The 144,179-nt window shown below is 38.6% G+C and overlaps 1 protein-coding gene across 4 annotated transcripts; it reads right to left on the minus strand.

Annotated features, from left to right (window-relative positions):
• Positions 1 to 64,700: 64,700 nt before the first annotated feature.
• Positions 64,701 to 114,658, minus strand: DAB2 (DAB adaptor protein 2). 4 transcript variants are annotated; one of them, XR_010022657.1, is made up of 16 exons: positions 114,499 to 114,658; positions 85,644 to 85,836; positions 84,542 to 84,681; positions 83,553 to 83,651; positions 81,609 to 81,740; positions 81,030 to 81,110; positions 80,564 to 80,590; positions 80,282 to 80,335; positions 79,803 to 79,865; positions 73,810 to 74,463; positions 72,651 to 72,813; positions 68,045 to 68,674; positions 67,385 to 67,494; positions 66,731 to 66,768; positions 66,313 to 66,362; positions 64,701 to 65,109 (listed from the first exon to the last, which is right to left on the minus strand). XR_010022657.1 is itself a non-coding variant. In XM_063087340.1 (15 exons), the coding sequence occupies exons 2-14, from the start codon at positions 85,732 to 85,734 to the stop codon at positions 66,736 to 66,738; spliced, it is 2,277 nt and encodes a 758-aa protein (XP_062943410.1). In that variant the 5' UTR covers positions 85,735 to 85,836; positions 114,499 to 114,658; the 3' UTR covers positions 64,701 to 65,109; positions 66,731 to 66,735. The 4 variants fall into 4 exon arrangements, 3 of the variants coding, with proteins under 3 accessions (XP_062943410.1, XP_062943411.1, XP_062943412.1); XM_063087340.1 differs by lacking the exon at positions 66,313 to 66,362; XM_063087341.1 differs by lacking the exons at positions 66,313 to 66,362; positions 114,499 to 114,658 and adding an exon at positions 114,023 to 114,082.
• Positions 114,659 to 144,179: the final 29,521 nt, after the last annotated feature.

A 144,179-nucleotide genomic window follows, 5' to 3' on the forward strand; every position in this document is an offset into this window, starting at 1 on the left:
GCTCTTCGAATGTGTTTGCCTTTTATGGTTTATCTGATTGTATTGGGTACACCAAGTTTGGTTCCCCAGCTGGGTTAGGAACTCCTTCAGTGAGAATTTTCATACTTCTTCTCTCAACCTAAGACCCTAGAGCAGCTCTTATTTTTTTTGAAACCTTTTTTGGCTCATGAGTTCCTTTCAGAATCTGATAAAGGTAATATATATTTGCACACTGATTCTGCATGTGTACAATTTCCCTCAAAGCCCATCATTTGTGGGATGTTGTAAGAGAATCCTTGACTAAGATATTGGCAAAAACGATGAGATGATCACTACATTGCTGCTCTTTGATGTGAAATTAAAGCACAGAAATGTTAAATGACTCCCTCAAGTTTCCAGACTAGGAACCAGCTCAGTTAAAACCTTATTCATTTGTAAACTTGTCTTCTTTTATCAATATGCATTTGAACTGTGTCAGCAAAAAATAACTTTAACTCAAAAATGAGATCCATAGAAACTTTAGGAATTTCTAGTCTTCCTGCTTGTATAGTTATGGGATAGCCAAATGAAAAGAAGCAGGAACAAAGCAGGATAAGAAGAGCACGGTTAAGAATGTTGTGCAGGAGGAAATGGACATTTCCTTGATTTCAGTTATTTCTCTTTCACTTTTTGTTTTAAAAACAAAATACACCTTTTTACTTCTGTACTTTCTATTTTTGATGAAAGGAGGCCTTAACTCTTTCAGAACATCAGTGCTCTGGAAGAAATAATTTATTAATCAACTTCAGTGAAAAATTAACTCCCTTTTGGTAGAAGGAGAGTTCCCACTAAACTGTATTTAAACTCAAGAAGGGCAGGGAACAGTTGTCTTCACAATTTAAACCCAATCCCAGGCAAATGCTTATTAAACTCTAAAAGAACTGCTGAAATAGGACCATGGAAAAATGATCTAGACTTTACTTATGAAGTCTTTTATCAAACCAATTAACTTGGAGAGCAAAGAGACAAAGAGCAATGCTTACAGAAGAATTCTGTGTTATATATTACTTTGCTTATTTTCTTTTGTGATTTTGGCCATTATTTGTATCTCACCTTCTTCCTGGCTCTTTGAGAACTCATGAGGCTCTGAGGGTCTGCTGAGTTCTGCTATTTTCTTCTCATTGCTTCTCCTCTTTTCAGACCTGTACATTCTTCTTACAAACAGGACCCAAGCTGTAATCCTTTTGTCTCACTGGGTCTCCAAGACAAGGAGATTTAACTGACACGTACCCTCACAGCGTGGGTTATTGCCCTTGCCAATTTGTTAACAATAATATGCCCTTTAATGAATACAAGAAACAAAAGGTCCCACATGAGAAGTGGTCCTTCCTTCCTTCCTTCCTTCCTTCCTTCCTTCCTTCCTTCCTTCCTTCCTTCCTTCCTTCCTTCCTTCCTCCCTCCCTCCCTCCCTCCCTCCCTCCCTCCCTCCCTCCCTCCCTCCCTTCCTTCCTTCATTACCAGTTTCCTTCCCAACAGGAAGGTTAAATATTGGTAAAAACTTACACTTTTTTTATACTTTCAGAATATGATTTCAAGTTTGTTTAAAATAGGCAATTTAACAAACTTTAAACTTAACTTTTCTTTTAGTTTTTCTCTCTCTCTCTCTCACCCTAGAATCACCCTATTCTCTCCATTTGAAAAGTTACTCAAACTTAGTATTTTTTTTACCCGATTGCTCAATTTAGGATTTATCAGTCCTAAATACAAAATTATCTGACCTAACACAAAATTATCCATACTTGGGTGTAACTTAGTGACAGTTTTCCTTGTGATTAGAAGAATAGGAATGTTTCTATTTTTAATTCTATAGTAAATTTTGGAACTTAATCCTACTACTTAACAATGCTACTGCTTAATAATGCTACTAGGAGTACTATGAGTGCCTATAACATGGCTATGAAAACAAATTTATTAGAACATAATTTGTCAAATGATTCAATGTCATTCTGACCCTCTTTTCTCTAGTTCCTTCCAGGCTGATTGACTTTAATATGTTAGCACATAACTTAAAAATATATATATTGATCACCAATGATGCTGGGAAAACTAAATATCCAAAAGAATGAAGTTGGAGCCTTACTTTACACCATATTAAAATAACAACAACAACAACAACAAAAAACTCAAAATGGATAAAAGGCCTAAACATAAGAGCTAATAAAGCTATAAAACTCTTAGCAGAAAACCTTGAGAAAAGTTCCATGACATTGATGTTTGCATCCAATGACCTCAATATGTACCAATGGTACAGGCAACAAGAGAAAAAAATAAATAAATTAGACTTTATCAATATCGACACCTTTTTGTACATCAAAGCACTTTATTAAGAGAATAAAAATGCAACCTCCAGAATGGGAGAAAATATTTGCAAATCATATATCTGATAAGGACTAATATCCAGAATATATAAAGAACTATAGCTCAACACAACAAACAGCCTGATTAAAAAACGGGCAAAAACTTGAATGTACATTTTTCCAAAGAATATATACAAATGGCCAGTAAGCACATGAAAAGATGCTCGACATCACTAATCATTAGGGAAATGCAGATTAACACCACAATGATACCACTTCACACTCTTTAGAATGACTATAATAAAAAATTTAAAAACAAAAACCAGACAATAATAAGGATTAGACACGATGTGGAGAAATATAATCCTTGTGCATTGTTGGTGGGAATGTAAAATGGTACAACCACGTGGAAAACAGTAAGGTGTTTCTCAACAAATTAAACATGGGATTAACATATGATCCAGCAAGTCTATTTCTGAATATATACTCAATAGAATGGACAGCAAGAACTTGAAGTGATACTTACAGACCCATGTTCACAGCAGCATTATTAACAACAGCAAAAAGGTGGAAGCAACCCCAGTGTCCATTGATGGATGAATGGATAAACAAAACATAGTATATAGGTAAAATGGAATATTATTAAGCCTTTAAAGCAATTAAGTTCTGATGCATGCTACAACATAGATGAACCTTGATGACATTATGCTAAGTGAAATGAGTTAGACACAAAAGGACAAATGTTCTATGATTCCATTTATATGAAGTACCTAAAATAGTCAATTCATAGAGACAAAAAGTAGAATAGTGGTTACCAGGGCTGGTGGAGTGGAGAATGGAGAACTATTGTTTAAACGGCATAGAGTTTAGGTTTGAGATGATGAGAAAGTTCTGGAGATGGTTGGACAATAATGTACATGTATTTAATGCCACTGTACTATACACTTAAAAATGGTTAAAATGGTGAATTTTATGTTATGTATATTTCTCCACAATAAAAAAATAACTCCTAGTCCTGGTCTGAATATCTGTGTCCCCCACAAATTCATATGTTGAGACCTAATTCCCAATGTGATGGTATTAAGAGGTGGGCCTTTACAGGGTGACTAGGTCATGAGGGTGGAGCCCTCATGAACAGGATTAGTGCCCTTATGAAAGAAGTCTGGGGAGCTTGTTTGCTTCTTCCCCAGTGTGAGGACACAAAGGTGCCATCTATGAACCTGAGACCTCAACAGACATGGAATCTGCTGGCATCTTAATCTTGGACTTCCCGGCCTCTATAACTGTAAGAAATGAAATAAATTTATATTACTTATAAGTCACCCAATTTAGTGTATTTTGTTATAGCAGCCTGAACAGACTAAGGCACTCTTTAAAAAATAATCAAATCAAATCACTGAACCCATAATTATTTAGAGGAGAATACTAAACTACTCTGTCACATACCATTATCTTTAGTTTTCACATGTTATCTTCTTGGCTGTGTAATGTCACAAATACTAGGATTACATTTGGAAGGATTTAGACCAATAGCCTTGTGTAATAACAATAGTAACAGCTCTGTTTATTACTTCTCCGTTAGGTTACAAGATTTTATAGGAATGAGCTCAATGAATCAATATAAAAATTCTATGAAAAAGATAGTATTATCGTTGAGCATATTTTAGGGCTTAGGGGTTTAGTAACTTGTCCATTGTTAAATAGCCACCCCATTCCCTTCCTTTGGACCATTTAGCTGCTCTTAGCATGGTTAATAGTTAATAGGCATGAAGTGGGGCTGGAGGGGCCGAGGGTGGAGGAAAGAAGAAAAGTAGGTTCTTGACTGTTCTGTGAAGTGTGAGTGTGTCTGTGTGTGTGTGAAAATCATTTCATTTAAAAACAAATAAGCTGAGCTTAGTCTCTAATCCAGCGTTTTGGGTTGTTTTTCATAAACAACTATTGGAGACGAACTCAGGAGCTGCTGCTATTGGCTCCCACCACGCAATCAAAGGGCTTGGGGGAAGACGATGGTGTAAAGCCTGGGTGAAGAGGCTGATTCACATCTTGAACATTTATTAGTCGACAAGCTATCTGTTGACTGTCTCCTCTGTGATCTGGAGACTGAATAAGCAACCTGCGTTTTGAGTATAAAGAGCAAAAAGTGTAAAAACGTAGCAAGACCCTGAAACTTTCTTGCCTGTCTGGCCCTAGTGAATATGAAAACCCATCTAACTTCTCTAGGTCCTTTTTTAATGGCTCCTTTTGATAGTGGTTCAGTGTAATGTTTCAAAAGTATGGTTTGAGCTTCAGAGGACCGTTGTTCCAACAAGTCCTTTTCCTTGAATTGGAGGTGCGTCCCTTAGCATGTGGTGGGTGACAGATATACTGTACTCCATCTGCCTGGACCAGGCTACATCTCCTTTCTCCAAACAACCATCTGGGCTGAGGCCTGTGATGTCTAGTATCCAGGAGGTCCTCACATTTCCCAGTTTGTACTGATTCTCCCTTGGTTTACGCCTAGAGATCTGCTCTGTACTAATTACTGTTGGGCCATTTCTGGATTCTCAGTGGTGCCCCCTGCTGGAAATGTTCTACCAGATTTGCTACCTTTGGTAAGATGAAGATCTCACCATAGACAGTAGAAAGGACTCTGAGAAGCCATTAAGCTCACCCTAGGGGGTCTGGTCAAGGCTCAGCTCTTGTTTGACATCTGTAATTCATAAGGGTGGAAAAAATTCCCAGTAGTTACTCTAATAACTTCTCCTTGATCCAGTTGCTCTGCACCAAAAATCTCTCAATAGTAGATTGTTTAAGAGCAAAGTTCAGCATTTATACACATTTAACAAATCCTAATTCTTTCTGATTCATCCAGTGTTTTAAGAGGGCAGGACTTCTCATGAGCTCCCAAGGCAAATTTGAGACCCTGAAGGGCCTGGGCACTTTTGTTTTTAGAGCACCGCCTCCATATCATATCAAACATATTAAAATAAACCTCATATCCAATCACCTTTTTCTTTGCTGTTAAAAAAACAACTTGAAAATTATTTTTAAAGTTTTGCTTTTGAAATTACTTTCCATTAGGTAATTTATTTACTGTGATCTCTTAGCACTCATGTGCATTCTTGAGAATTTCTGTGAAGTGGGAAAAACTAACTAAATTTATTTATAAATGAAATATTTATTAATAATAAGAATAACAATGAATGAAATTGACATGGTACATGTTGTTGACATTTAATTAAACATTTATTAATTTTAGTTTTTCTTTCTGTATTTTGCAACCTTTTTTTCTTTTTATGCTTTTATTTTCTTTCTTTTTTTCAAAGTTCTCAGACTTTTCAAAAGTTCTCAGACACTAAGTACATACCTTATCGTCTAATTGATAAAACTTTATAGGCAATTTTAATCAGCTTCTTAAATGGGTAGCCTAACCTTATACAACTCGTAAGGCCAGGTATTAAGGTGGACCACATAAAATTTCTGGTTTTTATTTTTGGGTAAAATATGATTGAATAAAAGCAGTTTCACATGGTTCAACCTAATAGATCTTGGTTACAAATAATTTTCCCTTGGGCATGTAGAGTTAAATTGGAGAGGGAATACTAATAAGAGCAGAGTGCCGTGAGTGTGGTAGGTACTCTGTAAGTATTTGCTGAATTAACACATGCACATATAAGCAAATAACCAAACAAAACACAACTATGTAAATAAGAGCTAAATTGCATGGTATAGACTTGTGGTAATGAAACTGGTGGGATATATTAATCATACAAAACAGTTTGGCAATTACTTTAAAGTTTTAAACCAACATTCTGTTTTTAATTTAATTTTGTTTTATTAGCAAGAGATTGGCCTTGCCTGTGGGAGAAAGCAGTCCTGGCACATTTCGCTGCTGACTCCTCATTAGGGAATAAGAAATGGAAACATCATAGGAGTTTAAGGAGGGGAGAAAACATTGTAGACCTAACAGAGAGAAGACTTCAGAGGTTGGGAGGATTTTCATAAAGCACATTGCTTTTCACTTGGCAGTAAGGACTATTTGCAACAGCAGGATCTTAAACTGAAAGATACTGGTGTTTTTTTCTTCCATGCAAGCCCAGGAAAGCCAACAATTATTTTTCTGCAAAGGGAGCTGGCAATTCTAGAAAACAAAAGATTATCAAATCTTAATGATTAACAGGACTTCAACTTTGGGTACATCCACCTATCTATGTGTTCATCCCTCATCCTGTTGCACCATGATGTTAGTCCCGGGAATAGAACAAGGTGAAAGACACACAGCACATTTCCAAACTAGAGCGGCTGAAGAGAGAGTCAATGTGATTAGTGCTGGAAAAGCAGAGGAAAAGTGCTCAGGGAGCATACCTAGAGAACTGATTCTTGGAGAAATTGGAGGTTTCATCAAAGAGATGCTACTTGGCCTGAGTTCAGAATAGAGATTTTTCAAACCTGGCTATAGATTAGAATAAACAGTAGATTAAAAAAAGGAAAAAAAAAGTACCATGCCACTGTAGAGATTTTGGTTTAATTAGCTTAGAAAGGACATCTGTTTTGTTTTGCTTTTATTTTATTTTTTTTAAGAAGCTAACCAGATAAATCTAATGAGAAAGTAGGTTGAGAACTACTGGTTTAAACAGAGTAGAAATATATGAATGAAGGAGAGGGAGTTTGGGTTAGTCAAGGGAGGAGAAAGTTCAAAGCATTCAAAGCTAAATTAATGGTATAGAAAAAGAAAGATGATGTGTTAGGATTTTTCAATTTCATGATGGGGGCAGGCCCAGTTAAAGTGGCAAACTGGACTGAACATTCTACAGCAAAATGGATGCCTGGAAGAGCGACCTTGAAGGAAAGATTCAGCAAGAAAGATTTCACCGTGGTCTATTGTCTCAGCAAGGAACTGGTCAGGTGTGAAAAGTCAACCAGAAGACACTAGTGACTTAATAAAATGTTTTATATTGGGGGAGTGAACGACTCTGAGTATTGATGAAACAAAAAATGTGGAACCTGAACCCAAGAAATTTACATAAAAAACTGGTGCAAAACAGATAAAAACAACAGGACCTCCCAAGAAGCAAACTAACACTAGGAATACCTTCACTGCCCTGGGAAGATAGGATTCCCACAGGAAATAGTTCCCACCAAAGACTAAGGCTGTAACAGAAATCACTAAGTACCCAAGAAAGAAAGAAAACAATGCCATGATAATGAGTTGGTAGACTTAGGAGAGAACTGCAGAGCAGAAACTCTATCTGAAAGAGACTTCTGTATAAATATACTTAACATGTTCAAAGAGGTAAAGCCAGAAAAATAATACAGTAGGTTAGGAAAGAAAAAGAACAGTCAGATTTTAAAAAGAGCCAAATAGAAATTTTAGAAAAATAATTTTTAAAGATTCTCGGTAGGTCAGTAAAAGGGTGGACTATATATAGTTGAAAAAAAGAATTGCAAGTTGAAAGAACTGATGAAATCACAGAGAAAGCAGCAGCATATTCCACATAGAAATAGATATAAAACAGAAGTCCCGAGTACCAAACAACGTGGATTTTTGCGGAGTATAAATGCTTTTTGGAATGCAAAGCACGGGATCAACACTTTAGATAGATGAGTGAGAGAGATAGCATATATGTATAAACCAAATATCCCAAAATTTAAGTTAAGTTCTAACTTGCATAGTATTTTGTCACCATATGAGTATAATTAAGTGCTTGCCAAGAAGGGCAAAAAAATTCTTGTAATATTAAAATTTTTATTGTAAGAGATGAAAGTATGGTTGAATGATAAACCTGAAGCTGCAAATCTTTGCTTTAGGAGACTACACAATTGTTTTAGAAATTTTGTTGCAGAAAACTGTGTGTTCAATCAAACAATGTGAGCTATGATTGCCGTAGAAAGTTAATCTTACTAGCTAATATTGTAATAATTAACACTTGGGCTAAGAGCTCACTTATCTATGAGGATTCTAACTAATTCTACCAGAATGAAAGACTAAGCAGATCCTCTTACTATTAGAAACACGACTAAAGTTATTCTTCCTTGTAAAATGTAAAATAATATGATTACCTTTAAAATACTATGCAGAATCTCAGTTTTATTCAACAGTAGTAAAGTTAAAAATGCAAAATAAAAATCTAGTAGCTACCATGTATGTAAATTTTAAAAACATACAAAACAATATCAAATATTTTTATTGGTACATTCACATTTAGTAAAACTGCAAAAATATGGACTGGAAGGACATATATAAATATATATGGCTATGTATTTAACATTTGTTAATTCTAGATGATGATTACCTGAAAGTTTGTTATACTTCTGTAAATTTTTATATAAATATTTTTATAATTAAAATGTAATACAATAATTAAAATTTATTTTTTGTTTACGATTCTGTTTAAATATAGAGGGACAGAAGATGTTAAATGATACATAAGCACTGATTTGTCCATTTTCACTATCCACTCAATTTTTATCTTCTGTTTACATAGATGATCTTGAAGATTTGTAAAAATTAATTCGAGAGCTAGTTCCCAATTAAATAACTCCAAAGTGCGTATTTTTGTCTTTAATAACATCAAATAAGTTGTGCTCACCTGAAGGCAGTTTTTGTTTACTGATTTCACAGGCAATTCCCTCAAATGTGAATGGGCAGGTACACAAACATTGTCCGTCCATCAGAATCACAGTACCTCCATTTTGGCACGGGCAGCATTTTCTTACACTGAATTCATTGATATAGTCTTTAGTGGCTCTTTCTAAATTTTATTTCTTTAAGTGTGCATCTTTTATTTTCACTAGAATCAGATTATACATAGGAGACAGTTGCAACAATCAAAACACTTAATTTTAGATCTTTTTCTACTGATGGAGCTTTTAGAATACTCTTCGCTCAATCATTTATTCATTGATTCATTAATTCAGCAAAGGCTTATTGAATGATTATTATTGCTGGACATGATGTTAACTTTGAAAACTATACTAGTGATCCAAACTAGTCATGAAGATAACATTAAGGAGGTATGAGAGACTGATATTAATAAAATAGTTACACAGAAGAATTTAAAATGAAAACTATGCAAGGTGCTACAGGGGGCAGGTATATGTGCTCTAAAAATGAACTGGGGGGGCCGAGCCCGTGGCGCACTTGGGAGAGTGCGGTGCTGGGAGCGCAGCGACACTCCCGCCTGCGGGTTCGGATCCTATATAGGAGTGGCCGGTGCGCTCACTGGCTGAGTACCGGTCACGAAAAAGACAAAACAACAACAAAAAAATAAAAAAATAAAATAAATTAAAAAAATAAATAAAAATGAACTGTGGGATTTAAACTTCTGGCTGGATAACTTGACATATTATTTCGTGAATTGTTTTTGCTGCCTTCTTCCCTCCTCCCCTACTCCAGCAGGAAGCCAGGTATTTGCTATCTCTTGCCAAAGAGGAGATTTGTGTGCAAGGCCAAGTCCAGAATGCCCTTGAAAATAAGCTCTTTCTTGGCTTTTATTCTCTAAAAGCCTGAAAAATTCAGAAATTTTTGCTGAGGGAAGGAGCATGGAAAAATGCCACTGAGGGAGGAGATGCCTCCAGATCAGGCAAGGGGACAGAGGTTAGTATAGACCTCAAGTGAAAGAAAACCATAGCTAGATCTTTAGCAGCTATTTGGGAGGTAGCAGGACCCATGGAGTGCCCCTAGGGAAGCTTCAAATAAGGACCAGGGATCTAGTCTAGTCATGATTCCTGTGCACAAGAATGGCATGGAGGGCTTGGAGGCACTTGACTTCAAGTGAATGTGCGAGCTTGAACAATGAGGTTATCACGGTGATAACAATGGACTAAACACTTACACATATCATATCCCCACTTCCTGGACAAAAGTATCAGGATTTTCGTACCAATTTAAGTAACAGAGAAGGACTTACTTCCCTGAACCCCATCCAACAAATGAATGAAGGATGAATTATCCTGTAGCATGGAGGGACAGTATCTCAAAGTCAAATTTAATTAGACTTAGGAAAAAAAAAATGAAGTAAAATGATTTAATTTGTACACTCAAATTCCTGGAGTATGATACATAGTTGCTACAATGGAATCAGGGATGTTGGAAACGCTTTTCTGAGAAAATGACTATTGAGCTGAGATTTGAAGATGTCAAGGCAGAGAGAATAGTATTTCTGATATACAGTGAAGAATTTTTGAAGTTCTTATGGAGTGGGGATCGGGGATTTGTTGGTCACAGGACACAAGATTTTAAATAGGAGGAATAAGTTCAGGAGATCTATTGTACAACACAGTGACTATAGAAAAACAAAATAAAACAAAAAGTTCTTTTTGTGGAGGGATCATAGTATATATAGTAAAACTTGTATTATATGTCCACTTAATTTAAGCAAATTCAATTGGGGGACTATAGTTATTTGATTGAATAAACTGTTAAAAGCCCTTTGGTGGCACAGCACTTTAAAACAAGAGACTGCAAAACTGAAAAGATATTGGAATCTAGACACTCAAGAGAGCAGAGATAAAAAATATACCACAAATTCCTGCAGAAGGGCAATGATGGATTAATGTGGACTAATCCTTTTTCTGAGGGCAGTGAGAAAAACTGAATAAAATAAACCCAAAATTTTAAAGATGCTTGAAGGCACTGGAGAACTAATAAGGTAATAAAGAACTACAGGACTAGAATCTGGGAGGAGGTGAAAATCCAGAGCGGTGAGTCAAGTATTGTAGGGCCACCAGTCCTCTTGACACATTTCCTAATTCAGAAAGAGGCAGCTGAGGAGCTAGGAGGTAGAGTAACATATTACCGGGCTAGGGAGAAAAGGATGGAATTCAAGCCAATGAAGGTAAACAAGGTGTGCTTTGATTGGGAACTAAAAAGGCTACAATCTTACAAGAGGTAGCTGGAAGTAGAATAGACCTGGCAAAGACTGCAGCCCAGTTTGGATTAAAATACTCTTGGATCATTAGTGCCTCTAGAAGCTTTGTAAATGTAAATATGTATTTTCTTTGGAGGAAAATAAAATCATCCTAGGAAACAAGCTACTTCTATAACAATTTTTTGTAAGTATAATATCCAGCTCACCATAAAAATAACTAGGTACACAAGGAAACAAGGCAGCAGGAATGAGAGCAATAAAAATAATAAAAAAATAGAAACAGCTATGGGGGCTGCCAAATTTGAGTTGTCAGAACAAAATATTGACAATAAAGCATGAAGAGATAAAAGTACAGAGAAGGAGGTTAGGAAACATAAAAAATAGAGTGAGATGGTAAAAGATTGATTGAGTTTGAGTCCCAGAGGAGAGCAAAGGAGAAAATATTCAAGAAGCAATAGTTCAAGAGCTAATGACTGAGAATGTTCCAAACCTGGTGAAAAACATCAAGATACTCTATGAGTGAAAACCAAGGTTAAAAAATTGTTTCCCATACCTAGGTATATCAGAGCAAAATTGCTGAAAAACAAAGACAGTGGAGAAAATCTTAAAAGCAGTTTAGTCAAAAGCCATAGTATTTCAAAAGCAGATTGATATTTGACTGTAGTATATACAATCAATGATACTATAAAAGGAGTCAAATGGAAATGGAAAAAGTGAAAAGCACAGTAACAGAGATGAAGAACACCTGTGATGAGCTCATCAGTAGACTTGACACAGCCAGAAAAAGAATTAGTAAGCTTTAGAAAAGGTTAGTAAAAATTATCCAAACCAAAACACAAAGTGATAAAAGAGTTGGGAAGAGGAAGGAAGGTTAGTGAGAAATCAATTAAAGGTTAGAAAGATTGATTATGTTTTGTAGACATGAGTATGTTAATTATCCTGATTTGATTGCCACATATCATACCCATGTATTGATATTCATATAATTATGTTTCAATGAAAAACTGTCAAAAAAAAGAGTTGGGAAGAAAAAATAAGCTCAGAACAGAGCATTCAAGAGCTGTGGGGCAATATAAAGGGTCTAACATATATATTACTGGATCCTAGAGAAGGGGCCTGGGGAAGAGAATACGAATGTGTCAGGAGAAATATTTGAAGAGATAATGGCCAAGAATTTTTAAAAACTGTATCAAGCCATAGATTCCAGAACTTCAGAGAATTTCAAGCAGAACCATCCAAACTGCTGAAAATCATTGAGTAAAAGGAAATCTTGAAGGCATCCAGAATAAAAGGAAATGCTACCTACAGCAGTTCAAAGGTAAGCACTACAGTATGTTTATCATCAAAAAACTATGCAAGCCAGAATGGAGAAATATCTTTAAAGTACTGAAAGACAGAAACAAAACAAGGCAACAAAGAAAACTGAAAATCCAGAATTTTATACCTAGTAAAATGTCATTAAAAAATTAAAATAAAATACTTTTTCAGAGAAATAAAAGGTAAGAGAATTTGATACTGGCAGACCTACACTAAAAGAAATGCTGGAGGAAATTCTTCAGTCAAAAGGAATATCATGCAGGACAGAAATCTGGATTTATGCAAATTAATGAAGAGCTCTGAAGATGATTAAAATGAATGCAAACATATACTTTTCTGTTTTTGAAATGCTCTAAAAGGATAACATCTAAAGCAAATATAGTTGCATTATATTGTGCTAATAGCATATGTGAAAATAAAATATATGACAATAGCATTAAAAATGGGAAGGAGGATTTGGAAACAGTGTTTCTTTTACACTATACATAAAGGAGTATAATATTATTTGACGGTAGACTATGCTATTTTAAAGATTTATATTGTGAACCATAGGAAAAAGAGTAGTACTTTTTAAAAAAAGAGATATGAATAATATGCTAATACTGGAAATAAAATGTAATCATATATAATGCTTAATAAAAAGTCAGAAAAAGAGGAAAAATAGGCAAAGAATAGATGAAACAAACAAAAAATAACTATCAAGATATAGATTTAACCTATATCAGTAATTACACTAATTGTAAATTATTTAAAGTCATTAATTAAAAGATGAATATAGTTATTAAATTAAATTAGCAAGACCCACCTATATGCCGTCTACAAGAAACCTACTTTAAATGCAAAGATAGATAGACTCAAGATTAAAGGATGGAAAAAGATATCTCCCACAAACACTAATTAAAAGGAAGATGGTCTGGCTATATTAATACTGTACAAAGAAAATTCAAAACAAGGAATACTTTCAGGAATAAAGAGGTGAAGTTATCAATATACCAAGAAGACACACAATCTAAAGCCATATGCATCTAACAGAACTTCAAAATGTGTGAAGTTAAAACTGATAGAACTGAACAAAGAAATAGAAAATATACTTAGAGGCTGTTAGTTTAGTTGGTTAAAGTGCAGCCTTGCAACACCAAGGTCAAGGGTTCAGATCTCCTACCATCCAGACCCCAAAAATAAATAAATAAAATTAGAAAAGAAATAGCAATGAAATTTGTCACCTCAGGCCATTTTGATTTACGGATAAAAGAAATTCATCATGTTTCACCCTTCAAAAGAAAGCCAAGGCCAGATAATCTAAGATACAGGAATAGAGGGTCATGGAGAAAACACAATTTGGATGAAAGTACAATCTGTTCACAGAGATAAAGATGAAGGACACACAATGGCAACAATGTCAGAGGAGACTGAAACCCTGGAGTCAAAAATTGCACAAGAAGACAAAGGACAGTTAAAATGTACTTCTTGAAGTGTTCCTGAACAGCCACATTTTTTTCTGATCAACTTTGACCTATTAAGAAAACTGTTTTAATTTTTATCCTATACTAGCTAACTCTCTTATCTTTCTGCCATTTGCAGATATATTTTCAGTGGATATAATCTGTAATAAATCTTGCTAAAATACAAAAAAAAATTGACAATAGAGTTTAATATTAAGTATGTTTAGATTTCTTTCAGACATCCAAAGTAATTAAACTATACATACTAAATGTAGTTTGTAGAATCAGTGTTATTTTTATCCCCATACAAGAGAGTTAGAAGTGATTTTCACTCTTTCTCTGTAGCTGTAACACTGTAAGAGAGCACTGGTACTATAGCCCTTTAAAGTACGGATGTGGTTTAACATCTGGGACATCACTGCTAAGAGTTACACAATAGAGCAAAAATGCTAGGTTAATTAATTCAGTTGTTATTACCCCATGTTATTCCAGAAAGATACAGCTTAACATATAGATGGATAAGAGTGGTTCAGGGACATGCTAAAAGGAGAACTGAGAATGGAGAAGGCAAGATGGAGGCAAAAGCACACAAATGAGCAAAATCCATGCTGGGATGACCCATCTATTTGCAAGAGTAAGACACACCTGAATTCCACAATCCCATACTTATAAGAAAACCCACCTGCTTCCCAAGAGAAATAAAATGAAATTAATGAGTAATATTTCCTATGAGTTCTCATAAAGGGGACATTGTATTATGTAACATTGTTTTAATAAGTAAAGCACTGGGTTACATAACTTTGTTTCTTAAAATCCTAAACAAAACTTTCCCGGAAACCAATATACTACATTGGAGATATACTGATCTTGCGGCCATTGTTCTAGAGGAAATCATAAACTTTATATCTCCATAAACTTTACAATAAATGTAATTTCTCTCTGCTGACATTTTTATAACTAGTTTGTAGCAGTAGCTTTAAGAAGAAACCAAAGTGCAGCTATTCTGTTCAGATAAAATGTAAAACTATTTGTGTTGACAACATTCGGCCAAACTGGTAACAGAATTAATGCACTTTAGTAAAAATTGAAGACTATGACAAAAGTAAATAATGAAAAATGCCCAGCCTATGTCCTCTAGATGGAGAAGGGCCAATGAAAAATTCATGGACTGGGCCAAGACATTCCCTAAGAAGTGGTTTTGGATCTGCTATAGCACACAAAGAGAGACTCAAAGCCACAGGTTTCATTAAGAGCATGAAATCACTTTAGTAAGTATATATAGATTATGGATTTCATATAATATAATATAATAAATATAATATATAATATAATATATAATATAATAAATATAATAAATATAATAAATATAATATAATTAACATAGTATAGTATAGTATAGTATAATATAATATAATATAATATAATAAATATATAATATAATATAATTAATATAATATAATATAATTAATATAATATAAAATAATATAATCTCCAAGTACTTTACTTAGAAAATCTCAGTAATATTTTTATATAGCCTTTAACTGACAGTAATATAACTTGTCTTTCCCCCAAGATAAACTATTTGCAACATAAATACCTAGATAACTGATTTAATTTGCTACAGAGGATTAAATATAAACCAACTGACAGTTTAGGGTGTGTGGGGAGAGATTCTACCAATCCTCTAAATAATTAAATAGGAGGGGCCAATGATTTTAATATTAACATCTCCCCCAGTGTTTGAACGTGTTATCTGCAGACAACAGAATGCTTCAACTTACCAAAGTATGAGATAGTGATCATAGATTGTGTAATTACTGCCTGGAAATAGCTATCAATTAACCAAAGGGCCACTTCTACTGAATTTACGAGAACAAAATGACTTGGAATCTAAATCAAAGTCAAACAACTGTACATTAATGTCTTTTTCAGGGAATTAAAAGCCACACGCAGTCAATAAAAAACACAATATTCTGAATTTTCTTTACAACAAGATGAATTTAAAACGTGATCCAGGGTGGACTAACTACAGCTGTCATTTCCTTAAATAGAACAGTGATATAAAAGGCAAGGTTTTCAACTTACGAAGATGGAAACTTATAGAGATATTTTACATGGAATGTCTACTAATCTGAAAATCTGGGGGAGTAAACAGTTGCCCCTAAAAATGGGATAAACTATATTTTGCATCCAGCCAGCAGGACTGTGTCAATAGAGTGGATGAAGGTCTTTGAATAGTTCTAGTAAATTAACTAGTAAACCTTCAGCAGCTGCTTTATTTACTTGAGATCTTAAAAATCAGCTCTAGAGCATGCAAGAATATTATTAAGGTCTCAGAGAACAATCTTGGATCTGTGCAAGAACAGGTGAACTTGCTTTATAGGGATGAGAAAATCAGCCACTTCAGATGTCCATTGGAATGTAAGCATCCCCCTAAATCATCAATTCTTTCCTTATTTAAGATCTTCTGACATAGATTTATTTTACTGAGCTCAAGATAATGATAAGACTAATTTTATCTTAAACTTAATAAGATAAAAGGGGCTTGTTCTGATTTTAATTTCATATAGAGACATGCTACTTCGGCCAGCTTTTTTTGCCTTCTTTGTCCTACTTAGGGACAAAATATTTGAAGTCTTAAAGATACATTTGAACGTGTATGAATAGCTAAATTTCTATAATCTAAAGGGAGCATAGATTACAATATTTCAGTTTCTGAGCTCTTCCCTCACATTAATGGGGTAGTTTTGGTGGCTTTTCTCACTCTTTAGAGACAATAAGATAGAATGAAGGAATACAATTCTCCAATAACTAGTACTATCAAACATGTCAACATTTCTGTAACTCAAATTAATCAAACTGAAGTAGGGGGCAATCAAAGATAAATCTTACCCGAGGGAAGAAAACTGTGAAAGACACGGAAAATTGAGAGCTATAAAGGCAAGTAGAAAAAAAACACTTTCTAACAACATGAGGAACAAAAGAAGAAAAAACAACACATACGCTTTTGTTAGTTTGGGAAACACAAACCCTTTTTAGTTAGTTTAGATAGTTTGAGAAAAGAAAATCGAGGCTAAATAATATTGGTATTTATAACTTTAAAATTATAGAGGCTAAATAATATTGGTATTTATAACTTTAAAATTATAACACAATATTTCTCCCTAGGAATAAGCACTAGACTGTAAACCTTATAAGCTGATGACTATCACAATCAAGATAGAAAAAGGAAAGAATTTCATGGCCATGAGGGTTGTTCAGCCTTGGTCTTATTTTCTTGGAGACCTTATGAACATTTCCTTCCTAAAGACTCTTAATAAGCAAGATTCTCCTGGGTTGGAAGTGGCTGTGTGATGCCACGTGAAAGCAGGAGACAGCTAAAGGCAAGACAGAAGGAAGCTAACCATCCCTGAGTACATATTTTGAGCCAGTCTGTGCTACGGGCTCTATACAAGCAATCCCATTAAATCCTCAGAGTAAACACAGGGGCCTGGAGAATTTAGTGTCACAGAAGTCAGAAAACACACCTAGACAGCGACAGAGAAAGGAAATCAGCCCTGGTTGTCTGACCTCACATAGGGCCTTTCTTCTGTGCCATGTTGCTTTCCAGAGATGAGATGGGAGTGTTTTTGAATGCTCACATCTCTTTCAGATGAAGTTAACTGTTCATTTGAACCAACTGTGACATTTAATAAAAAAAAAAAAAATCTTCTATTTGAAAATATACGTTCCTTATTTTTTGACTATGAGCACCAGACCATCATTTAAGGAAGAGGCCCAATTACAAAGTTAGTCACATCAATTGCCTCGACACCCTTGAGAAGCTTTTCTTTCAGTTCAAATGCATATTTTCCGGTTCCTCCTCTAATGAGTGGGACAACATCATCTAGGAGGTTGTCACGGGTGATGTTTACTGAGAAGACATGAAGGACTTAACGAGAAGCATTTGTAGTGCTGTGGTCAGTCACCAAGAAAACGTATTTGATAAGCATCTATCAAGCCATTTTTTAAAAAAGTATTGTCTCTTGTATTTATTGAATTTTAATTATAAATATTACTTACGTAACTTTTTCACCCCAAATCTGTAAGGGCAATTTTTATGAGTAGCCAATTGTTGACTTCAGTCATCTCTTTTTTAAAAACAAAAATGGTACAGATGATCTCGATACATTGATAATTGACAGGTCATCACATACACACGTGTACACATGGGAACTAAACATGACTTTGGGTGAACTATACATCTTTTATTGCAGGTTTACATTCATAATTATATTTTGTATAGGTTTGTTTTAACCTATACATAAATTTTAATACTATGAAAAAATCAAAGAGTACAAAAAAGAATCATGCGAAAAGTAAAATTTCTTTTAACTTTAAAATTCTACCCATCTTTTTCTCAGTCTCTCTCTCAGACTCAGCTACTTTTCAAAAACCTTTGTAAAGCTTTTAGTCTGGATTTTTTAGAACTAAAAAGGAATTTGAAGATAATCGTTATCTATTCTTCCTCATGTTTATGGATGAGAAATCTGAAACTTACAGAGGTAAAGTGACTAGCCCAACATTACACATTTAGCTTAAGGACCAAATATAGAAATTATGATATATGATGGCAAGTTTAGTTTTTTTTTTTTTATTCCACTTCATCAGTGGTTTCTAATCATGGCCACATGTTAGCGGTTGTAATGCTTTAAAAAATATTAGGCTTTTCTCCCTTCTGCCTCCCCACTATCAATTGACTTTTTAAAGGTGACTCTGAAGCATCTGTATTTTTAAAAATGCTCTCAGGTATTTCTGATTAAAGTAAAAGGTGAGAACTCCAGCACTACCTCATTCTTGCAAATCTGCCAAAGATTGTCAATCATGAAACAATTTTTATTATCTTTTAATTTCATTTTTCCATGAACTTTTTGAAGTACCCTTGTATTTATCCCAAAGATGTTTGTGTTTTTTAAAAGGTTCCATTCTGATTTAATGTTAAGGGTGGATTGGGGACATCAAGCCATGAGGAAGGTTTTGGCCTTCTCCTTTGTTCATGGACACACATAGCGCAGCCACTAGCCCAAACTTTTGTCAAAATTAGAGGGAGAAAAGGAAGCCTTTCTCAAGAAGTTTTGCTACCACCGACCTTCTTGCCATGACAAATCTGCAAATCCACAATGACTACAGTGTGATGGCACCCTGAGAGTTACACAACACACAACCTGCATCACAGTGTGCTGATGGATACCTGTCTATGGGCTATTTGTGGTTATAGTGGTTTGGAAACCACTGTAAAGATAAAATAGTTTTTAAGCACTTTTAGTTTTTCTGAATAAAAGAGGGCACACTGTGAGAGGGCAGTGCTCATTGACATATCCTCCCAACCCTCTGGCTTTTTTTAACCTAGTAAGTCAGGCCACACTTACCTGTTTTACTTTCACCCCTCTTTAAACAGTCATTTTTATCAATCTTGACATCAGCTCTAGAGTTGCCAGACATACTTAGAGATAAATTCAGATTGAACCCAAAGCATTTCTGTGTATCTTTTAGTTCAACGCCCGTTTAATATATTTATTTGAAAATGATTAGATAATGTACCGCAAATACATGAAATTTTGCTATTTTGTGAGAAACATACTTACTTAAATTTCCTAGACCTCATTACTGAATTCGAATGAAAGGTCATGTATACCCTGCTTTGTATTAGACTCTAGTGGTCTCCTTTTGACTTTGCTTGTCAATTTAATGGCAAAGGACATATTAAATTTACCATTTGGTTAAAAGCGTTAAGGTCCAACTATGGTGGTTATAGTAACGTCCTTTATCTCTGATAGCATAGATGGGGCGTGATGATGTCTACCACGTATTGAATGCTCATTACATGCCTGGTATCATTCTAAACATCTGTTGTATGCATTGACTAAATTAATTCTCACATTGACCTTATGAAGTAAGTGCTATTATTATCCTTATTTTACAGGTAAGGATATGGAATCACAGAGCAGTTACATAACCTGCTGATGGCTAACTGCTCAGCTAGTAATGAGCCCAGTTTGGATTTGAACCCAGAGATGCCTGATTATTAAACACTTTGTATCAACTTCATAATTTGGTCTTGGGATGCACCAACATCTCCTGGTCCTCTTTGGAAGACTCAGTTCATCATTAAGGTAGCTGGTTCATTGTTTTGGACAGATGGCTTATATAAGAGTACATGACAACTTTGTTTTAGCCCTATGAATGCTATTTAGTAGACATCAGTCTTGGAAGCTGACTCATTATGGTGTGTAGATGCCCAACCAGTTTTTAGAAAGAAAAATTCTAATATTGTCTCATCACTTAATATCACTCTTATCTATCACTTATTCCTTATTTCCCCAGTTTATAAAAAGTAATGATTCCTTTATTTTAAGGGTAAACAGCCCAGACCTCAGCCCAATGACCATGTCATTCTCTAATGTATCATTTCTCATCACACACACACACACACACACACACACACACACACACACACACACACACACACACACGCATACACACACGCATGCACAGACAGACAGACATACACACACACACACACACACACACACACGCACAGACACAGAATGTAATTATTTGTCATGAAAGCCAAAATAGTTTATGCTTTATGAAAAAGGAAAGGGAGAAATTAAGTTAATCACTGGGTTCCATTGTGAGTTTTAGAAGTAGACATCTGGGGGCATTTAGTAATTCATTCATCTGACAAATATGTCTTATGCAACCACAATTAGTGAGAACTTAAGAATTATCAGAGAGAACAAACCTAAGGATACTAGAGATGGGGGGAGGGAGGGAGGGGGTTTGGGAAGTGATAGGTCAGGCAAAGGGCTTAAAGAAATAGCATGATTTGTAAGAATGAATATGCTGATAATAAATAAAAATTAGAAAAGAAATAATTATCACTAAGAAGGGAAGAGGGAGGATAGAAATGGAAGACAATGCCAGAAACCCAGAAATCTAGATTTCCGAACTTATCTTTAGAAATATGAAACTGATTCTGAAGATGAGGGTGAAAAAATACCTAGATGGCCCAAAGGGCTTAGATTCTCTGCCTCAGCAGTGGTCACTTCCGTGTCTAGACCTCCCAAATGGAGGTAGAGGACATGGCTTGATCCTCAGGCGCTGGAGAAGTCAGAAATGTGACTTCTCCTTCTAAGGCTCTGGGATTGACCTAATGATTCTTGTCTATTAAGGCCAGAAGTAAGTGGATTCAAGTGGATAGCTCTGAGTTGTCCAGGAGTTCTTTGGGTTTTGATCACTCTTACTGAGCCTTTCTCTTCTGATTTTCAACTCAAGATGCAGTCCTCATGTGCCCCTCCTCTATGTGATATCTCTATCAATATAGCCTACCAGGTGGGGCTCATAGTGACCTCACTAGGTTGCAGATATAGCCCTGTGAGACAGTGTACACCAAGCCACCTGACATTCCACTCCTCCTGGGAAGGCTTCTACCTCCAAGAGAAGACTGAGACATCAAAAGCAGTTGGTTCTGGCCAGGCCATGTTTTCTCATCCATAAAGTTTTTCCTGACTATGCAGAGCATGTCAGGTTGTAAGATCACAGTTACATCCCAGATTTCACTCGACGCCTGACACCTTGACATTCTGACTTCGTAGGAGCCATGGAAGTGACTTTTAGCAACACTTCCCTCCCTAAGAGACACACTCTGTAACTGCAAGGGCAGAAGTATGTTGGCATCTATCATCTCCTGAAGGAATATTATAACTAGCTGTAATCACTCACAAAATAAATGATTAAAATTTATTAACATAGTCTCTTTGCACCTGCTTTATTCTTAGAAGGCTTAGATGAACCCTTTAGGCCAGGATGGTAATTATGTAGCAATAAGCCTATCCTCTCCCTATAGCAGACATTGGTATTCAACCATGGCCCTTTTCCCCATGATTTTGAGTGAGGCTAGAAACTCACTCATCATGGACCCAATTCAACCACAACAATATGATCAAAATTGTCAACATATGAGGTAAAACCAATTTTCCACCATTGCCTTAAGTTGTTAGATTTATTTGATAACATTGCCTTTTTCTTCCCCTCTAAGAGAAAATTTAGAACAATATTTCCCTTCTAGTACTGAAGAATACTTTGGAAGTAATAGTCATATGTAAATCAGACCAGTCTACTGATTAAGAAATAAATTATGTAAATTATGTCTCTTGTACCTTCTTTCACCTTTTAAATAATATTTCACTAAAAACAGTGAAATATTATAATAGCTATTAAACTGTGATACAATTTGGTACATCTCTCAGTAATGCTGCTGAGTAGCACAGGAGCAAGCCAGCCTATTCAAGATGGATGTCAATTTGCTATTTCATAGATTCTAGGTGTCAAAGTCAGGGAGAGAGCACTCTCAAAGGAGAAGGCTACAGAACTCTTTACTTTAATGACTTTAAGCATTGAAAGACATTAGCAAAAAGAAGAATGTTTAGTCAAAACAGCCAGAGCAGTCAGAGCTCTTTCCCTAGGCATACCTTTCTGGTGCATGGCAGCTTTATCTAAAACCTATACTAGTTCATAGAGTCTCCTAGAGACCCAGAGCTACTGTAGTGAGTTCCATAGATTTCCAAAAGTGAAAAATATATTCCCTTTTCATAGATAGTTGTCAGAGCTTTTATATCATCCAAGAAAGTTGTCAGAATGACATCCTGATTTCTCATCACAAATCTTCCCAGATGAATTACTCCTTTCACGTGCATAAACATTTTTCCCTTTGTTGTAAAGCAGGTGAAAAAAAGAAATATGAGTTTTATCACCATTATTTCCAATTTAAAAAATTACAAAAGTTTGGACTTTCTACAGCCACTAAATTTTTCTTAGCAGCAACTATGAGATACCACTTTAATCCACTAGAATGACTAAACTTATACTACCAACTGTGGACGAGGCAGTGCAGCAACTGGAGCTCTCTCTCATGCATTGCTGATAGGAGTGTACAAAGATACTGCCACTTTGGGGAACTGTTTGGCAATTTCTCACAAAGTTAAACACACACCTACCCTATGACCAGCATTTCCACTCCTACATACCTACCTAAGATGAGTGAAAATATTGTCCACAAAAAGACCTATACAAGAATTTCATAGCGGTGTTAGTCAAAATAGCTCAAAATCCCAAAAGACTCAAATGTCCAATAACGGGAATGAATAAACAATTTTGGTATATTCACCCAGTGGAATACTCAGCAATAGTAAAAAGGAAAAAAAAAAAAACTACTGATGCATGCAACAACATAAATAAATCTTAAAAATATGCTGAGTTTAAGAAGTCAACCACAAAACAATATATATTGTATGATTCCAGTATGATGTCATTTATATGAAGTTCTAGGCTAGGCAAAACTAAGCTATGGTCAGATAAATCTGGTCAGTGGTTGCCTCTCCAGGGGTAAGGGACTGATTGCAAAGGGCAAGAGGAAACTTTTGGGGGTTGAGAAACCTGAGTATAACTTCATGATGAAATTTTCTTGGTGTGATGTTTTGTGGCTCAATTTATTTTAAAGGTAGATAATAGATCATTCCAATCAAAACATGCTGTAGTGTCTTCCATCTTAAAACAATTAAAAAAATTCTCTTGGCTTCACTTGTGTGACCAGCTGCTGCTCATTTCTTTGTCTGAGTTAGGAGTGAAATTCTTTGTAAGAGTTTTCTATACTGGATATTTCTAATTCTTCTCTTCCCAGTTTCTCTTAAATCTAATCTTGTCATGCTGCTGCCCTTGAGAGCCCAACAAAACTTGTCTTGTAAGGTCACCAATGACCTTCATAATACGTAAACAAATGATCATTTCTTAGTCCCAATATTCTTTGACATAGTAGCACATTTGACACAATTCATCACTTTTCTCCTCGATAGAGATTCTTTTCTTGTCTTCTAGGGCAGTGCTTCTCAGACTGTAAAATGTGAACAAATTACCTAGAGAATCTTGTTAGAGTGCCATTCTGATTCAGTAGATCTGGGACAGAGTCTGAGGTTCTAGCTTCCCGGAGATGTTGATACTGTTGCTTCTTCAGAGAGTTTACCACACTCTGAGTAGCAAGGTTCAAGGGCATTACACTGGTCAATTCTTGGTTCCCTTTGCTGGTTTCTCCTCTTTCCCCAGACCTCTCTCTATTGAAGTTCCCCAGCTTTAGCCTTTGATCTTTTATTTTCTACCTATGCTAGCTAACTTTGTTGGTGGTCTCAGGAAGCCCTGTGACTTTAAGTCAACTACTCTCAAATTTATAGATCAAGCCCAGACCTCTTTCCCAAACTCCATCATAATACCAACTTCCTACTTGACATCTCCAGTTGAATGGACATCTCAAACTTAACCTAATTACAACTTAATACTGATCTTTCTCTCCAAACTGCTCTACCTGAAGTTTTCTCCATCGGCAACTCCATCCTTCTAGTTGCTCAGGCCAGAAACCTTGGAGTTTCCTTTGACTCTACAACTTCCCTGTCTGAACTACATCAGCTCTCACCTGGATTCCCCTAACAGCTTTTAACACGCCTCCTTGCTTTTGCTGTTAGCACGCATAATCTCTTCCTGACAGAGTACCCAGAGTAATCATTTAAAATATAATAGGGTATGTCAATCGTCTATTCAAAATCCTCCAGTGACCTCTCATGTTGCTTAGATAAAAAAACACTCTTACAATGGGCTTTGAGGCCCTTCATGATCTGATTCAAGGAAACCTCTCTAATCTTTTTTCCTGGTTCAATTTGACCAATTTGTTGCATCAATTTTTTTCCTCCATTAGAGACTTTCCTCTAACAGTTCCTTCTGCTAGATGTACCTTTGCTCAGATCTCGTCTTCTCCATGAAGTCTAGCCTGAGCTTTCTTTTTCTCCCTTACGTCACTCTACTTTTCCTTTTATTCCATAGCACTTATCACTTTTTAGATACTATGTAGCTTCCTTTCTTTTTTCTTTTCTTTTCTTTTTTTTGCTATTATAATTATTGTTTTTGGCTCTCTCTGTCTGCTGAGCTTTAGCTCCATGACAACTAGAACCTTTGTCAGCTTGGTTTACAAAGGTATTTTCAGCACCTAGGACAGTGCCCAGTCACATAGTAAGACCACAATTAAATATGTGTTGAATGATTTTAAGGGTTTTCCAACTGTACACTTTGGGTAGTGAGTATGTACATGAATATAGAGGCAATGTACAGACCTATACAAAAACAAGTTTGCAATTAGGCATAATGTAACTACTCAGAGTGAATTATTATTATTATTTTTAATATAAGAAGAAGGTGTCTAAATAGGTGACTGTGGTATTAGAAAAAAAAAAAAAAAAGAATGAGCTACCAGCATCATGCTGATTACAGAAAATATATGTAATATTTATTCCAAAGGTGTTGAAACAAACTTCAAAATCTGGTATAAATATAAAAAAGCAAACACATTTTCAGACTCAAACTGAATGATTACAAGGTAAGCAGACCAATTTTATGTGCAATGAGTATAATTTCATGGCATCATTACTTTAGAGACACACTTTGTAGTGAGTAGTCATCATTCTAAGGCATTGCAATGAATTACCAGAATTCCTCAGTATGATTCCTCACTGTAATTTTGATTATTGTATAAATTGAATGGTCTGTTACCACAAGATCAGTCAAAAAGTGTTCTCTGGGGCCAGCCTGTGGCTCACTTGGGAGAGTGTGGTGCTGATAACACCAAGGCCATGGTTTCGGATCACTATAGAGGGATGACGGTTGGCTCACTTTGGAGAGCGTGGTGCTGACAATACCAAGTCAAGGGTTAAGATCCCCTTACAGGTCATCTTAAAAGAAAAAAAAAAAAAAAAAACAATAAAGAAAAAAAGTGTGCTCTGAATTCTTAATACACATTCTCTGTTCACTGTCACCAAAGGTCTGACCCCCTTACTGCTGCCAAAGATCTTGTCAGATATTTTCTCCAGTTAGTATTCTTCCTGATGTCTTAGCAGCATTTTTGATGATTTGCTGCATGTTCCCCTCCCCCCATGATCTCTATCCACTTTAAACATTTAAACTTAAAAGAGGGGGCTTGGTTGATTTGAAATATATCCCATTATATTCTCTATTTTAAGTGTTTGGTCTTAACTTTTTTGAAGAATATGACAAGAATAGTTTGTAAGTTGCATTTTTGGAATATAAAAATTGAAAATTACCCCAGGAACTTTCAGATTTTGGGGAGTCCTTTTCCCCAGAAGTTTCATCAGATTTAATTGTATTTTTTGTGGGGGTGTGAATTTTAGTGCTAAATTTGCATTAAAATTTGATGTCATCTCTTGGATGATACTTTTAAATGCTCTAAACTCTTCTTCAAAGTATTTGGTTCTGAAATTTTTATTGGCTTTGGTCTAAAACAGAATGGTAAAGTGTTGTTAAAAACAAGATAACAAGACAAAAGCAAAAACAAAATAAACAAAACAGAAATCAATAAAAATCAAGCAATTATTTGAAAGGCAGGAGAGCAAAGGAGTTAAGGGTGAAGGTGATGGAGTCTGACTGTCGGGTTTCATGGCTTTGAGGATGTTACATATAACCTTTCTGTGCCTACTCTGTAAAATAGGGATAATCATTATACTCAGCCCAGAGGTTGTTACAAGGATTCAGTGAGATCATGCATATGAAGAGCTAGAAATAGCAAGCTTTCAAAAATTAATACATTAATAATTAAGAAAGCAAGTTGCAGAACAGATGCATGTATATTCCCATTCATGAAGAAAAAAAGAAATAATAAAGCTAACACTTACTGAAAGCTTTTGGTTCATCCAATGTTTTAAGTATTTTACACAGGTAAACAAATTTAAGTAGAAAGGCCAGAACTTGAGCCCTGTGCGGCCTGGCTTCATAAATTGTTCTCTACACCGTTGTATTCTACTGCCTATCAGAAAAAGAAATGCTTATATGTACATAGAAATTGCTGGAAAAGAAGGCAAAATACCATAGAGAATTTGCCTTGAGAAAGAGAAAGGTGAAATGGGAATCTGGGCAGATGAGCAAGCTTACTTTTTCTTGAAAAATCTTTTGTGCTGTTTGAACTTAAAAATTTTTTTTAAACTACATCCATTTTTGCATGAAAAAAGCTAAACTAAACATCCAAGTAAAAAAGTTAAAACTTTCATGCTGGTCACTAGCTTGGTTGATTAAAGCACAGTGTTGTAACAGCAAGGTCAAGGGTTTGGATCCCCATACCAACCAACTGCCAATAAGTGAATAAATAAATAAATAAAACTTTCAATTAAAACAAACATTCTTTGCCAACTTGGCTAATGTCAGATATTAATAGGAGGGTTGATAACATCAGCAATTCAGCTCCCTTTTCAGAGATCTTGTGAAATAGTGTAACTCCTGCCTTGGAAGAGGACAGCTGCCTCTTCATGCAGTGCCATGGATTGGATTCAGTAGCATGTATTGAGTGGCTGTTCTGCATAGGGAACTTAAAGTTATTACTGTGGAAAGACTAAAATGTGTATAATTATCTTTAAAACAAGACATGCTACAGAAATGCTCAAAATAACAGGGAATAGCAACCTAACAATTGTTGCTTCCCTACCTAGACCCTTACAAGGACTTCCTGCTGACTTTGAGATGAAGTCCAAATTAGATTTATTCCAAGTTAATCTCTGCCTACTGTGCTCCAGCTATGTAGTCACCATTCTGTTTTCCATATCCCATGCTGCTTTTCCCCACTGGGCTCTTTTATGCTGCTTTTATTCCTGGAATGTTCTCTTATTCTCCTCCCCCAACACACACATCACACACACTCATATGCACTCACACACAAATGGAACATACCCGTTGGGCCTGGTTAATTTCTGTTCCTATTTGAAGTCTTAGCTTAAGCATTACTTCTTTAGGGAGGCTTTTCCTGATTTCACAGACTAACAAATCTTTTTGCTATAAGCTCTCATGGCTCCTCTTTTAAAACAAAGAAAATGAAAACCACTTCTTTTATAACTGCTTATTAAACAGACCTTCAGATGGTAAGCTCCAAAAAGTCAGGGATAATGTCTGTCTTATAGCCTCTGTCTTATAGCTTCACCTCTTCGTAAAGTGCCTGGCACATAGTAGGTGCTCAATAAAAATTTATATAACTTATTATACAGAGCCAATAATTGCTAACAATAATAACTAATATTTATTGAGTGCTTATTCTGTGCCAAGTGCTGCTAAAAGTATTTTATGTGGAGATGCACCAAGGAGTGACTTCAAGATGGTAGAAGAACACTTTCTAGTGCTTGTCTTCTTGCAGAAACAATTTGAATGACTATCCACACACAAAAATACTTTCACAAGAGCAGAGAGAACCAGGTGAAAGATTATAGCACCTGGAAGTAGCACAGAAGTAAGAAAAGACACATGGAAGAGGGTAAGAAGGACAGATTCACATTATTTACATCCCTGTCCCCCAGCCCCAGGCAGCACAGTGCAGAGAGGGAAAACCTCCACATGTGGGAAGGAGAGTGAGGCAGGCAATGGACCTTGCCTCAGACCTCAACACTGGGCCTGCCCCAGCAAACCTCAGCACCGGGCAGGCCTCTAAGGCCTCAGACACACGGTCAGTAACTGTGGACTGAGGCTTCAGCCCACCCTGTGGCAGGCCAGACCTGCAGCCCCAGGCCCTAGACTGGCTCCCCACAGTTACAAACTCCAGGACTCATGAACCGAGGTTCTAGGCCCTCCGCAGTGCCAGAGTAGCACCCAAGGACCCCAGCTCCAGGCCAGTGTTTGCAGCCTTAGACTCCAGGCCCACCTGAGCACGAGGCCAGGCTCTGTGGATACAGGTTCCAGGCCCAACCCAGGCTTTAGAAAAGCCCAACAATAGGATAGACAACACAGCCCCAGGTCTTAGGCCTGCGTCAGTGCCAGCTGGTCCCTGCAGCCCCAACTTCAGGCCACCACCTGTGGACCAAACCTCTAGCCACAACCCAGCACCAGATCAGGCCCTGTAGACCCCAGTTCCAGGCCAGCCCCCATGGCCTTAGATACTAGGCCAGCATCTGTGAACTCAGTCTCTAGGCTGGCTCTACAGACACAGGCAGCATGCCCACCCAGGGCCAGGCTGGCTCTGGCAGACTCAGGACCCAGGTCCACTACCACAGACCCAACTTCCAGGCCCATCCCAGCACAAAGCTGACTCCCAGGGTCGCTGACTCCACCAGCTCTGGTGGATCCAGGCTCCAGGACTGAAGGTAGGAGGAGCAAGATAGGCTAGGAGAAAAATAGATGCCAGGAAAACTGGAGGTGTAGCTGAGTCCAAGAAGAGTTTAGTGGGCATAAATGAGAGATTAGACAGTTGTGATGAAGCAAGAAGGTTACATATTGGATTTTCAGATGTCAGAGACAGCAAAGTTCTGGTAAAGACAGGTCAAGGTCATGGTTTGAGATGAGAGTGGCTGTAGGAGAATGGTGTGGGAAGTTACTACGAGGCAGCAAGAAATCACTGGCAGTCCCCATGATATAGAAGTCACCCAGGGTTTTGGCAGGATTTGGGGTGGAAAGGATGGTTATAATCTGGGTACATTTTGCAAACTTTCGTTAAATTTTACCTTTTAACTGAGACCCAGTTTTAAGAAGAATTATAATAAAAACCTAAAACCTGACTTAGGCCTGCAAATTGTTACTTTCAACAACAACTAAGTGAGGGAGTATGAATGTATCAGAATAAGATGTCTTTAATTGTACATGTTCCCATATAATGATGGGTCAGTAGGATTCTTTCAAAAAAATAAAAGACAGTAAATTATTGCCAATAAGTAACTAAAATAAGATTTAAAAAATTAACTCATCCAACAAAAATTCGTGAACACCTATTCCACACATATTTAAAAGAACATGAACTTACATGAGAAGGTAGATGACATACTCTTTTGAATATTAGAAAGTAAAGAAGAAATTCCTCTCCAAGAAGTTAAAACAGAGATTTCCATTTGTATAAGTTCATGTTCTTTTATGTATGGTCATAACAAGGTTAGCTACTTATTTTCCAAGACCATAACAGATTTGAATAAGGGGGTCACTGGCAGTGGTAGTGCCAAGGGAGGTGATTTGGGGACCTTAGAAAGCCCCTCCTCAGCTCCAACAGCCCTCTTCCTCAGTTGGCACCTAATAAATATTCAAGCCCACAGTTCCTATCTGCTTTTTTATAGACTTGATGCCAAACTCATTTGGAGGCTTTAATCTGAGCTGAACTGATGAAAAGTCGTTTATAGTCTTCATTTCTCCCATTATGTGTGAACATAGATTAGTTTTGCTAGAGAAATATTAATGTTTGATTATGGGATGCTGCTCCAAATTCACTGAGTGTGTAAGTAATGCACAGGGTAAGCACCACATCACTTTCCTAAAGTCCAAAACATTCTGAAATGCTGACATACATCTGTTTCCAGGGCTGTGGATGAGGGGAACAGTGCTTCCTCTCCAAACATCACTTCCAGATCAGTCCTGTGTGACCCCCAGCCCTCTCCGTTCTGGATCACATAAGTCATCACCCCTTTAGATAAGCTAAGAGGCTGGTCCCAGTGGTGTGCACAGGGAAACTGGAAAATGCAGACCTGTACTCCAAACAAAATAAAATAACACAACAATAACCCTACTCCCATCAGCGAAAGTTACCATGTTTGGTATATTCCATTTAAGAAAGTAGAATATGCGTAATACTCCTCTCACAAAATTCTGTGCTTAAAGAAGGTAAGCCTGGCACTATGGGGAAAGATCAACAATCCCAAAGGTTCCCTCAGATTTGTGGGAAACTGATCTTATTCTGTGTTTATAGGTACAAGAAATATGATAATGTGGTCACATGTGGGGAAAAAAATGGCAGTCAAATGATCCAGACATGAATTAAAGTCTTTAGCCTTCCTAGGAAAACAGGATCACTTCAGGCTGCAGTAGGTAGGAACTGATTTATAACATTGTTAGAAAAAAAAGGGGGGAATAGTAACTGTGCTTATTTAAAAGTGTTTGTTTTTCAGACTGGTGGGACTGACAATAATAGCAGCTTTGAATATAGCAGACATTATGGGTCTTCTTCACTGATGGGACCTTCTTAAGTAACAGACGACTGTAGCTCCTGACTCACAATAAGCTGATTATTGTTCTTTATTATATCTTGCTTGGACCAAAAAAGGCATCTCTAAAGGTGATAAATATTAATCCTTTGAATGGGAGAGGGGGGTCTAAAGAATTAGGTGACTTTAAGGAAGGTAGTGGAGTTTGGGATAGTGTTGTGTAGACTAAAAATCATTTTAAGAAATAGTTTTCCCAAAGGTAGAGGGGTTTGAATTGAACAAAAAAAGCCACTCACATTAATCAAGCAGGCTTCCATAGGGGAATGTTGAAGGAAAACAAATGTAAAGATGGGCTTTAATTGGGAAGTTGACAACAACCAAAACAACAGAACAAAACACAGAAGTAGCATGAAGCAGTGTGATCACTGCTTAAATCAGAACTAATTTAATTTTTAGTTACCTCAGAACCTTAGATGATTCTTTACATGGAGTCTAGGATTGACTATAGACCACTGCATGTTTCTAAAGAGGTCCAAGCTATATGTCCTCTAATTTAAGGAATCTTATGTTCATATTAAATTCTTATTGTATTGTAAGAATTTAATTTTTTATAATTAAATTTTTAACAATATTTTTGACAATATTTAGCATTCAACTTACTGAAGCAACTTTTCATCCAAAAGCTGGACAATGTATTTTCTTTTGAAGAGACTTACTTCATAGGCCAAAGTAGCCACATTCCCGGGTCTTTGGTAGTATGTCAGTGTTTCCATCCAAACCCGGTCACAGAGTCCGTTGCAGAACTCATTGTCAGAAGGTGTGCTTAGGGGAACCATCCCTAAAATGCCAATCCTGAGAATGAACAGAGTGGCATCAGGTATGGGGATACCATGAGCTAACAAGGCAAGGCAGCCCTCTGTAGCTGGAGGAAGTGAGAGCGCTTTGGTTCATGTCACCATTGCCCAACATGTGGGAGGTATAATGAGGAACAGAAGCAAGCGCCTGTTCCCCTTGGCTCAGTGTCTCTGGCAGAAAGCACACCTTAGGAGGGCCTTATAAACTCTTTCAGGCAACTAGGGCACTGTTTAGAGCACAGTGAAAGAAATGCACGAAGTAGGGCACATGGGAGCATCTGGCTCCTGGAGTCTTAACTCCACTGCTGTAACTCTTACCTAACTTCCCTTTAGTGACTCAAGAGCCGATGCTATAACACCAGCTATTTCAATTACTTGAGAACAGAGAATCTCACGGGGCAGTATAGCATATGAATGTAATTTTTCATCTATGAATCAACATTGGGGCTCTTTCTCTCTCTCTCCCCATACTCTTTAAACTTAAGCCTTTTCCTCCAGCTGTCTTATTGCTTGTTGAGAACCTCATTCCCCCAGGCTCACATTATTCCTATGATACTTTCCAAGATGAACACAAAAATTTCGTCATCCCGGCAAGGCATTCTCAAAAGTTCTATTCCCCCTGCTAGCTCCCCAAAACCCCCCTCCCCAGCAAAATAATTTTATTTGGCAAGCTGTAGTTCAGAAATAGAAATCTTGTTTACCTTTGAAAAGTTAAGGTTGATTCGTAGGCTTAAAAACAATATATGAACAAGAAGCAGTCAGTTCTTTGTGAAGTACACCTTTTTTGTTTGGAGGAACGGAATTATTGCTGTCTAGACTGTATCTAGAATAAGTGGCTCCAAGCCAGGAAGGCCAAAATGGATGTTTGATCCTCAAACCTATAGCTTACCTCGGCACAAAAGCATAAACTCTTCCACTGCTCTAGATCACATTTCTAACTCCAGTGAGCTGGATTACAAATTTGGATGCTGGTTTCAAGAGCAATTTGTCAGAGCGTGAATGGCTTATTGTAAACCCACTGCTAATGCAAAAGAAATAATTGAAAGAGTATCTTATTGCCAGTGGGTTAGTTAAAAACATCTTCATATAAATGTCACATTTTTAATAAACTTTGAATCTACAGAAAAATGAACATTGTGGCTTGACTTTAATGAAAGGTAAGTTAAGGAATGCAAGTAACTTCCTCAAGGTTGATGTATAGATGAAATTAACCATCTCTCATTGCCTGTCCCACCAAAAACAATATCTTTCATGAAAAATGTTATGGCCCTAAAGTCCTAATATAGGGCCCCAAATTAGACCTTTTAACTTGAGTATAAGAGAACAAAAGAGAGAAACATTATATACCTGATTTACTTTCCTAAACACCTCCTACCTCATGGTAGATTAAAATGTTGGCCCTAATTCTTCACCCATCCCTGCACCTACACCCTTGCCGTGGCCTCATTGTGGGCCAACTGCACTCCCCTCCTACTGGCTTTGGCCATGTCACTTTCTTTTTATAGTGACTGTGGGCCAGTTCAGAGTCTGGGCATGGAGAGGCTTCTTTTTGCTTTCTTTGTGTGTCTGCCATCGCCTAGAAAAAGGCTTCTGTTGGGCAGCTGCTGCCCTCTCAGCCTGGCTACCCCAGTGACTGCAGCCTATGCCCAAATCTCAGTGAAAGGCAGAGACACCCCAGCACTACAGCCTGAAGCAGAGCTGCCAGTCAAGCCCAGTCCTGTGAGCAATACTTATTTTTATATCACTAAGGTTTTGATGCACCCCCTCCACTTCAAAGGCATACATCGTTGGAAACAAATGACCTGTGTTTGCCTCTTACACAAGACCTCAACCACATCTTCTTTATTTGAGAGTGAACTCTGTCCTCCTGTATATCTGCATTAGCAGAGACCCTGTACCTCTTTACATTCAGTGAAAAATGAAATTAACCTTCGTTTATAATGACCAACTCTTAGGTAACCACTATATATCTGTGTTGTGTCGTGTCTGTAATAAATGGGGTGATATTAAGACAGTTAATATACAGTCTCTGTTTTCATGGAAATTGTTTTTAAGTTAGGAAGTTGGACACACAATCACCAATTTCAAAAAATAGTTTGAGAAAAAAATATACTTGTGCAAACTGAGTGGTACATGTAAGTGCTGTACAAGTTAACTCTTCCAAAGGGAAGGGATCATCATGGGAGGGTCATAAAAAGAGTTTAGAGGAAGTAGGATTTGATTTGCACTTTGAAGGGTGGATAAATTGGAAAGGAGATAGAAGGAAAGGAGAAACGGTGTGGGCAAGAGCCTGGAAATGGAAATGTGTATGGCATGTTTTCGGGTAGTGATTTTCAGATTTTTTGCTTGTACCCTGCAAAGGAAAAATATGCCTTCCTGCACATTTTTAGTGTGACATCTGATATTTTTCATCTTAAATAGTTGCAAAGGATATAATTTCCCAGCATGCTGTAAATATTTACACTTTAAAATATAATTTTTTGCCACTTTTTAAGATAAATCCAATGAATATAAATGCTGTAGTGATGGTGGATCACTACAGCATTGATATTTCTCTAACAGCTGAAAATTTTATAGTATTCCTTTTTATTTTTTAAAATAGACTTTATTTTTTAGAGCAGTTTTAGGTTCACAGCAAAACTGAACGGGGGTACACAGATTTCCTATATACTGCACCCCCTTTTCATTCTTGAATTCCTACTTCTATTTCACTTTCCCCACAGAATTTTAACATAATGAATTATATTTTATGCTTGAAAGTTTTTATCCATCACTTTGCAATACTTTTCTGTATCAAAAAGATATTAATTGAAATTTAAAAATATTTAATATCCTTTGACCACAAGATCTAAGTATTAAAAATTGTTTATTAGTAATACTATATTTAAGTACATAACAATTTTTAAAATAATTACTAAGCATAAATAAAATTGTATTGGAATGCTATCTCAATGACATGAATGGGGCTTATTCTTAAATTAATAGTTTAGTTCCTGCATCCATGAATGAATATTACTTAGTGCTAGGAAGAGACAGTTTTCAGCATCAATTTTATTCTTATTTTCCATTTTCATAGATATAAATGCTGAAAAACTACTTATATCAATAAGTAGATAAGAAGAGAAGGCATTTTGTTATAGCAATGTCACTCAATTCTTTGGTCTTATGGGTTACATATTAAAAAAATTACATACTAGTCTTTCATAAAAAATTATTTTCATAGTTCATTATCTGACAATTGATTGGGACATCTTTCAATGTTGTTGATAAAAAGAATTGGAGACCACTTAACTTCCAAGGTGTTAGAGTCCAACTGAGTACCAAGATTTGGAGTTGTTTCTTGGTTTTTCCACCCCACAGTAGAATGTGATGTGGGAGAGGTATGTACTCTGCTTTTGGAAAGTGGAAGATAAGTGATTATAAAAAAAGGGAGGCAAGAAAGGGGAATGAGCTTGACCACTTGAATGTAGCTGAGTCATCATGACCTTACCTGTGCCACCCTTGGAAAGTTTTTGTGCACCCCATGGTATGCATACCCTAGTTTGAAGGTTATGGTCTTACAGAACAGTAAATTGACCAGCTGGCTGGATCCACCTGGAAAGTTACGATGAAGCTGATTCACAGTCTAAGGCACAACTAAGGAAGAAATGTTTCAAAAACCTTTGACTGGATTCCAATTCTACAGAGACATCCAGTCTAGTCTGGAAAGAGCCAATATTTTTCTGCCAAGAAATATGAAAATTTCTCATAGATGGAAAGTCATCATCGGGGAAATAAAAAAACCAACAAAAAAACCAACAAAAAACATGGTCTTTGGCAGCACCTAGAGAGGCCTGTTTTTACACCTGCATCTAGAACAACAAGCAGTTCCAATTTGCCAGGTGAACTGAGGAGAATGCTCCCTTCACAGAAGTGGTGTTATGCATGGATCACAAGAAAATAATTTCTTGTGTAATGTACATCATTTACAGCTGGTTTAGATTTATGTTTTTTCGATGAATGCAAGATGGATTGGGAGATTTTCCTAAACACTTCTGGAAAATCTCAGATGCCTACAAGAGGCTGAAACATTTATGATACAATGAATTCTCCTGGCATAAGAATTTGAGTCCTTTAAATAGAAAAAAAATGTAAATTAACTACTAGGAGTGCTTGTGACTTTCATATGTAAAAAAATCTGACTGTATGTGATCGCTGATAGGGCTTGCTGAGGTTTTCAAGACTGAATTGTGTAGAAGCAGTTTATAAGCAGGTTGCTATGATTAGGCCCTTTACTCCTATTACCGTCCATAGCTTCATATAAGAATAATGGAGATTTAGAGTAAGTATATAATATTAATGACATTGAAGAATATCATAAATGTAACAAAGCATGTTGTTTTGAAATATATTCTTAAATATTAATTACTGATTTATACCATTCTTCTAAATTCCTAATTCTTAGGTAATAAATAACTACTTAATAAATTTCGTTTTCTAAGAAGTTAAGGTACTGATTTATGGGCTTTGTAGTGATGTGGGGGAAATGTGGGTGGTGGGGGAGGCTAGTAGGGAGAAGGGGATGGTAAGGTCGCATGGTGGAAAAAATATAGTTTTATATGAGTCAGAAAAACTTGGGTTTTAGTTCTGCTAGAAACTAATTAGCCTGGGCTGATCCCGTGGTGCACTCGGGAGAGTGCGGCGCTGAGAGCACAGCAGTGCTCCCACCGCGGGTTCGGATCCTATATAGGGGTGGCCGGGGCACTCACTGGCTGAGCGCGGTGCGGCCGGTCACAAAAAAGACAAAAAACAAACAAACAAAAAAAACTAATTAGCCTAATGGCCTTATTTATTTCATTAAGTTCTTATTTGTAAAATGAATACAATATCTCCCCTAACAACCTCACTGGGTTATTATGAAAATCTATACAGATAGAATGTACAAAAATTTTTTTGAAAAGTTCCAAGCATTATGCAAATGAAAGCTGTCTTAGAACAGTACGTTTTACAGAGTAAATTTGTTATAGATTATTGCTCATGGTAACGGGGAATTTGATGATAAATGTTGATGAACTGATTCTATCAGGGCCTTCCTCGTTTTCCATTTCTGCCGATAACCTCTTGCCATAGCAGGGTCCCCACCCTCTTACATAGCCCTGTGATTCCCCAACATCAACCCTGACCATGGTAAAGCATGAAGTACTTAAGGATTCCTAGCCAGTTCTCTAGGCTGATGCCACATTATGAAACTTCCTGGCGAGTGCAATATAACAAATTTTTCTTTTCTCTGAACAAAGGAAACCAATAGATGATGAATGATTGTTTTTCAGCTAAACGAGCCAAGATTTCTGTATTCTTTTTCTATAAGGCAAACTATGAATTTGCATTAAGAAAAAATATCATATGTAATTCCCTGCTTCAAACTCTTTTGTTTAGATTAGGAAGAAAACTTTTCCTTGGATCCCAAATAAAGCAAAATAAAGTAGCAATGGGCTTTCACTTCGGACTCACAATCTCTCTCTGAGGAAAGCAGCAAAAAGAGTTAGGACTCATTCGAGCATGCAGTGGTCTGGTTATAAGGTTTTGGACAACCTCCATACCATTTACTGCCATTTACTAAGAAGGCCCACTGAGCTCAGGGCCCAAGACCATCCACTTGATTCAAGATTCCCACCTTTAGGCTGACGGCCAAAGGCACTGTGGGTAATATTTGAATGCTGCTTGTACAAGAATTTATAAAGTGAATAATGTCTATGTGTAATGCTTTATCTGGTGCCTGACTTTTCATATCCTGGAATTTTTATTCTTATTTTGATTAAAGTAGAAGTTTCATCTGTTCCAAAGACAAGAGACGTCTCCACCTTAGCCAAACCTGATACAGAGGTCTTCTCTTAGAACCTCCTTGTACCTTAGTGTAGGGTTTGTCAGCCTCAGTGCTACTGCCATTTTAGGTTAGACTGTCCTGTGCCTTGGGGGATGTTTGCCATCATCCCTGGCCTGTACCCACTAGATGCCAGAAGCACTTCCCACCCCATTCCCCTCCAGTTGTGACAACTAAAATGGTCTCTAGACATTACCAAATGTCCCATGGTGTGAAAATCACTCCTGATTGAGAATCACTACCTTAGTCCCTCTGTCAGCCTTGATTTTACTGTCACCCCATCTTCTTTCCTGTCCCATTCCCGATCCCAGGACTGGAGTCTAGTCCCTCAATTTCTTTCCAGGGTTTTAGTTTTATATGAAGTTAATTGACCGTATTTCATAAAGCGCTTATTTTCAGATTTTCATTAGTTAATTAGTTCACCTACTTATCTACCAACCAAGTATTTGCTGAGCACCTGCTATGAACTAGGCACTGGAATTATAAGGATAAAGAGACACATTACATTACAATTGATGAAATGGAGCTGTATGCCAATTCTGTTAATGTTATTCCTGGGTGGGGGAATGACTATGTCTTTTTTGGGGACACTTTGCCAATAAATCCCCCCAAGGTACCTTTTCCGAGAACAGCTCAGAACAACTAAGGGAGACTATGTAGTGGGTATCTCTGGGGTTCCCTCTTACCACATGGAACAGAACAGAACAGAACTGAATTGAACCTCAGATTTACGTCATTTTCCCAATTACTGGAGCACAGGTCTCTGCCTATAGTCACTATTTGGAATATCTCTGAATTTCCTGGAACTTATAATTAGGTATAGATTCAGGAGAAGTTCCAATGAAAGACAACCTGCCCAGCAATTCAAATATTTGAATTAAATTGCCAGGCCTACTACTGGCAATTCAATGCCAGATGCAAACCTGTCATGTCAATGTTGCCAGAGGTTCATAAATAGCAATTTCGTCTCCTTGGACTGAGAAGCAGCCATCTAAACTCCTGATAGTCTATTCCATCCTTCGGACCCCTACCAAGGCCAGGAAGTTTGTCCAAATTATCCTGAGGTACTTATTTAGCACTTCTTTCATGCTCAAACCTAATTTGAAAAGAATACAGGCCCATAGCCTGGCTGTACCTTTTGTACAAACCTTTCTACGACTCTATCACAATGAGAGAAATGGAGATCATTTTCATTCAACTTCATCTGGAAAAACTCAAGTTAAATACAAACCCATAGCCTGCTATCCACACCAGCTCAGACTCGTCATGGCAGCGGGGACAGGGATCATCTTCACAATACTCCTCATCTGAAAAGTCTCCAGTCACTGTCGCCATTATACAGAAGTCACTTCTTTATGCATCTGCCTACAATTAAAAGCAGGAAAGACACCATAATGCCAAGTTTTCTTTCTCTTTCTGAAGTTATCATATGAACTTTAATGCTGGAGGTGAGGTACCTGACATTTGAAATCTTTGCACAGAATATATAGATGACTTTTATTGGGGACCCTTTTGAACTTGAGTGTTGAGAAGCGTGTTCTTTTCTTTCCACTCCCGAGTGCACATAGAAGCTCACAATGAGCAAGTGGGGTGCAAGCATTACCTGTGCTGCTTTGGAAGTCATTTCCGCAGTTGTCCTCAGCATCTTCACAGGCCTCAGTGGGCACGCACTGTCATCTGTCTCCCACAGCGTCAATGCATCTCTTCCTGTTAAATTGTCGAAAGACCTCAATGCTTCTTGAGCAAAACTGCACAAAACCAGCTTGAAAGGTTAGAATTTCTATTGCCAAAAAAAGGATGATGGTTCAAAGTTGCATCCACACCACTGTAGCGCTCCCAACCCAAACGAATCAATGGTTTTAAGATAGAAGTGGCAGAAGCAGTCACTGATGTTCCTTGAAGTAACACTTCGCATCCTAGCTGTCCCCTACATAGAAGATGTGTTCTCACGACACTCATTGGGTATACCGTACAACATTAGACTTCCTGGCAAGGGTGGCCACATGCATCTAGGTGTTTCTCTCTCCTTCTGGATTTGGAACTCACTTGCAGGGCTCCCTGCCTCATGGTCATTTCCCCGGAGATACCAGTAGTACAGTTTCCGTTTAGGGAGGTCAGGGAGGAATGGAGGTGAATGCTTACCATTTGTTTGAGGCAAGGATCACATTGTGACCATTCGCTCCATGGGCTCATTCTGCAGTCTGTGAGTGATGGAGAGTCACTCCACGTGTGGGCTCTGGATCAGAACTATGATAATAGAGCATGTTCATTTACAATTACCATTATGTGTATGTGTTTCCAAGAACTCTTCACAAACCAGTTTAATTTATTTACTACGTTTCCCCCTTCCAAATCATACTACTTATCCTTTTACTATATCTCTCATTTGATACTAGATCACATGCTGCTTTGTATTTTCAACTCATCTTTTCATTTAATTCTTGTACTGTGTTGTAATTTAACTTTCAACCTAATGGCAATAATAATGTGATGAGAAAAACTAGCAAAGCTTCCTGCCAGGTGTTTCACATTGATTAGTTTTAGATTATGAGTTCATTGAAGCCAGAAATCTTGTTTCACTTTCTACATACCTCCTCAACCCCATCACCCCCAGAGTCTGGCAAAGCCTTAAGTTGCCTGGTTCTCTTGCAATTTCAAGCCAGCTGGCCCAGACATTCTTGTAGCAGGCACCTCATAAATCAGGCTTTTCCTCTCCGGTATTCTGTATGTCCTAAACTGGATGCTTTACCACTTCACAGTCCAATTCAGGACTTATTCCTAATCTTTCTGAGTTTTAACATTGTATGAATGTATTTTGGCACTTATGACCTCCCCTGCCATCCCCAGACCCAATGCTCAGCAGCACTTTCCTGACTTTGAACTTTTCTTTCTTCTCTCTTGGTTCACCATTTGGATCTCTTCTGGTTTTAACACCACCTTGGATAATTATCTCATTAAGTGACAGAAAAAACAAACAAAAAACAAAAAAACAGAAGCCACCAGAGAAGAATCCCACAAACTACCTGCCTCTACTTCCCTGAACTGCCACCCGTCTTTCTTATAACAAAGCGTCTTATACCAGAGGGATGGCTTGGTAAGGCTGGTTCCTCCACAAGAGCTCTGGATCCTGGCTGCTCTTGGGGACTTTGATCAATTGAATATCTCCTCAATTTTAAACCTTGCCTCTCTCCCAGTTCCTTTCCTTGTGTGGTATAATGTGTTCAAGTCTGTGACATTAAACTTAAACAAGGCAGTGAATGAGCAAATCAAACACCGTCCCTGGACTCCTCATTTTCTTCTGGCTACCCCCATCTCCCTCCTTCCCTTCACAATAACACTTAAAGGAATTGCTATAAACATATTTATGTTTCTTTCTGTTATCCAGAAAAGAAGTCTCATCTCCTTCTTCAATCCTACATGCCTCTTTAGCTACCTCTGAGTTTTCTCTTCTTTTTAGCCAAGTTTCTTGAAAAAGTTGTTTGCACCCTGGTCTCTTGTTCCTTTCCTCCTAACCACTTCTCAGCCCTCCTGCCCTACCAACATTGCACTGGTCCATGTTTGTGTTGGATGCTTTGCAGCTCACTTGGTTCCTTTCAGTCCTCATCTCATTGACTTCTTCACAGCATCTGATGCAGTTGGCCACTCTTGCTTTTTAAGACACTTTCTTCCCTTGGACTGAATGCCACTATACTTCTCCTTTTGCTTTTTTTCTTTTCCGCCCACTACTCCTACTCTCATATTCTATTAGTCCATTTCTGTTGCTTATAACAGAATACCTGAAACTGGGTAATTTGTAAAGAAACAGTATTTGTTACTTATAGTTTCAGAGGCTGGGAAGTCCGAAGTCCAGAGAAGACATCTGGTGACTACCATGATGCAGGGTATCACAGGGAGAATGTGGCAGGAGCAGAGAGAGAGCTCTTCACATGCTCCTTTTAAAGCCATCAGAAGCATGCTCATGACCATTAAACCATCAAAGGATTAATCCATTTACTAGGGCATAGTCCTCACAATCTAATCACCTCTTCAAGGCCCCATCTTTCAATTTCCATAATAGGACTTCCCACCCTCTTAACACTTTGATGAGCCTTGGGGGGACATCCAATCCATAGCACCTACGTGGGCCCCTCCTCTGAAATGCTGTTTTTATTTCCTCAAGTTTCTGTCCTTGGATCTCTCTCTCTCTCTCTCTCTTTTTTTTTGTTTCTCTACACTTTTCCCAGAGCTTTGGTTTCCATGTTTATGCAAATGATGCCCAGAGATAAGTCTGCAGTCCAGACTTCTTTCCTGGATTTAAACTTTTGGACACAACTTGCAATTGGACATCTGCACTTGAATGTCTTCATGGCCCATTGAACTCAATGTCTCTTCAAATGAATTCATTATTTTTCCTGTTATCACAAACTGCTATTCCCCTAAATTTATTGTCTTCATAAATGGCATGTTCAGTTGTGCAGTCATCCTAGCCAGAGTCCTGAGAGTTACTTCTCTCATCTCACATTCCCCATCCTCATCTCTGACATCTAATCAGTCACTAAAACCCATTGTTGACAGTCTTGTAAATGATTCTCAAATCCATCCATCCTTCTTCATCTCTTCCAGACATATCTCTGGTTTACATTAACATTACATCTCTCATACATGGCTACAATAATTTCTTTCTAACTCAGTTTCCAGCAGTATCTTTTTAAAAATGCAAATTTGATCTTACCATTCCCTTACTGAAAACCTTTCAGTATCTTCCCATCACTCTTGAGATAAAGCCCACATTTCTAACATGGTGTGGTAGGCAAAATAATGACTCCCAAAGATGGCCATGTCCTAATCCTTGGAATCTGTCTATGCTACTTTACATGGCAAAAGGGTCTTTGCAGATTTGATTAAGGGGACATTATCCTGTGTTATCTGGATGGGCCCATTCTAATCACATGAGCTCTTGAAAGCAGAAGACTAGGTCAGAGAGATGAGAAGACAGAAGAAGAGGCAAGTGAAATTCAAAGCATGAGAAGGGACTCCTCCAGCAGTTGCTGGCTCTGAAGAAGGAAAAAGGCAGCAACGAACTGAGAAAGGCAGACAGCTCTAGAATCTTGGAATGGCAAGAAGATAGATTCTCTCCTACAGCTTCCAGAAAAAAATCCAGCCCTGCTGGCACCTTGACTTTAGCCCAGTGAGACCCATTTCAAATGTCTGATTTCCAGAACTATAAGATAATAAATTTGTGTTTTAAACCATTAAGTTTGTGGTCATTTGTTACAGCTGCAAGAGAAAAGTAATACACATGGCCTAGAGACCTCTACATGGCCTGTCCCCTTCAAACTCTCCAAATTCAGTTTTCTCCGTCTAAGCTTCAGCCACACTAAACTTTAAATTTTCAAGACAAGACACTTTTTCTCATGTCTTCATCCCTTTAACTGTGCTGTTCCCTATTTACCACACTGATCTTACCGTAGACTTATTTTTTTTTTCTGAGAACCTTCCCTAACCCACCAGTGTAATTAAGTTTTCTATGTACATACTCTAATAGCATATCATACTTCCCTATATCATAAGCACGTTTGCAGTGCTTTATTTCATTTAATTAATTAATGTATCACTGTGGATTGAATTGCATCCCCAAAGCCCACGTATGAGAAACTTAACCCTCACTGTGACAGTGTTGAGAGGGTGGGAATCCTACTGTGGTAGTTGAAAGCTGGGGCCTTGAAGAAGTGGTTAGATTGTGAGGACTATGCGCAAATAAATAGATTACTAGGTTGATGATTTGATGATGGTTATAGATGTGTTTCTAAGGTCTTTAAAAGGAGAGTGCTTGAGGAGTTATCTCTCTCTCTCTCTCTGCTTCCACCATTCGTGACACCCTGCTTTGCTGTGAAGAGTCACTACCCACCAACAAGTCTCTCACCAAATGTGTTCCCTGGACTTTGGACTTCCCAGCCTCTGAAATTATAAACAATAATATTGTTTCTTTATAAATTACCCAGTTTCAGGTATTTTGTTATAAGCAAAGAACTAATATATGACTAATTATTGTATTCACTCTTTCCTGTATTTATTCATTCATCAAATATATATTAATTGGCTACTATTAGCTAAGCATGGGGGATACAATAGTGTTCAAAACAACAAAACAAAACAAAAACAGTGATCTTCAAACTAATGGAATTTACATTCTGGCTAAAAATACCAATGAGCTTGGGAACTTTTGTGAACTTTTGTCAGCTCACATGTCAAATACCTGGAAGACAGTAGGTGCTCAAGAAGCATTTTTTTGAATGAATAAGTGAATAACTAAGAGAAAGAAGAGAAAGGTAGTTCTTGGTCATGTGGTCTTGAACAGTCCGAATCCTGTATTTTTCTAGAGTATGATCTCCTGGTGAACCACGCATATGGTTTCTGTGCAAGATTTTCTTGTCCTCAAGGGAGGTTTCATGACTGGAGATGCCATTTTTTAAGCCTGACCATTGCTTACAACACCCAAAATATCAGGAGGCCTGACCAGCTTCCATATCCTAAAAATACAGGTTAAAAATATATTACACAGGGCTGCCCAGTTAGCTAACTTAGTTAGAGCAGGGGTGCTGATAACACCAAGGCACCTAAGTCAAGGGTTTTGATCTCTGTACAAGCCAGTCATCCCCCCCCCCCCAAAACCCCCCAACCAAACAAACAAACAAAAAATTATACTACACAGGCTGCTGAAAGTCCTAGATGAATCTGCTTTCCTGGAAGTCTGAATATTGGTGTATATCTGAAACCACATGGCTGAGAAATTTTCTGCTAGAATGTTTGCATAAAACTGGAGCCTCATCTGGAACTGACAGACCCCGTCAAGAGGCAATGGCAGATGCACCTTTGTGCCCTCCCTGCAGCACTGGGTCTCAATACTGATTGCATATCGTCATCTCAGATACTAGAAATAATAATTATAAAATTGTGGTCCTCATTTTATATCAATTAGATCAGGTTCTCTGAGGATGAGCTCTAGGCCTCAACATTTTTAAAAAGCTACCCAGGTGATTCTCATGTTTAAACAATGTTGAGACATACTGCTTGGCAACATCTGGTGGAAATCCATGATATTTCTAGGGGTGGAATCTAAGTAGGTGTGAAGATGCTCATTATGTCAACATTACTCAAGCTTGAAGCATCATTGACCTAAAAGTGTCACTGAACTGAATTATCATTGATTTTAGGAATTACTCTAGGCTCTGTTAATGTCTCCACAGATCTTTTCAATATCTTTTTATTTCTCTAGTATTGGTCCTTTTGCCTTGAACTGAATTATCTGTTCCTGTTTTTCTTTTTTGCATTCATCTCTTAACTACACAATCATGTTAGCATTTTGTTTCAGCGTCTTTCCAAGAAAGATTACTTTCTTGGTTCCAGAAACCATACCCTGCAGATCAGTGCCATGATACCTTTATCTTTCTCACCTGCCACTCAGACCAGCTTCAGTGAATGCTGGTAAGGAGGAGACAGTACAGACTGGAAGATCATACATGGAAGGTAAAATCCATTGCAAATACTCCAGAGTGAGTCGCACTCCTTTCTTGGGTAAATACAGAGCCCAGTCAGTGACGGGGGCATAAGAGAAGGGCTATTCATCTGCCCTGATCATAAGTGACTAGACCCTACTCCAGTGATACTGGCATTGCCTGTAGACAGTTCTCTAACACCCTTTGCATTAGTAATAGCCCCACATTGACTATAGCACACTTAATCACTTCCTTCTTAGCTTCTCACTTAAGGACTCCTTTTCTTTTTTACAGGTTTGACTCACACTTTGGACTTAGTACAAAGCACCAGATCTCTGCCTTTGATCTTTTATTGCCCTCCTGGACTATGATTTCAACTCATTTCCTGAATGATCCAACCTATCCCCATAGGAAGGTCCTCACAGTTCACATTCTTGCCCTGGAAGCAGGACTTACATCCCTCTAGATAGTAGGTGCAGTGTATTACTTTGTCTGGGCTGCCGTAACAGAGTACCACAGACTGGGCAGCTTAAACAACAGAAATTTATTGTCTCACAATTCTAGAGGCTAGGAGTCTGAGACCAATGTGTGGCAGGGTTGGTTTCTTTGGGGGCTCCCTTCTCGGCTTGTAGACAGCTGTCTTCCTCCAGTGTCTTCACACGATTTTCCCTCTATGCATGTCTGTGTTCAAATTTCCTCCTCTTATAAGAGCACCAGTCATATTAGATTAAGGTCTACCCTCAGGACCCATTTTAACTTAATTACTTCTTTAAAGACCCTAACTGCAAACAGTCACATTATCAGGTACTGGAGGTTGGAACTTCAACATATAAATTTGGCGAGGGGGCCACAATTCATCCCATAGCACTCATAAGTGTTTTTTGAATAAGCAATACCTTGTATTTGTTTACTAGTTTTACCAGAAAAACTTCAAAGCTCATTTTCTCATTAACCCTTTCCTCTACCTTTGAGTGGCAAATTTGGTAAGTAGATGGGTAACCAAAACCAAAGAATTACACTGTTTATCCAAAGCCAGATAATTAGTAGCAAACTGTGTTTAGCATCTACATCTCTCTACTGTAAGTTTAGTGCAATTTTCCTCATCCGCTGTGTGCCACTTTTCCCCCTACACAAATCCTCTTTGAAATAAGCTAAGAGGTCACAGCTTATTCAATAATTTCTACATGTAAGAGCCTCACAATTTTTAAACATTTTGAGATAGACTGTAACAAGGATGCAGTTATTTTTTTTTTACTATAGCAGCCCCAAGTAAAGCACATCAATTGGACAACCTGGTTCTTGCCTCGATCTATTTTAAGCTTACTCTTACATGATGTCAAATGAGGCAAAAATAAACTGAAAATTGTGTAAATACCTGGCTGTTTTGCCTTCACTGTGCCAGGTACCTGGATATCTGGAGGCATAATAAAGGCAGAACTCATGGGAATTCTTAGCAGGTAATAATAGATTAAGCAGAAAGAATATGTTGTCGAAATGAATGTGTTGCAGAAGTATTAAGAAAGGAGATCAGTGATCTTGAATAGTTGCTCCTTCTGTCTTTCATCCTCTAAGCCCAACACCCCCTCCTCAGCCCCTTTGACTCACTCAGCAGATAATCTTTTGTAGCTGAAAGACTGCATGTGCACAACACTTACCACCTGCCTATTGTCCTGCTGAGCTCTTAGGCTGAGTGGAGAAGTATTTGTAAAGCACTTTCTGGATTCTTAGATGAAATGTGTTTATCAAGTAAAGCGTATTTCAATCTCAGCTTGAAAGTCACTCCCTAGATCAAAGTGATGTACACCAGCATGGCAGGAGGTCTAACTCTGGGCCAGAAATGCATTGAATGGAGCCATGGATGTATGCCTGGGCTCATCATCCCGCCATGAAGAGAAGATTCCAGCTTCAGAAAAAGCAAACCTCAGCAGAAGCTCACACTCTGGGATACTTGGTGGTAGGCCCAGGCATGAAGACACCTACTGTATGATGGAATCTTTTTCTCAATAAATAAGACAACATGGCTCCTTTGAGTGGAGAGATATAAATTAATTAAGACTGCATTCTTAGCCCATGGATCTGCTAGTTTGTGTAGTTCATGCAACTCATCAAGAAGAAAAGGTAATATAACAGCAGTGTCCAGCACTAATTTTTTTCAAGACCTTTCCTGATTTCCCAAGTTGTATTTAAGAGCATCTCTCATGTGCTCCCAATGAGCCAACAACCTCGACTGAGGGCATATTATGTGTCAGGAATGTTCCAGTGGCTGGGGCTGCAAGACAGACAGAATCCTTGCCATCATGGAGCCTTCATTCTAGTGGGCGAGATACAATGAACAAGTACACCAGAAAATGCAATATGCAGTATCAGTTAAGACATGAGATCTGAAGGAAAATACAACAGCATGAGAGGATAGAGTCCCATAGGGCTGGAGTGGGGTGGGGAGGAGGGTGTTTACATAGGGTAGTAACACAAACCTCTCAGAGGCCGTGCGGTGCTTTAAAAATGTGTCTGCAAATTCTTTGACACTCCTCCCATTAAAAGTAGGGTCCATGTGCCCTGCGCTTGAAGCTGGCTGGACCTTTGCGACTGCCTTGCTGAGAAGAATGCAGAGAAAGTGACATTGCATGACTTTCAAGGCTGGGTTAGAAAAGGCGATGCAATTTCCACCAGTTTATCTAAAGACATTTGCTCTGGGAGCCTTTTAACACTATGTGTCAAGCCACCTATCCTGAGTCCGCTATAAAGTGCACACCACCCACCCACCCAGCCACCCACACACACAAACACACTCAGAGATTCCTAAGAAGACTCAATTGTTCCAGCTCCTCAGCTGCTTGAGTCTTCCTAGCTCAGGTGACAGGTACATGCATGAAGAAGCCATCAAGACAACCCCAGCCCCAGCTACCATTTGATGACAACCATGTGGGAGACCCATGAGAATTTTTCAGCTGAGCCCAGGCAACCCCCAGATTCATGAACAAAAGAAATCATCATTACTGTTTTAATCTAGTGTTTTGGAATAGTTTATTGCACAGCAACAAATGAGCAGAACAAGAGGTGATATTTGATTAGGAACCTGAACAAATTCAGAGGAGAAGCTATGTGAGGATCTGGAAAAAGAATGTTCCCAACTGAGGGGAAAATAAGTGCAAAGGCCCTGTGGTGGCTTGTTGGAGCACAGCGAGTACAGTGTCAGAGCAAAAAGCAACGTGAGCAAAGAGCAGAGTACAGATGTGCCTGGAGAAGGAGGCGGGGGCAGCCCCGCCTTGTAAGTGTGGAGAGGAGTTTGGATTTGATTCTGAGCTGGTTGGAAATCCTTAGAGGAGTTTGAGAGTAGGAGTAACACTTAGATTTATGTTTTCCAAAGATTTCTCTGGTTGCTGGATGGAGAACTGACTATTGGGGAGTGCGGAAGAATGTATACAGGCAAGAAATGCAGGGATTTGGACTAGAGTGGTCATAATGGAGATAGAGAGGGGTGGTCAGATTTGGGACATATTTTAAAAGAAGCATCAATAAGACTTGCTGTTAGGTTGCATGCAAGAATGACACAAATAGAGGACTCAAGTATGATCCCAAGGTTTTGTCTGAGTAACCTGGTGAATAGTGGTTCAGGGTGGGTGGGGAAGGGTGGAGAGGTCAGGAGGTACGTTTTGGACATGTTCAGTTTGGGGTTTCTGCTAGATTTTCAAGAAGAGATGCTGGCTAAGCACTTGGGCATTGGGCTTGGGAAAGAGATCTGCACTGTAGATACAAGTATAAATGTGGGAGTTGTCAGAATGTAAGTGGCACTTCACCATAGATATGAATACGGGAGTTGTCAGAATATAATGAGACTAGATGGGAGGGAGTGTGCCTGGAGTAAGGTGGAGGACTGAGCCAACATTCAGAGGAAATGTTACAACCCGTCTGTGCTCTGATGGGAATGATTTGATACAAAGGGTGATACTGAAGATGCAGGAGAGAAGGGGCAGAATTAAAGGAGCAAAGTCCTCGATTAGTCTGGGCAGAGGAAGCCAGTAAGCCAGTGGACTGGTATGCATGGGAGGAGTGTGTGTTTCTCTTAGGATCATGGGCCTCACTCAGAGAACGAGGCTGAGTTGCAGTTGCCATTTACTTGCTCACATTCTTCAGCAGATTGTTAGCCCAGTGAGGGCAGAGCACCTCATAATGTGCTCAACATTGTACTGCAGCTCCTGACACAGAGTCTGTCCCATGTTGCAAACTCGATCGGTACTTGATATATTAAATGAATGAATAAACAAATGACCAATCTGTCTAATAGTAGTTGATAAATAAATCTCTCTTAATTTGTATTGAATATGGAAATGAAAAATACAGGTAAAAACAAGCCAAATAGGAAGAAAAACTAACATTTTGGATATCTTCAGTTTGTTAGGGCCAACTTTTCTATTAATGGATGCTTGAATTTATCTCAGATTGTTGAGATCAATTTAACTAAAGTAAATGGGATAATAATTGCTAACATTTATGAATGCTTAGATTGTGTCAGGGACTCTTCTCTCAAGACTTTATACTCATTATCTCAATTCTTACATCATTCCTGAAATATCTACTACTATTTCTGAGCCACAGAAACAGGAAGGAGTTTTCCTCACATTGCACAGCAGCAACTCGGTGGCAGAGTTGGGATCCAAACCCAGGCAGTTTCTCTCCAGAGCCCACTGAACTAATGCCTCTCAGGCCTTCTCACTTTCACTCCAATACTCCTTCTTACTATTTGAAAAGGGGAGAATAAATTAAATATGAAGATTATAACTCCACTAAAACATACCATCTATAAATCTGGAGGATGAATGACAAAATGAGGAAAATACTGATAATTCATATTAGAGACAAAGGACTAATTTTTAAAGTAACCATAGAAATCTGTAAGAGAAAGACGGAAGACTCAGTAGGAAAACGGACGAGGAATGGACAGTTCACAAAGAAAGATATACACACTGCCTTTAAATGTATGAAAAGCTGTGCAACCTGACTCAAGAAGAGAAAGTCAAATCAAACTATTCCAAGATACCATTTTTTCACCTATGGGACTGACAAATATAAAAAAGTTGGCTCATAGCTTCTGTTGGCAAGGCTGTGGGGAAACTGGTGCTCTCGTACTCTTTTGGTGAAAGTTCAAAATAATACAAATAGGGCAATTTTAGCAATTTTAGCAAAGTCACAAAGGTGATTACCCTATGAGCCAGTTATGTCACTTCTGGGAATTAATCCTCAGGTACACTTATCCATGTACAAAATGGTACATAAATAAGGATATTCATTGCAACATTGTTTCTAGTACAAAAGATTGGAAGCAGCCCAAACGTTCATCAGTAAGAGATGGATTACCTTAGCTGTTTATCCACACAATGGAAAATTCATCAGCTATGAAGAGAACGATGAGGATCCCTGATACTAATACAGAAAGGTTACCAGGATATATTACAAAGGAGAAAAAATTTAAGTATAAGGCAGTATGTATAATATGATACCTTTTGTAAAAAAAAGGAAGAGAATAAGATTATGTACAACTCTATGCTTTAATCTACAAAAGATGTCTTTTTTTTTGTTTGTTTTTTGGTGGCTGGCTGGTACAGGGATGCACTAACCAGCTGATCTAACCAGCCAACCTAATCTACAGAAGAAATAATGGAAAGACACACAAGAAAGTGATATATGTGGTTATCTGTAAGGGCAGGGAGAGATGGGATGAGGGAGTGTATATATAACACAGATCTCATGAAAACTTATGAAGTGGGAAGGAAGCAAGACTTCTGGATGTATATCTTGTTACACTGTTTAATCTGTGAACCACGTGACTATTTTGTTATTTATAAAGGGAAAGAAAATAATGAGATTTACATTCATTATGCACATAACGCTTGCCTGACAGTGTGCTAAGCACGGTTACATTAATTATCTCAGGTGTTCCCCACAGCAGGTCGCAGTATTTTATTCCCATTTTGCAAGTGAGGAATCAGTTTAGAGAAGTTAAGGAATTTGCTTAAGGCACCTAGTAAATTGTGGAGCCTAGAATCAAACGCAGGCCAACTGGCTCCAGAGGCTCTGCTCTGAGCTATTCTTCTCTCACGGTGGTTTTTGACATGTCCACCCTACCTTGAGAGACATAAGAGATGATGTACCCCTCTTGACCTATTCTCATGAACCCACTCATCTTTGTGAAAAACTATAGTTAGAAATCCCCATCAGCAGTAGCAATAGCTCAGTGTGGCTGTGGCATAAATTGAAATGTCTGCAGCCAGCAGTGTCCCCTGATGGCTAGCTGTAATGCCAACCCTTCCTGTCCTAAATGAGAAAACATAGAAAAGTGAAAGTAACAGCAAGGGTCCTATTTTTTAAAAAAATACCTGACATTTATTGAGTTCTTACCATGTGCTAGGCATGGATGTTATAAGTACTACATGTATAGTAACTTAATGCTCACAAAAACCCTTATTAGATAGATGTTAATGATAGCATTATTGCTGCTATGGGTTGAACTGTTTTCCTCCCCAAGAAAAGATATGTAGATGTCCTAAGCTCTAGTACCTCAGCATGAGACCTCATTTGGAAATATGATTTTTACAGAAGTAATCAAGTTAAAATAAAATCATTAGGGTGGGCCCTAATCCAATAGGACTGGTGTCCTTATAAAAAGGCAACATTTTTATAAGACATACACAAAGGGAAGATGATGTAAAGACGGCCATGGGATGACAGAGGTGGAGATTGGAATGATGTAGCTGCAAGCCACGTCATGCCAAGGATTGCCGGCCACCCCAGAAACTAGGAAGGATCCCACCTAGAGTCTCAGAGACTTTGATTTCAGACTTCTGGCCTCCAGAACTGTGAGGCAATACATTTCTGTTGGTTGAAGCCACCTAGTTTGTGGTACTTTTTGTTAGGGCAGCCCTAGGAAACAAATATACTCAACATCTTACAAATGTGGGAAATGAGGTACAGGGAGGCTGAATAACTTGCCTAAACTTTCGCAGTTGGTAAAGAATGGTGCCTTGACCTGAGCTTGGGAAGTGTACCTCCAGAGGAACCTCCATTCTGATCAAGTTCACATTTTTAGAAATCATTTGCAAATGTCAGCTTTTTAGCTATTATTCAAGCAAATTATTTGTCTCACTTCCTGACTGAGGGCTCTAACACTCTGTTTTGACCTCAATCCTTTATCAAAGGGCAGAGCACAGAGTCTGCAGATGGGGCCACCCTGACACTCTGGTGAGGGCATGGTGTGGGAGCGCACGGCGCCAAACCAAACTCTGCATGCAGCTGCGCTGAGCTGGGGGCAGCCGAGAGGACTTTCGGGTCCTCCCTGGAACAGCTGAGTGTGGCCAGGACCCAGGGGTACGAACTTCAAAGCAATGGAAGCCTTCCCCACAGCCTCTCATTTTTGGTCAGCAGGAGCCACAATCCAGGAATGAGGGTTGTTTGCAGTTTTTTTTTTTTTTTAACTTAAGAAAGGGTTAGGTTAAGCACAAGAGGGCTAAAGTGACTTTCAGCAACTGCTTTCCAAATCCCCTTTGTACCCAGAGGCCCAATAAATGAAAATATTTTCTAGATGGCACAATGCTTTTTAGGTAATGTGGGAAGAGGAAGTGATGGGATGAAGGAAAGTCTGGCCGAGACTTGACCCAGGGCCCTGGCTGGTTTGTGCAGCCCCTCAGTGTGCCCCTCCTGGAAGAAGCCCTGTGAACTGAACACGTGGCCAGGGGAGCCCAGGCTGAATGGCATGCAAAGACGTACCTGAGATGGACATCAGAGTCCAGAACAGAACTGGTTAAACTGAGAGTCAAATGACCAAAGGTGAATTAGATGTAGGTCACTGTTTTGTCTGGGCAGAGGAACAGTGTGTGGTCAGACATTCCTCTCCAGCTATCCCGCTGAGTCAGAAATATTTCAATACTGTCACCAGATTGGATCATACTGTATCAGATCATACAGTTGATGTCTTCTCCTGTGACTCCTGGATGGAAGGAAGCATATCTCTTGTGACCCTAACCTCCAGCATTTTTAGGTAGAGTGCAGATGTTCACTAAGCACTTATCGTCTGGTCGATTTATTGCCTGGATGGGCTTGGCATGGGCTTTGTGATCCGATTAGGATCAGAGAACAAAAAGAAAAAATGTCTTTGCTGGAAGCTTGGGCAACAGGTCTGCACCATGGTTATTCTTCTTGAATGAAAGCAATAAGACCCTAGACCCCAGGACAAAAATGTGTGCCACTGGACACAATTTAGGATGTCAAGGAACAGAAGTGAAATGATTAACATTTGCCTAATGCGGAAGCAAAAGGGTGATGTATTCAGTATTTAAGTGTTAGACATTGAGACACAACAAGGGAAAGATTAATTTCCTTAATTTTAAACTTCTCAGACATTAGGCACCGATAAACACAGGTTTATCATACACTGGTGAAAACCAGCTTTATTTCATAATTCCAAGTATTTAAAGAATATCTCAACCTTAACACTTGAATGCATTGTTTAAAAGAAATTCCCAGAAATAGTGGCAGGTTTCAAAAATGCACCCCAGGTATTTTCTTAACTCTTTTCCAAGTTTAAATTTTGGGACTCTATATACCACTATGTGGATTAACACTTTTACTTGCTTTGCTGTTAAGAAAAATACCTTAACCTTGAAATACCAAATCCCACAGTGAAACTCCAGAGACAAGTAGAAAAGCAATCAGCTCACCTGAGAGTAGGCCCTGCTGTCAGGACACTTATTTCTAAAATGCAGATTGCAAAGGCAAATCTCCAGCTGGCAGACATGCTGCCCTTGTGGGCACCTCCGAATGGGATAGAGGGACAGGTTGTGTAAAGCATTTATTTGCAAACAGCCAGAGGACAGGGAACAATTATTGTTTGCGCTCAGAGTTTTTGTCAATTTGGGTTGCTTGGGCACTGAAATCCAACAAAGGACAGTCATTTTGTAATTCTTGGCCTCCTGCTTTCTCATATTGACAAGTATATTTGGGCAACCAGCCTGTGAATGCTAATGTGGCTAAGACTAGCGTCAGTCTTGTGCAAAAACAAAAACAAAAATAAACACTCCTTCCCCCATGCCCTGCCCACCCTCCCAGCAGTTCTCATCTTGGGAGACTGAGAGGGAGAATGAGGCCTTTTTTTCTTAATCTGAAGATAAGCTACGTGTGCTATTTTCACATTGGCAAGGTAAAGTATAAAATGCACTTGCAAACAACTCTCTTTATTAGACATGGTGGATCATTCTAAAGAATAAAATGTAACCTCCCTTAGGCACTAACAATCTCCTCCAGAAGAATATAGTTTTCTTATTTCAGAATCACACATGTCAGCAAGATAGATTACGAGATGGAAAAATTTGTTCTCGCCCATGAAAAAGAATTTTCCCCCTCACGTTTAGGTTCTCTAAGACTTGTGGAAAGAGTAATGTGTTTTGGAAGCACTGGAGAATGTGTATGACTCAGCTGCTCTTAAAACATTGCACAACAGAATGACCTGGAAACCTTTGAAAATGTATTGATGCCTGTCTGCTATCCACCAATTCTAATTTAATTGATCTGGGAAGAGACTCTGCATCAATATTTTTAAAAGCCTCCAAGGTCATTGTAATGAGTGGCCAAAGTTGAGATTAATAATGACCACCGTGAGAAGAAAGACATCAGATGGCATTTTGTAGGCAATGTATCATTGAATTTTTAAAAAAATCTCACTACACTGTTTTTAAGGGGACTGCATATGGATTATTAATTACAAACAAGCACATTTCAAGCACTGGCACACACAGAGACAGGTAAAGCAGAGGGTGGGGTTGGGGAGATGATAGAATATACAGCTAGTTTTTCCAGCACTGCCTTACCTTTTCCTCTGATAGTCCGACCTGGAGTAAAAGTTATTTACTCTCATCCCCTTTTTTGGCCTCTCTCCTTTTCATGCAGAGGGCTTGCAATCTTTCATGGGATTAATTTCACTGGTTCCTGAGCTTGCTGTGGAGATATTGTACCTGGCCGGAGAACAGGCCATGCAGAATTGCCAAGTAGCAGGATGATTTGAATGGATGCCACGGCACTTGTAACTATGTCAGTGAATGAGTCTATGCCTGAAGGACACTTCCTGTGAGTCCTGGTTAATGACAGGTGGGCTGTATTTGATACGGGACAAATCTGTCAAATATGATATGCCATGCTGGGGACTCTCACATGGCCTCTCTGGACCCTACTAAGATATGTATAGAAATAAGGATGTGGAAGCATCCAAATAACATCATGTTTTAGCTAATCAGACTTGACGCTAATTGATTAGCCTTTGTGATAATTAGACTTGATAGGTAAGTGTGACTGGAGATTAAAAAATCACCACTCTCCTTGGAGACTAACTTGGAGGAGAAATGGGGAAAAGGAAGATCTCTTGGCTGACTGGCTTGAATGAGAGACTATGCTGAATTGCTCAGTTTTATTTATTTTATCCTCCATGGTTCAGGCAAACTATAATTACAAAGTAATGGGAGCAGCGAAGTATAGCTATAATATATTAATTATATGTTATATATTAATAATATATAAGATACATAAATAATATAATATGCCTTATGTTTTTATGCTTTTAACTCTTCCTTGCCTTTAACATCCATGTATCTGACATGTTTTGAAATGAGGCTTATGTTTCTGTTGTATATCTATGAGAAATGAAGCATCATGATGCATTAGACTAGAGAAGTAAAAGTAATAATATTTTTTATTTGTATAACACAATGGTTTCTGAAGAAAAGTTTCTCAAACTTCTGTAATGTGCATACAACCAAAGCTACACATACAGAACTGGCAGAGCTGGGATTTGAACAAATAATGTCTTTGAACTCTAATGCCAGGTTCTTCCACTCTGCCAAGGGTTCTCAAAGTTTCACCAGTCAGGAGCCTTTTTGCTTTCTTTCAAAAAAAAAAATTCCCCTCGGTTTCAATTTGCTTGAAAACTATGTGAGGTCAAATTATATTTTTTTGCGTAATAATAATATGTGTTCTTGCTTTAAAGACAGAGACACATACATGTATATTAGAACTTCTAACAAGCAGGCAGAAACTCTTAACTGTTACTGAAGTGATATGACTGTGTTGAGAGTCATTTCCATTTGACTCTTAAATGATGGCCACGGTTGTTTGAAAGTCCATTACGGCGTTATGGTGAGTTCATGGACTCCCTTAGTGTCCAGGGACCTCACTGGGAATGCCTTCCCCATTCCACAGCTGCTTCTCAGGGCATGTCCAAAGATCCACAGATCTTGCAATATTACAGTGAAATTTTAGTGCTTTCACTTACAAGACATGCACTTGATAGAGATAATTAGAATTAATGAGTAGGGAGAACTGGCAGATCACTGTCAATTGCAGGTTTGAGGTACACCTTTCTTGTTGCTATGTTCCTAACATTAGTATTGTGTCTAGCACATTTGTGAATTGTGTGCATTAATACATGAATGAATGAATACAGATGGGGAAATGATGTCCCTCGATCACATAGTCCAGGCAGGGGAAGCATTTGAGCCCAGCTCTCTTCTCAGCTGGTTCTGTGCCATTTTTATTAGAGCACTTTTAGACAATCTCTTTTATAATGAAGGAGAGATTAAGGAATTTCTCTGTGGAGTGGTCTGGAGCTGTTTGTGCAATTCAATAGGGGGTGATGTAAGTCTGGCTATCCCTTTATAGTAATAAGGATTCCTGTGGCTCAGATCTGTTTACAATCACATGGAGCTATTTAGGACCTACTTGATTGCATTACAGCATTTCATTTCAAGTAAAGATTCAGCACAAGCCCCTTCTCTTTTGAAGTTCACAGTATCTTCCTGTACCATCTCCTACCCTTCTGTCCACCAACACTCTCGACTGCTTCTGTATCTCCCTCCGCACTGACTCCAGCCTTTACTCTAGTTATTCCAGTATCCTTGTGAGCACCACCTCTCTCTTGACTTCATCAGCTCTATCAATATTAATCTTAATTCCATTCAGCTCACTGCCATCCCCAGCTTCATTCAACACCCATATGGCTTTACCTTTGAAAATGCCCACATTCTACTCTCTGACCTCAATTTTCAATTCTTCCAACTACCTTACTCTCACACACCCAAATCCCCTATCTGTGATTTTACTGAGCCACCCAGCCCCTGGGTTTCTCCGTTTTCCTCCAGATTAACTCTCTTCTGCCAGCCTCTCTTTCTCTCACACTTTGCCTGGATTCCCTGCTCACTAGTGAACTCTTCTCACAGCTCATCTCCCTCACACCTTAGAGGCATTTGACCCCATTGGCCATTCTTTATGCTTAAAACTCTCAGTTCCCTTGACGTTTCGGATACAGCATTTCCTTGTTGTTCTGTTTCTCTTTTGCTAGCTGCTCTTCCTTGTCCATCACACGAATACTGGCATCTCTCAGGGGTCTGTCCTCTTCCCTCGTCACTCCTCTGTCTTTACCTTCTTTTCTTATCCACTCTTAAGATTAAGCCTAGCTTCAGATCCAGAGGTCTCAGAGGGTGGCCTGTTGAAGTCCCTTTACCAGACTCCCCTTGGTTCTTGTTTTGAAAGTACAGATTCCTAGAAGTGGTAATTTCCAAAAACTCATTTTATGGTGTTACTTGCCAGCATAATTCTTCAAGTACTTCTAAGAAATTACTTAAGGTCTTTGTGCTATTTTATAAAATGGGGATAGTAGTAGCATCCTGCCTTGGGGATTTGATATTAAAATTAAATCATTTATTGTAACACACTCATAACAGTGTCTGCACATGGTAAATGCTGGGTAGGTGTTTGGTTATTATTCAGTGACTTCTGTGCACCATACTGAAATCCACTGTTGTTTTTCAAATCTGGCTATGTTGTGCTTGTCATGAAGTAAAATGAAGAATCGTAATGCGCTTAGGCAAATAACCTCAAAATTTTTATTACAGTCTTCCCCCCAATATCCTTACAACTGAGATAGCAAATATGTCTTGTAACCACAAGGTCACAGGTTCAAATTCCCTTACCGGCCAGCCACCAAAAAATAAATAAATAAATAAAATAAATAAAAATAAATAAATAATAAAATAAAATAAAATAAACAAAAGAAATAGCAAATCTCTCTGAGTTCAAATGAGATTATCTTAACATTAAATTTCCCTATGCAGTGGTTTTTGGTTCCTGGGCCCTTTTGAACTTTCATTATTTCTGGTAATTCTCGAGGTACTAATGCAGAAATCAGTCTAGGTGCCTGCCACTGGCTTTGCTGAGCATGCTCTGTGTGAGTAAGCTTCTCTCCTGCCATGGGGGTGCTATGGAGCCCAAGACTGCTGTGATCTTCATTTGGGGTTGGGCCAACCTTGGGTTAAATGATCACTCAGGCATGTGGGAGGCTCCTTGGCTAATCAATCCATCACCCATTTCCAAGGCCCTCTCGCCAGGGCTGAAATCATGGGCATGTGTCATGGACAGGGGCACAGGGCTCAGCACTCAGGAGGACCTCACAGTTGATTTAATGCTCTACTGTTGCCATCTTGAAATTTTTAATAACTTTATGTTTGAACTTTTGTTTTGGAAGCCAAGTCTGATGGGAAAATGGAGTATGTGCATGAGGAGAAGACACTGTATCCCCTCCTTTGTATCATTCATACATAGTGTTTGTGTGGCCCCATGAGCACAGAATTCAGGTGGCCCCACTATGTGTGGGAGTTCGTGGAGTCAAAATGAAAGTGAGTATAAGGTAAAGGTGTTATGTTTATGACTGAGTAGGTGGGTGGAGGTGGGCACTGACAGCCCCAGGAGGCCACACTTGCAGTATGAACCAAAACTTGCTTCCAACACAAAAAGAAACACAAATGACCAAAAGTCACTGTCATACCTTTATTCCTAGTGTTACTTTCCTGCATTAGCCAGCCAGTTATGCTGGAACAATGACATAAAAGGAAAGAAAAAGATAGGACAACCCACAGTTCTTTTTTTTTAGTCCTTCCTTACCCATCAGACAGCTAAAGGTAGAGAGTATTGGTAGAATGTATACGTGTCAAGAAGAAAAATAAAAACTGTCGCGTTTTGTGTGGTGTTTCCATTGTTCTGGTAAGAATGAAATACATACATAAATATGTATGCGTATGTAAGTTATAAATTCAAATTATGTAGTTTTGGTAATTCCACATGTGAGTTAAAGATTAGTGGTGAAATTCATACTATTTTAAAGTTTTAATTTTTCTTTACTTAGAACAACATTAAATAGCAAATAAAATACAATGTGATAGATTAAGAGAGAGAGAGATCACACAAGAAATGAAAAAGCTTTATATTTTAGTGACTTTAATGGCACTTCTTTTCTGCTTTTAAAAAAATAGGCCCCACATTTTAATTTTGCCCTGAGTCCTGCTAATTATGCAGCAAGTCCTACTTCTGCATATCTTGACTACCTTCTACATTCCTTAACTACCATCACTATGAAAGTTGGTAAAGCTAAAAGCTTGCTTTCCCAGACTCCCTTGCAGCCAGCAGTGGCCATGTGACCAAATTCTGGCCAATGAGACATAGTTGAAGTCTATTGGTAATCCCTGGAAAAAACTGAAATGCCTGGTACATGGAGTGGACATTGGTTGTGCTACCTGTTCCCTTTCTGCCCGCGTTGAACAATAACATCATATTTGGAGCTGTGTAGCCATTTTGTGACCATTAGGCAACAAACATGAGAACAAAAAGCAAAGGCTACAAGAGTTGAAGTGAAAAGATAAGAATAAGTCTGTGTCCTTGAGGGCCCTGTTGAGTTGCTGAGCCAACACCAGCAGCCATCAACCCAGACTTTTTTGTGTGAGAAAGAAACAAATCCCTGCTAATAAGGACTACCTGTTTCTATCTCTCACAAATATATGTGTTGAAACCTTATCCCCAATGGAATAGTGTTAGGAGGTGGGGGCTTTAGAAGGTACTTAGGTTTAGGTGAGGTTATGAGGGTGAAGCCCCCATGATGGGATTAGTGTCTTTAGAAGAAGAGAAAGAGACGAGAGCTTGCTGTTTTCACCATATGAGGATCCAGGGAGAAGACGGCTGTCTGCAAACCAGGATGAGGGCCTTCACCAGATACTGGATTTGCAAATGCATTGATCTTGGATTTCCCAGCCTCCAGAGTGGTGGCAAGTAAATGTCTGTTGTTTAAGCCACTTGCTCTATGGTATTCTTGTTAAGAGTAGCTCAATCTAAGACACCTACTAATTTTAGCTACTGTGAGACTTTCTATTACTGTAGTCCACTCATTCCTCATGGACGTGTGGGCTGTGAACTGCCTGCTTGTGCCTGGGGTCTTTCATCAAAAGAAGATAGTTCCTCAAGCTTCTAAGCCTATCATTTCCTACCATCAAGATCCTAAGTCAGTGTCTTAGGCCAGTGAGACAAATGTCATATCAACCCTTTCTCTCCTCCTCTTCTCTCTCTGTTAGCTCCTGTGTCTAATCCTCTAATCACTCCTGTGTCTAATCCTCTCATCTCAGTTGCCCCAAACAAAAACCTCTATGGTGATCAATCAGTATAGATAAGTACTTGGTGGAGACAGTCTCAGACACACCCAAGATATGTCAGCTCCAGCCCAGTCAGTTCACTTCTAATTTTTAGAACAGCAATAATTGTCCTTTCTTACAAATAAGGTAAAATAATAATGATTGAAGTCAACCAAATGAAAAGAGAACTGACAGAAAACTCCACAATGAACATCACAAGGAAAATGCCATATGGACTTTGAGTTGGACTTTTTCCTCTCTCTCTCTCTTTTTTTTTTTTCCTCATTTATAACAATCTCATCTTTGGTTACTGCAAAAGGCTAGTTTCTTTGCCACTGAGCAGCCCACACTGTTGTCTCCCTGGAGACTGTGACTTGTGTGAATTCAGTATATGGCAGAGGTTTAGTAATTAAGTTTATAATTCCAGCAAAGCAAGGGCAAATGAGGGGCTTGGACACTCATTAGGTAAGATGACAAATGTCTGGCCCCTGTCCATCAGTATTGCTGTAATTAAGACCTGTTAACAGAGATGCTGCTGGTACACAGCCTTGTACATGTCCGGGTTTGGCATATCAACTTAGAACACGAGACTGAATTATTCTTAAAAGAAGGGAATTAGTTAAAAACACACCATTTCCCAGCAAGAATGAGGCATTTTATTATTTAGCAGTATCCTCAAATGGCAATAGCTTAAATATTTACCAGGGACTTTTGGGCAGCTCCCACTTTTCACTAGAAGACTTTGTGTTGCACCTATTCCCAGAAAAGGGGTCAGAGTCCTCACTCCTAAGATTACTCCGGGATCAAACAAACTCCTGAGTTAGATACATTCTCTGTTCTTTCAGCACCGGAAAGACAAAGAGTTGCCTTCTATTTGGCTCTCTGTAGACTTTGCAGTTAACATTTTGCTGGAGGAATTTGAAATTCATGGTTGAAAGGATTTCCCTATTACAAATATAGTTTTACAGTAAAATACTGTATTAGTTTGTTTCTGTTGCTCATAACAAAATACTTGGAACTGGGTAATTTGTAAGAGAACAAAATTTATTGCTTACAGTTTTGGAGGGTGGGAAGTCCAAAGTCCAGGGAACACATTTGGTGAAGGCCTTGTTGGTGGCAACAGTCACCCAGGGGTCTCACATAGCAGAAAATGGTGGAGCAGAGACAGACTAACCTCTCGTGTGCTCTTCTTTTAAAGCCCTCATAATCATGTCACTGACCACTGTTTTTAATCCATTCACTAGGCATGGTCTTCAGAATCTAATCACGTCTTCAAGGCCCCATTTTTCAATTACCATAATAGGATTTCCCACCCTCTTAACAGTCACAGTGGGGATCAAGCTACTAACACAAAATTTGGGAGACACAATCCATATCAAATACCCATGGATACCACTCTCTTAAGAGTTGGAACAGATTTTAAAGCATGGATGCCAATCTAGCATGAGGTGCATCAGTAACAGATTTCACCTCACAGGATTACCATATCAATAAAACGAAGTGATTTGTAAATGCAGGATTATCTTGAGAAACCAATACCTTCTTCCCTTTGTATTGCTTTTATGTGAAAAATTTGGAGGCATTGCTGGCTGTTAAAGTTTAGCTTTTAGCTTGGATATATTTGGTGCCTAAATGAAACCCTCTTCCCATGATAATAGGATTACTACAAAGAGGTGAACTTCTGGCACACAGGTGTGAATACTACTGCTACCAAGGAGGCTATAATGAGTAGGTCTATTTCCACTTTGCAAGGACACCTCAGTAAGCACCTCCTTTGGTTGGTCCACAGTAGTTCCTACTGCACTGAAATTAGTGTCCTCCCCTTGTACACACAAGCATAGGTCAACCTCTAGCAAGATCTAGCAGATCAAGCCACACAGAAATAGCACACAGGCTCATTGGGTGAGACACACTGCAGAGCACCTGGATAAGCCACATACTTTGTGCAACACGTTCTTATCAGCAGCCTTCTCCGGCTCATCTGCAGCTCACTTTCAGCTCTCCTAGAAGCTGCTTTTGTGCAGAGTCTGTTTTTCTACACTCCACCTCACTGTTGTCAGAAAGAAACCAAATGTTTTAGTTAAGGGGAAAGGTTAGGCAATAATACCGAACATTCCATAATAGTACACACCAATAGATGATCACTCCTCCGTAAGTTTGTCTTACTCCTAAGAGAAGTTAGTTCCAGATCTACTTGAAATGAATGAGAGCCTTGAACTTTGTATTAGGTGATAGTGTTCAAGAGAGTCCTAATGATAGAAATGTCTGAGCATTGGCCTGTCTGCCTCACACAGCAGCTCTCCTGAGTGGCCTGAGCCAGCCTAGATCAGGCTATGCAGCGGTGTCTTGGTGGGCTCAAACACAACTGAATAAAGAACAATGGGAGGTAAAGGGCAAAAGACATAAACTGAGTAGTGCACTAATGAATGATTTTTATCCTGGACATCAGTTGAGGTTGTTCTGGTGCGGATCTCATCCTCTGGACTTTATCAAACTCCCAGGAAGGAAGTACATATGGGTCTGAGTCAGGAGAATAAGGTGTTGAAAGAGATCAGATGATCATTTACTCATTGCCTTATTTCATAAATTTCCACTTTCTCTTCATCTTTGTGGCAATCAAGAATGAATTATAACTACCATTTTCTCATCTCAGACTGGTGTGTTTTACACCTTGACCCTAAAGTCAACCCAAAGCAGGGGTCAGATATTAGAATAAACTGATGGTAACACATGAAATTCTGCCATTCCAGTTTATTGAAACGAGTAAACTTATAGCTTTATTTGCATACAGAAAAGTGCACAAGAAAATAAGTATGTACAAAACAGCTGTGTGACTGATCATCACTTTCAAAAATTCAGCTACCTAGAAATAGTTACCTCCAGTTTAGCACATTTAGGTATTTCAAGTCTTTGTTTATAATGACTGATTAGGAAGCTAGACAGAAAACTATGCCATATATGATCAGCTATTACCATTAAACATAAAACCACATGACTTTAGCTTGGACTACCTGGGGCTAATCAATGGAGGTTCAAAGCCACCATCTTATCGAGATCCTGAGCAGTCATCCTCTTCTTCCACATAAAGGTAACATTGCATGTGGTTGATTAACACCCACAAGAACCTGAGTGTTAAGGGTCAAGAGACAACATTAAAAAACCCAACATAAACAAAACAAGACAAAACTCATTTTGGCAAGAACAGACCCTTCAGAACTGTGCTAACAATAAGACTGACAATAAACTGGGAAAGTTTCCAAGGTTATGAGGAGAAAAATATTGCAGACATTAGATTTTCAGTGATAATGCCAAGTATGTGTTCTACAGCGTTCCCCCACCATTTATCTCCCTACTAACCATGAGACTGAGGCTTCAAAAGAGTTTTCCAGTTTCTTGTTAAAGGCCTAGCCTGACCCCAAATAAGCACTAATGTGTTTGGCACAATCACGGTTGGCTTTGTGATGTGTTGCTCCTCAGTGTACAGTCCTTCATGGCTGAGTTGAATTCAATTTCTCTTCAGCATTAACTTTTCTTCTGGAACTTCAGCACAGTAGGATGGTCTCCTATTCCATTGTCAAGATACAGGTTGTGCCCACTTGCAGTTCTAGTTACTGGGACTTGTAGTTACTGAGAATGAAGAGGGGCTCTGATCCGTAAATCATTTGATTTTTTTTTTTTTTTTTGCCCCTTGAGAGTCTGTTGTTTTCAGAAGGGAGGGAATGTTATATGAGCCTAGGAGCAAAACTGACTTGAAGAGAGAATCAAAGGGAAAAGGAAAGGAGAGATGAATAATGCTTTCCCCTCATTTGTAATAACTAGCAAGAGACTGGAAAAAAAGACAGTCTTGGCCTTGGTAGAAATGGTTCCTCAGAAAGAGGAGGAACTATATTTTAAAAAAGGTCTTTAGGAGCCAGATTCCAAAGTGCCTAAGGAGAAGCTGGGCTTGCTTCAATTTCACTTTAAAAAGTCTCTGTAAGTGATGGTGTGAAGCAAGATTTCTTTTAAGAAAGGGTCTTGTCCTACTATACATCTTTAGGTTTCACACTCTCAAACAGAACCCCCAAACAACTGTGAACAGTAAGAATTTGAAAATTTATTTAAAACAGTATGATATGAGGGGTTGTGGTGGCTGTATCTCCCAACCACAGGGTAGAAGGTAGAGTGTTCTAGAAGGTTCTAGGGACACAATAGGCAAGGATTTAGTAGGAAAACTACCTCATTTACATTTAAGCTAGAGAGTTTAGGATTTTAATTTATTTCAAGCCATAGATAGAGATAAGCTTCAACCTAGACAGAAAGCAAAAGGCATTTTACGAGTGGAAGTGTCAAGAAGAAATAAGGCAGCAGATAACACATTAAAGCTGGAACAAGGGCAGAGGTCAGGACGTGTCTGGCTGTGAGCTTTGTCCTTGACTACTAAGGCCAATCTTTTTGTTCCTCTGGATAGTCAGCATGCCAAGTTCTCCTAGAACTTGTGTCCACCTGAAGAAGAAAAGACCTGTGGTTAGAATTTTTGAATTAACTATCAATGTATTAATTATCAAGTCATTATTAAAAATGTCAGTAATAGTATCTCCTTGGGCTGATGTGAGGACTGAATATGATAATAAATGTAGAACATGTAATAAAGTGATTAACACAAGTGTTCAATAATGTTAGCTATTTTCTCCTATGACAGTTCCCCTACCCAATCTATTGATGGAGCAGGTTAACCTAAACAATCCTTTCTTCATAACGTAAAGAAGAAAGGGCCTCCAAAGAGAAATGTACTTCAATTTAGTCCAAACAATCTATCTTGACTCCTAGAATAGTTTATTTGTTATTATTTTTTAATTTGTTTGGGTATGTCTCCCCTTGACTCTGGTAAGATTTTTAGCTCTTCAATATCCTCTATATTGCTTTATTACCATTAGAATCAGTGAATTCTTGTTAAAAGGAAGCTTTTCCTAATTACCAGAGGGCTGGAGTGGGGCCCAGGAATTTGCATTTTTAACAATCTTACCCAGTTTTCTGAAGCAGAATATATGGAAACGTACTGTAAGAAACACTGTGAGGGAAAATGATCCAAATTCATATAAACTCAATCTTATTGTTGATGTCATATTTAAGATATTTATCTACTTAAAATAATTAAATTCTAGGTGGGTCAAGACATAGTTTATTTTTACTTTTGTGGCTGGCAAGTACGGGGATCAGAGCCCTTGACCTTGGTGTTAGAATACTGTGCTCTAACCAGCTGAGTATCTAAGACATAGTTTAGTAGTCCTGCTTGGATGGGGCAAAATTGACAAAAATGGGTTTGGGTCCATTCATTCTTTCTATTGTTCTACGCCTATAAGCTGTGCCCTTCCTTCTCTAAATTGGAGACAAGCCTCTTTTCCCCTATTAATTCCAACCTTTTAAGAGCAGAACAAAGTTTCTGCCAATGATTGTTGAGAAGAGTTACACGGAGCCCTCTCAGGGTTTTAGTCGAAGGTAGTTATCCCTAATAATAACTTCTCTAGGATAAAGTCCACTACAGAAAGAAGAATCAGCCTTCAGACTCATTTTGAACTTTTACTGCTTAGGCAGGAGATATTAGCAGCTGTCACCACTTTTGGATTTAATACCATCTGACTATTTCAGACTAACGTTAATTGCAAATGCTCACAAAGAAATAAATGACAGAAAAGTTGTGATCATCACCTGTTTAGCTGACTTTTTTGGTGGCTTCAGAAGGTCTTGACAACTTGTGCCTTTTATAGGAAACCAAGTTATTACTAGGATGCTTTATAATCACTTCAATATGAAGGTAAAAAAGCTAGAAAGCTGTTATGTATTATATTGAATTTTATTTCCATTCAGAAGTGAAATATCAAAAATACAGGGTAAGATAGACATCTATATCCCCATGGGTATATTACTATTTTTTGCTGTGTTTAAGAATTCTATTCTTAAGTGCCTGGCCTAGTCACTATTGAGTTAGCTAAGTATAGATATCCATGTCTTTTACTTCTAAATTACAGATATCTAACCTCTTCCCGACTAAATTTCACCTTTTACCCCGTGTGTCACATTTTCTTACAAACCTCCCCCCATTATTTGCATAGGATTTTCTACTTACAGAAGTTAGGCAAAAGGATTTCCAAAAGGAGAAGCCACCTAAAGAGATAAAACCGTCCAGTCAATAAATCTAATTATAGTCATAAGATAAAACTTATGATTAAGACTTCTCACATTCCCTTAAAAATCACTTAGGTCATAGACTAATTAGACATTTTAAGGGTCTACAATGATTTGTGTCTACCTGATTGAAGATGACTATGTATATTATTTAAATCAAAATCAAGGTTCAGGTGAACTAATTTGCCTCTACAAAATGAAAAATACTGTTTTTATGAGCTGTAGAATAATGAGTGGGATATTAAGAACTTAAATCTTTGAAAGGTTTTGTAAGATAGGATTTTGGCTCAATTTTCTCCCAAAATGCTTTCACAAATCCGATTAGGTGAGATATGAAGAACGTTTTCAATGTGATGTTTTTTCTCAAATTCAGGAGATGGTAGTTCCTGTAAACATAATCTTTCCCCAGTTCGAATGAATGTTTATGCTGAGGAGTTCTCAATGAAAAAACTTATTGAAGCATGCTTCACTGTCAAAAAGTTATTACAAAAGCAAGGTTAATTCAGAAGGCTCTATTCATGCAGGTTAATTCAGGAGGTGGTAGCTCTATGTAGCATGTACTTTGGAACAACAGCTTCTAGCAGTTGATACTTACAGTGGCCTGTGAAGAATTAAAAGAATCTTTAGAGAAAGGGTTCTCAAATGCATTGTCAGCAGATTTAGTAACTGGCAGGGCACCTTGTCTGGGAGCTGGCTTTGGTGGTTCTAGAAGGTGAAAAACCGAAGCAGTCAATACACAAGCTTTTCCCAACTACAGGTACAAATCCCTCAACTATCTTGAAATTTAGTTCCATACTCTTGAAATTTATGTCAGTGGAAGAAAAAATCTCCACCAAATACTAGGACCCTCAATGGTTATTATAGTCAAATCTATCCCTTCTCAGAGATAAAGCCATGCATATTTATCTGAAGTGGAAGAGATTCAGAATTCCTGCATTTAAGGCTACGGTAGAGGGATGAGACTTTATTACACAGCCCTCCAAGTGCCACCACCCATCGCATTTCAATAGCTCTTGGCAGCCCTTTTAAGAATTGTCACTAGAGGGCAGCATTGGGTCATCCCTCAGAAACAGACAACTAAGGTAAAGGGTTAGATCAAAAAGGTAAATGTTAAATTGCCTCCGTAGCCACCCACTATAAAAAGAAACAAGAGCAAGACTTGGTGGGTGGGAGAGGGTTCTTCTGATGGACTCTGTGGGTCCACATGAGAGTGGACATATTTGTTGGTGCGCAGGCAGAGAAATGAGTAGCTTACCATTGATCTTGTTCAACAGTTGATTAGCATCAAAGTCATCATGGTCTGCATTCTCCTGAGGAATGCCAACTTTGCTGTTGAAGTAACTGGAGAAGGCACTTGAAGTCCCAAAAGAAGTCTGCTCTCCCTTCCTTGCGGGCACAGCAGGTGGCTGCCGCAGTTGGAAGTCCTTAAACATTTCTTTCACTTCCTTGACTTCTTTATCCGCAAGTGGGTCTAAGGCAGTGAAAGCATCACTGGAGGTGTCCTTTGGAGGGCCAGTTTGGGGAGGTGGCTGAGAAGTGACCAGGAGAGAGGAGAGCATAGAAGTGGGCTGAGTGGACAAAGCAGGAGTTGGAAAAATATTGCTCTGGAAAGGATTCCCCAAAGGGCTTGGTGATGGCCAAGCACTGGGTGGCACAGATGCAGAAGGACCCCAAATGACAGGGGCTGCAGGGGAAGTTGAGGCTCCAAAGGATGAAGGCTGATTCCAACCTGGAACAGCTGGGGTTGTACCAAAAACGACTGGCTGACCAAAACCTGCAGGTTGACCCCCCATCATGGCTCCTGGGACTACTGAAGTGGACTGACTGAAGACTAAAGGTGCTGGGCTCCATGGTCCCGCCTGAGGGGGTGTAACTGGTATACCACCTGAAGGAAGAGGGAGAAAGTACTTATCAGGAGACAAGCTTGAACAGAATTCTTGAATTTCAGAAAGCACAACTCTCCAGGGAATATTTAGAGAGCGTCTACAGGGCAAAGACCTTCATTAAGCCTTGAGGCTGATGTGGAAATGAAGGCTCTGAGAGATTAAATTACTCTTAAGGTTAATTTGCTAATACAGCATAGTTGTCATTTAAATGCTAATTGCAATTTCCAGCCCACGTTCTTTCTACTTCGCCTTTTTAGCTTTCTGTGTTAGAAGGATAATACAGTCCATAAGTACTTCATCATGAAAAAATAAGCCCTTATTATATTTATACACACAAGGTTTTTTTTTTTTTTTTTTTTGTATCTCAAGTAGAACAGAGCCTGTCAATAGCAGGAACATATTTGTTGAGTGAATACATTTACATATACAAACCACACTGATTATGAAGTAGTTAATTAAGACAATATATTGGGCTGTCTGAGTCATGGATTTGATCTTTTCATTTGGCAGCTGGCTCTTGTCTGGAGTCTTATGGAAACCAGAGATCACACATGTGCATAAGGCCTCAACATGCTTGCATCCTGAAGAAACCATTTCAAAATTTTCTTGCTTTTTAATGCTGCCAAGGTTGACACAGCTATATAAAGGGAAGATAAAATTTAGTTGATGCCAAAATAGTTTGACTTTTATATCTAAAAATGGAGAAGAGACTGTTATCCTGGGAGGGCCGTTTCATATGAAACTGCTTCCTGCCATGTGTCACTCACTAAACCTTGCCAGAAATCAAAACAGTCTTTGAAAGAGGAAGGGAAGGAGAGAAGACAATGGGAAATGGAAAACTTTCCAAGGTAACTAATGGCCTGGGTCAGGGCATCTGCTCTTTGTGGGTGAATATTCCATCTCCTTCATCCTTGCCATGTTTGCTGGGAATTAGTCAAATCACTAAAATTCAGGTCTCTCCTGTGATTGCTGCCCTTTTCTCAGGAGACTTATTCCCTGCATATTGTTCTATTAAGTAGGGCATTTTCTTTCCTGCTTCTTCCCAAGTGTATTCATGATACAGTTAAACTGTCACCCCTAACAAAAAACCTAAATCCAGCCTCATACCTACTCATGAATAATGCTCTGGTCTCGAAATCTACTTGCTTTATTTAAGCTTTGGAGCCCAGCATTCTTCAGTGATGAGTTTTCTAATCCAACTAAGAAAAAGCCTTCAGACTTGGGTTAGGAATGTTTTTCTTTCCAGAATGAGAAATACTTTGAAAATGGTGTTTAGGGGCTGATGCAGCAAGATATTCTATTTTAGGCCTTCTTAGTATGGAAGATTGGTGTAACTTAACTCCACTCTGTTAGGAACACTGGCTACGAGTATCTTTGGTGTACTAACAGATAGTCTTGAGTTTCAGAAAGGCCATCTTACTTAACCAACCTACTTATTTCTGAGGTGTGAGAACTGAGTACAAGAATATATGAATTAAAATTAGGAAGGTCACAGTCTGTGACAGTAGAGACAGAAACTCAGGCACAACAGCTCCAAATCCAGCACCTATCCTCCTGTTCTTTCTCCTTGGCAACAAGACACAGGACTATTTTTTTTTTTTAAGTGATAGATTAATTCAAATACTTATTCACAGATACAGAAATTAGACTTTATTTGCACTAAAGAGTGTACTCCTTTCATAACCAATCAAGGGAAAAGTTCTATCGGATTTAATAACGGAGGCTCTAAAAACGAGTTAATTTAAACAAAGTTATTGCTAGAGTTTTAAAACAAATTTAATTACATTTTACTAACTGAAGCCAGAGTTACTAATAATTTTCATCAACTAAATGTGTAAAAAAAAGAGGGTAGAATTTTATCATCTTTCATATTGGACTACTTGCCTTCCTTAAGAAAAATGCCTGGCTTTAGTCATAGATCGTATTATGAGAATGGCTATTAAAAAGATAATAATAATAAATAAATAAATATATATATCTAATATTTTCCAGGAATTAAAGGCTTTCTCAGTATATACTTATATCAGCCTTCATTCTCTGGATTTCACACATTGTGTGTCTAAGACATTTAAAGGCCAGCTGGAGAAAGTAGGGGCAAAGACTAAGGAAAAAAGACCGTACATATAGAACATTAATTTTATTACCTTCTGAAGCTAGATCAAAACACAGGGTTTAGGAAGTCATAGCTGAGGATCTCAGTTTTCTACAATAAACTCTCCCCACCCCTCGGTTCTCCAGAGAAGACAGTCCCCCAGCTGGGTCTAGGGGAAGCCAGATCTACAACCTTCCATGGTTTGGCTGAGGATCCCCGTTAGTGGACAGGGGTTATACTGTAGAGAGCAGTTTGAGTTCCATGTCCACACTTGGAAGAATCATCAGTATTCTGCAGTTGTACACCCCGAGGCTTTAACAGGGGCACCTCGCCAAAACGCTTCACTTTGTCTGAATAAATTAACGGTTATAGGGTCCAGCTGTATTTTCAAGCTGACTTGTTAAATATTGGCTGTAAAATTTCTTTAGGACATTGATATGAGGCTACAAAGCTCTGTGATGTGATCCTAGGAGCAGGCACTGCCTGAAAGTTCTCTGCCCTTTGGGAGGGAAAGGCACCAACCAGCTCCACTTAGTGGTGCAGGAAAAAGAAGGATGTAGAAAGAGGGAAGCTCCCAAGAGACACAAGGTGTTTAGGAAGATCTCTTGATGGTGCTGGTGCAAGCAGAGACGTCGAACAAGTTGGCTTCTCACACCCACATGGACTTCGGCCATTTAGCAGCTGGGCAACAACCCACCTCTTGCCACCCAATTCCAGATGTTGACAGAAACAAAATATTTTCCTTTGCAGGAAAATTGCAGAGAAAAAAACAAAGAAAAAAGAATCCTGATGACTGGCTCTGCAGGATGCAGAGAAAACCAAGATCCCTGGTCAAATTTTGCCAAAGGGGGAGGGCAGTCGTTCTTCATCTATAGTCCTCCATCTCCCAAGGCACAGTCTATTTGGAGTTTTCAGGGGTGCCAAGAAGCAGAAAAACAAAGAAAATCCCAAACAGGACAGCAAAGACTATTGTCAGGGTTTCTGGAAACTATACCATGGAGTCCAAAAAGAATCGGAGGCTCTGGACAAAGAGAAGCAGGGCAAGCCCTCAGACAAGTGGCCTTTCCCATTGTCCTGCCACATATTCTCATGAGCAGAGGCTCTCATGAGCTAATGACACATTTATGAATGAGATCACTGGCAGTTCCAAAGCATCTGATAAAATTCCATCTCTTCCCTTATCTCTGGGCTCTTTTCAACTTCAGCTTTGTAGCACTTATCTTCTAACTCTATTAAGACTCTTGAGCTAGCCAAAATATTGGCAAGGAGCTGCTAAGGCTTAAGTATTCAGAGACTGATTAGGATGCATGCCTATCCCACCCTCACCATATGCCTAGCAACAGAGCTGGGCCCAGAACCTAGGTCTTTCATTCTGTGACTTATACTTGCTTCAGACCTAACTCTTATCCTTCTTGAATCATACATCCTTTCCAAGAGTGATATCAGTTTTGACAGGGGATAGGCCTTCAATCCACTTAAGGCAAAAGCATGGAAGACAGGCATGTTGCTACTTTTTCCAACACAGACAACAGACAAGTCTCTCTCATTTCAGTCCCTTTTCACCACTACAGCTGTTCTGAGCTTCAGAATCCCTTGCAAATGTCTTCCAAGAAGCTATCCATCACCAGTTGGTTCAATAAGTGCAATACTGAAAATCAATTTCTTGTCACACACCAACTCAAGGAGCCGAATTTCAGTTGTAAGTAAAGAGTATCAAATGGGCGTGGGGTTGTACAAAAGTAAAAGTGGGAGAAACACTCCCCAGGATGCTCAGATCTTATGCCCAGGGAACCCCATATGGACATGTGGCGTTTTCCTCCCAGGCATCATCGTTTCATGAGGCAAAGTACCAGAGCCATACCTAACTATCTCTAGGCACCTACCTAGACCCACAAAGGGCCCCACTGGGGCAGAAGCACTTGTTTTGAAGAGATCCAGAGGGTTGGTCTGTAGGGCTCCAGATTGTCCCGGGGGTGACGTTTGGCCTGGAGGTTCTGAGATGGGAGGAGCAAAGATGTCTGACGCAAGCAAGTCATTGGCTGAGGACTGACAGGATGGGAGGGAGGGAGAGAGATACTCAGTAACAGTGAAATGTAGCATTGTTCTGTCTCCTACTTTTTACCCCAAATTTGAGAGCCACAAAAAGGAAACCTTTTTCCTATGACTGATAAACAACAACAAATATTACTACTATTATAAAAAAAAAGAAAAAAAGGGCATGGACCCCTGCAATGGACAGACTGTTGGTTCTTAGTGACTGATACAACCTAGGACTCCCAAAGTGAAATATATTCTGCTTGTTTACACATTTGTATTGGTCTGGTTTTCTTACTAGCTAAAAGCTTGAAGCTGGGAAAGAAAAGGGCAACCATAAATAAGTATCTTAAATATTTTTGATCATTTCATTGTATTTAAATCAGTCTACATAGAGATAATACAGTCTTAAACATTAGGGGGACCTGCAGAGTCCTATGAAAGTTTAAAAAAGATACCTATAGAAATTACATTTAAAATTGCTTTCTAATGAAGTTGGTAATAGTAGTGGTAATAATAAATACATGTTTCTTCTAAGACAATGGGTTAATAAGTCACTATTTAACAGAGGAGACAAGCTCGAGAACTTTACACCACCACCTTGGACGTGAATACAATAGGACGGGTGTGCAGGGCGTGTGTTAGAGTGGGGAAGGTACACGGGGAATCACAAGAACTCTTGCCCTCCCCTCCCAGAACAAGACGATCACACTTACCAGAGGTACAGAAGCATAGCAGCATTAAAAACGGAAAAACTTGTGTTTAGTTTAATAATAAGTGACGAGACATGCAAACAGAAAGCAGAGCATGACAAACACTGCTGAGAAGCTCAAAAAGGGTGGCAACTGGGGGCAAGTATTCCTGGGGGGCTGAGGTGCCTTCTCCCACCTCCTACTTTACAGCCACACGGGGGACTATGAGAGCAGCGGGAAAGGGAGCTCCTGCGTCACGCCCCCCTTTGTTAGGAACATGCACTCTGCTAAGGGACACGTGGAGAAGACAATTCACCTTAGCTGTCCTTCTGCCTCTTCCTGGTTTGGTACTTTGTGGAGGTGGGATAATGGCTATGGAGTCATGTGGTGAGGACTGGACAGAGCTTTCCAAGTCCTGCTTAACGCCATTCGGTACGGACAGTCCTTTGGGAGGGCTTCCCACAAAAGGGTTCGGGGAGGATTTGACATGGAAGCCGTTCTGTTCTCTTTCAGATACCCCGTTTTGAGTTCTCACTGCTGGCTGGGTTTGCGGACTTGGAAAGGGCCATGGGCCTGCCTGAGCTTCTTGTTTGCCAGTCCTGTTAGAGATTTGGTCAAACTGCTGGCCAAAGCAATCAACATCACCATTCAGGGGCCCGTTACTCAGTGGAGTAGACAAGCTACTCGAATTCTCTTTCTTCTGATCTGAAGATCTGAGAGAATCAAACGAAGAGGGTGTCGATTGGTCAGGCTGTGCGAAAGGATCATCACGGAAAGGATCAGGATTAGGGGTGGGAAAGAAGTTGAGATTGGCAGAAAAGGCAGTTTCAGGCAAGAAAGATGCCTGAGGCTTTGGTCGAGGAAGAGAGCAGGAGGTGATGCCATTTGTTAAGAATGGATTTTCTCTTAAAGAATTCTGATTGGTGTCGATTTCATAGTTTAGATCCACTAACAGGATATCTTTGCTTTCCTATCACATTTGGAAAGAAAAAAAGAGAAAATGTTAGTCCATGTTGTGACATCAAATGAGAAAACTACATAAGATGACTACGATTATCAAAATCTCAATTAGAATTTGCTCTGGACAACCTGGTTGACCACCACCTCCTCCCTTCAACTCCCTGAGTGCACTTAGGAGCTGCAGACTAGGTCCTTCTGCCCTGCCCCCACTGCTTGCTCTTTACTGTCCTTTATTTCCTGTCTCTGCTCACCCTGGTTCACACATACAGACAAGATGAGTTCATTATCAACATCGCTTCAAATCATGCCTTTCAAAGTCTTAAAGGAAATTGATTATGAGTCACTCTAAATGATTCTCTACCTATACCCCAAGGTCATGGGTTTGGATCCCCTCACCAGCCACCCCCAGAAAAATAAACAAACAAACAAACAAATAAATAATTATCTAAGTATGCTAAGCTTGAAAGAAGTGACCTCAGAAGCCTAGCCCAGCTTCCTACCTGCCATACATATAGTCCCTCCTATTCTATCCCCAGAGTCATGTAGCGTCACTTCTCTAAATAAGTGAATTCATTGGCTAATACATTCACATTTTGTAGTTCTGCTTGTGGAGTTTAAGGTCAAATACTTTTCCCTATAATTGGTTCTGTTCTGTCTTCTGGGGGAAAATGAAAGATTTTTCCTTTGTGTCATAGTCTGAGGTACACCTCTTTAAATATTTAAGACTCTTGTTGAAAGTGCTAGCCAAGTTGGATCTCTCATCCTCACCATCCTTGTCTCTTCTCTGGACATACCTTTTTTGTTTATGTTCTGTGAAAGTGACATTCAAAATACTGATCTCATCTATCACACATTAACTTCTCATATTTGTACGTTTTTTCACGACATAGCTTAGAGTTGCCTGTGTTGTGACAGTGATCTCATCTAGTAGTAGTTAAAGTCAACCAATAACTGGTCTTTAATTTATATATAACATAGAAAAACAAACAAAACAAAACAAAATCCCAAACAACAAAAAATAGACAAAGAAAAAAAAAACACACAAAAATTAAAAAGTAAGTAAAAAAGAAAAAAAGAGAAAAGAAAAATAATAAAAAAAGTAAAAAGAAAAAAGGTAGAGATGTGAATTTATGACTTAATTAATTAATTAATTTATTTAAAATTTTATTGTGTCGATATACATTGTGGCTGATTATTGCTCCCCATCACCAAAACCTCCTTCCCTCCTCTCTCCCCCCCGCCCCCCCAACAATGTCCTTTCTGTTTGCTTGTCGTATCAACTTCAAGTAATTGTGGTTGTTATATCTTCTTCCCCCCCACCCCTGGTTTTTTTGTGTGTGTGTGTGTGTGTGTGTGTGTGGATTTATATATTAATTTTTAGCTCCCACCAATAAGTGAGAACATGTGGTATTTCTCTTTCTGTGCCTGACTTGTTTCACTTAATATAATTCTCTCAAGATCCATCCATGTTGTTGCAAATGGCAGTATTTCATGAATTTATGACTTAATTTAAAAGATATACAAAATGCATAACTCTTAATTCTATTCCTTATCTTTTCTCTGGTATGTTAATTATTTGGGTTTTCAACTGTTAGATAAAAAAATCCTTTTCAGAATAAAAGCAGCAACTTTGATGAATCTGTCATGTCTTTATTCCAGTTAATGACAACTATGATTCACCCTGGGATACAGCTTTCATACTGTCAGCCCTTCCTCCTGCCTGACTTTGACCCATTAAATACCTAGCTATGCTGGCCATAGAAAGAATAAGCAATAAAAAAATGCCTAGCTGGAGTGGAAATTAGAGTAGATTTCTAGCATCACCCTGAGCAGAACACTAAATATTTCCATCATTGGGACAACAACTTCAAGGGACTATGAAACTCTTAAACTAATAAGTGCGAAAAGGTCTCAAATAGGCCTCTTTGACTTTTGAAAGGAACAATTTTTTTAGAAAGTTTAGGTTCTACTTTGTGGCCATAGAAGAGACAGCAAAATCAGACCTAAATGGTATTCCATCCTTTGGCTTCCTATATTATGAGGTTTAAAAACCCAACTTTCAAAAGCCAGGTTTTCTCTTTATAACTAGAAGAGTTTATCATAAGAAAGAGCTTATAATTAAAAAAAAAAATTGTAATCAAGGAAATGGATTGGAAGACCTCTTAATGTAGGGATCTTTATACAATCAAAAGGTAGGATAAAATGTATTACAAAAGCTTGTAATTTCAATATTTATTCATTTATTATGAGCCACCTCTGGGTTAGAACGGTTGGGTGTTCACAGCTGGTAGAGTTCTCCTTTTCAAATACTTCAGAAGAAGTTCTTAGAACACCAAACAGGAGCCACAATGTTAGACTTCAGAAGAGTCCCCCTATAAGTGAAATGTATAAGGCTCTCCTCAGGTTGGGTTTGTTGTTAATCCAAGATTAAGTGTCCAGTTCATAGACTGCAACTGAAGGGTGTAAGACTCCTGATTGACTCCCTTGGTCAGAGCTTCATTAATTCTTTGTTGGACTGTCAACCCTGCACCTGGGAGGCAGGCACTGGAGACATGACTTAGTCCCTGTTCTTAAGGAGCCCCCATAATGGAAGAGTGCAGGCAACCTAAGAGGCGTCTGCACAAAGACAAGGTTTTAAATACTGAATTCCATAGCTTAGCTCTGCTCTGGGTAGCTCATCTCATCTAACCATTCCAGCTTGCCTAATTGAGAACTTCTCCACTCAAAACCTTCAGTGGTTTCCTGTTACTTCCTGTATTAAAATAAACTTCTTTAGGCTAACTTTCAAAATTATCCACAATAGGACCCAATTTATTTCTAGCCTAACTACTACCTAGTTTCCTACACACTTCAAAGACCCACCCAAAATTTAGATTCCCACCCATGGCATTTTATAGGGTATATACATGTGTATACATGACACTCGTACTCCGTACTCCAATTCCATCCTTGTACCACATTTAATCTTCTTGATGGTGAATCATGCCTTAAGTTCTTCTCACAATAACTGTGCTTTCAAATGGTCAAGACTTTAAAGTTAGAGAGCATGCATTTTTATGTTTTTCATTTCTTTTCTTTTCTTCTATTATTTTATTTTAAGGTGCAGTGTGGAAGGATAATTCTCAAGTGGTTTTCCAATAAAAATTATGTCATAGGGATGCCAATTAGTTTGCAACATGAGCATTATTTGAAATGCATAAAACTTTTCTGTATAAATTTGGGTGGAGTGACAGCATCGGAAACCACTAGTAAAGTCTAGGTAACTTAGATTTCTTTCTTTCTTCACATCTCCCAGAGCAATTGTTCGGAAAGTTGAACATTTTTAAACTTGGTGGTTTTACAAAATAGAGATAAATCTGTTTTGTGACCTATGAATATGGAGTCAGTATGTAAGAACATATTGCCAAAGTCTAACCAGCCCATAATTAGCCCTAGCAGCTTTCTCTAACTTACCAGATACCACCTATTTTGATGGTATTTATTACTTTTATTTACTGATAGTTTAACTAAAACTTGCATTTCTATGAATCAAAAATTCTTAGACTGCATGTAGTCTAATAAAAACGAAACTCAGGATTACTCATGTTGTTCTTTACTTCCTTTTTCAGAATTTTCTAGAAGTCTACTAAAGCAGATTAAACAGTCAGTGCCTCCTTGCCCATCCTACTGGATTTCCACTTCATACTTTGAGTGCTTTGCTCTCTTTCAATATACTTATTTGAATGTCTATTAAACTTGGAAAGTAGGTCATTTAGATACTGACTGACTTAGGGAAGGGGCCTACTGATGGAGGAGAGGGCAAAGTTGTCTAGGAATCAAAAGGAGTTCAGAGCTAGGATGGACCTTTAGGGTCATCTAATCTAGTACATCAAAACGTTTATCCTTAAAAGGATAAGAAACATGAAGAATAAAAGTGAGTCAGGATTTGCTGCTTAATAGAACAGTAAACAAATTTCTCTATTGTCAACTATTTTAGGGCCTTTAAAATGCTACCGGGTGTTGTGATTCTCATATGGTTGGGGGCAGAGGGAGTGCATGCTCTCTCCCCACCTCATCTGACCCAGGTGTTTTATGCAGTGGGGTTTCACAGGCCTACTGTTCCCTAAAATACTCTGGGAAGTGAGAATCTTACCCAGTCCTTGATCTGCTGCTTGAATTCCTGTGACCTTCTTGGGCATGTCGCCTTGCTTGGTAAGTTCCTGATAGAAGGCTAGACATTTCCCCCATATTCTAGATTAATTCTCTTTTTGTTTAGCTATTGCCTTCTTATCTTTCACGTTCAAGTCTAGAAACTCACTCCCTCAGAAGCATTCTCCGAACCTCTAAACTAGTAAATGCCCTGTAATTAACATTAATTAATAGGCTTTGTGATTAGGTTTAACGTTGGCCTTCCTGTTAGACAGTAAACTCCATGATGTCTTTGTTGTGCATCTTATCCACTATTGTGTCTTGCAAAATAGCAGGTACTTAAGAAACTGTTACATAAATAACAGAAATTGCAAGAAGTTATTCAAAATTAGATGGATATCTTCGTTTGAGGCCTGTGTTGGAAGGCCTGAAGACTAAGGTGTTTCAAGCCTTGAACCTGAACTTCTTTCCTGGGTAAATGAGATTTTTTCCTAACCGTCATTTCCTTATCTGTAAAAGAAAATATTGCTCTATTTACAATATTGATTGATTAGAGATAAAACAATATTGAGAAGACTTTTTTTTTTTTTGTCTTTTTCATGACCGGCACTCAGCCAGTGCACACGGCCATTCCTATATAGGATACCCGCGACGGGAGCGTCGCCGCGCTCCCAGCGCAGCACTCTCCCGAGTGCGCCACGGGCTCGGCCCTTGAGAAGTCTTGATATACTATAATATGTCATAAGGAATGGGCAATTTTCTAACAGGGACGCACTTTGTTTAAACATAACTGAACCTCTTGTTTGTATTAAGTCTTATTCTACACCAAGCTTGTGCTGCTAAACTGCAACAGAAAGAGTGGGGAAAAAAGCGCAGAGGCCAGGAGGCTTTATGATTAATTATCTAACAATCATACTTCCTTCAAGTAGGCTTATGCCAAGGATAATTATCCAGCTCCTCCTTCTGATCCTAAGCAATACCAAGAAGGACTACATTGCCTGACCTATTGCTCAGATTTAACCTCTATGCAATATTAATATATCTGAATTAGGGCTAATAGATTCTGATGGTGACTTAAGATTCAAATTATTCTAGTAGCCATTTACACTTCATGTATAACCTTCCAAGTTTCAATGAGATGCTCAAGATTTCTGGTTAGTTGTCAATGTGAGTTATAGATGCCATTTCCATTGCACTGCAAATTTAAAAACAAGCACTTACTGTTGGACTATTTAGGTCAGGAGGTGTAGACATGTCTCCAAACAAATCCATCTGGTCAACACCCTTAAAAAAGTATTTGGATTAGATTCAGATGTGTCCACTAAAAAAGATTACTTTGTAAATTGTTGTAATTGTTTGTTTCTTACACTAAAATTTAGGAAAATAGTTGTCACAATTCGATTTTCATTTAACTAATACAGATTTTATATTAAGCTATTTAGGTCAGGAAGGGTAGACATGTCCCCAAACAAATCCATCTGGTTCTGACCCTTAAAAACAGTATTTGGATTAAATTCAGGTGTATCTACTAAAAAGATTATTTTGTATATTGACATGAATGTTACAGTAATGTTTAGGAAACTAATTATCTCATTTAGATTTTAATACAGATTCAACATAGATTTGGTATTAACAACATCTACAGAAAGTAGAACCCATGTTCCTGTAAGTAAGAATCATAAAACATCAACAATACATACCGATTTCAGTTTGCTGGACTGGTCATCAATAGTCAATAAGGACTCACTCCCATTCTGAAAAGATGGCAAATATTTAAGGGTTTAGCTGATGAGTTTTTTCCTACAGAAGTTATTTTCCTACTGTATTGCTAAGCAGTTATAATTTTAGCATTGATCATTTAACTATATAGAGAGGTCATAGATTTGTAATAAGCTAGGATGGTAGAGTGCTTGGGCAGGTAGCAAACAAGGCCTTATATACATTACGTGCATAATTCACAAGAAATAAGGATGCAGTTTTACCTCTACTGCTTTGTTGGCTTCTTCCATCTACAAAGAAAGACACAAACTCAGTGACCTTAGTATTTGTAGTCAAAGGGAGTTACATAAAAGAACAAATATAATATATGTATGGGTTCACAGGCATAAGGCAAGAAAGAGTCAAATTATTTCTGCCCTACCTTCCCCTCCCCTTTTTGTATCAATACTAGATTTGAATAGAGTTGCTGGATTTAAACTTGGTTGTCCTATATAGTTCTTGAATCAATATGAAGCTTGCAGGGAGAAGAAATAAGAGCCAGGTAGATTGGAAGTGCCTAATCATAACATCCATCCATCACCTTTTTGGGAAGAATGGGCAATACATCTCTATACTTTCAAGAGTCATACAGAAGCCAGCTCTCCAGCCGGACTACATGTATACGTAACGTCAAACAAAGTACTGAATATAGTCTTAAGTTCAATAGAGCCTTTATTAGGTAGTACTTGCCTTTTTCTTTTCTTCTTCCTTTTTCTTTACATTATAGATAACTTGAAAAAGGTCTTTAAGATCAACAACTAATGGCTCGGCCTGAAGCAAGAGAAAGCATCATTGAGTATTTTAATCTTAATATATTCTCCCCTTTGTACCCCATCAGTTCTGATTCGTACCAGTTCCTTTTTTCTCTAAAAGCTGTTTAACATCCTTCCCTGGTTTATAAGCAATCACCACCACCCATATCGACACCCCCAGATACATAAATGACAGCAGGGTTAATAAGTATTTAGACAAAACAAGAGGTACCACAACCGTTTTTGAAGTCCCTGCAAGGTTTTGGGGAATAATTCAGTATTGTTCTAAAAATCAGCATTGACTTCATAAGAAAGTCCACTCACAAAATCCTGTGCCACATACTACATGGCTATCAATGACATTTTAAAAAGATTCCTTAGGCCAATAAAGACATTCTCTGAATCATTATTTAGCCCTCCTCCAATCGTTTCCAGCATGTCTTCTAGTGAAGTGACAGACACTCCTATGCTCAACAGAGGACAAGTGCCCAGGTACACCTTAAGGCTTAGAGCTTACCTGTTGTCCTGTTTTTATGGCAAAAAACTGATGCTGGCCTTCTCCTCCACACACGTAACCAAAGGCCCGGTTGTCTGTCACATCACGGGCAATAAAAGAAATCTTATTTACTGGATGTTCATGCTCTATTACCTTAAAAAGGAGCAGAAAGAATTATTTATTGAGAAAACAAGAATCTATTTGTAGGCTAGCACAGCTAAGCCGCAGACACATATATGAAGGCGTGTATGGAGCGGTTAAAACATCTGAAGAAAGACTTTTTAGTCTCTGATTGAAGGCTAGAGCTACATTTCTCCTTCCTAAAAAAGGCTCCGAAAGGAAGAAAGAAGAGAAGCGAAAAGTGGGGAAAATGTTCCTTCTTAAAATACTGATATTTGATTCTCCCTACACCGAAGATATGATTCCACATAGCAAGCAAGGACTGAAGACTAGGAAACCAAGAATTTCTAAAGCAAAGACGGAGCATGTAACCCTTAAACCAACCCGAATAGGTCTACTTTTGCAACTCAAAGATAAACTAAAGCGAACAGAGTAACTAAGCTAGACGAGTGTTCACAGGGATCCTTTGATGACGGCTCAGGGTGCCCAAGGAGCCGTCCTATATGTTATTGCAACAAGTATCCCCAATATATTCTGAAAGTTACCAAATGCTGTAATCAAGTATTTCTCATCTTCACCTAAAAGGTCCATGTCATTATCCGGGAGGTACATGTGGCAGGGAGTTTGCTTATTTTTCTTTCTTTTTAAACTTGTAATTATTTATTTATTTTGGCAGGGAGTTTATTGGCTTAGTAGTGTCTTTCCCCCTGTTTGCCCCCCTCCCCCTCCTTCTCATGTTCTTTTCAAGCAGGTAACAGGGTTCAACTTTTCAGGGATATTTGCAGATGGCAGCACGCGTCTTGGCTTTTGTTTCCAAATGTCTAAGAACACTGGAAATTTTATGTTGAGTATCTTAGAAGATTTGAGGAGAGAAAACACTTAGGAGAGAAACCTGCCACCATTCTCTGATGGGCTTGGGAAAACAAGAGTTGAAAAATGAGGGAGAATGGACGCAGCCATGCCTGAGGACCTGAGGGCCAGCAGGCCACGTGAGCAAGCACCAGGGCCGCCGCCCTAGGTCTGCAGGTGGGTTTTCTATATTAGGTAACGGGTATCTCCAGGAAGAAGTGAATTGGAACTGGGGGACTCTCCACAGTACCTTGATACATAGAGAATTTCAGAGCAATAAAAATGAGCTACAAAGAACCTTTCAAGTGGATGAATCTTATGATGTTTAGTAGGAAAAAAAGTCTCCGAAGACTTGAATAAAGCTCAAAAACAAAACAGAATAAAATAGGCGAGACTGTTCATATGGGAGAGAACAGTAGCAACCACAAAATATGAGCAAGGTTGCATCTGTGAGGTGAGGAAGAAGGAAAAAGAGAGATGAAAAAAATAAAGCTAAATGTGCTATGGGTAATTTTCTAGCTTTAGGTTAGTGGTAAGTTCATATGTAATCGATATATTAAAATATAACAAGACCCATGCACAGACTTATGGAAGCGTCACAAATTAGGGGTTAGGATTAATCTAGTTCTGTATACCTGAGATCTAAAAAACAAAAAACAAAAAACAAGTGATATTTATAGCATACTGCATTTATAGACTTAGATTCACATCTATTAAAGGAAACGAATTTCAAAATAAAGTATCTTGACTCCTTACCTCCTATTCTATTTTCTACCTGTTACTTCTGGAGGAGTAATACATATATATATATACATATATATATATGTATATATATATATATATATATATACACACATATATATATATGTATATATATATATATATTTTTTTTTCCCCCCTACAGAACTTTGAAAAGGAAAAAGGGAAGCTGAAATTCATGCAACAAATTGTCAGACTCAGGTGGTCAGACAGGTGTTGGTGAAAGTGAATTCTTACCCCAGTTTTCTCATCAATTATCTTTATCCCAGAAAGAGAAATGTTGACCCAGATCCGTTGTTTGTGTTGTCCCTGAGACCGACCAGCTGCTGCCATTCCCTAATGAGGTCAGGAAAACAAGAAAAATCAAATTAAGAGTACTCTACAATAATTCTAATACTAAAATTTTACAAGACAGTCAGCTTGGTTTAACATCTATGAAAGGAATAGGCACCTTTTTAAAGAGAAAGCAGGATGGAATAGAAATCATTGAGCCAGAACATCCTTTATTAGCTATGTGAACTTGGACAAGTCACTTTAATTCTCTTTGCCTCAGTGTAGTCTTTGATAAAGGTAAGGGGACTAGGGGCTGGCTGGTTAGTTCAGTTGATTAAAGCACGGTGTTATAACACCAAGGTCAAGGATTCAAATCTCTGAACCAGCCAGCTGCCAACAACAACAATAACAACAAAAAATAGGAGGTCTGGACTAGAAGATCTTTGAAGATGTTCCTTCCAGGCCTTATATTATTTAACAAGTATTATTTGTTTAGTTTGTGTCATATAGTATTTTAATTTGTGACATAGAATTTAAAAATTCATAAAAAGCACTAAAGGACACCAGTTTCCACATAGAGTCCTAAATTTTACCTGAACACTTCCCAGGTCTGAAACAGAGTATTCTGTGCTGTCTACATAAAGTAAGACAAATAATGCACACATTTGCAGGCAGCTTTTATAATTGTTAAATGAGGGAAATGGTAGAGACAGGCTTGGTTTGTCCAAACGTTGGGTCTGCCAAAATGGAAAGGCATCTAGGGCCTTGCTAAACTTGATTAAATTAGGTCTCTAGAACAGCACTTGAAATTTGCAAACTCATAGCTTCTCAGAAAATGAGACACTATTGGATCAATTACGTAATTATAAAAGGTTTTCAAATAATTGAGATACAGGTAACCAAGATCTTCTAATTTTCTTGAGATACAGACAATGCATGCTTTTCCCTATTACCTTTAGTTTCATCATAGAATCTTGGCTCATTTTATCCCCTCTTGCATCTGGCACATCATCAATGCCAATTAGCTTGGCCTTGTATTTTACACCATCACCTTTGAACCTGGCCAAGAGATACTCATCTGTCTTTTCAGCGCCTGAGAAAAAAAGAAACACAGGATAAAGTTTACATTTAAATACTAGTCCTGGGTAGGACCACATATTCTTCAGAATCTCCAAAATTTTAATATAAATCTTGATTATGCTACAGTTGATTATGCATGCAATATTCTACCCCGTCTTATTCTCACTTTAAGTAAAATCATGCTCCATAAATATTGTATATGGAGTAGGGGTGGAGAGAAAATAAACTCTCAGAGGTGCAAAACTGACTGAATTATGGAAAACTTATGGGAATATGTGAGGTGGGAGTTGGGAATAGTCTTCATTGTAGTTTTTATAAGACTTTTAAAAAATGTAAAGAGAATTTTTTTTTTAATGAAAGAAAAATAAGCCACCATACAATTTACTAACATTTTGAACTACTGATAAAGCAGAAAGGAATTATGGGTAAATTCCCTTGAAAATCATTAAAATAATAATCCCATTTTTATAACTTCTTTTGCTCTTCTTAAAAGGCTTGTGCAGTCTCATTCCCAGAGCTAACGCATTGTAGTGAAAAGGAAGCAAGTCACGGCATATTCTCAAGGTGTGAATGAGTAAGGACTCTAGCAATTCCTACTGGTACTTCAGGTCAAAAAAAGAGGGTCTAATAAAATAAAGATCTTAATTTTTAAAAATGATTTCAAGAAAGCAAAATGGTAAGTAGAATACTGAAATATAGCCATATAGTAATTGATGATTGTATTATTAACTGGACAAGATGCTATGACAGTTTCCCAGCAGGACCCAAGTTGATGCAACGCAGACTCAGAGACATATCGTACTACACATGGAGTAAACCAATCTCTTCTAAGCACAACCTTTCTGTTTAGGAGAACTTGAAACTAAGCTGAGTTTGAAGCAAGGCAAGAGCCGGCTGTTACCTTACCCTGAATCTCACATTTCTCCAGAGGTAACCCCTCTAGCTCTGTTCATTGGCCTCAAGAGGATACCATACCTTTCTTCTTTTCTTTCTTCGATGGTGCTTTTGATGTGGCCTGTTGGTCAGGCTGACCATTGGTTGTGCTTGTTTCTACTTCGTTAGACATGACAAGATGGAAGGCAGCAAACCCCAGCACCAGCAGACACTTAGTGACACCAGGCGATCCCCAATGGAGAAGTCTCAAATGAACATAACCTACTGTAGACACCTGTAGGCAGAGTTTAGAGGCATAATGAGATCAGAACACGGCAAACCCAGACTTAATGCCATAATAATCCTGCAACTAGTGATTTTCTTTTGTGGTTCATTGGACTCATTTTGTTCCTTCTCCTCTGTTAGACTGCACTCTGAAAGCACGGGAGTGGGCAGCACTGTTTCCTTTGTAGTTTCCAAAATGGAAAAAGTATGCTTAATCGGTTTTTCTTTAAGCACTTGATATCTGGTAACATTTAATGATTATCCAGCAAAGAAGTTTGTATTGGAACTTCGGCATAAAAATCTAATATTAATGATAGAGGTCAAAAGCTTGCTAGGTTTCAAAGCAAAATAGAAATAAATTGAATGCTGAGCCTGATAAGATTGCAACTGGTGTCTGACACTTGGCATTATAAATTTTGGTTCTTCATAAAATCACTTAACTATAAAGGCAGTGGCAAGAATAGAGTTGTGAATTTTATCTTACTCATATTGACAAATACTTTAAAAAATTAGGATTCTACATATGATCTCCAGGGCTACACACAAGTGCTATACTTTAGAAGTTGTCCATTTTTGACATTAAGACTTACATGTACCAGAGAAAGAATGAATTTATGGAGTTCCTATTGTTCAATTATGCTATTATTTAGCATTACCCTTCTCAAAATGGTTGTGTTAGGTATTCTCATTAAAGCTCCCCTGTGTATCACAGTAGGTTAAAAAAAAAATCACAGTTATTATAAGCACACAGAAGTGAACTAATGTTTCAAAAGGTTCTTTCACCTTCCAGGAGTCAAAGTTTCTACACAGTTCCAGAGAAAGCTGGAGCAAGAGGGTGAACTTTCTGCATAGACTGGTGACCAAAGGCAAAGAGAAGCCACTCACTGTTCTTTAATCCTGTGAAGACCACCTGTGGGCTGGCATGCCCCTTCCACCAAAACAGCCCTCTTCACTCTGTGCCTATACCACCCATTTATTTAGGCTTTTTAATTGAAGGACCAAGCCCCTGGCATGGGAGTATATGCTGTATGTTAGATATTTAAAGAATAAAAAGTAAGTCTCAAGTTTTCAGTCAGCTTAAATTGCACTTAGCTTGCTTCATAAAGGTAAACATGTTTTACTAGAGGTCAGTACTTAATTCCTCCCCCTCTGAATTTTTAAATAGCCTTCATAGTCTTAACAGTCTTTAAATATATATATACTCACACATATAAAATCTGTGTATGATTAATGTTATCGTAATAGTTTCATTGGAGATTTAGTTGTTAATTTTGCTCAAAGACACCTCACTGGGAGACAGTCTGTTTACAGATGAAAGTCTTAATAGTTGTAGACTCAAAGTTATACTGAACTTAGTTGGGGGCCAGTCACTATTAGCCTTTTACTTGTATTAACTAAAAAAAAATTCATAGTAGTCCCAGAAGTAGTATCATACAGCATTATTTCATTTTCACGAAGGAAAACCAAGGTACAGAGATTTTAAACTACACACCTGATAAGTGGTAGAAACCAGGTTTTTAACCCAGACTGTCTGGCCCCAAGCCAGAGTTCTTCAACACTACCGTAAGGAATGTCATCTGAGAAGCTGTGTGCTAGCTATAGATAGTCTCTATTATACACATGTAGCAACCACTAAAAAGATATGTCCCCGTCGTAAACTTTGAATGTGACCTGATGTGGGAAAAGGGTCTTTGCAGTTGTAATTAAGTTAAGGATCTTGGGATATGATCATCCTAGATTTAGGGAAGCCCTAAAGCCAATGACAGATGTCCTTCTAAAAAAAATAGAGGGAGATTTGGGACACAGAGGCACACAGAGAGGATGATGTGAAGGCAGAAGTGGAGATTGGACTGACACATCTACAAAACAAGGAAAGTCAAGAATTGCCAACACCACCAGAAGTCAAGAGAGAGGCATGGAACAGGTTCTCTCTCAGAGCTTCCAGAAGGAACCAACCTTGCTGACATCCTAATTTTGGGCTTCTGGACTTTAGGACTGCGAGAGAATAAATTTCTGTTGCTTTAAGCCACCTAGTTTGTAGTAGTTTATTACAGTAGCCCTGAAAAATAAATACACCACCTGTATTTTGTATGCCTTGATCAATTTCAGTGGTTCTCAAGTTTGTTTCCTGGTGACATGATAAATAAATCTCCTACTCATACCTACACTCTTCTAATTGCAGGCCAATAATTGCTTTCTTAATTTCAGAAAATGTATTCCAAATCAAGTGGATACTTACCCACGTTAACAGCATCAGAAAGGTAAGATTAAGCTCTGACCTAAGGAGACACATAGACCTTCACCCTCCTGAGTCCTCCTCTTCTCCCCAGTGGGCCCTTTCCTTTATAAGTTGCTCAGACTTCATCTTGGCAATAAGGCAAACAGTTTCATGTGATTTTGTCGTCCTCTTATTATCATTTCATAATGACTTCAGGATTAAACACGTAAAATTGATAGCCTCCTACCTTCTGCTTTTTCATATTTCCTTCCGCTCAAAGAACTGCTCATCTCAACTGTAGTCTCAGAAAGTCAACTTCAGCTGCTGATCGATCTCCTGACCCAATCCAATTACTTCACCTTCCATCCTTCCACATCCTACTGCATACGTCCGATACCTATATCTTTTTGCAAACCTCACCCCGACCCTCCGGCTTTTTGCTCCCATGACAACCATGAAGCTCCAGTCCATGGCTTGTGTTTGCTAAATTGGGATGATCTGGATTTTCTTTCTTTCTTTTTTTTTTTTAATGAAGTTTCTCTAAAGAGTATTAGAATATAGTTGGAAGCTTTAATCCTGCTGTGGCTCCCCTTTGCATTTAGGACAAAGATTTAGACTTTTTTATTTTGCATGTGAGGCTCTTAGGTATTTTGGCCCTCCTTGTCTTCAACTTCATTTCCTGTATACAAACTCCTGTATACAAACCCCAAGTTCCCCATTTCTTTTAAAATGTTTTTTGTTTTTGACTCCTTACATTCTCATATTTGTGGAGCTCCCTTCCCCCATACCTTATCCATCCCAGTTACCTATTTATTTCTATAGACAGTAGGTAAAACCTCTCCCTGATGCTTTCCCCTCCTCCCTTCTAAACACACATGGCCATTGCGTGGTTTTCACACAAGCCTGTTACCTGTCTGTCCACCCACTGGACTATAACCTCCTTGAAGGTAGGAGACTCATCTCAGCGTCTGGCATATAGAAGCCATTCGTATGGGTGGTAATGAGGAAACATATTTTCTTCAATGCTTGTTATATGTACAAATTTGCATGTATGACCTATTTTCTTATCTCTTCACCTTCCCTTTTAATATGAGTTTTTTTGGAAGTTAAACGTACAATTTCATCTTTAGGTAGCAGATTATTCAGTTGGGACTGTGACTCAGTTGTAGGGGTGGATAATATAGCCCAAAACACTAACTGTTTTCCAGAAATGGATGTAATAATGCCTGTTGGGATTTTGTAGCTTCCCAGTTTGGGGAAAGGGTGAGAACATCTTCCTTTGAACGAAGGATAGTTGCATCTTGTTAGATAGAAATGCTTGCTTTGTTGTAGGGGAAGCAGTTTAAATGTGAAGAAGAGTGTGTGTGTGGATGCTGAGTAGCTAAAGGGGTGGTGGTCTGTGCTACTTATTAAGTTGTCTCAGCTTCAAAGCCATGCTCCTGTACCTGGCTCTGTGACGCTGGGCCAGGCAGGGACTGCAAACATTTCTGCTTTGCCAGCTGGCTGCATGTTAGCTGTGTCAGTAGGGGGTGCTCAAGGGAGGCTGCCCAGCTGGATAAGGGACTTGCACAGTTCTGTCTTCACACGGACTTCCTCTCATCTCTTGTGAGTGTGACTGGCAGAGCTATAACAGCTGCTGGATCCAGTTTTCAGCATGTCCTATACTTACAGAACTAGCCTCCTGTGTCCCTCTTGGAGACACCAGCATCAGTTCTCGGTGCTCTCTCCAGCCCCGGGTGTCCCACGTCCTCAGAGGACAGGCACTCCTGCCCTAGCTGAGCAGCACTCCCTTCTCAGAGGTGCAGCCCCCTGAGAACCTCTCCTTCAAGCTCACGCTTGATGATTCCAGTTTCTTTCCTTTGTCCTCTCAGCCCTAGGGGTGGTAGCTGCTTTCTGTAGCTTGCCTACCCAGTGATGATTTGGTGTTCTCTCTTTACCCTTTCAGTTATCTAGTTATCTATTTAGTTACCCTAAATGTGACAGATTCAAGGGTTTCATCTAAACATCAATCCTTACGTGTTTTTAAAAACTTCTTTGTTTTGGTTTTCAAAGGTATATTTACGTACTTTGATACATCCACTTTTAATTTCCTATGCCAAGAACAAGAATTGTAAGAATGTATTTCAAAACAGAGCATATGCTATTCTCTTTATGGGAGGCCCCTGAGTTATTTGTTGACTGTACCTTCAAGTCTGTGTTGCTTAGATCAGTGTTATGTTGAGTTCAACAATGTATGTGTTGATAGCAGAGGCAAGATGGCCCAGAATTGGGTGGAATGACTGGCTGAAAACAGTAACCTGAGCATGGGAGTTTGTTGCCCATCTTTGAAGCTTGATATCATACTTTCCTGTAGGATATTATTACTGATAAGAAAGTACTGAGTTCATTAAATTTAGCAATTTTAATTCTAAATTGAGAATATCTTAAAGGAATTTGAGTGGCGTCACAAAGCACTTTGTGGGGTGTGTGGGAGCGAATGCTGGCATGTGGGTTTAGTTGTAAAAGTAATACAAGACACTACAACCTCATAACCCCAAACCAGGCATCAAATCCAGCGTTGGCAGACTGAGCCAAATGAAAGGGTTTTAAGATGCATGGTGCTACCTTGCTGCAAGTTTTGCAGTAAAAACGTCTCTCTTCAGACACTTAAGTATAACTTTTCACAGTATTGGAATTGTTTTAAAGGTATTTGGTTTCCTTTGACTATATCCTTTTACTGTTTGGGATGAGCAGTTACAAGGAACAAGGAAGAAAAAAAATTAGTTAGAAAAAGTTTCTTTAGCACACATTTCTGAAGAAAACTATGTGTATGTTGAGTTGCAATAACCAAGGGAAGGTTTCCACCTTAGGCCCTGCCATCAGGTAGTATCTCTACTACCTGAAACGATCAGAAGTTAGATTCTGCCCATAGGCTTCAAGACTCAAAGATAAACTGCTTTACAGAGAAATGTTCGTTTAAGACTTACTGAAAGATTTTAACAAAAGTGTGCATCCAGTGCAAGCATATACCAAAGTAATAAGCCTTCACCTTTCTACCAAGATTTAAAGAGCACGTCCCCCACCACAGACTTCTCACATGCCCACATTGCCATTTGACACAGGTGGATGGAAGAAGGCTTGCTTCCAGGGTTTGCGTCCAACTCCAATCCAACATTCAGTGTTCAAATGCGTAATCCTTCCAACAATGCTAGAGAATTGTCATTTGTGCCCACAAAACCTTCGGCAGGTTTTATAATAAATTGATTTTTGGAAAGTGACTGGGCCAGGAAATGGGATATGAGGGCTGCAAGATGAGCTAGTATTTTCTTTGATTACCTTCTCAATCCAGGGCATTGTTGAAGAAAGTGTCTAGATTATGTTAAGCAATGGGGTCTATTCTAAATCTCTAATATGGTAAAAAGTTTCTTATGAAGGGGAACCAGTGAGTACAGGACAAAGAGGAAATACGTGGTGGTACTTCAAAAAGTTCATGGAAATCACATCTCACCTGACCAAAGGAGAGAGCCTGACTAAAGGGGATGAAATGGTAAATAACAATTACCAGAGGCCATTGTTTTGGACTAAGTTCCTGCACTATACCCCAAGAGACCAGACTAAAAACCAAAATGTAGTAGTTACCCCTGCTGTGTTCCATGTCACTTAGGTTGTGACCTGATCTTGTGAGAAGTCAGGAGAAAGAGATAACAGACAATTTCCCAGACAGGCCAGTTTCAATCTTCAATAGTATGATCCCGAAGTTCCCTCTGTTTTAATTTGTACACAAAGGAGACAGCCTGAAGTAAACTGATGTTAACTAGTCAGTTTTTATCGTCTTCCTGTCCTCGCCTTACCAAGAAAATAATTTTGAAATGATCAACCACTTCTTTTTTCTTTGTTTCTGTTTTCTTTAGCCTTTTTCTGTATATAAAATCAACCTCCTCTGCTGGGCTCAATGGAACACTTATTCTATTTTATGGAATAACATGTTGCCTGATTCTAGAATCGCGATAAAGCCAATTAAATTCTTTAGAAACAAAAACCAAAAAGTTCATGGAAAGATTTGTATTATCTTTCAATTCTATTTTTCCAGTAACTTTTTAGAGTGCTCTCGTATAGTCTTCTCATTAGTTAGGTTTAGACCCAGGGCCCTTCTGACCAAAGAATCACGAAATACACCCAAGGCACCCCTATCCTAAGCAAGGATTACAAATTAAAACTCAAAACATATACAAAGGGTCACATGAACAGTTCCCCATCTAAACTTAGCTGATTTGTTATTATAGTTCTCAGGGACAGTCTGATTCCTTCATTAGAAGATTGAAAAGAGAAATAAGATGACATATCTGGAAACAAATGAGACTCTAATGTTATCGTAAACTCATGACTTCTTTTTAAGGCCTCATATAATGAAAATTTGCTAAATCAATAAAATTAGCTTCCATTTGAGTGAAGATATCTAACTTGGATTTTGAACTTAACACAAACCTCCCTGAAGGAATGTGGGGATTTCCCTCTTCCATGGCATGAGAGTCAGATGACTAGAAGAGATTTTGGATCTTGCAACATCTTTCTTGGTTTCTGAGAAGGCTTTGAGAGATATATACTGGAAGACTGCATGAGTCATCTTAGAATGACTATGTCCTTCGTGCTAATAAAAATCAGCTATAGTTTGTGTAGTCCTCAAAGTGATTCGTGTAAGATGTCTACTATTTTAAACCCTGGAATAGCTAGCCTTGTGGACAATGATCAGTTTGTAGGGATAAATTTGGCTGGCACCTCTTTGTACCTGCTTACCCTTTCTACCAGTAGGAATGTATTGGTACCAGTGATGATCTTACTTAAAGACTCCAGGGTTCTAAAATAACATCACGACACAAGTTTGCCAATCATTCTCCCCACCTCTGGCCCTCAAGCCTACCCTCTTACCCTAATTATATAGAACAGGCAGGAATTTTCTTGGTTAGTCTCAAAATGCTGGTAAAAGGAATAACTTGAGTGAAGAACTTAATGGTACCCCCACTCCAGAGATGGTAGAGAATCTGTCCTTAATGTTAAGGGAACAGGACAAACGCCTCATACACCAAGCACTTAAAACACTTATCTTGAAAGCCCTATGAAATAAAATGTGTCTCTATTTTATGAAAAATGAAATGGACACAGCACACAAGAACACAAGATTAATCCCTAATAAGATACTGAGTTCAGAACTGAGTCTAGTCTGTGTTCCCTTTTCTGTTATATATGCTGTTTCTCTTGTCTATTTCTTTTCTTAAATCTCACTGATTTTAACCTGTGTTTTATAAGCTGCTTTCAAAAAGTCATAATCCTATTGACTTTAACATACCAGTTAACTTTTCAGAAAGAGTCACATAAAATAGACACAGGGAAGGGAATTAAGGAGACTTAAGAACAAAGCTACATAAACATCTTTGCTTAGAGTGTTCAGTACTTTGTACTGAACAGAGAATGTGCTTCCTTATCCTTTGGAATTTTATGCTTGCTTCAGCTGAAGTGCTAAATTAGGACATGTAAAATATTAACCTCTAAGACAGACCTTGGGGTCCAAGAGGGCAGCAAATAGCCTTCCTCCCATCTTCAAAGTAGACTCTTTTGAGAATAAGGGGCATTGCCCGAGATGCTGCAGCGAAGTTAGGTTGTTTTTCTTATACTTATGCAAAGCTTTCCTCCCTTCACTGCTTGGACTCCTATGCTTTTAGCAAGGCTATTCTACTCTGCAAAGATCAATTTGAGCAAATAGTAAGATTTTTGCAGCCTGTTTAATTGGGCAACAAGACTATGTTAATGTACACTGAGAACAGGTCATCAGAAAATTTTCTTATAAGTGCTGACACTGCTGGAGGGCCTCAGTAACAGCACATGTCTGAATCAATGAGCTATATGCACAAGTTATGCGTTTACAATGAGCTTATACCATTGCTTTTAACTCTTGGAAAGGCTGCTGCAGGACTAAGAGGGCATAGAAAACCCTGAACCAAGAAGCTTTTTCCTATCCTCAAAACCAGGTCACAACAGAGTATATAAGAGTTCCTCATATAGCTGTTTTTGGGTAGAGATAAGATAGCACAGCAGCTAAGAGTTCAGGCTTGGGAGCCCCACACACCTGGGATTCACCATTTTCTGGCTCTGTGGCTTGAGGTAACTTAATCTAATGCTCATTTCTTCAGCTGTGAAATGGGATTATAGTTTGCTGAGCTCTTAGGAAAAATCAATAAGAACTTATGTAGAGACCTCTGTGTCTGGCAAAGAAAAGTGATTAACAAATGGAAGCTATGATTAAATCAAAGCTAGGTCTCATGGAAGCTATGTGTGTGTGTAGTCTTGTGTTGCCTCCAACACTGCTTTTCCACAGCAAGTATTTGAACTCTTTTAGAACAATGAGGATGAATATATAACCGGTTAATAAGTAGAAACATGAAGGGGTATAGTATTTTCATTAGTAAAGTTCAGGTGAAAAGACAGGGTTTGCCAATGTGAGAGCCACCTGCTACTCAACCTGAGCTTCTGAGCCTGCAGAAGGCAGATTCTGATGGGAACAGGACTGAGCAAAATCTACTCTAAGCTACCCAGAGAGGACTGTTCTAAAGAATCCTGAATCAAATCCATGCCTACATCATTATCACTGACAATTTAGAAGATCTACCTCACATCACCTGGGGAACTTTTACTAGGGAGCTCTTTAAAACATTCACCCAGATCAACTAAATCAGACTCCCTGGGAGAAGGCATCAATATATTTTAAAGATTCCAAGACGATTTCAATGTTCTGACAAGTTTGAGGTCCGATGCTCTCCTTCAACAACCCTTTGTCCCATTGAAGAAATCACAAATGAGTAAGACTAGTGAGCTAGAAGAAATCTAGGAAATAATTTGGTCACATCCTTTCATTATAAAGATTAGGAGACTGAGGGCAAGAAAAAGTGTATGTTTAATTGTTAAACAGCTGGTTGTGATAGAATGGGTATCAGGAAAGATTTAGAGCCCAGCATGAGACTCTACTGCCCTGTTCCTAGAGATTATGTGTCAGGCTTTTTTTTTTCTTTCTTTTTTTTTTAAATCGTAAGCAGGCTGTACAAAGCCCATTACATGGGATAAAATCAAGAATGCCTTCCATTTAGTACATATACCAAGCAAAGAACAAGAAGATACTTAGCAGAGTAATTTGAACATAGTATTTCATAGATGTTTTCTGAACCAAAACAGAAAAGGATTTTACATGGTCTAAGTATATTGTCACTAGATTCTTTTCTGCCTAGGTATCAGGAGTCATACTTAGTCGAACTGGCTTATTAACATTGATTTGGCTGCTAGGTCTGAGGCATAAGTTGCAGATCAAAGAATTTAGATTTATTTCAGTACATTCTCTACTATTCAGTGCTTGGATTTTTTTTTTTTTTTTTTTTTTTTTAAGCATGATAGGAAGTCTGAGTTCTTGAGTTGGCAACTTTCAGTATTCTTGACTCATTAGGACCTCTCCTATTTTGTAAGTACCCCACCCATTTTGTTTTTAAAATAACTTTTTATTAGTAATATTTCCTATTAGAGCTTAAGGAATACTCATGTTTAGGAGAGTTTCAGCTTTAAAAGAGCTTTTTCTTTTTTTGGCAGATGGCCTGTACAGGGATCTGGACACTTGACCTTGGAGTAATCAACACTGCACTGAGCTAACTGGCCAGTCCCTAAGAGAGCTTTATGCACCCAATAAGACCCTGTTCTCTAAACTGGGCAGTGGCACACAATTCACTGGAAGGATCTGAAAAGTGTTCACAAGTTAAAGTGAAGTATTAAGTTTATGATCAATTTTGCAATTATAGTTTTACTTATTGTTTCAGTACAATGGCTGTTAGTTTGAATACTTAACTCCACTAGAGTCGGCAAAAATAGAAAGTATAGTCTTCATAGTCAGAGTACGTTCCAGCCTCTTGGCAAAGCTGGGTGCAAGTTAATATGCTTGCATGAACAAAGACGCGCATAGCACCTTGATTCTTGAGTCCCGCTTATGCTTATTCAGATTGTAAGAAAGAGGAAAGTGTTGGAACATCCCTGTGGTCTTTCTATTATGTAGAATTTTTCTGAATATGAACACATGGGGCTTGAAGTTGGATTAATTGACATTAGAGAGTATACTCACTTTAGCTTTAACATCCCAGCCAATAATCATGGAAGGCAAAACTTACATTCTACCCCAGTTCTTGAGTATGACCTCCTCTAGCTTAGACTAAACAGAACAGAAAAACAGGAACCTAACTTTCTCCTTTAACTCACTTCTACAAGGGGAAGACAGTGACATTGGTTTATGAGAACTACAGAGGTTCAAAAATCACATTTCTATCATTGCTTTACATTGCTGGTATTGGATCACATGGGCTATGCTCTGCCATGGTTACCCTTGCACTGGGAACTAGCTGGATGTTGGCTCACCCAGGCTATGGTATATGCACTCTGTATATCTCAAGTGAGCTGGCAGGGCAATACAGCAGGCACAACTTGATGCGGAAAAGAGAATGGGGGGTTTCTGGTCTATGGTGTGCTTCAGCACAGCTCCACCAGAGCTCTGCATTTAGGGGTTATTAGGCACTGATCCCCCTAATGATGTGGTATTTGTTCTTCTATGCTGTTGCCCCTTTTGTACCTGTCCTTTAGGAGCCATGTGGGGAAGACACATTGGCAAGGTAAGGACTGCATCCTTGAGCCCAAGGTCATAATATTAAGTACCATCTTGAACCAACTTATTAGCTGCTTCTCTTTCTATTTAAGCAGATACAAAATTATCTATGGAAGGAGACGTGTGAGTTATTCCCATTAATTCTGAGTAAAGGCTATAAAGAATCCAGTATTCTGGGAGAAAGAATAATATGACTTTTGGAGGGATGGGAGGGGCTTGGTGAAAGCTACTCTTCCCCATATACTTGGCTTTAGAGCTCAAAGGTGGCTGGAAACCCCGTAGGCAAGTTTGTATAATGAGCCAAGTCGTTTCCGAGCGATGGCCAATGGATTGATGTGGAGAGGAGGCCCAAGGGAAAACTCTTTATGGGTAGAAGACGAACAGTCTAGACTAAAGACCTGGGCTCAGATGTCAGGGTTCCCATCTAACACAGCCAAGAAGATACCTTGGCACTCTGGGCATGCCTCAGTGCGGTGGCTGGTGGGTGTCACATATGAGCACACTGAAAGATCTGTGCACTAGAGGGCCTATGTCCCCTGTGGGGACATGACAGAACTCTGCTGAGCACTTCTCCCCATGCCCTGAGAAACTACTGCAGGACCAGCCATGACAGCACCTGCCTGGGCCGTCTGAGCACTTTCTTCAGTGGATAAAACCCTCCAGGCTTGAGTGGCAGCACAGTCGCCTGTGCTGGATGGCTTCAGTGAGCTGAGACACCTCGCCGCAGTGACAATGGCAGAAGGGGGTCCCCCGCAGGGTTTGGTATTTCTAGTTTTGAAATGACAGTAACCAGAAAACATACTAAAAAAGCAAGTGAAAGGAACCAGATTTTATAAAGCTAAAGTGCTCACAGACAACTGGAATGGGGGAATGGAATAAACCCATGTTAAAATGTGAGTGTAAAACTATTCTGTAGCATTAGATGGTAAAGTAGGATACTATATTTCATTCTGCTTCCCTCCCATCCTAAATTCAAGGGAAGAAAGTATTCTAAAGAATGAACAATTTACATGAACAACTTTAGAGTTTTTAACATTTAAAAAAATAATAATACTAACATGAAAGCCATTAGAAATTTTCTATTGCCGGGTCTTTGTGGCAGTGATTTGAAGAGAAGCCTTGTGGTACCAATACAAAAACACAGTAAATGCATAAGTTTTACTTTAAATTTGACATCTAAATGTACAATGGATATTGTGCTTGATCCTTGCAGGAAAAGGCAGTCGAGTCAGGGCCAATACACGTACACTATTCACACCTTCCCACCAATCCTCCCTCACATCTTCGTACACTTACCCAATGGACCAGCAAGTATTTTATCATTTTCATTTCTAGCCTTCCTGTTAGGTTAGATACTTCTCAAAACTAACTCCTTTTCCTAGTTTCAGGCAAGTTTTTAAATGAATCACACAAATGAATCTTCACAGTTTGTTTCCTAATTGTGCTTTCCCATTTTTATATGAAATAATCCGGAATTAAGTCGACATGCATGTGCAGTATATCTAGTATATGGACTTCAGGATACAATCATTTGTTCATCTGAGTGCCTCTGAGACTTCACCTGTGATATGTATGCACATAACTCCCAACTGTTAAACGCTTTCCACTTTCTACTCAGGTGCCATACAGTAGTTATCATGAAAATTTATGTTGATGTTAGAAGAGTTAAAGAAAGCATGTTTTTTAGATGCATGTGTTTTAAACATTAAGCTATAAATGGAGAGCCACATACACTAGTAGAACTATTTTATGATATATACCACACCAGGGCACTTTAAAAATAGGCAGGTAATCTTAAACTTTTCCTTTTCCAAAAAGCTGTGTAATAAATACTGCCTGATATTTGGTTTCTTCTTTAATAGCCTGGCTGAATTATATAAAATCCCAATATGGTTTCCCTTTCCAGGCAGAGCCCCACATTTATATAATTCTCAAAGCCATGGCTTGAGGATTGCTGTACCTTTCTGCAACACATTTCAGAGACATGCTGTTTGAAGAGTTTAAAGGACGAAGAATGCAGATGTCCTGTAACAGCACAAAGCAGTCAAACTGGGGTGTACAAAGTAATTGTATATAAACAGGTGGGACTTATTTTTTGTTACATTTCTACAAAACCCTGAAAAAAAAAATTCTTACAGTTATGCGGACTCAACAGAAGATCAGTTTCAGTTACCTGATTCTAATACATTCTCTCTAGGTTCTGGGTGGCCTTTTTGGTAGAATATGCCCATTACTTTTGTGTTCAATCTACCATCCAGTTGGCATTAGCCTTCCATGAGACAGACACTTGCCATTGGCTCATATTTCCATGTCTGATACAATCTATTCTAGTTGGGCAAGATATCTGCAGCCAATAGGGCATTTAGGCTTCATCTCCAAGAATATTGGTGGCCCTGCCTAACCCCAATAGTTAAGAATAGTTTTGTTTCATTTTGAAATCACTTACTGTTTACTTTTTATCTGGTGTGCTCGAAATATCAAAGATCACTTTAAGGATGGTTTTTGACGACTTTGGTGATTTCCCTTAGAGCACACTTGGTTGCTTTCAAATAAGATGAAGAAAAAAAAGTTACTTAAAAATAAGGAGAGACTTTCTATTTATTTGTTGAATATAAGGCTTATAGAGAACCAGCAATCGGATAACCAGCTTTCTCTCCTACCAATACCAGTGTTCTAGCATGCTGAAGGTGAGGAAGTTTCTAGAATACTATCTAAAAGATCAGGAGAGCTCTTCCAAAAGAAATAAGAATATAAGGCTCATTTGCTTACCTCCTGGTTGCTGACCAAAAAAATTAGATGAGTTAACAGATAAGAAATCTTACATAATTTCAGGTTTTGGAATACAAAGGAGAAAGGTGAATCTATCAATTTATTTTGCTTCTTGAGGTGATATATTAATACTATATGAGTCTTGAAAATCCAGAATATAAGATCCCAAAAGGGCCATAAACTAGCTAGCCTGCCTGCTTTAAAGCTGTGCTTATAGTTATTTAAAAAAAACAAAAACAAAAACAAAAAAAACCCCAACTCTTAAGAAGCTGCTGTGGAGTGAGTACAAGATGAACAAGTTGGCAGGAGCGCACAACTGGCATGCTTGGGAAAGTAATTCAGGGAACCTTGTATCTAGCAAGGACTTCAGGAAAGAGCCACCCATGTGATCTCAAACATTAAACATCATTCCTAATCTAAAGAAGCTTTAGATTAGGAAGTCATTTAAGCGACCTCTACAAATAAGACTAACATGGATGGTGGTGACTCGAAGAACTAAGACTTCTTAGGAAATGAATATGCAGCTCGCTGATCTTTTTCTTGGTTGTAATAATCTAAGAACACAAGGAAAGACCTCAGGTATCACCTTAATCTGCACAGATATCAAGTTTATCACAGGATTAAAGAGAAACTTTGGAGATTTCCTAATATACATATTCCACTGGATTGTTTCCTCAAGTCGTATCTTCTAACATTATAATTATTCTTGAGTTGAGAAAGGGAAAAAAAAAAAAAGATCAAATTTGTTCCAGCTGCATATAAACAAGATATCCATGAAAATTTTCATGGTGTTGTCATTAGACAACATTTTCAAAGGCTCATGTGTCAAATATTTCATTTCCTTTTTTTCTTCTTTTTTTAAGGATAAGCTCCTCAAATGGCATTAGCCAATGACTTTGAGGATCCTAGAAAAATACTATTTTTCTTCCCCAAGTCCAACATAATATTCTTTTTACTTTTGATCTGGATATCATTATACAAGATTGAAGTAATTGGTATCTTAACTTTACATTAATATGAAGCAATATCCCAAGCAATAGGCTGTTTGTTATAAACCTTTTGCTGTTAGCCTTATAAACAACTCAGTTTAAGTATTTTAAAAGGCAATGCATGAACTAAACAAATTATCAAATCATATGGCGTCAAATGAATTGCTACTTCCCAAAGGGCTTAACTTATTAAAATGAAAAATTTATATACTAGGATAATCTAAGTTTTCTGGTTTTTTAGGCGATAAAGACTCATTTATTGGATCTGTGTCTTTTAAAATGTGTTATTCAAAATCATCTCCAGCTGCAGATAATTTTAGAGTGAATCTAATACTGGGTAACTATTACTCCTTACATGTTAAATGAATTTGACTTATGTTAATAGTAATATTACTGTATTGTCTTAACGGTTGTGCTAAAAAAAAATTAAGAGTTATATTCTGCTTTCTAGTTCTCAGAATATGGGCTAGAAATTATTTCAAGTGTTTGTCCTTTTCACTAAGTTATTATTTGCAAACCTGCCTGTATCAGTCTGTTTTCATTGCTTATAACAAAATACCTGAAACTGGATGATTTACAAAGAAAACAAAATTTATTGCTTACAGTTTCTGAGGCTGGGAAGTCCAAAGTCCATCTGGTGGTGGCAACAGTGACCCAAGGGTCTCACATTGCAAGATGGTAGAAGCAGAGAGAGGGAAAGACAGACTCACTTCTTTTTTTAAAGCCCTCAGAACCATGCCCTTGACCACCATTTTTAATCCATTCACTACTGCATGGTCCTACAATCTAATCACTTCTTCAAGGCTCCCCCTTTTAACAACCATAATAGGATTTCCCACCCTCTTAACAGTCACAGTGGGGGCTAAGTTTCTAATACTTAAAACTTGGGGGACACAATTCAAGCTTCACAATTCAAGCTTCAATGTGTTTTGGGGGTACATAATTCAATCCGCTACCCTGCCTATACCTGAGAGTTGTACATGCCACTTAAATAGTCAAGGCTTGACTTTAGATTGAGATGTTGGTCCAAAATCTGACTCGCCCCTGGGAGACTTTCCCAAAGTAAGCAGAAGAAATGAGGGCAGCTCTTCCTTCTTCAGGCTTGTTTAATGTACAACATTCTTATCAGGTTTCATTACATTTTTAAGATGGCCAATCATGGGGTGCCACTGTGGCATATAGTTCTAGCATGCAATGAACTAATAGAAATGGTCCTTTATTGAATGCCACTTAGCTGAGCTTCAACTGAGACCTCTTGGCCCTTTATGATACATTCATATTTATATTCAACTACAAAAAAGCTTCTGGTTAGACTACTCAGGAGTGTCAATATTTAAGTGAGATGTTTCATTAGCTTTTATTTTCTTTCAGAGAAGTCTCCTCTGTTCTCTAAGCCACTAAATGCCCTGTTGAAAAATTCTGTTCCTGCTAAGCAATTGACACTTTAATATTTAAGGAAGACATGGGAAGGACATAAGTATTATCCATAAGTATGGATTAGTATGTAGTTTTTCTTTATGATCCCTATTATAGTCATTAAGTGAAAGTAACTTTCTGCATCAGAGAATGCAGTTAGGTTATTTGTTTCCTCAGCTGAACTCTATAGCCCTGTGCAAGACAAGCCTTCCTTGAAAGCCACTATTAAGTTCTTAATCCAATCTTTATTAAAAAGACTCAGAATTGCAGAAAAGGAGGTTAAGACAAATCCTCAAAAAGTAATGATCGAGCCCTTCCACACCCACAGAAGCTTTATAGTGCAGCACAATTTGGAATTAGGAAAATGTTTATCACTGCAGTGGTTTTTTGACTAGCAACATATTCCTTAACTAACACACCATAGAAAGCATATAAATAATTAGTACCACGAAGGGAAACAGTGAGAGAAATAACACTAACTAACAAGTTTGCCTAGTCCCTCTAAAATAAGCAAAGTTCTACTTTTTGGGCTCATTTTCAGAGGTGAGATATGAATAGTTTCTTTCTCAGGCAGTCTTTCCAGTGTTGAGGTTCCCTACCCTAAATTCCGTTCTACATTTGCACCCCATTTAAGAAATTCCCTTAAGGGGGAAAAAACAACGGCCATCCTTTTGATTTTAAAAATATGTCATCTATGTCACACTGTGCCTAGCTAGAGTCGCTATGCAAATGGTAAGTTATTAGCCATCCTAGATTTTGCTCTGAAGCCATGACTATTAGAAAATTAAAAAGGCCTTTAAATACGACAAGCCTTTTTTTTGTTCAGAGCACATGGCATCTGGTGATTGATCTATGCTCGAAGCCATTATGATTTAGAGACTAGAAACAAAGTTTGCCCCTGAATGCCAGTGATCTGTATTAGCAAGTTAATTCATATAATCGATCTACATCCTTACTATGTGTAAGGCATTCTTCTACAGTTTGGGGTACATTAGTGAGCAAAATAAATATCTATTATCATAGGGTTTACACTCCAGCAGGGAGAAAAACCTAAATGAATTATAGTCCTTCAGAAGATGATAAATGCTCTGGGGAAAAAAGGAGAGCAGAGTACAGTAGATTTGGGTATATAGGGTTGGGGAAGGCTTGGACAGTTTTCTTAGAAATCCAGAAGGAATATCATAATCTTAAAAGTTAAATTTATTGAATGTTTATTATATACCAGGAATGATGCTAACCCTCGCTCAGTTAATCCTCGAAGGAAGTTATCATTATCCCTCCTTGACCAGAAAGGAAGTTGAGGCACAGGAATGGAGCAACCTTCTGAGAATCACACAGGTCTAATGCACATGCTTTAACATCTTTGCTTTACTAAAACACAGGCAAAAGAGAGAATTAAGCTAGTTCTTCAAAGATAGGTGGAATGTGCATTAGTCAGAAAATACACTTGGAGACACGAACTAATAGCAATGTATAAAGAATATTCATAACCACTCAGCTAGAATATAGGGCCTGTGCTGGGTTATACTGGAGGGAAAAGGTTGAGAGGTGGGTCAAGCTAGATTAATGTGGGTTTACAGCACTCTATTTTTGTCTAGATGGTACTGGGAAGACTTTGAGGTTTTGAGTGATTGTGTGAACGTTGGGATGGTGACAAATCCAAGTATAGGGACATGGCATCAAAGAGTCTGATAGTTGCATGAACTTGCCACTTTGAGTGATTGAACACTGCCGGTTTCTTTCATTTAAATACTTGGCTAATCTTCTGGAAACAAAGCCTGTTCACTGAAAGGTTAAGATCTAACAATCTCAAATGTCAGATTCAAGGTTATTCCATCTTGCCAAGCTATGATGCTCAGTCATCCGCAAACTTCAAATAAACAGTGTCCTAAAGGTATCTTTTAAAAAAGTCAAAGGTCATTTGTCTTACAACCTTCATTCTAAAATCCATTTCATCCTAAAAAAAAATTACCCCCCTGATGTTGGTTTTATAAAAATATATATAAGTGAAGTATTTTAAGTGTGAGCCCCTTAAAAACAAAAAAGGAACACCTATTGCAAAAGGCATTAGTGACTAAAATAGTCATGTCATTATAGCTTACCATTTTATATATGTTCTTTATATCACTATTGAAAGTCTAGAAAGATCAGTGCCAAGGAAGTGTTGGTTAAGAAGGGTGGTAATAGCATGAGAGACATTTCTGCTTCTTACACATTTAGGATAAGTGATATTAGGGTGACACATGCCTTTCTGTATTTTAAAAATTAAATTCCTTAGAGATGAGCTAATTTGACAGCAATATTTAAAATGTAGGTAAATCTATAGTCTAACCTGGGCTAAAGATAGAATCATGAAGATACTCTAGTGGTCAGTCACATGCAATTCAACTCAAAAGCTAAGAGAACCTACAAAGAGAACATGAGCATATCTGAAAGCACGTAGAACACTGCCCCTGGTCAGCTCTCAACACGGTCATCTCAGATATCATTAACTGATACCTATCCAAAGTTGTCGAGAAAAGCTCCTCATATATTCAAGTTTCAACAGTAAGTTTTGAATCAAATAATATGTAGGGTCTGAAAAAAACTCTTTTATGCTAGGATTTTGAAAGTTGGTCAGGGTACGACCCATCGTTGACTTTCAGCCTGGGGTTTTTGGACATACTGGGGTCTGCGCACATGGTAATGAGTGGGCAGCCTAATTTTAGCATTTTATAGAGCCTAATGGATATCACATCTTAACCCACAATACAGCTGCACAGGCGAATTAAAAAATCAGCTTTCTTTGATTTAGGCACAAATTATGTTGTCACAACAATAACCTTAATTATCCAGTGCTGAGTCAAAGGTCTCATCAATTTTCTCAATTTTTTTTTAGTTATTTTATAAATAGTTTGGTGGACACTTTTAAAATGAGAAATAGAAGGAGAATAAGATGTTGTCCTTGTATGCAATATCAGTTTGAAAACTATTTACTACAGTCATCATTAGGCAGGTGGTTACATCCACCAAATCAGACAGATGCATGAGCAATGAATACTCCATTGGTAGAAGTTAAATCAACAGCTTGGAAAGACCACACCATCTGGAGAATTTCAGTAACAGCTTATCTGCCTTTCTCAGGCTCTGAGCAGATATAAACCAGAACATATGGATATTGCTCATTATAAAAAATCCTTAAAATTGAAAAAAAAAGGAGGGGGGGTTCAGAACTGTTTTATTTATGCGAACAGATGATAAGGCAAGCTGAGGTTTTCCATTTTGCTCACTCTATAATAACTTAAAATCAATGTCGTAAATGAGAGTGGCTTGATTTACTCCTTCACCTGGCCATATCGTTTATGGAACACCTACTATGTGCCAAACACTGCACTTTGCTATATATACAGTGACAAAGTAGACATGGCCTCTACACTTAGGGGGCTCATAGTACAGGCAGGGGAGAAAGAATAAGTAATAAGTACAACTGGTACTAAGCGTTTTGGAGAAAATATTTCTGATAAGGGTAGAAAGCTTCATTGCCATTAATAATGTTCAGTAAAAGAAAGCAAAATTAGTCTTCAAGGAATTCTACATAAATTGCTTTCTTATTGATATCGACCAAAGAAAGATTCAAATTTTGTCTTAATGTCTAATTGCCCTCTTCAACAGGTTTAAATTATGACATATACTTAAAACACTAATTAGATAGAGGATATTTGCATTTAATGTTTGTGAGTCTCCTAGAACCATATTGCAATCTGGAAGAGCATCTGTGTGACGGTGCCAGTGAGAGTGAAGAATGTGTAATGCATGACATTATTAAAAAGTATCAGTGATGTTTCCTACAAATTTATCTTAAAATCCAAAGTTTTGCAGCAACACTATTTTCATAAACACCAGAGGGAAACACTATGCTCACCTGACATTCAGTTCTGCCACTTCAAAAGTGCAAGCAATTCAGGGGTGATGTGGATTTCTGTATTCTAGAACTGAACATATTCTGTGGCACTCTTTACTATTAGATTTTCTAAGAATACAATAGCATCACTTTCAGTTCAGGCCACACTATGAATCTCATATTTAAATGAAACAATATTATGAAAATGTAACCAAGGGCCCCATGGCTGGCTTTGGTCATTTAAAGAGCACTACCTAGTTACAAGAGCATGAGCAAGGGAATACCAGGTAGCACTTGATTAAGGTTAGCTTTCATCAAGAAAATGGGCTTATCACCCGAGACAGCAAGCCCTGAACAAGAGTTGGCTAAATGAAGCATAAGAGTCCAGATCCTAAAATGGTTGCATCCATTATTCTATGAAAACATTCTGTATAGGAAGCTGAACATTTGTATCACTGTACACTAACTGAGAACAGAATTACAGAATTTATTTTGTACCTGAGTATGCCTAAAAGTATTGTCTGTATCCTTGACTGTTTACATGGCTACTGAAGCTGGCAAACCTCTGACCCTCCATTTTTCACAATTACCCTTTCTTTTCATACCTCTTCTCCCTCCTTACCATTTTTTTTAAAAAATGGAGTTCCAGCATTCTCTCCAACCCTGTTTCATTGCCACCCCAAGTTCCTCCTTCCCCCAAAGCTATACCACCTTGTGTCATATACGTTGTCCCTCATGATTAAGGAGCAAAAGGGAATCTAATTTGTAAGAGACTCTTGTTGCAACTGGCCCACGTTTGTGGCTGAATTTTTGTAGGAGTGCCCTACCAGCCTCCTCGCCTTCCTGATTTTGTATTAATCAAATACCAGCTTTCAATTCCTCTGTTCACACTCAAGCTGAGATTCAAAGCCCTTCCTAAACAGTCTGCAGACCACACACATCCACCTGCTCTCTAGAGAGGCTGATCTTGTCCATCTTCCCTTAACAGACACATGGACGCACCACGTCTCCTCATGTTGCCTCCCCAACCTGTTATACTTATTGGCTTCACCTACTTAAATTCATACCTGTTGTTCAAAGTCCACTCAAGATGTGTGGTGTGGTCTTAAGGAAGTCTTCACCAGCCTCTCACCAGCTGTACCATTTTTCCACATGTGCCATAACCTATTGTTGCCCTCTGATGAATGGAGAACTCTTCCCTCAATTCAATAAAGCTTTGAAGGTCAGAAAGTTACTTTCCCTGCTTATCTGGTCTGGTAAAGAGCATCATACTTAAAACAGTAAGGGTAGTACATATTTCCCTTTTGTTCCTTAATATTAGGTTAGGCAAAGCTTTTCTCTACTTTGCTGATTTTTAGTAAAATATAGGTTTGGTTTCTTTTTCCCCCAAATGTTAAGCAATCCCCACTCAACCTCATTCTTCCTGCCAATATAGCCAGGTTAACTTATCTGAGTCAGCATTTTGTTTTCCTGCTTTAATGAAGAGATCTGATTAGCAAATAAAGATTTAAGTTCTTGCCCTGACATCCATGGTTTAGTACAATCCATCTCTCTTCCAGACTCTATCACCTCTTAGTTCTCTGCCACCTATACTCTCTTTTGGCCAAACTAGCCATTCAGTGTTCTTTGGGCATACCTTACACTCATTCATCTGTATGATTTGCTTGTATGCTGCTTCTTCAAACACATTTTTACTTCCTTTGCTTATCTGTCTTGCATCATTCCTTTAAAGGCCAAATTCATTATCACAGCAGTGTCTTTTTCTTCTTCTGAACCCATATAACACTCTGTACTACTTAATTACAAAAACCATACATTAGTTGAGTAGTTGTCATTTTCTTTAAATTTCTTGTAGGCAGCAATTGATATCTATGTGTTCCCCAGCAGGTGTTAGGCAAATATTTGAATCCAACTTTCAATTACCAACTTTTAGTTACTGCAAACTTCAGATAGCTAGACAAGCCAGAAATCCCAAAGAACAAGTTATCAGGCAGTTAAACAAGAATCTCTGTATCAAGATTTTTTCAGAAGACAACTTGGACATCAATTAAAATCATCTATCATTTCAATGCAAGTACATACATGTATGTTTTCTAAAAAGCATCAGCTATAACTGAACCTTGGCCTGGGCAGAAACCAATATTGTACCTCCATATTATCAACCAACTATTGATGGAAAAGCCTGTTCTACCAGCTACATATTTGTTTTTTAATTCAAAAATGGGATTGCATTTAAAATGTTTAATTTTAGAAGGGGGGACAACCAGAAACAAAAACAAACAACAACATAACAATAAACCCAATGATGATGTAATTAAAGTGTAGCTAAGACTTTTCTTTAAAGGACAGATATTTGAGTGTAACCTACAATGTGTAACCATTGTGATTTCTGCTGCCCTAACTTCAAGGGTAATTGTATGTTTTCCTGACAGACTCACGATGCATCCTAATGCAAAACTGGTTCGATGTTCTTAATGACTATGCCAGCCTTCTGACATATGTTTAAACACATTTGGCTTATTTCTGTTGCACTAAATGGTAACAGAAGTCTCTTTAGCATATGAATTACATATTATAAAAGATTAGAACAGGTCTTGGCCCCTTAATATGGCACTTGAAATATGAAAAATAAGTGAGATCAGTTGGATGAAATGTTTAGAACAGGGAGGACAGCTGTGTCCCATATGGGCACAATTAGGGAAGAAGTTACTCCTCACTTTGCAATTCTTTGGGTGTGGATTAACTCTAGACCTTAAGAGGATTCAACTTTCCCGGCCAGATAATTATGTGGTACCTTAAAAGTTAACGTTTGTGTACCTCTACTTCTTTACAACACACTGCCACATTCTCCTGCTTGACCCTCACATTTAATAGTTTCAAGGTATATAGGAAAGATGGTCTTCTGATTTTTAATCCAAATGTATTCATCTCTAGAATTTAGCTTGCCTAATCACACACAGTGAGAACAAGACCATTTCCCAAATATCAGCTTTGTTATTGCATTGAGAATTGTAGATCTAGGACAGGTCCATTTCTGAAGCAGCAGCAGCAGCTTAGAGGAAGGTTTTTTTTTTTTAATGGCTTCTCTTCTAATTTTAACTTTGGGCCAACTAATTTTACTGATGAGAAAAATGAAGCTCGGATGTTATGTATCTTGTCATATATGGCAAAGCTAGGTTGTGGACACAGTCATTTGTAGTTTAGAGCCCAAGCTCTAAACCACTAACCCATGTTGTCTCTTCAAAACCAGAGTTCCAATTTGCCACTTCTGGATTACATCCTTGTATTTTTCATTTTGAGGTGTGATCTCTGCTAATCATCAGCCTCTGCTTAACATCAGTCATTCTTAGGGCTGTTTTGCAAGGTGGGTAAGGCAACTAAAGATCAGAGACATTGGGCAGCGTGCCTAAGTAACAGCAGAGCTGCTGTACCAGTGCAGGTCTATTTAACTCTAGATTCTATGCTCTTTGCTTCACATGATGAAGGTCTTCTTGATTTCTACTGAGTGGAAGTTTTTCCATTGCCAACCTAGAACCTTACTTAATAGTTACTAAATATTTAGATAAGCACCATGATTCAAATCATAAAAATGTATGCTTGAATCCTGGCTCATACCACTTAGAGGTATGACCTTGGGTAAACTAATAACTACTGATCATACTGGAGCTAAGAAATGGAGATATATTTTCTATTGCAAGTTATTTAAAGTGAAAGTCAAATGGGAGAATAGAACAGTGCTTCATAAGCCATGAAGTTCCATAAAAATTAAGTGGGTAGATTCATTTATGGAGAGACCTTCAACTGCACTTCTGGACATGGCATGAAAAACAAAATGAAAAGTTTTATAGGTTAGAAAAAACCATCTGGTTCAAGGGTAATGATCTAGTTTACTGGAATCTTTTTTAAAAAAAGTAACTGGGACAATCTCCTTATAAATGGAAATTGGTTATACTCTTTAAAAACCCCAGCAAAGGGGAAAGCATTTGAAAGTGAGGTGATAATATAAAAATAAAGAGTATATTGGTTTTCCTAGGATCAAGAAAGCAATACTTGGGATACTGGGAAAAATGTCCAAGGTCTGTGCTTTTTCACCTTTCTGCATCCTGAGATTCGGTTAAACTGAATTGTGTTTAAATGCTTTTGCTTTATTATTTCTATTACTGTAGGAATCCAAATACTTTGTTGTGCTTTCCACTTAACAACTGAATCATAAAACAATTGAATTATGAAAGCTACTCTTAGATCACGTGGAAGGCTTGTTGAAATACAGCTGAAACGGGCCCTACTTCCAGAGTTTGGTTCAGCAGATCTGGGATGGGGACCAAGAGTTTGCAATTCTGAAAGATGTTTATGGACCATATTCTAAGAACCGTGTCTTAGATGAGTTCTCTCTAGCTGTGAAACACACACCAAGCTGTGTCCAATCTCCAAAGACTAAATTAATTTGTAGCAGTTCGTCTTTCACATAGAGCTCTAAGTTTGTTTTGGAGTAACACTTCCCATCATATTGCTAGGGAGAAATAGGGTTTCTTTGTACAAAAAGAAAATGTTAAACCACTTATACGTCACCCAAATTTCTTCCAGGTTGAACAATATTTCAAACCCAGCTTTCTAGGGTTCTTACTTCCTATTTTACCCACTCCCTTTATTCTGTGGTTACCTGAAAATCTAAGTGACAGCCCTCATACATTCTGCTTCTGGTAACTTCCCTCCAACTTAACACTCATTCAGAGTTCTGACCAGTTTAAGGCAGTTAAAGGTCACTTGCCCCTAGCTGGTTTGTATGTTACGGTTTTAGAGAAAAGTGCCAGGCTGCTTCTACATTGAGGCAATAACTTTTATGTTTTTGAAATTTCATAAGCCTTCATGTTTTGCTATCTAGATGATGTAAGAACTGGCAAGGATTAGAAAATTAAGTATGGGGATTAAAATAAGTTTCAGGGAGGGTGTGAAAGGGCATTCTAAGCAGGAGATTCTACTTCACTTAGTAACTTCTATTTTTAGACCAGGAAGCAATTTGTTCATATTCTGCTTGCCCTGGAGAAGCATGCTTCCTTCCAGGGTAGGAGAAGGATGCGGGAAGGGGAGTAACCATGGCAACCTGCCCAGCTACACGGGCAGGGATAGTATGGGGCCCGCATGCATTATGAAGGACTTTTTATTTCTAGCCTAGTCACTCAGTTTAGAGCGAGTGGTCCCTCTCTTCCCACTTCCTTCTGCTATAATGCTGACTCCAGAGGGAAGGACTGTTCCTTCTCTGTTGGGAGCCTGGCAGGGTATGGAGAAGACTTAAATGAGCCCCTCCAGGTCAGCTTGACCAAACCAAAGGGCAGGCTTCCAGGCCAGAACAGAGAGTAATCCCTGTGTGTTCTAGCATGAGCACTCTGGCTTTGTTAATATTAAGTGCTTGAATCATTAACATTTTTCAGGTAGGCGAGTGGTATTCAGTTTTGATAAGGAAATTTTCCGTCTGCCTGCAATCTTCACAAAAACACATAATTCAGTCTTGGAGGGGGCAAAAACAAACAAACAAAGAAAAGTTTCTAAATCAGATTGAATAAAGTATTCTAAGTATTAGATTAACTGTTTTCCCAACAGCCCTGGGGTAGGTACTATTATCCTCCCCAGATAAGAAAGCTGAAGTGCAGGGAAGTTATGCAATGTGCCCAAGGTCATGCAAGCAGCGGTGTAGCTGGGATTTGAACCTAGGCAGAGGCCTTCAACCACTACCCAATTGTGCTGGGTGGAAGGTAGCATGTGATGTTCCCCACATCAGGAATTTGCCTGACTTTGGTCTCCAAGAGGAGACTGGGTAACCTGCTTTTCTTCTCATTCACACAATTAATTCAATCAGGATACATTACCAAGATTTAGGTTTCCCGTAAACACACATATCTGACATTAAAGCTATTTAATCTAAATGTGATTTGGCCAACCTCTGTGCAGTTAACTGGCACAGCTTCAACTTCAGAATTACGTAGGAACACCATGGAGAATTTTAAAATACCACATCCTGTTCCTCAGGTGTTTTATTTTGCCAATATGGTCCCCATTCTGGTTCTGTCTGAAAGGGTAGAAAACCGTATATGTTTGGTCAGTTATCCAAACCTGTCCGGTCAGCTTTCAAACCTTTCTATCTGAGGAGCTATGTTCTGACGAGCATTTGGGCAATTTAAAATCCTTGGAGAGCTAGGTCCTCAGGAGCCCTCCCAAGTTAGCACATTAGCTTTATCTTTAAGAAAAGCAATAATTAAATCCTCAAGGCAAAAGAACCAGGAAGAGAAATACATGAAACCTTCACAACTATCCAGGTAAAAATAGAGGTGGTGGCAAACTTAGGCTTATGGACATATGAGGGTAGAATTAGAAATGAAACAGCACTTATTCACTATACCACCAAGAGCCCATGTCTCCACAAAGCCTCCTGCTGTCCAGAAGCCACTTGGGAAGACATGCTTACCTGCTCTCTTAATCTTCAGGTAATTGAGGCAAGGCTGAGCAGCCCAGTAAATACCACCCCCAACCAGTTGGTAAGCAGCTTCCAGAAGTCCCTGAACCACCTTCATGACAACAAGTACCTTAAAAGCAATATGATCCAACCCAAACAAGGCAACTGAAATCCATTCAGTCATCGGAGCAAGACAACAAATAGGCCTAATGCACACGAATTTGGACTTTTAGTTTAGTCTAAAACTATAAAACATCCTTACTAGAAATGCTAACTCTGGATTTTGTGTTTAACAGATTAGGCAAGGCTTTTAACAAGTGCCCTGGCTCCCTTCCCTCACTTACATCCTCAGGTAAAGATCACCTGTGTCTGAGATCACCAGAATGGTAACTTCGTATGTGAGACTCAGAGTGGGAAGACATTCCTCTACAATCTACTTGTTCTGGTCATACATTAAAATGTAGGAGAACAGGGCTTACGAAGAGAAGTCACTGGGATGAGAAGAGATCAAACTGGGAGTGAGGAGGGAAGGGGGAAGTTAAGTCATTCAGCAGCAAGAGGGAAAAGAATCCAATTGGCCTTATGAGGAAACTGATTAAGAATTTGAAAGAAGTTGTCTGTCCCAAAAATACACACTGGAAAAGACCACTAGGCCTCCTTTGTGCTTTCTCTAGGAGGCTTTCCGCATTGCCCTTTCCATGTTGTATTAAGTGGGCATAGTTTATTTCCATAACCCAGCACTTCACCAAAAAGGTCCCTTCCAAAGACTGAGAACTCAAACCTCAAATACTCCTGAATTCGAAAAGCAGTAAACTTAGAGTGTCAGAGGCTTATCTCCGTTCCATGAGGGGAGAGACAGAACCCGGGGTGGGTGGGACGCTCAGCCTAGAGAAAAGCAGCCTACTCAAGGTCTGGCTGTGGGGAAAGCCAGCATGTGACAAGGCACTTGGTAGCTGCAATGACCCCCCCTCCCAACCCCATGCACAGCTAGATCTTCCCTCCCCAACAACCAATACATACATCTGCGTTCGAAACCAACCTCAAGATCCCAGTGCAGACCTGCTGTTTCAAGATTGTAAGGAAGATCAATTATACATCCCTTCAAAGCCATTCCAGGAGCCTTATCACACATCTCGAAGGCATTTTTGTGGCTGCCTTCTTTTCTCCGCCTTTACTTCTGTTTTAGTTAGTTTTGTCTTACCTCCTTCTGCCCCACCCCCCTGCTTTGCCTGATTAGGGCCAGAATTTTTTCATTAACTCACTTTATAGAGCAATAGCAACATTTACTATTCATGAAGTCGCCCCTCCATAATTTTTTAAGTCTTTCCATGTGTCTGGAAGCTTGTTTCTGCTCTTCTCGTTTTACAGAGTGGCTCTCTTCCTTCCAAACACAAACTAAAAAGAAAGGGGGAAAGGTGGGGGACAGACAGGGTGGAGATAACGTCCAGATTCTTTAAGTGTTTTTAATCCAGTTAAATTTCCCTTTGGACTCAAACAGCTCCCTGCTGAAATTGACTGCGGACCTGAATTCCAGGCTAAGAATTAAGTCAAGAGGGAAGGACGGCAGAAACAAATAACAGAGTCAGCTCTATGCTATGAAAACCGCTATGCTGACTGGGTCTCCATGACGTTAACCCATTCATTTTTTCCCCCCTTTTCTGGAATTCTTACTTAATCTTTCCAAACAGTTTACAGCAGGCAGGCAGGCAGGCACCATTTAAACGCTGCTCCCTGCTTCTGGGATTTAAAACAAGTTTCTTAAGTCCCTTGGGCAGATTACTTCTTTAGGAATGCGGGTGTAAGACAAAGCTCACATTTTAATACCGTATGTTGTCAGTCACCAGGGAAAAGCTTCTCCAAAGGCACAAACCAGGTCCCCAGCTTTTGTCACACGGCAAAAATAAACACCCTTCAAGGAGTTAATCAGGCGGTCAGCAGCCACACCAGCGTCCTACCAGGCTGCCCGCAGAGCTTTTAAACAAGCACAAGCACGCGCACATGCACACGCACATGCACACGCACACGCACACGCACACGCACACAAGAGGCGCTCGTTCAATGTCACAAGCTGGGCATCTGTGTCCGACCTCAGAGGTAAATGCATTCCGTGGAAGCATTCCACAGACGTCAGGCCACAAAACCGCTTGTTTCCCCGAGTACACTGTCTCATTTCTAAGATTCCCCACAGTCCAAGGTCTGTCTGTACCCAAAGGGGGGTGGGGGAGAGCGAAGGAGAGAAGGAGGTGGCAAAAATGGAGCCAGAAGGAAGAAGGATTTCGCAGCTACTCACAGGCTAGCTAGCGCCTCTGCGAAGCGAGCATGACTCCCCGCGCCCGGAGCCTCCAGGCTGCAGCGCAGCCCACACGGCGGGCCCCGCTTAAATAGCCGCCGGCCCGGGAGCCTCGGAGCCGCGCGGCCACTCCCGGCCAGAGATATGGTTCTAATCAGATGCTGGCAGCTGAGGACTCCCCAGGAATGTGCCGGGATGTTTTTGCTGCCTGGGCTGGGTAACTCCCCCTCAACGTGTCTGCTGAATCTTCCAAACTTAACTATTTATTAACTCGCGCCGCAGCCACGCGCACGACCGCCTCCCGCGGGCTCAGCGCGCCCCGCCAGCTGGGGGCGATCGCAGGGACGGAAGAGTCTGGGCCAAGGCAAAAGCCCCAGACCGACGCAGCCGGGGGACAGGGGACGCGGGGAGGGTGCAAATAAGGACAGGAGAGGGAGAGTCTGGAGGAAAGGGGTGGGATCCGCCGAACTTCATTTCACAAATCCTTTCCCTGGACTGCCACTTCGAGTGATGTGGCACACGAAGCCATCCCCACCCGCTGGGGCCCTTGGAACAAAGGGCTGCCTTTACTCCTGACTCCCCTGGCGAGGGGCAATGCGTCCTAGCGCAGATCTACTGTTTCTACCTTTGAACATGCGAACGATTGCCCCCGTTAAAGACACCAGTGCCTCTTTCATTGCAGACGTGCTTACCCTTAAATTGATGAGCCGTCTTTGTGTGTGTATATAAAACATACTATATTATTATGTGAAATATAATCCTGTGTACACAGATATAAAGACGATACTCTCTATGAAATCGATATAAATAGAATATGTTCACGTCTGTATAACCTATCTAAATAAGTTATGTTTGTGATATAAACAAAGATTATATATTGGCTTCCTTAACAGTATATATGCATGCGTATATAAACATATGACATGACTTCATATGTGTTAATTTCCATAGCGTTTCCTATACCTCTATGAAAAGCATCAGATGGGAGAAATAAAATATTTTTAAATATCGCCGTACAGTGCTCAGCAGTAGAAGACACTCTACATCATCTCTTAGTAAACGTAACAAGCTGGGAATTCATTTTCTCTATAAAGTCAGGAGCAGTCATAAAACATCCACAGAAGCACTGTTGCTTTTTAAGAATTATGAAATTACCCTCGCGAGAAAGACTTGTCTCCCTTTCTGTAAGTCGGAGGTAGTGGGTATGGGATGTGAAAATGCCAAAATGTGACTTGGATGGGCAGAGGTTGTGGATTTTATTAAGAAAGCAATACAATGGATTTGCATTTTACCTCTGGAAACTGAGGGTTCAAATCGGGCTCATGGGACACCAAGGATGTATTTTGTGGTCCATGCCTATCTCTGACTGCAAAGCCACTGTGTAATTGGGGGTAGCAGCATGTGAGTGGCAGTCCCTGCTCTCAAGTAGGACAGGCTTGGAACCGCCAGTGTGCAGGGCAGACTGAGGGGTGCAGAGCACTGCAGCTGGCCAAGAAGCTGCCTCTCCTAGCCTTTATTTCTACCTATTTCCTAGGTAACGTCTGTTTCTACCTATTTCTACATGGGATATGGAGGTGGGAAAGGTGCTGCTGACAGCTTTCAATATTCCTCTGAGGTAATTTGCTCTTATCAAAAAAAAAATGAATGACAAGTAATATATAAATTTTAGTCCTAGGATGGTATTTATAACATTTATGCAGAGAACTTTAATTCTGGTGCATTTTAGGACATAGTACTTTATTTCTAAAATCTGGAAGTCCTGAGGGATGGTTTCACTTCCAAAGACTAAGTAGCTGGAAAAAAGGGCAGCTGATTTCAGGCAAATACAGGTTTTAACAATTTAAAAGAAATGGTCTCTCTTTTAACCTCAGCATGTCATATTTCTCATCTCAGAAGTGCCCATCCAAACCTAGTTTTTAAATTGAAAGACTTACTAAGAAATGTTAAGTTTTGTTTTCTCTACCCCACCAAATGGACGGGATTTGTCTAAGAAGTCAGAGGAAGAAAATGATTTTCATCTGCTATGAGCTGTACTTTCAAGAGAAGATTTTGGTAAACAGTTCATTTATGAGCAGTGGGCTCACACATACAGCTAAAAATTGACATCTCTTGTTTTCCACAGAAATCTTAAGAGCCGACAGTAGAGAATTTTGGTTTGAGGTATATTTTCATATCTCTAGACCACTGATATTGCTTCTGGCAGTAATTCAATGTCCTGTTCACATCAAGGAAATAAAGAAACAAAAAAGGAATAAAAGTAAATTTAACTCTTCTTATCCCTGGTGAAACACTGTCTCCTGTCACATGTATTACTCGCTTTTCAGTAGATCTAAAATGAACATCCTCCCATCTGGAGAATCACACCAAAGCCCACCCAGACATTCACCCTGACTAAACCATGGTCTTTTTTTTTTATCACCCCAAAATTCATTTTTAGGAAATTAAGGTGAAGAAAATTCAATGCAATGTTCAAAAAACTATGGTCCTCGCCTGACAGTTGTCTCTTGCAAAAAAACCTGCCTGTGAGGGGGAAGAAAAAAAAAAAAGTAAAATGGACGACCGTGCTCTTAGCCTAGGAAAGGGGTAGTTAATCCCGTGATGGCTTGCTGAAGAATGCATGGTTTATTATTAAAGTAATCTCTTAAGATTTTCCTGGAATGTGCTTCCACAGCAGCTCTGTGCAAGATATCCTGTGTGTGTCTTTTCTGCCATAATTAAGCTACTTTCCCCCCTATAGCTCAGAGACCTAATACTTTCTCTTTCCTTCCACTTCTTCTATCCCTTTCTCTACTGCTCTTGCCCTCCCTCCTCTTTCTATTTTGTTTCCCATGAACTGTAAATGGCACTTTGAAATTGGTCATAAGGTAAACTGTCTGTGCAACTCAATGCCCTGCTGGACGTTTAGAGATGTTCAAATCAAATAAGGATTGATTGAAGTGGATCTAGCAAGGTCACATCTTCCCCCCCGCCCCCTTCTAAATATCATACAAAAACAAAAAGAAAAAAGAAAAGAATGGCTATTGTTCCCAGAAAATGTTCTTTGACCTTGTCTGTTCCTGCATGTTTAACATTGCAGAAAAACTGACCCTATCAGATTTGGCCACCGGCAAGCCAGGATTAAGATTGGAGGTTTTTTCATATCTCTACTTATCTATCTACCTGTATTTATATTTTATTAATGCAAAAAGCAATGCCTCCCCACATATACTTGAGTGTATATATTTGTGTGTTTGTATGCGTGATTATAAAGGAGACTAGAGACTTTTGCAATATAGATTACTAGGGGCCTGATGGACACAATATACCAGGTCAGAGAAAGGGGGGATGTATTAGTCTGTTTTTCTTGTTTATAATAAAATACCTGAAACTGGGTAATTTATAAGGAAAAACAAAATTTATTGCTTACAGTTTCTGAGGCTGGGAAGTCCAGAGTCCATCTGGTGGTGGCAACAGTGACCCCAGGGTCTCACATTGCAAGATGGTGGAAGCAGAGAGAGCAGAAAGAGTGAGAGAGACAGACTCTCCTCTTCTTTTAAAGCCCTCAGAATCACACCCTTGACCATCATTTTTAATCCATTCACTACTGCACGGTCCTACAATCCAATCTCTTTAAGGCTCCATCTTTCAATTACCATAACAGGATTTCCCACCCTCTTAACAGTCACAGTGGGGGCTAAGTTTCTAATACATAAAACTTGGGGGACACAATTCAAGTTTCAGGGAGTTTTAGGGGGACATAACTCAATCCACTACAGGGCGAGAGCCATGTAAAAAGGAAAAAGAAATGAAAATAGTCTGCATGCAGATATAGGTATAGATCACATTTATGCATCAACATGAAATGATATATGCACGGGTTTGTATAATTATTTTAAAAATATGTCATATAATTTTAAGTTAAGGAAGGAGAAGGGATGTAAAAGAAATCCCACAAATAGCTTTCATGGAGGTCTAGCTTTACGTATTTCAAAAATGGGTATTCATCAGTATTCTCATGGCTTAATACAGCCTCTAGAGCAATAGTTCTCAAACTTTAATGTTCCTAATAGTCATTCTGGGAGCTGGCTACAAGGGCAAATTTTTGAACCCAGCCTCAGAGACTCCTCTGGAAAGTGTGTGTGTGGAGTACCTGGGAATCTACTTGCTTAACTGGCACTTCCAGGTGATTCTGATGCTGTGGTCTTGGGGACCACACTTCGAGAAACACTGAGTTTCTCCTGAGGTGAAGAGAATGCTTATTTTGTTATTCTGAGTGGGATGAGAATGACATGGAGAGGTTGAGAGAGAGATTCACTCACAGTAAAAGCCACAGGGTTGAGAGGCAGATGCCACCTGTCCTTAGCAACCAGCCTTTCTCTCTCTGCTTGGCTCTCTGAAGCCTCAGACAGGGTCCTGGCTCTGGTGGCGACTTACATCTCCACTGCCTCCCTTGTCAAAGCTTTTTTTCAAAGAAAGGCACTGATGTAGACCCAGGTATTGGCATTTTCAATCATGTCCCTTACTATGGAACGAAAGACACTGTGAAAGATATCTCAGACATCTCTGTAAGAGCAGGGACAAATTTTTCCCTCTATTTTTGAGCAGGAAGAGGCAACTGTCACCTCCACCCTACACCCAGCTTAAAGATACCCCCAAAGAGACAAGAATATAGGACTTCCAACTCCTGGGACCACCTTCTACATCCCTGAAGTCATACTACATCTTGGCTTCAAAGCGGCTATTTGAAAATTAAAGCTTTATATTAGCTACATGATTGTCTTAATGATATAGCAAAGGAAAGTGGGATTTAGAGTCAAATCTGGGTTAAAGTATTGGCTCCATCTGTTACTAAGCGCAAGTTTAGGGCAAGTCATTGAACTTCTCAAGGACTCAATTTCCTTATTTTAAAAATGGGCATTTCCTTCATTACCCCTCCCATTTTGGCTCTTGGTGCAAAGCAAGGGAAAGCATATTCGTGAATGAATTTTGAAAAGTTTGAGACTATAAAAATGCAGTTAATTATGTAGAAATTACGTAAAAAAAATGTAGTATTACTGGAAAAGTGTTCTTGCCCCAAATTATTTCCAACGGTAATATCAGAAGTTCCATCACTCAAATCATGTGTTGAGATAACTGTGCTCCTCTGGCTGTGGTGAAATTTCCTAAGGCTGGCCCCTTAGGTGGAATAAGCCCAAATCCTGATTTTCTAACATATTAGTGAGGATTACTTTAATGGGTCAATTTTATCCCATCAAAGAGAGATGAGTGGGTTTCAGCTGAGATGGGGATATTGAAAGGAGGAAAAGGCAGAAATGAGAAAATGGGCACTAAAGACCAACCTCATTTATTTCTAAGATCTGTTGCTACTACTGAGAAGGGGGTCTGATCCCATTCCAACTATGTGCACGTGATGTGCTGAGGTTCCTGGACTGGCTTAATGGCCTCAGTTCTAAAGTGGAACAGCCACTTGTGAATCAATAGGCAATATCATTTGCTGCATTCATTTCATGCTCAGGCTCAAAATCACTTCTTAATTAAAGAGTGGAGGGAAGCCATGTCTGGACTCCAGGGTAATTTAGTCCCTCATTTATTCTGAAGCTTACATATATATGTGTGCCCATGATTTGTGCATTTTCTGTGGAAATGCTCTGTAGATCTCAATGGCTTATCAAAGGATCCCATAGCATAAAACAAGGTTAAATTCCATGGCTTTATGGATTCATAGCTATTCCACATTCTTCCTATCTATTTTTATCTGAGGATTTTATCTAAGTCTTTTTACCATTCTGATATTTATCCCCATAACATCATTGTTAAGCAGGTTAGGGCAAGTATTTCTGTTTCTAAAGGTTAAGAAATGCAAACACAGTAACCTTGGTTTACTTCTGTTTACAGTTAGAGACAGAGCTAGAATTATTACCCAAGTCTCCTGAATGTTCATGCAGCCTTGACTTAACCAAAGTTCTAGTGGTTAGTGACAACTCTTAGGGTTCATTGTATACTATATTGTTCTATCCATACCCAGAAAATAATTTTCTGTTATGGACACTCTTTCATGTGGAAGACACTGGCAAACAGAAGGGTGTCCAGAGCAGGGCCATTTGAACAGTAATGGGACCCTCCTGGCAATGAAAACTGCTGAAAGCTGTGCCAGTATATCCTGATTGAAATGGGCATGGGTAGCCAGGGCAAGGGCAGTCTCGGGCCTGTGGGTGGGGTAGGGAGAGGAAATCTGTGACTGGTAGAGCTCTTTTCAAATATTTGAAGGTTTGTCATTAGAAAAGTGGGTTGGACTCCTCTCTTTGGACACAGACAATAGAAAGGAGTCCTGTACCGGGTTGAGTACTGTTGCCCCCAAATTCGTGTCTACTTGAAACCTCAGAATGTGCCTTATTTGGAAACAGAGTCTTTGTAGATGTAATTGTTTAAATGAGGTCATACTGGATTATATGAAGTCTCATCACCTTTAACAAAACCTATTTATCTGTCTTGTAATATTTTTTGGTTTGAATTCTTTGGTTTTTTTTTTTTTTTATGTTCTATTTTGCATTTAGCATAACTCTGGAAACAGTGTGTCTAGGTCTGAATTCCAGCTCCATGGTTTACCAGCTGTGTGATCCAAGGAATACTAATGAACGCCTATAAAGGAAGAGATATCATAGAACTTCCCCTATAGTGTAGTTATCAGAATTAAATAAGTTACTATGTTTAAAGGACTTACAGTAGTAGTTAGCACATAGTATAGTGCTAATGGTAATGTAAATTTGTCTGACATCTCAAAAGAGTAATTTTGAAAATATCAAGTAAATTTGAAAATAAGCTTACCTAAAACTCAGAAATTTCACTTCTGAAACAGTAGAGGAACTCCCACTCATTTGCTAAGAAATATGTCTAAGATTGCTTAAAATAGTAACATGTGGAAACAACATAAGTGTCTATCAATAGGAGAATAGACAAGTAAGTTGTGGCACATGCGTCCATTGGGAACACTCCTATCATCACAGGAGTGACATGGATGCGCGGCTCAGTGCTGCTCGCTTCATCGTGGATGGATGGAGCAAGCAGAGCCAGATGCAGAGAATACATAAAGCATGATGCCATTTACAGGTGGTTTAACATAAAAAATAAAAGTATTATTTAGCGATATAAATATTCATTTAAATGTATATAAAAATGGGAGTGATAAATCACAAATTCCAGATGGTGGGAGAACGATAAATAAAAGGGAGCTCCAGTCATGCTGGTAATTTTTTTTTCTTTTTTTCATACTGGGTACATGGGTGTGTGTGCTGTTTTACTTTTACGTCTATTCATAAAGACACTCTTCTAAGCACTTTATAGATATTAATTGATTTAATCTCATAATCCTGTGAGTTAACACTCATTCCCTCAATTTTACAAGTGAGGAGACTGAGGACACTGACTAAGGTCACAGGACTAGCAAATAGCAGAGCCAGGCTTCCAACCCAGGTAGTCTGGCTCCAGGGTCAGCGCTTTTAGCTCCTATGCAACACTGACTCTCCAGCCCAATAGTGGAATGCACGCTGATCACGTTCTGCTTGTTCTAGTTACCGCTCCAACCTCCAGCTCTCCAGGATCCCTGTCCTTCTCCGTCCCACGTTGGCTTGGACCTCAGCTCCAGTTCTTCTCTTCTCCATGCATCAATGGCTTCATTTGGATTCATTTATCTGGTTTTGATCTTGACCTCAGCACCCTTCCCAGGCTGTCTCTGGGGTCTGGACTTAGACCACAAGGAAAACGTCCTGTCCTGACTCTAAGCCTGGGTCTGGCCCTGACTGGACAATGGCTGATGAGACGGAAAAGAGAAAATGGGAAGTTAGACCTTACAGTGGAGCCCAGCAATGAAGGATAGCTGAAAAAGAAGTATTTACCTGAGAACGGGTTTAAGACAGTTTAGGGAGAGGTGGAAGTAGCAGCTGGTGTGTGTGTGTGTGCGTTAGTTCAAGATAGAAGCTGCTGTTTTCTAGAAGAAATACTGGAGGAAGATAGAAGTTGTGGGGATAATCCAAAATAATCAAACACCCTCAAACAATTCTTTCTAGCTTTTAGACATAATAGCACCATCAAAATGGAGCTACCCTAACTTTTTCCCTGTGGCAAAGAAATCATACTTATTTTGGTTAATATTCAGACTGAATCTCCTCCTTGGTCTCTACTGAGGAAAGGACATTCCTCCAGATCAGCCCAGGGAAGGAAACTTGCTTCTGTTGGGAGAGGAGCCAAAGCTCCCGAAACCCGCAAAATGGGCCTCCGCTGACTGCTGTTGCCTCAGTCTTCTGTGGAAGAATTGATCTCACCAAAATTGTATTTACTGAAGAAACACCACCCAGGAAGGCTGTGCTGGGTGTGGGTTTGGGAGGAGGAAAAATCAGTCTAGAATTCTCCAAGTTGCTGATGAAAATGTGTAAGTCCCATAGTCATTTTACTGAGGCCAACCAGGAAATGTATAAACATAAACTTTAAGATGCATTTACCTGACAAGGAGATACTTTCTAGAATTATGGCTTATATTAAAAATTAGACAGTTTTAAAAGCTGTTAGATATTACAGTTTTAAAACCACACCTAGCACGCTGATAATGCTCTCTGTCTCTCTGCCTGCACACCTCGATACCCCCCACCCCCACATACCCCTTTATATTTTGTTGCGATTGATTTTGAGTTGTAGTCAATAGTAAGCTGGTCAGCTAGATTTCTGAATAAAAAAGCCCAAATTTACTGTGTTTGCTGACTTTGGTGTGGTAAAAATTCCCACCATGGCTTATATTAAGCCATCATGTGATGTTATTGAATGTGAAGTTGGGATGAAACAAGCTCAATCAGCTCTCCAGAGCATTAGCGCTGGCTCCAGCACACCACTAGTTGTAAGGCATGTACGAGTCTCTTCCTCTGCTGATATGTTGACTACCAAAGAGTCTCTTGTCACGATAACAATCAGTCAAATTGATAAATTGACTACTTACAGAAGGAGGATCTCACATAAGTCTCTCTGGAACATGGTGCTTGAAGATCTGGACCATGGTGACCAGACACTTGAATAGAATAATGTCTTTCTTCTGATAATGCACACTTTTGCACAATGGAAATCCCATGGAATTGAAATTAGTCATACATAAATTAGAATTAACTATTCACAGACTTTGGATAAACTGCTTAACTTCTCTGAACCTTAAATTTCTTATTTGTAAAATGGAAAACCATGCTTATGCTGTAGGTTTATTTTGAGGATTCAATAATCTCATAATGGATGTAAAACAAATTCCTGGCATATAGCAGGCCCTATGGTAGCTGTCATTGTTAATTGCAGGAAAAAAAGGAAACATTCAGGTTCTCTTCATTTTAAGAGTTTCTCGTGAAAAGAATTCTTAAACATTTGGTGTTCACTTCCATTTTCTGATACCTAACAGGTGACAAAACACTTGGATATATAGCAGGTAAGTACTGATGGGAAAAAACTCAGAATATTTTTGTGTGTTATTCTTCTCTGCTAGCTTCTTATTACCTCCACTGCTTGGCCCAACCCATCATTGTCTCTCACATGGATTACTGAAATAACCTCTAACCCCTTTTGCTCTTATGCTTCCCACAGTCTATTGTCGGTATAGCAGCCAGTGATCCTCATGAAATATGTCCAGGAATATCCTTCAGTACCTCCCATCTCCATCACAGTCCGAGCCAAAGTCCTTACGAATGCCTCCAAGGCTGTATTGACCTGCTCCTCCTGTTTCTGAGCCCAAGCCTGGCTGCCTGCCACCAAACAGAAACAAATGACTGGAAAGGGAAGCTGCCTCCCCTTTTCACCAACATTCGATTTTTGAGTTGTTTCTGTTTGGCAGCGAGCAGCTGGACATGGGTTTGGAACTCCCCTGCCTCCCCATTAACTTTGTAACAGCTGCTCCTACCAGTCTTCCCTCACGTGCTTCACTCTGCCAGCCGCCTTCTTGCTAGCCCTCGAACATGCCAGGCTCATTCACATCTGAGACCCTCATGCTCATGATTCTTTGCCTGGGCTGTCTTCCTCCAGATTCCTGACTGGCTAAGTCTCTTAACTACTCTGGATATTTGCTCAAATGTCACTTTCTCCTGGAGAGTATTTTTGACCCCTGTACTGGGCTGAGTAGAGTCCTCCAAGAATTTTGCCTGGAACCTGTGCATGTGACCTTATTTGAAAACAGGGTCTTTGCAGATGTAATCAAGTTAAGATGAGGCCATACTAATTAGGGTGGGCCCTAAATTCAATCACTGATGTCCCTATAAGAGAAGGGAAATGTGGTCACAGACACACAGGGAAGAAGGTGACATGGCAATGGAGGCAGAGGTTGGAGTAAAGCTCCTGAAACCCAAGGAATGCCCAGGATTGCTGGAAACCACTAGAAGCTACGAGAGAAGCATGGAACAGATTCTTCACTAGAGTCTTTGGAGGGAGCAGGGCCCTGGTGGCATTTTGATTTTGAATTTCTACTCTCCAGAACTGTGAGAGAGAATAAATTTCTTTTAAACCACTTAGTTCTTGGTAATTTGTTACAGCAGCCCTAAGAAGCTTATACAAACTTTATATTTAACATTGCTGCCCTGCTACCCTATCCCTCTTCTCTGATGTACATTTTCTCTATAGCATCTATCACAAACTGGCAAGAGCTAGGTGATTCCTCCGGTTCCTTTAAGCAATGTATTTCATTGGCTCTGACTATCAGCAAATCATTGTGGTTCCCAAACACCACTTAGCTTTCTCTTCTCTTCCAAATTGGAAATGTTTATCTTACACGTGAGTGACATTTCTCCACTAATAAGGGGAATACCAGCTACAGTTGCCCAACATCTACTATTCCTCTTGTTTCCAGTTTGAGAAAATAGCTGCATACAGTCTGTTATTGCATCAATACAGATCCATTAAAACAAACTAAACAACAACAAAAAAGAGTGTATATTGTTTAATCTAAGGATTTGATATCTAGTGGGTCTAGAATATAGTCCTGATATGTTTTATACTTGGCAAATAGGCAGGCCAAATTGATTCCTGCTATTTTATGCTTTCCTGATCTTTTAAAAGATCACTTCTGTGAGATGCAGTAGAAGGTACACAGTCAACTACGAAGTTAACTTGAAGTATACTAAATCTAATTACACCTCTAGATGTATCTCCTCATTTAGAGGAAATAAATAAGTAGAGGATTGAATTAAATGACATCACCATTCATGTCAGCCAAATTCAGAACATGGTCCATTTTATAGGACAAATGACCTGCTTTCTCTAACAATCAATAACATTAACAAAATAGAGTGGGGAGGGGGGTAGGACAGACTATTATAGATTATGGAGACTTAAGAGATGAAAAAGGAAGTGCAATTTTGTGAGCTTTGTGGATTCTGATTTAACAAACCAATGATAAAAGGTATTTCTGAGAAGGAGAAATCAGGATTTTAGAAGATATTTAGGAATTATTGTTAATTTTGTCATGTATGTGAACATATTATCTTTATGTGTTAGGGATATATAGTGAAGTATTTATGGGTGAAATGATATGATATCTTGTTTGTCTTTAAAATAATCTAGCCCACCTTCAAAGTTGAGGAGAAATAGACAAAACAAGATTATTAAAGCAGAGTGATGGATATATGTGGGTTCAATATACAATTCTATTTTTTTATACTTGAAAATTTCCATATTAAAAAAAAACGAAGATCACTGCTACCATTAGGCATTTTGTGGAGTTCACCCCTTCATTCATTCATTCATTCATTCATTCAACATTTTCCATGTGCCAGTTACTGCTAGGTTTTCAGTTGGGTGCTGAAGATAACAAGTCATAACCTCACTCTTTAGGATTTCTATGATTTCTCTCAGAGAACTTCCTACATTAAGCTATTTTATAGAAAAGCCAATATTATTTGAGCATTTAGAAACTCAGAATTCAGACTCTGGATATCACAGTACCCCATGACCAAGAAAGAGTGTTTGGCTTTGTTTCCCCAGTTCCCCTCCAGAGGTGGACCCAGACACATGTGTGTGCTGGAGGAGCATATCCAGGATCAAGGATCAGTTGAGTCATAACAACCACTCTCCGCTCTACGTTAGGCCTTATCAGAAAGCCCAGGCCAGGGCCCCTCTTTGATGCCCCTGTACTTTTTTCTATGGGTTACTGATTTCAGGCAGGAGTCAGATGATTTGTATAATGACCTTATCTGTCCTGTCTGCTTCACACCATGGGTTGAGGAGAACAAATAGGTACAAAGTCTGTTTGGCTTCTGAATCCTAGAAAGAAGCCTGTATTGCTGTCATGTGCTTGTCTGATGGGATGTTCCAGAGTCTGTTCTTCTTTTTCCTGGCTTAGTGACCCTGCCTAGTGACCTTTTAACTCCTCTATTATCTTTCAAGTATTTGATAAAGGAGAAAAAAGAAGAATATAGATATTAGAGTTTTGAAATTATCCATAATATCTCCATTAGCACAGATACTTTGAAATTAGTTATACATATATTTTTTCCTAGATGAATACTCTTTTTAATTTCCAAGTATCTTTAGGCATTATAATGTAAAATTATAGTGTTTTCTATTTTGCCTAAAATATTTTAATTGAGTCAGAAAATTATTTGGGTACCATACATAATATATGGTACAACTTAGTCCTCATCTTTCTCTTTAGGGCTTTCTTTCCAAACAAGTTCGTTTTTGCTACATCAAGGTGGGATCCTCCTGGCTTATGCCTGTCATCAAGATGGGACACTGGTCCTTTGTTGTTTGGATTAGCGTAAATCTCAGAATAGTGGTAAATTGGTAAATCGGCACAAGTGTGTCCTGTGAAGTGTTGCCCAGAGGAGATGTGAAGGGGAACATTAATGTCTCTTCGTGGACATCTGGTTTTCTTTAGCTGAGGACTGCCCACCGGTTATAGCACTTCTGAGCAAAATTTATAGAAAGAGATACAGCATTCAATTTAAGCAAGGAAAAAATGTGAGGAAATAGAGGTAGCGCTGGCAAAGAAGTGCTGTGTACAAAAAAGTAAAACCAAATATGAATCCAGCGAGAAACTTACCTTTTGGATTGGGAAACATTTTGGGCTAAAATAACCTTTTCAGAGAATTTGTACTATTTATTTTTATTAAATAGTCTCCAGGCTGAATTGCTAAGTAAGTCTTCACACAATGAAAATTCAAGAATTTCTAAAACAATAAAAATATTATGTTAACGAAAGAAGTAAGTAAATATTCTTGTCATTTAACTGAATGGATCTTCTTAAAATATAATAGAAGATACTTACCCCGAAGAACACAAATGCTAATGAGGAAATAAAATCACAGGATAATTTATGCATAACAAGGAAGGCTTAAGTTGATATTCCTCAGTAGAAAATGTACTTTTTCTAGTCTAATAGAGGGTACACCAGATTGTGGTATAGTTGACCTGGTCTCCAGTACTGTCTCAGCCACTACATCATAAATCATGGTAAAAGAGATAAAATCAATCATGACACAAATGTTATATAAAATGCTTTTTTTTTTTGGTATCTAGCCAATATGGGGATCCAAACCCTTGACCTTGGTGTTAGCAACACAGTGCTCTAACCAACTGAGCTGACTTTTAAAGGAGCTATCATCACACATTTTTGTTGTGAAAAGGAGAATTAAGCATATTAGGTTTTGCTTTCAATTGATTTATGTAAATCAAAAATGATTTAAACTGCAAGTAATTTGACAATGCTCTGAATTAGAGATCATCTTACTTTCTTGGGTGCTTGGTTAACAAAGTTTATGTTTTTTAATTCTACTTCAAATTACCAATGAAAGACCAGGTAGAGAAAGATGCTGTTATTTGCACTGAATATACATGTGTCTGCAGAGTTGGAATAACTGCACCTTCCAAAGCAACTGGCATAATGAAATTGAAAGTAGATTATGACCCATTTATTGATAATGAGTTGTTTATGTCTCCTAGCAGCTAAATAATGTGGATAGGTAAGAAACTGTTCTGAAGATGCCTTCAGTAAATTATTATTATTGTAATAACACCTATAAATAGAGTATTTAAAAGTGTACCACATATACAGTTTTAGCATAAATATTATGCAGACCCATCTACTGGGTTATACAGCAATAAAGCCAGATATTCCAATTAACCTTCTAGGAAGTATTTAAATGAAATAGATTTTTTTTTCTCTTGTTAAGTCTACAAGCAGGTATGGAATATTGAATAGACCCTTTTACTCTTCTAATAGCTATAGAATTCCCCATAAAAATGTATTCTGGCATGAGTCCCAATTTTACTCTTTCATATGCCCTTCTCCCTTAGTGTCAATAGAAGTTAAATTTTCTAATAACAAAAACAGAGTTTTTTCTTAAAATTGTTAAATTTTATCATACGAAACTGATTTAATAGAATAAGAAACGTTCTGCTACTTCAATACGCTTTTTGGAGGTTACTAGTGCTATCAGTGTGTCAGGAGTTTTTGGTCTAAATACCAGGACTTACCTTCTTTTCTGCTTTATGTGTTTTTGGGAGGTAGGGTGGGGTGGGGAAAGAATATTCCTATAAAAGCAATATGACTTGCTATTAAAACTGTAAATATTAATGATGGCTTGTAAGATGACACGCTGCAAAAATATTTCAGTCATTCTGAATAAGACTTGAAACAACATTTCCACAACATTTAACTCTGGGTAAAAGGAGGAGACTTGGACATTCAAACAATGCTGCCTCTATTAGAAAGCAAGCCTAAAATGAAATAAAAATCATATTTACTTTCATTTCTCTCCCTCTGCACTCTCAGAAGCAAGAAAGAAAAGAAAAAAGAAAGAAAAAAAGAAAAAAGAGAAAGAAAGAGAAAGCAAGTAGAATCAAATGAAAGCTATTGGACATATTTTAGAAAAGCTGCATGCATGTGTGTGTGTTTATGGTTGTATGGGTATGTGTATGTTGGATTTCAGCTGGAGAGTATTTTCTTCATCCTCATGGTTTCTACACCAGCTTGAAACCAAATAATATTTAATCACTTCCATAAAAGTGCCAAAATAACAAAAACATGCATGAAAAAGGCAGCAATAAGAAGAAAGCATGACATATATGTTACAGCTGACCGCAAACGTCATTCACAAAACAAGCAAGTGGCCTAACCAGGAATTTTCCAAATGCTTTTTTTGGGAGAAGTTAACTCCCATACTGAGAGCTTCAAATAGAAAAGGAAAATGACAGGTTAGTGTGGACCCTTTTTACGTATTTATCCCTAAAATAAAGACTGAATCTTGAATTAAAACACGAACCCCAGAGACTGCCTGTGGGAAAGCATCGTAAGTACAAATAATAGTTTAGACTGCAGACCCTTTCACAGCAAAGAGAACCCAGTTGCAAGCAGCAGGAGACTTCTGGGTCAGAGGCAGACCCTGCTCTTCCAACTCAGTCCACCCTATCCTGGTTTTGGGAGCTTTTCCACTTGTGATTGGCTTACTTCCCCTTTGGTGTTTTTAGAGAATGACAGAGTTTATCCAACAGGAAATACTGGAATAGTTTTTGCAAGACTTCCATTTCCCCATCACTGGCTTGAACAGGAATAAAGACTACCATGTGGTGTTGCTGGACCTTGTTGAGAGCTGTAGACATTATACATTGAATCAATTTTACTTTAGTTACATTTGGGGAAAATTGAAATGGTCTACAACTGTAGCCTCTCAGGATCTTCAAGACCTCTAGGTTATCTAGTCCAGCCTCCTATCCAGTACTTAAACATTCCTTCTACAATACTTCTCCCTGCCCTAAAAGGTTATTCAACTTACCCTAGAAGACGTTCAGCAAAGGGAATTTCTTGAAGCATTTTACTGTGTTCTTACCTAGGTTGAATTTCTGTTTGGTCCCCAGCAAAAGCAGATACAGTATAAAATTTAGCCTCTTTTAGTCAGCTACAGGTTTTGCTTGCATTCTTTAAGGCTCAGAGACATTGCATAAAACTAACCCAGATGTCAGCTGAAGTATTCCGAACTTAGAGCGGGAACCTTGAGTTCCTTCCTGTCTCTCTAAGGATCCTCCAGAGAAGATGATTTACAGTTTTCCTGGCCATTGCTGGCTTGGAGCTCTTTTTCTGCTAGTTATTTTTTTCAGTTTATGGTTTGCTCTGCTGCTACTTGCCTCCCATCTCTGTTTTACACCACATCAAACTGAACATCCTTCCTTAATCAGTTCACCCTACCCCCATAGGAAGCCCACCTAAACCAAGACCTTTGTGCCTGTAGCACTCTTTTCTGAAGGTGTATGGAGATGAATGGGATTGATTTTGACATATAGTTGGCCTTTATATATATATATATTATATATATATATATAGAGAGAGAGAGAGAGAGAGAGAGATTTGCATTTATTAAATTTATATTATACATTTTAATATATTAAAATACTTATGTATCTATTTTGACATATATTTGAATATTAGACATCTTTGTAATTCAGTCTTTTTCTTTGCTTCCTTGCCCAGCCATACTGTTGTTGCATCCTCAAATTCCTTTGCTTTTTATATGCAGAGTGATTTAGTCTCCTTTGTGTGCTCCCTCCTGTCTTTGCCAGCTGCCAAGTCCTTGTTGATGACTTGCTAACATTTCTCTATCACTTTCATGCCCTCAGGTGCTTATCATCCCACCCCAAACGTTCCTCCCCTGAGGAGAATACATATGTATATATTTTAAAGCTTTATGTAAATGTTATGTATGTATTTTAAAACTTTTGGTGTTTGACAGTCTTTTCAGGTATTGCTCTATTTACAGTGCATTTGATAGTTACAAAGAAAAATGAAGAATTTAAACGATTTAGCAAAATAATACTGAGCACTGGATTTAACTAACTGAGCCTACCACGAAGTGAAAAAATTTTAAACTCTGGTTGTCAGTTCAGTTTTGTGGCGCCAAATATGAAAATGTAAAAAGATATGTCTTTCTGAGCTGAAAGTGGAAAATATTTGCATAAGTCTGAAATTTCATAAATAGATCCCTTGAAGTATTGTTGAAAGTACTTTGGGGAAACTGAGTATAAAAGTTGGGATCATGGGTGAGAGTTACATGGGTTCAAATTTTTCTGACATATTACCATTCCATTTTGGCTAATGACATTAGAAAATTTGATTAAGGCCATAAATATTATAAAAATAGAAGAAAGCAGAGAGAAGGTGTTAGCTGGGAACTATGGCTATACACTCCTGAGTTTTCAATACAGTTCTGACTTCAAATGTTCTGCCTGTATGTCTCATACTGTTCTTATCATGTTTTTAAATTTATGATTTGGAAAATATATCTATTCCACATACGAGCCAAAGGAATTATTTGAGCTAAGGCAATGCAAATCTAAATGGCAAATCTAGTATTCAGTTAAGAAGGCAGATTGCACTCATACATTTATTCTCTCTCTTTCCCAATCCCCCACTAAACTGTTATTAACAGAAGAGGGGTTTAACAGGCAAGCTATGTGAACAAATCATTGAATAATGGAACATCGATGAAGGCATAGACATTGATTTATTAGGGAAGAGGAATCCAGAACTCATGCACAAAAGTAGCTCATGGGGGTGAGGGGGGTAAGACATTGGGCTTCAGAACCAAGGGAGGGATGACAAGATCATATAAGTTGATTCTCTCCCCAAGGAATGGACCACTAAAACCAGGTCCTACCAATCCCCCAGTGCCCACTGTGAAACAGCATGCACATATGTACAACACTCCCCACTTTTTTCATCATTACCACAGGAGACACCAGAGCTGTATTTGTTAACTGGAGAAATGGAGTAAGACTGGCTGATGATTCAAAAACACTAGCCATGGTGGAGGGTGAAGGTGAGAGTCAGGGCTCAACACAAGGAAACTAATAGAAGTCTGCTATTATTAGAAAATGGTAGAATAGTTGGACCCCTGCTCTCCCCGGTTCCATGCACAGAATACCACAGCCAGGAAGCTGCCCCCAAGACAAGAGATAAGAATGTCACATTTCTAGAAAAAGTGAATCATCTATAAGAAAGACCCCTGCATACCAGTGGTTGGGAAACCCTTGATGGAATGGCCAGCTCTCTGCAAGAGCTCCCTAAAAGTCTGGCCATGAGCACTGAGCTTCCACCCATGATCAAAAGCTCCACTCTTAAATGTGAATGGATAACCTCGGATCATCAAAAATTAAGGTGAACCCTCACTGTGGAAGACAGACCAAAGCAGACAAGGTGAGAATAACACACAAGAAGAAAATGGAGATAATGCAGGGATAATACAAATACTAAAACTGCTTATTAATATTCTCAGATTTAAAAAAACTATTAAATCTATAAACAATAACAGATTGCTGTGAAAAAAATAGAGTCTTAGAAATTAAAAATATAATAGTGCCATTCCTCCCATAAAAAATGAATAGTGAAGAGGCTCACTTGGGAGAGTGCGGTGCTGATAACACCAAGGCTGCGGGTTCGGATCCCTATATAAGGATGGCTGGTTACTCACCTGGGAGAGTGTGGTACTGACAACACCAAATCAAGGGTTAAGATCCCCTTACCAGTCATCTTAAAAAAAAAAAAATGAATAGTAGGGGGAGAAGATAAATTCTAGGAATGCTCCCAGAAGTGAAACCATAAGATAAAGAGACGGAAAATTAGAATAAGGTACGAATCATAAAAGATCAGTGTAGGAGCCTCATACCTAATCCATAGGAGTTTCAGAAAGAAATGCTAGAGGGAGAAAATTCTAAAGTACTCCAGAAAATTTACCAAACCAATGATGGGCTTCTAGATGGAAAAGACAAAACTGAAGATCTAGTACAATGAATTAAGACTTGCAGAAAGTTCATTCAACTTCATAATCCAAGGACACAGAGAAGATCCAAATGCTTATATTTTTGATTATATTCAAAGAATAAAATTTTAGAAATGAAATCACACTTCCAAATATTAATACCACATGTTAGAAAATGAGTAAAAACTCTCAAATTATAAGTGTAAATTATTTCAGCCTAGAGATCTGTACCAAGACAAACTGAGACTAGTTTGGCCAAACTGAGCCACACCGAGACTAATCAAAGTGATGCTAGAGTAAAGAAATTTTCAGAAAATTTACGTCTGTCACATCTCTTTAGGAAGTTATTAGACGATGTGCTCCAGCAAAAAAACGGGGCTAACCCAGAGTGCAAGAGAGAGTGTTTTCAACCGAAAAGAATGACAGAGGAGAATTCCCAAGATGACAGCCCTGTGTCAGGTCTAGAGATCCGCTGCCATATGCTTGAGGGCAAGGATGAAGGGAGGCATCTGGGGAACAAATGAAGGGGGACTGGGGCGAAATATTTCTGTGGTCATAACTGGCCAGGGCAGGAGAAGAAAGTAAGATGGTTCATCTGCTGGAGCATTTAGGCGTGTTAAGAACACCATTAATATAGGCAATAAGGGTGCTTTAACAATATTAAGGGGCTAGATGGAGACGTGGATGGTGGCATACAAGTTAAATCCTACAGCAAAGAAAATTTTAAAAATCACTGGATAACATTTGAAATTGTAAATTAAAAAACAGCAGCATGACTTGATTCTCTCCTTTTGAATTCTAATCATAGTAATAACAATAAAGAAGAATACGTTGGAAAATATGTTGCAAAAGTTTCAAGTTGTCTGTGATCTTTTACTTTACTTTTGAAAGTACATTTTTGTTACTATTTCTGTTGTTGCCCAAATTGCTACTAATTTTATTTGTACATCTTTGAACTTCTTTTATTTGTACATTTAATAACTTCTTTATTATTTCAAAAAGCAGCAGCAGCATAGCTTAAAAATTAATATGGAGGTAACTACAACAGAAAACTACTGAAGGAATTAAAGATGATTTCTTATCAGGATCAGAGATGGAAAGTGGAGTGGTTGGAGCAGGAAATTAATGTTTTTCATGATAACCTTTTCTTAGTACTTGAATTTTTCATTATACATGATTAGTTTGATTCTTACAAAATAAAAGTAAAACAAATTAAAATAAAGGGCTAAACGGACGTTTTCACTTTATGCTTAAAGCTCTTCACTAGTTCACCAGTGCCCTCAGAGCCAGTTTTGAACTCCTCTGCAAGGCCATTCATGAGCTGATTCTAACTGCCCTCAGTCCTTTCTGTTCTGCAGTCTTATGAAACCCTTTGCATTTACCAGAACACAATGCTAAACTTTCTCTGGCTGCTTCCTGCGTCCTTTTCCTGGACTATCTATTACTCCTTTCCTCATCTGTCTTGTCCCTGTGAATGGCTAACTCTTCTTATTTGTCTTTGAGATCTTGTCTTGGACATTACCTTTCAGGACAGGGGTCCATAACCCCTGCAAGACTGAGTTAGGTCACCTCTCACTGTGCTCTCACAGAATTCTGTACTTCTGCCTACTATAGAGACAGTCACTCAATTGTAATTCTCTCTTTGATTTTTGTATCTACTCTCAAAATGAAAACTCCTCCAACACAAGGGCTATCTCTTGTTTATTGCATGTCTCCAGCATGTACTACAGGACCTACACATAGTAGGCATCAAATATTTTTATGGAATGAGCAAATCATGTGGAGGAGATAGGCAGAGCTATAGCTAACCAGTAAATTAAAATGGGAGAACGTCAGTGGTTCTGTGAATGCCCTTGTAAAAATATTTAAAGTATTATCTTTTCTTTTTTGTCTCAAATTGCCATAGTTTATCAATTCGAAGATAATTTTTTTTCACATTTTAATATATCAAGTTAAAATATGTCATACATTTGATAGAATGCAATGATTTTTAATTGGCAGCATTTTCATTCTTAGTGGTAGATAAAATAAGATGCATCTTATAATCAAGGGAGTCTAAGAGTCAGTGAATTATGGTATGTATAAAGTGAAGTATAGATACCACATGTATAGTAAGTATTGAAAGAATATACTGGAACTGAAGTTCTGAGTCGGATTTACAGACAGTGAGGAGGAAGAACTGTAAGAATTTTGAGATATCGAAGTCTCCTGGCTGGGAGAGAAAGGAGGAAACAGAGTCGTGGAAGAAGAATTAGAGCAGTGTAGGAAGGTCATGGTTTCTTTTCCAAACTAATAAGATAGGCTGCAGATTGGTAAAGCTCCTTACCCCAATACACTCACCCAGGTTTATGACAAAGTCAGCTGTAAAGGCAAAAAGTTAGTTTGACTCATCATTTGGTAGTGTTGAAATAACATTTTTACTAGGTTTCGCAGGCCACCCTGCCAGAAGGGGGAAAAAATTATTGAAAAGAAAACAAGGATTCTTGTTTCAGGATGCGTCATCGGTAAGTTAAGAAAACTTGGAAAGTGGAAACCCTCCATGTTCTTATAGGCTACGACTCCAAAACCAAAACCCAAATTAACCATTCCTGGGTAAAACCCCTGATTTTGCAAAACCCAGTCCCAAACCAACTCTGTCTGTGTACAATCAAGGGAGGGACAATATTTAGAAAGCAGTTTTTAGAAGAATAGCAGAATATTCAGTCCAAAGGGGAAAAACCCTATCATTGAACCACTTAGTGGAAATTAGGAATCATGGGTTACAGTAATATTAGAGATTTGATTGTGCTAAAAAATATTTGTTTTGGCCATTTGTGAGCAAATTAATAGTATATATCTCCAGATAAGCAGCACTTTTGTCCGTGACCTTTTGTACTGCACGAAATGGGACACATTGATGAGTAGAAGGCTCAACTGAAAATAGAATATAATTGATATCCTGATGGCATATGCTCTCTACTTTCACCACTTTTTCATTAACATTTCTAATCTTAATTTTCTTAATTTTACCTTTTTTTCTGGGTTTTTAAAAATTCTAAATGGATAGCCATAAGTCACTCTACAAAAATCATCACGACAACAGAGAAGTAACCAACAAACCATTTTTTAAACATGAATTCTAGAAAGGGCTAAATAATAATGCCTCTTTCTAATGCTGACTAAACTGATCTTTAGCAATAAATTGCTCACCTCGAGGAACTGAACCAACTGTTTCCTGGTAAGAAAATCCCATATAAGTACACAGGAAGAAGCCTATGGCTGAGTATTGTTTTTTCAGACAGAGAAATTATTAACGTGCTCACAGATTGTCTAACGCTTGTTTTTTATCACAAGCCAGGCATGAATATTGTTGTGAAGGTAAAATTTTTACATTTTTATATTATAGATATATATTATACATATCAAAATATATTTTATACTTATGTAAAGGTAGAATTTTTATAAAAGGTATATGATAGATTTTACCTCCCACTGTGAATTAAGGCCTTAACGATCATGGGAAGTTTTCTTTAAACTATAGAGGTAATACAGAAATGTCCCCCCTTACAATGTCTGAAAGAAGGAAATGAGGTAAATTTAGACCTTCACTTTTCTGAGCCACCTCACTGCACAGTTGGGTGGCAAAATTACTTTAGTACTGAGCTTAATTTGTCTTATCAGAACTTCATCTTCATGATACATTTGATTTGCTTTTCTGACAGCTGCTAAAAGTCCAAGAGACTCATGACTGCACTTTACAACAGCACTCTGAGAGTTCTAGAGATGTTTCATGTTTCCAAAGAGGCATTATTGCATTTTCCCAGGTATAAAGAGTTTTGTGTGAATTGGTGCTCCAAGCAAACAGCATGTATCTACAAATTGAGGGAGTGTTTCTTAGACAAAGACGGCCATTGTAGCCTCAAACAACCCCATTTATTTGGGTGAAGGGAATGTTTTGTGAAGAAATGACAGGCTGACATATATTTATTAATATCTCTCATACTGTGTGACGAAGTCTGGCAGAGTAACTGTGAATGGAACAATTTGTCACAATTTTATGAAACCCTTTCACACACAGAATCCATGCCTTAGTTCAAGCTGCCTAGAGCATTTAAGTTTTCTAAAAGATTTTTTGGGCAAAATTCCCACAAAATTTCCTCCATTATTTTTAAGGCTTTGAGTTTTTTCTTATACACATAAAACAACTTTCTTGTTTTTAACATTCTTTCCAGAAGACTATTTGGAATATTCTGGAAATAAGACTGAGTCTACAACAAAAAGTTGTAGAACTTATATTTATCTTGGGTAATTTCTTATAAAAATGTTAATCAAATTACATAATTTCCATAATTAGTATGTAATATATCATCAGATTATATAATGAACATTTTTTGGTGACCAATGTATTTGCAAGGATCAGTGTCAATGAGAATATGGCCACTTTTTTTAGATAGGTGATTAAGTTGCTTAATGAATGTGCCCAGTGCTTTCATTTTGGCTTCTGCTGGCCTCACTACTTTTTCCTTTTCTGATTATACTCACGAATGTCGATTTTTGACATTTACCTTTAAGAAGATGATGGGTTATCATTGCCACTCAGATAGGACATAGACTAGAGCCCCAAAGTGTCCCCAAATGTTTGAGTAGTTGTAATGTTAAAAAAAAAAAGTATTATGTAATATATATATAAATAAATGAATGTATTATGTATATTTGTTTATATTTATGTATCTATAATCTGTGTAATATATGTAATTTTGTAAGGCTTAGATGGCTAACCAGAGATAAATTGGTGGAAATTTTAGGGAGGTAGAATTGGCTCAGCACCTGCTTCCTAGCCATCAGGACTATCCTGCCATAGAGAAGTCTGCTTTGGGGAGCAGTGGATTTTTCATTCCTAGAGGAGTTCAAGAAGATACTGGGCCTCTTGTGGGAGATGCTGTCAAAATGATGAAGGCGTATACTAAAAGGTCTCTAAGGGTCCTTCCAACTATGGAACTCCATGAAGTAAATATATCATTTGAAGGAAATTGGGTTTTAACTTCATGCTATTTTGAACAAAAAGGAAGTTTTCTTAGTGGGGGAGAGAAACATCGTTAAAATTAATTGAATGTCAAATGTTGAAATTTGGATAATCAGTTTATACAGCATGGTATTTGTTCTCCAAATGTTTATATTAGAGGGGATCAGGACCATAAATAACACTTAATCATGCCTGGATTACTTAACTAGTAGTCTTTTCTTATTTATTAATTTTTAGATTTTTCTCCAAGCCCAGAGAGACCATAGCCTTTTGTTATGGGCTGAATTGTTTTTCCCCAAAAGATTTGTTGAAGGTGTAATCACAAGTACCTCAGAATATGACTACTTGGAAATAGGATTGTTGCAGAGATAATTAATTGAGATGAAGTCATATTAATGGAGTATGGTGGAGACGGAGTAGGGTGGACCCCTAATTCAATGTGATTATTTTCACTTATAAGAAGATGGCTATTTGAAGACATAGACACAGAAAGAATGCCATGTGAAGACGGAGGCAGAGGAGTGATACACCTACAAGCCAAGGAATGCCAAGAACTGCTAGCTGTTGCCAGAGACTAGAAGACAGACATGGAATAGATGCTCCTTCAAAATCCTCAGAAGGAACCAATCTTGATTTCTTACTTCTAGACTCCAGCATCGAGAAAGAATAAAGCTCTGGTGTTTTAAGCCATTCAGTTTATGGTACTCTGTTATAGCAGCCCTAGAAAACTAACACACCTTCCTTATAGTTAACCGCCTTTGAGTCATGTGTGTATTTATATTCTTCCAGAAATTTTCTGTGCATATGGACACACACACATCTCTTTCCTTTCCAGTATACATTGGAAGTATATCATAAAACTGCTTTGCACTTGGCTTTATTACTTATTTTTAGTTAACATAATCGAAGATTTTTTTTATCAGTACACAAAGAGCTACTTTGCTCTTTTAAAGGACTGGATAACAAAACATTGTCTGGATTTAATAGTTTTTTCTAACCTGTCCTCTACTGGTAACCATTTAGATTGTTTCCAATTTTTAAAAATAGAAACAATGCTGCAGTGGACATTCTTGGGTAAATGCCTTTCTGAAACATTCAAATATGTATACATGACAAATTCCTGGAAGTAAAAATATTAAGTCCAAGGATATATACGTTTTAAAGTATAATAACTTTTGGCAAATTATCTTCCAAAAATGTAGTTCAAGTTTACATTCTTATCTACATATGAGTGTCCCTGTATCTCAACACCCTCATTGACCAACATTCTCTCGGATCTTCTGGTCAAGATGGTGGAATAGACAGTCCTCAGCGTCACTCTTTCCCACAAGTCAACCAATTTACATTATAAAACAGCAACCAACTACAGCCAAGCTGGGGCCACTAGAGCTCAGGGAAAGAGGAGGAGAGACTTACAGAGTGCATGAAGGTGGGAGAAGCCACAATGAGAGAAAGAAAAAAACTCTCCAACCATTTTGAATCCTGGCCACTTCCAGGCTGGAGCTGCTGAGTGTACAGAGCAGAAGCTGGCAAAAAGCTACAGCTGTGCCTTTCAAATGAAGTTGCTTGGAGGCAGCAGGGGAGAAGAGGGCCTTCGTGACCCCCAGGCCAACAAGACTACTAATAGGGTTCCCATGGACCCACATAGGACTGAGGAGCCACAACAACTGAAAAAAAGGATCCACTCAGAGGCCAGTGCATCTTTGCAGGGAACCGGAGCATGGCCCACCCCATGGGAAGTGTATGGAGCATGGGTGGTGGGGGAGATAGGCCCACTGGGGAAACACTGGGGCACAGCAAGGACAGCTGACCTGCCCCCCAGTCAGCATAGTACCACTCAGTGGAGACTGGTTTGGGATATAGAATTGCATGGATTGCAGTTTGATGAAAAGATTTAGGCTGAGACCAGAGTTTCCACACAACCTGGCTGCACTGGATTTCACTAGACCTGGAAGTTTCCATAAAATCAACCATTAAAATGTGAGCTGCACAAAAAGCCTTCGCTAGGGTATCAGCAGCAAAGCAGTAATTTAGCTCAACCACAGAGCTCAAGTACTGGTCCCCACAGGAAGTTCCCCCATTTTAGAAGTGAGCAAAGGACAACAAATTAGTTCCAGCACAGAGTTTAAGTGATGGGAACAGCAAATAATCCAAAACAGAACTGAAAGAAATAACAAAGTACCCACAACCAGAGACAAAGTTTGATATTAACTAGTGAAGGTCTCATTTCACCAAAGAACACCTATAACACCTAGAAGGACCGGAAGTCCCCTGGGTTACCAAACCAGAAAGGGGAGAGGGCTGGGGACCTCAGCCATGCCCCCCAACACCTGCAACCAGTCCCAAGGGTGGGGGCTGAGGGCCTTGGCCACCCCCCCCCCCCATAAGCACAACCATCCCAAGGATGACTACCAAGTTGCTGCAGGAAGCCCCCAGGCTCTCCTGAGCCATGGTGGTGGGGGCCAAGGGCCTTGGTCATGGTCCCCTGACATGAGTAACCGGCCGAGCAATGACCACCAAGCAGTGGCAAGAAGGGTCCCGGGTTTCCAAGCTGGGGTGGTGGGAGGCGAGGACTTTTGTCACACCCTCCTGACATCTGCACCCAGCCCAGCACTGACCAAGCCACCACTGGAAGCCCCCTGGGGTCTCTCCTGTGGGAATGAGGGGTGTGCCATAGGCCTCAACCCCACCCCTCCTCCTTCCTCCTTCTTCCATGCCATCTCCTTTCCCTTTCCCCTCTCCCTTTCCCTCCCAACTGCTCTGTAACAGCATCACAGAATCTAAAAAAAAAAATTAATAAAATAATAATAAAAAAACATTCTATGGGATCATACTTTTAATTTTTGCCTTTTTAAAAATTGTGAGTGAGGTTAAGTCTATCCTCATATTTTTGGTTGTTTGTATTTCATTTTCTTACAAAGTAGTCAATTTTTCTAATGGGTTGTTTTTATTTACATGTACAGGAGTCTTTTAAAAATTTATTTCTTAGACTATTGAGTTGATACTAGGAGGAAAGTATAGGTGGCAATTATTAAGTGTGAATATTTTTGTCCTAAAAGTGACTTTTGTGTGTATGCAGAAAAGACTAGTCAGAGGCTTACTTTTGCTTAAAAATTTAGCAAGCAATTTATTAAAGTTAAAAATCCAAAAACCTATTTCTTACTTAAGATTTTTAAGTTCAGCTGACCAATTTTATTATTTTATTTGTAAAACAAAATAATTTTAATCACCACTTTTAGGGGAATTTCGATTGTGTGTAATTATTTATGTATTTAGTTAACTAACCTCCTCCATACTTTTTTGAACTGATTTTGTAAATTTAATATAACAGATTTCCTTTTTAATATGCCAATTGTCTAACTTAAAAAGTTTCCCAAGTACTTACTATTTTTTTAAATTGTTAAAAAGCGCATAAACACAGTGAAGTTTAATCCTCTTTCACATTACAAAGATTTATAAACACTGTATATGAGTAATAATCACAAATTTATATGAATTACTTCATTATACATTTTAAATTGGAATTGCCCAGCTCATCTCTTATTTTAATATGCCCAATTCCCTTAAACAGTACTAAGTTTTATAATTACCAAATGTGAATGTAACACTTAATCAAAAACATTACTAAGATTTTTTTGAATCTCTTAAACATTTCTATATTTAATTCTAATTTTTTCTAGGGTTGAATGATGGTTAACTACTAAAGAAATTATATTATCTAACATCATGTTGGACTTGCCTTCTCAGCTTGTTTGAGGCTGTATAACAACTAGAAATTTAGGTCAGGACAGATTTAACTGAATTCTGATAGAACGTACTGAACCCTATTTAAGAGTCTAATGGAAGTTTCATAATTTGAAGGCTAGTCTTCAGTCTTCTTACCAAAGATAGCCGAAGGCTGGTCTTTTAGTCCTCTTATGGGGTAACTGAAGTCCATGGTTTGCTGGAAGGGTTCTATGTCTCGTATCCAGGCTGACCATCTGACAGATTTAGGTTTTCTTTTAGGACAGAAATAGTTTTTCCCTTCTAACTCCAAAGGTTGTAAAAGTTGATGGGATACTGCATTCCTTAAATACTATTATACTTCCAAACTTAATTCTTCTGGATATTAAAATCATATCATATCAATTGAACCTGCGCAATTTTCTCATGGCTTTTCCTTACTATTCAGTCACAACTTCAAAGGACATTGCACTGACTGGAAGAATGGCTTGGCATTGGATGTAATTGATAATGTATCTCAACTACCTTTGGCAAATCACTTGTGATTTGATTAAGTCTTTGTAAAGCTTGATAATATGGCCAACAACTAAAGGTCATATAACATCATATATACACATCCAAATGAGTTCATGGAGGCATTTATCAAAGAATACCTATTGGGGCATTATTTGTATTAAAAAGATTGGAAACAATCTAAAGGCCTATCAATAGAAGACAGGTTATGTCAGCTATTAAAGATTATATCACCTGTTAAAAGGCACTTAGGATTCTACTTCACATTTCATAGGACTGAGGATGACATATTTTGGGAGTCTAACACTTTGGTTTCTAGCAAGTTCAGCGCCACACCCTTCTGACTCCTCAGGATCCTTGACTAACAGGGAAACAATCTGAACTCACTTTATCATATGGGGAAGGCGGAAATATATTTGGATGAAAACAGAGTCATCCTGATGATTCACTGCTCCTCTACCAGTATTTCATCTGATGTACTTTTCCATAGTGTGATGTCGTAATCAAAGAATATACAGTATTTGGAAAGGAGTAGATTTGAAAATTCCTTTGCTATATTAAGCCACTAGAGTATATTTTATTGTATACACACTTCAAAAATAGGGACTACTGAGGTACTAGGCACAGCCTCTGCCTTCAGAAACTTATGATCAGAAAGAGGAATATTTATTTCAATACCACTTTATATTATGGGACATAAAATATTAGAGCTGGAAGAATGCTTAAAGTTATTGTCGAACTTCCTCATTGCATAAATAAGGTAGGACCCAGAGAGGCTAAACAATGTGCTCCAGATTCCATAAGAAGGGTAGAACTGCGAGTGGTGAGACCCTAGAATCCTGGAACCACTAGGACTTCCTCATGGAGCTCTGCTGTCACAGGTTCTGCTGCCTGCCGTTTTTTTTTAGCTCCCTCTTTCCTTCTCCCACTTCCTTCCCTCTTTTCTCTTCTTCCTTACCCTAATCACTGAATAACTTAACGTTTTGTGAAGGATGGTTTACCTAATCTTTTTAAAAAACTGTCATTTTACACATCGTGTTTTTGGAGGAGATCTCATTTTTTCCACTCAAAGCAACCGTTCAAGTCATTTTCTTAAACAATGAGTTGTATCTTTAAGAGAAACTCTGATGCCAAGTAAAGTTTTAAAATAATGTATACATATAAGTGTGTGTGTGTGTGTGTGTGTATTTCCCATCATGCTACACTTAACTCTTTTTTACAACTAGGAAGTTCTTATTTCTTCTCACCTGGTCTGTATCCAGCTGCAATGTATGGATGTTGTAAATATGTCCTGGGATTTATCTGATGCTTATTTTGAGATCTCTTGATGGCTTTCTCCTGTTATTTTCCAGTTCTCAAAATTGATATTTCTCTTTCAGAAACAGAATTGGGAAGGCTTATATGTATCTCTTCTAAACACTCACTAAGCTTTAATTTTTTCTTCCTCTCTCATCAAGATCAGAAAGGTAGGGAGAAAAGTCCAACTCCCTTTTTTACTAAATCCATTCTCCAACCCCGAGATGCTTTCTTTCTAATTAGAAAAAAGCAGCTAATAAACACAGACTAATTCATTCAGTTTACTTTCCCTCTCCTCATACTTTATCAATACTCAATTTGCAATAAAGCCTCTTTTATAATTCTAAACCTTTAAAATAAGCTTTAGTCTTAATTAAGGAACTAAACCTTTTATTCTCTGAATCTTT

This window comes from Cynocephalus volans, chromosome 2, assembly GCF_027409185.1.
Source record: "Cynocephalus volans isolate mCynVol1 chromosome 2, mCynVol1.pri, whole genome shotgun sequence".
Taxonomy (NCBI): Eukaryota; Metazoa; Chordata; class Mammalia; order Dermoptera; family Cynocephalidae; genus Cynocephalus; species Cynocephalus volans.

Excerpts from the sequence above, each read along its gene's own strand:
- DAB2 (XM_063087340.1), bottom strand. The coding sequence starts at position 85,734 with ATGTCTAACGAAGTAGAAACAAGCACAACCAATGGTCAGCCTGACCAA. Across the intron at positions 81,741-83,552 it reads TAATTGATGAGAAAACTGGG|GTAATAGAGCATGAACATCC; the intron begins GTAAGAATTCAC and ends CTCCTTTTTAAG. Across the intron at positions 74,464-79,802 it reads CTGACCTAAATAGTCCAACA|GAAAGCAAAGATATCCTGTT; the intron begins GTAAGTGCTTGT and ends CAAATGTGATAG.